Below are 144,179 nucleotides of genomic sequence, written 5' to 3' on the forward strand. Positions count from 1 at the left end.
AGAAGCTTCTATTTGTGTTTCGGAGCCCTAATTTTTATTTTCAGTCTTTTTTTTTTTTAAATTTCCTGGTCCATTCTTCAAACATTGGGACCTGCTAATGATCCATTTTCCTCTACCTGAGTTCTGACTAAATTGAGAAATAAAATTGAGTAAGGCTGATGGAAGCCAAATAAATGATAATAATGACGATAATAATATATTTATACGGAAAGATTTTTGTGTGTCAAACATTGCCTCAAGCCCTTTATGTGCATTAACTAATTTAATCCTCAAAACACGCTGATATTAGGTACTTTTATATTTAGGTCATACGGATAATAAAACTGATTGCATGTATGTTTAAGCAATTTACTCAAAGTCACACAAGAGTGTTAGAGCGATGATTATTAAACACAGGCTATCTGCTACCAGAGCACATGCCCTTCAAAAAAAGGTCTTTATTATGGGACAGATTCATGGCATGCAGAAGATGTTGTGTCCCTTGTTTGGGCATAAGGAGAGAATCAATAATTTGAAGGACTCAGTGAGCTGGGATGATATTTCAGAGCAGGGCCTTTGCTGTTGTCCACATAGAGGGCTATTCTGTATCCCCAACTATGTTACTGTATATTAGGATGAATAAACAAAATAACCCTTAGGTTTTGGTGGATTTGAAATTCTATGCCTGTTTCAAGCACAGGAATGGGTTTATTTGTAGAAACGTAACTGTTCTTTTATGTTTCTACATTTCTGTGCTATGCTCACATGTTTTTGGACGTCTGTACTAATTTCTTTTGAGTAGAACATCTACACCCTCCAGCAGATACTGATGTACAGCTTTAGATAGTAAAAGTGCCAACTCGATACTGTTACCAAATGCTAAGCTCATTTAAGGAACATTTCCTCTGTCTCAGTACAGTTTGTAATATCTCCTTTTGCCTTAAATTGCTTTTTCATCATTTACTCCCCTATTTGGGCTATGTAGAAAACAAACAAACAATCACTTAATAGTATTTTCTTTCAACCTGTGAACATAATATATATTGTAAAGCTTATTCTTTTCTTTTCTTTTTTTTTTCTTTTTCTTTTTTTGATTTCCAGGGCTGCTCAGGAATGTTACAAAAATAAGAAAATGAAAACTTACATTTAATGAACTGATTACATATAATGCTTTTTTGAATACATGAGATAATATGTAATAAATATGTGGAAAAAAAAAACCAAAACAACCAAACACACAAGAAAAGAAAAAGGATTCCGTATTACCCTTACCTCACAAAACCATTTCTTTCTTCCAGCACAGAGTCACCCTTTTGGCCAATTGCCCTTTTTTATTTCTTACATAATTGTTATCACTTACCAAACTTACTTATTTATGTGTTTACTTAGTTGTTCTTTGTTGTCTGTCTCTCCATGCAATGTAAGCAGCATAATGTCAGTGACCTTGTGTGTTTTTCTTTATGGTTATATCCTCAGCACCTAGCGCTGTGCTGAGATGGTCTATAAATATTTATGAGTGGAGTATGCTTACAGGAAGACAGTCTCAGCAAGGAGAAAAGGCATCGAGGGATAAGACCAGGTCATGAGAACAGAGAAAATGTCTTGAAAAGAAGAAGAAAACTGAATAGATTGGAAGATTAGATAATTTTCTGTTTAGAAGATCATCTATCATCTATCAACCAATCAATCTATCATCTATTTATCTATCTATCTATCTATCATCTATTTATCTATCTATCTTTCTATCATCTCTATCTATGTATCTATGTATCTATTTATCTATCTACCTACCTACCTATCATCTATTTATCTATCCACTCCTCCAAAGTTTGATGTAAGTGGTGGCTTTTCTTTTATTTCTTTGTTCAAGAAGGCCCTGTTAAAATGATCAATCTCTCAAAAATGGTCTACACTCAGCAACTCTGAAATAAGTTCAAGTTTATTAGTCAGGTCTCGCTATTATTCAACATTTTATATCTGAAACTGCTTAAACTGCATTGTTATCAGACAAGATCCAAGCATTCAGCTATTGGTTAAGCACTTCAGCTTCAGAAAGACCATCTCCAACACAATCTTCTAGACTGGAATATCAGAAAGTTTTAAATCTGGAAGATATATTCAAATACTCCCTGTTCTGAAACATCTGGCTACTTCTCAACGTTACAACCTCTCTAAAAACGCAGGGAAATTAAAGTTCCTATGACCTGAGTTTGAACTCCTGGGACATGTCATATAGCTCAAAGGATCTATTTTAATATCAGCAAAAGCTGCACTGATTTGGAATTGTCATAATCAACTTTTAAGTTTCCAAGCTAACTGCTATTGCACAACTTACTCCTAAAGTTCAATGTTTCTGCATGCCCTTTCAATGGTTAGATTTTCATTCATCTCAGTCTTAATTTACCTCAGTAAGTGATGCACATTTTGGTTGAATTCAATGTCATGCATACTGGGCTGGGATTTGGACCCCGTACAAGATGCTTCAGCCCAGATATTCCAACAAAGACCTGCTGCCTAGTGATTGCTAATCCCCAGAAAATGGAATTACCCAGTACAAGAGAAGGAGTATAGGAGAAGTCTACTTTTAAGGCCTAAGGGCTCAATTTTGAAAATATCGCTCCAATTTATTTATCTTGAGCTTCTTTAGCTTTCTAGAAAACTGAGCAAAGGTAGACGGTGTGATCTACCACCTTTCATTTCTTCAGTGTGACAACCATCCATATGTATCCATAGAAGCCGAGTTGTATTTCACGCTGTGTGTAAAAAGTCAGTAATTACAGGACTTCCCTTGTTATGTCCCATTCAGATGGTTTCTACAGAGTAGAAATGATTAAATATATATGTAGAAATGATTAAATATATTGAAGAGCAAACGCAGTAAGGGCAGAAATGCTTAGGATTATAAGGAATTGCATGACCCATCAACCGAGAAGTTTGTTTCCAAAGGTAAGGGGGAGAGACTAACTGGCCAAGTGTCCACCAAAACCAGTCACGTCTGGTCCTCTAACACTTTTGCCTCTGGTACTTCTTTCTCGTTACCAACTGAAAAGTATCTTAAAGATGATTGCGCCACACAAGAGAGCCAAAAACAGCTCTTCGATGGAATAAAGAAAGAACTAGAATTGTGACTGTTTAGAACCAAATTTCTACATATAAATTGTGGCTATCGGATTGGAGACCAGTATTTTTTTACTTTTTCCTTCTTTCCTTCCTTCCCTCCTTCCTCCCTTCTCTCCTTCGTTCCTTTCTTCTCTCCTTCCTTCCTTCCTTCCCTCTCTCTCTCTCTTTCTCCTTTCTTCTTTCCTTCCTCCCTCCCTCCCTCCTCCTTTTTTATTTTTAATTTTTCTGTCTACACAACTCATTACTACTGTAACCCAGGAAATACAATTAGAATCCATCCAAAAGTATCATATCCACAATTGTCTTCTATTAATTATGCCAACACAATAGCCATACAACTATAAACGTAACAAATTACTTTTCAGGAAGGTTTAGATTATTACAATTCAAAATTATTTCAAAGATACCACAACTTTATCGTTCGCTTATTGTGTAGCATAGATCATTGCTCATAACATTAAAACTGAACAAGCTTTGTCCAAATATGGCTGCTCTTCTATCAACTTTTGCCTTGAGACTTACAGGAACAGTTGAAATAAATGCTCCATTTCAATCGAGGCACATTTTGACCTGGGAGGTTTAGGTTATTTACGTCAGTATCCCACTGCATCTGACATATAGTACGTGCTCAATAAATGATTGTTGTTAAATAATTGAATAGTTTTTAAAGTATTATTTTTAAATGGGATAGCTTTTTTCCCCCTTGACAGCTTTGTCCAATGACAAACCTATAGCCTTCAATTGATTCTCCTGCCTGTGGCTAGAGTGAGTTGGAAAAAAAAAAATGCACCTATGATCATGCCAGCTCTCTGATTTACTCCCCACAGCAGTTCAGCGTTGCCTTTAGGTTATGCTGCAGCTCCACGGCCAGCGGGCAAAGCCCTCAGCACCGAGATTCTGATTCTGCTCACCTGCCTAGCTTCTCTTCTCTTTTTCAGTATTGGACACCGTGCTCCAGATACAAGGAATATCTTCAGTTTCATAAGTTATTATATTTGGCTACATACTTATTGAAGCTAAATCCTAATTTTGGATATGTGTAAATATGATTCCTGCTATGATAAAATAATTTATGCTCCCATGTTTGTACACATCTTCGTATATTAGTCAATGATTTTATTAGGAAAAATTTTAGAAGTCAAAAAATTAACAAAAAAAATAATTTCTTAGTATTTTTGAGATAACTTTTTAAATTTGTTCTGTAGAAAATTAGTACCAATTTATGCCCTAGCCTGCTGTGTAAAGAGATTCCAGTTCTTATATCATAGTAAAATGTACATTTTTTTTGGCCTTTTAATAAGCTACTCCAAACCACCATTATTTAAATTAGCTTTTTTTTTTTTATTATGGTGACATTGGTTAATGAAATCCAATATGTTTCAAGTGTACAATTCAACAGTAAGTCGTATATACATCGCATTGTGCACTCACCGCCCACACTTAGGTTTCTTTCTGTCACCCCATATTTGACCCCTTTCGCCCCTTTTCCCCACCTCCTCTAGTAATTACCTCTTCATGACTTTATCTCTTTTGCCGATTTTGATTAGGTTATCAGATTATCTTTTTAAAAGAAGTTTAATTTTATACTTCTATGCCTTATTATTAAATCTACTAAATTCATTAAAAAATTCATTCAAGCAAAAATGCCAAAATGACTGTTTTGACACATTATGCCACTCGTATGACTGATGGAATTTTTGATTGGCAAATTGTCATCGCAAATATGTAGAATGTGTGGAGATATAAATCAAGTGCCTGCTCAAAGTTTATTCAGTTTATAAATGAATAAAAGTATTACAAATTAGTATCTGAATGCATGGGTTAGAATTATTTTGGTGGCAGGTAACAGATGACTGACTCAGGAAAAGAAAATTGGTTGGTTTATGAAACTGAAATATAAAGAGAAACAGGCTTCAGGTACGGTTTGATCAGGGCATTGCTGTATGTCTCTAACTTTGTTGCTGTTCATTTCTGTTTCTCTTTAGGCTGGCTTGGCTGTTTCCAAGATTTTACAATGAAACCAATGTATGTTTCCTATTATACTTTGTTTTAAGGCATGAGAAACTTAATGAAATTTATAATTTGTACTTACCACGTGAAGGCTAAGATTTCTAGATAGTCCTCATAGCCAGAAATCTTTCATGGAAAGACTAATTAGCATTACTGATCTTGGGATTGCAATACAAACAGAAATTTAAAAACATAACTTTCAAGAACTTTATTTACAAGTAGCTTCGGTGTGTGCACTATATATATCCAAAGCAATGAGCGCAATTCCTATTACGAAAGCCATTTCAAATTACTACGGGGTACTTTGCATTAATGCAGACAGGTAAACAATCATTTAGAGAAGAAAAAGAAAATGACTAATGAGAAGATCTCAAGATTTTAGACAGAGCAAACGAGCATTTTCTTTCAATGACATATTTTCGACATTAATATAAAGGTGGATCCACACTCTCTCCAGCTCTTAAGAGAATAAATTTAATTTAGTAAGATATGAAAAAAAAATTATCTTAACCAATTATCTTAACCAGAATCAAACATTTGAAACTACTTAATTGAAGAGACATTTTATTAAAGTCTTAATGAGTTATAATAAAATTATTTAACTACATAGTGTTCAACTAGATAAGTTAGATTTTCGAAAGTAGAATTATAGAATGAACTAAAAATGTTTTAATAAGTATTTGTAATGGATTATGGAAGGTTCTATTAAACTGTTAATTCATGATTGTTTTATTTTTGCCCCTCGTTTTTTCTGGAATATGCGATGTATTGAAGTTTTCAAAGACTGGGATCTTGACAGCGCTGTATTATTATTTTGGAAGGCTCAAATTTTGGGCCAATTGCAGTTGAAAGTTTTATAGTTTTTGTTCTTATTTCATGACTTTCTTTGGTTTTATAATTAACTACTTAAACATATATTTATATTGCCATCAAAATGATCGAAATACATTAAACATATCCTGACTTTACCAGAAAAGATTCAAAACCTTGTACGATCATGCCTACCATAAGAAAAAAGAGCATGAGCATTCAGGTTAGAACAAAAATATGGGATAAAGTGCAACGCAAGGTCCTGCTGGCTCACAAGGCACATCCAGCACGAGCCAGCGAGGGGCGACCTGCTCACAGGCTCTCCGAGGCGCCCACGGTCCGAGGCTCCCCCTCAACATCCGCCCCCAGAACGGCTGAGGCAGAAAGCGGGGCACGGCAAGTTGCATGCTGGCTTTAAAATTTTCCACCAGCAATTAACAGATGTTCCTTCCACTCACATTTCACTGGTAAAGCAAGTCACGTGCATGCCATGCTGTCCCGTGACCAGAAAGGGGAGAATCGATTCACTACCCCATGTATTTCAACTCTTTTCTTAAGACAATGTTTACAGACCGTCCGGATGCCTTTTGTGCCCATCGATCTTTGGTCTGTTTGTAACATGTGTCATCCAGACATTTCTAGATGTGTCTGAATCCTTGGTTAAGCACTATTGAGGATCCAACTTAGACTTGGTATGCTGTTTTTAAATTATTATGATTGTTTCTTTATGTCTTTGCTTTTTCCATCCGAAGAGCATGCATTTAAGGTAGTGGTCCCCAAGCTTTTTGGCACCAGGGACTGGTGCTCCCAAGAGAATCTAACGCCTGATGATCCGAAGTGGAGATGAGGAGGTGATGCTAGCGCTGGGGAGCGGCTGCAGATACAGATGAGCTTCACTGGCTCCCCTGCCGCTCACCTCCTGCTGCACGGTCTGGTTCCTAACAGGCCACTGACAGATACCAGTTACCAGCCTGAGGGTTAGGGGCCCTGATTTAAGGGACAACCCTACCCTCTCCCTAGTGAAGAAGCTCTTCTCCCACTGAAGTATCTGAAAGCAATTTTTTGAGCAGATACCTAAAAACATTTTTTCTGACAATATCCTAGTTCTAGAAAAGTAAAAAGACAGTGGTCCCCCCATGTCCACGGGGGATATGTCCCAAGACTCCCCAGAGGATGCCCAACACCACGGACAGAACTGAACCCTATAGAGACCTCGCGTTTTCCCCTATGTATACATACCGATGACAAAGTTGAGTTTATAAAAGATGAAAACAACTGATTATAAACTACAATTCTAACAATACGCTGTGATGAATGTCCTATAAAGGACATTCAATGTCTGGAATTTTTCATTCACTATGTCAGACCCTGGTTGGCTGTGGGTAACTGAAACCACAGAAAGTGAGGGTAAGGGGGACCACAGCAATTTTTATTGCTTTCAGAGTCACCTCGCCATACACACAAGACCGTAAAGTGAATATTATAAAGCTTAGGCATTTATTCACTCACTCATTCGAAATATTAATGAGTTCTACAATAAGCTCTTCTGAGAAATGTCTGTGGATGATGGCTCTTCTATAAATGCTGACGAAGCGAACCGCCAAGCTGATCAATGAGGAGTGCTCTCACGCTTCCTAAGAACTTTCTACTTGCTGTTAAACAGTTATTCATGATTGAATCCATGCAGGAGAAGCTTTCCTTCTTACCCTGTATTCCTGAAGGAGAACTCATGGTTAAATACTTTAAAAAAACCACTTTGGAAACAGTAGAAAAAACACCTGAAGGAAGACAAGGCAACTGGCATCTCCCTAAACAGACCTGGGCTCGAGTTCCTAAACAGGTTGTTATGAACTGCTTTTCCCTTGGCTTTAGGTCCTCCTTTTGTTGGATTTTCCCCGTATCACCAATATTTTTGTCCTCCTTTTCATCCGTAGGGACTTTTTTCCAGTACATTTCAGCCAGAAGGGCAGGAGAGCAGCTGTCTCCACTGGAGAAACCAATTATTTGCCAAATGGATGGGCTTCCGCCTGGATTCACTGGCTGTTTTCCCTAACACCTCAGGGTAGCATGCAGTCTCTGCAATCACCTAAGCCTTGTTCAGATCTCGATCAGACTTATTCTACCTTTTACGAGATTTAAAAACCATGTTTATTTCTTTCAGATAGAGATATTTAGAAACAGTATGCTTTCAAGTAAGCAAAGGAGCGATGCACTAAAATGGATTTACTCTGAAGTTGATGAGGCTTAGAAAAACCAGAAATTATATAAACTTCAGGACACGTAAAATCCGGATCTATCACTGCTAATGCAAGTTCAAATTCTTATAATCTCATTAGAATATAAAATCTTCATAAGCAGTTGTTCGTGAGACATGATTTCTTGGTTTTATTTTTATATTCTATTCGAGAGACTCTAAATCACAAAAGGGAAGTCAGGATAATACTCATATAACATAAGCAAATAATTAAGAATTAAAAAGTAAAATATTGAGTGAGTTACCTACTTGGGAAAAATAATTTGATTTAAAGGATTGATGCATAAATTAAACATAATGATGTAAAAATCATCCTGCACATTCCTTGGCACAAATTATGCGTTTAATAAATTTTTTTCTGAATAAATAAATGGGTGGCTAATTCACTAAATTAGTCTTTTCAGTACTGTATAGTCTCTGGACTATTTCTTTTTTTATATCTTAGTCTCACCAATCAGTCAAAGATTATAAAAATGTCTTTGATAGAAATCAAATTTTTACTTTTTCTAAAGCCAGTCACATTTATAGGCCTACATTTGAGATCTCGATAATTGTTATCAGTAAGTCTATGTCACACTAGACAACGAGTACCTTCTGTTGAAAAACACTGAATAAGATAACTTCTCAACTAAACGAAGTTCTTTCCTTTGGACAAAAACTTTTGTCACTATTCTGTAACTACTGTAAGAAAAAAACTTTTCATATATTTCTAAGGATGGATAGAAATCATATTCAGTGGATTCTTTTTTTAAGTTTGTCATAAGTAAAAATTTTAGCTCATATAAGGTTGAATAAAAGGAAATACATAGTCTATGTTTAACATTGTTATGAAAATTAAGTACTTATTTTTTTTAAACATCTAATTTAAATCTGGAGACACATGATCTGGGCAGACATGTACACAAAGACAGGTGCTTTTTAGGAATTTAGTAAGAAAAAGTTGATTGGTTGAAGGAAAAAATGCCCCATATCCTAAGATTTTACATAATCGCAGAGTGGGGAAATTTTCCAGGCATTGTTTTAAAATAAACAGGGAGTTACACTGAAATTGACACTTGGAAGAATTTGAAAACCATGACAGTAGTTCTCTAAGAGGAGGGTAATTTGGCTATATAATTAAATTGGAATGTGTTCAGTGAGCAGATGTGCGCAAATAACGAAGCATCTACGCTGCGAGTTTTCCCTTCTTGATCTTTCTTTTGTTTGCTTTTTTTATGAGGACACCCCATGGCTTTTCGTTGTTGCTGCTTTGTTATTGTTTTCCTCCTCACTAAATTAGCTTCTAGCACTAATATACCCTGGCTCATTCAGAAGCCTTCCAGGCTGCAGACTTCCATTTTGTCAACAGATGGCGTAAAACACGATTCTCCATGCTCAATGGCTTCAAAACAACATTTGGCTTTCGCTGTCCCAAAGTTGATTTGAAATTATTTCCATGCTACTGGTGAATGGAGAAAAACTTTAGATTTCAAATGTCATTGAGAGATGTGACATTATTTGCAAATGATATAAAAACTATAGTTCCCCGCCCCTCCCCACCCCCCGCAATAAAGAAAAATAGTGATTTAAAGAGGGAAAACACCCATACAGACTTCTACTACTCACCATAATGTACAATGCACCCTGCTCGCACTGTCGTGGCCTGAAATGCAAGACTCAGATTGCATGGAAATACGGGTGGCAGTCTGTAAACACACAATTCTTAGCAAATTCCTAGTGACTCTTATTTTGCTTGTATAAACTGTTACAGTTCTGCTATATTGCATTTTAGTATCACCATTCCACACACGGAAATTTGATTCAATACACATTTGGAAATAAGCATAAAAGAACAAACTTTCTAATATAATAACAGAAGAGAGAGAATAGATTCGAAGAATTTTAGGGTCATAAATGCTTTAGACATCATTGAGTTTAAACTGTCGTTTATTGATGAGCAAATGGAAAACAAATGATATAAGCTGACTTGTCCAAATCACTCAAGAAGACCTCAGTTTCCAGGGCTCTTGTGAGTCATATTTCTGGTAATAGAGATTGATGAAATCTTTAGTTCTGAGACTTGTCCTGTCTCAGCTTGTCTTGGGGAGCCTGTGAAAGGCACACACAACAGTACTAGACCAAGCAGAGTGACTTTTTTTATTAACACCTGGAGATTTAACACCAAAACTGATTTTCTGGATAAACTCTTTACTTGCTGAACTTGGCCGGTGATCCTAGAACTGACTGGGCTCCTTTTGAGAGACTAGGAGGCTTGGAGGCCTCCTCCTTTGACTCACACATGGATGGTACTTTGTCAGTGAAGTTGTTGGGGGTTGGAAGAGATGGAGGAGGTTTCTTCTTTCCAGTAGAAACAACCCAGATGAGAGAGAGAAAAGGAAGACGGGAGGGAGGGAGGGAGAAAGGAAGGGAAGGGAAGGGAATCATTATGGAAGGCTCTGTTAAGCCTTCTGACTACCCCTTTGTTCATCTCCGAGCCATTTCATGTAGAGTTCTAATTAAAATTGGCATTTATTTTACAAATTCACGTGACTTTTAAAATCTTTTAAAAACTATTTGATCTTTGGATCAGTAACATTGTGGTTATCAGTATTTTTTTTCTTTCCAGGACATGAGTGTGAGTTTTAAGATGTTAACCTCTCCTATCTTCAAAACACAAGAGCAGTATCACCTCTAAATTTCGTGAGGAATCAGCCCTGGTCAAATTCTCTCTAGCTCTGAGTCTCATGTGGGAAAATCTGCAAATGAAGATCACCTTTATTCAAGCCTTCTAATACAGGCAGTAAGTTGACTTGACAAAACTTATCCTAGAGAACAATTGATGAGAAAGCAATACGGGAACCTGATTATGGATATTTTGTTATCATTTCTTAAAATTGTAGATTTAGAAATAAAAACATTTACAATAAAATGTGATTAGTTGTTCTCACACAGGGTCAATCACTGCTGAAAATCTACTAGGTACTGCATCGATATTTTCTGAATTAACTATTTTAATGAAGTGCTATGGCAACTGACTACCCAAGATGCAGACACGTCAAAAGGAAGAATAAATACCCTGTTTCCCTATCTATTAGAATGTAATTACATATCACAAAAATCAACGAGTAATTTTACAAAATGGAGATTGAGTTTAGAGACTACATTTCCCCCCTCCAAAAAAAAGCTGGATTCTTCCATACAGAAAACAGTGAAATGGCTCAAATATTGCTATTTGAGTTTATGTTTTTCTTTTGGAGGTTTTTCTGAACTAACAGGACCAGTATGTATCCTATGGTTCATTTTAGGGTCAAAGAATTGGAAATAGGAAAAAAAATATGTTGCTATTGCTGGGAGTGAAAAGGACAAATGTTGCATTTTCTATGACTGTCGATTAATTTTCCATAAACTTATAAAATAAATTTTAATGCAGTTTTATATCATTGTGAATTTTTCATGTAAATTAATTCATAATTATGAAAAGAAAGTCCATATACATATATACATATATATATACTAATTCTTTATTCAAAAATATTACTGGAAAGAAAAAGCCGAAGAGGATTCTTAATAATTTAATGATGATGTAAAATGCTTCCAGGTTATCAAGTTGAAAGTAAAAACGTCTAAATTTTTAAATCGCTCTTAAATTTCTTGATCTCCATTATAAATATGAAAACGTGTTGTGTACAATAGTTACATCAATGTTTTCTTTATTCTGGTAACAGAGCGACTACAGTTTGCGATTTTCTGTAATAAAACCCATTTCAGATGGTCTAAACGTGCCGACCGTTTCACAGTTACTTAATTCAGACTCTGCTATCAGATACCCCCAACCAAGGCAGGCTGATTGGTTCAGGAATAGGCTCATTATTCAGGCTCACTAGATTTGAGATCTCCTTCAAATTTTTCTACAATAATGATAAGGTAAGACTATTAATAAGACTTACTTCCAGACAGCTCGACTCAAATGGTAAATTATGTGACTGGGGCTTATGGGATGACACCATGCTGTGGCAGAAACAGCCCCAGTGTGAAGCTGAATAGAGACCACTAGTATTGATAAATGGAGGAGATAGGGCCTTGCCATTGATTTGAGGACTGGTCTTAGCTTTGCCTAAATTATACCTTAGATTTGTCAGATAAATGAATTCTCTATTATATTTATTATTGTTATTATTTATTTATTATGCTTAAGCTAGTTCGACTTGGGATTCAACTTGAAATATTGTTCTGACTAATGCAAAAGTCAAAGGATGACAAAATATTAAAATAGTTTAAAATGACAAAAAAGTGATAAGATAAATATTATTTTTATCACACAGTGTGAGAAAATATTTTCACATCCAGAGGCACAGAGGTCCAGGTGTCTAAGTTGGAGTCATCATCCTATAAAGCATAATATTATTAGAATCTATAAAGACTTGCAAGTTGTATGCCATGTTGTGATCTAAAGTACAAGATAAGTCTCAGATGGTGACACTTTGGGAACTGAGGTGATCACCTAGCTGTCTCCTTCTAGTGATTTGGGGCAATTGACTACCTATTGCAAACTTCCATTTGTTTATAAAATACCAGTAACAGTATTTGCATTGTTTTCAAGATGCGATGAGATAATAAATGCAAAAACCTATTGGCACATTTCCTGCAAGTAAAAAAAAAAATTATTATTATTTTTCTAACCAAGGAAAAATGTTCTATCGAATGACATGAAGAGCACAGAAAGACCTCCATTCCAGCAGAGCAAGTGGAGAACTCTCAATAAACGAGGCAGGTGCCCAACCCCAAGGACTGGCTTTGCACACTGGGGCTGAGGAGAAGGAGGTGGCCTAGCTGGCAGCTAGTCCAGAGCCCCAGGCCGAGGACAATGAGGCAAATGTTGGATGTGACCAGCTGGTGCATGAAGGTTTACTGTTACGTCATCTGCTTGTCTGAGAAAGATCTATGAGCACTTTTGGATCAAGAAGTCAGGGATCTTGCTGCATAGCGACTCCTGACTTAGCTCTAGGGAATGAAAAAGTCCAGAAATGCTGATAAAAAAAATTACTCTGCCTCTCACCCCTCACACACATACTCAAGAAGTGTGCACTATATTTAAGTAGATAGACCTACTGCTCTGATGTCTTGCGCAAAGGAAAAACTACCAACTTCCACTCTTGGCTCCTTCTCCTCTACTCAACACAGCATTTATCCTCTAGAAACGACGTGGCTCAAGACAACCAAGGGTTGATGTCTCCAACTGGAACCTGACTTCTATGCCTGGAAACAAAGAAAAGAAACAAGATTGTGCTTCGCGGAGCTATCCAAAAAAGAGGCCAAACCAACATCCTTGATCAATCGCTTGGACTCAGATGGTTCAGGATGTCTGCCTCCGCACTCTCCTTTCGATCAGAATGAGGCTTCCTTCAGGCCGGTTCATCTACTTCCGAAGCTGTTACATCAGAAGCTAAAGATTATATTTCACTGGCTTATTTCTTTTTTTGGGTCTACTTAAAGGAGTAATGTGCTTTATCATGATTAACTGATTTATACTGATCGCAAATCCAAAATTTATCTCAAATTAGGAGTTGTGTTGCTTTGTTCATTGACCACTGCAAGACTCTTTAATTCACATAGTACACATAATATATCCTGAACCAAAATGTTCAAAATTATCTAGACTTTCCCCTTTCCAAGTGAGATCACAGAAGTCACATTTATAAGAAATACCTAACTTGAGCTGTTTTTTCTACTATTTAAGGTTGCGGTCCTCAGTCTGGAGATGACATGTCAGGGATGTCTTCAACACTTCAAAATTGCAAGCTCTGACAGGCATGAGTCATTCCTCAGGGAACACAAACTGAGCAGAGTTGGGCTATTCACAGCAAGCCAAGTGTGAGATGCCCCAGCCTTTATTCACTGCATCTTCCATTTAAATGACCACATTCCTTATGTGGAAGCAGTTCCAATTGTTTTACTAGAAAAGATTTTTAGATACGGCCATCTTAACCACTATTCCAAATTTCATGTAAGTGGGAGTTAGTGTCATTTTCTCTTTGATAGATGACCTCTATATTTGGGAAGAAATGCCATTAAAATCTATAACCCTGCTATTAAAACTGATTCAAATGTAAAGAAAAGTAGACATCATGCTGGTATATTAAAATGAAAATGTCAAGGAGCACTAAAAAGCCAACCTGATTTTGCTGATTCTAGAATGGCCTGCGAAATACTTATTCTGCCCTCAGTGGGCAAGGTAAGAATGGACAGATGTCTCAGCTTGATGGCCCAAATCTTTCTCCTTAATGGGCTGGCTCTGGATCCCCGAATTTCATCACATTGCAGTGCATTCTGATGTAATCTCCCATCAGTTCTCTCTCTCAGTGCTTTGCCTGCTTCCCAGGGCTCTGTGTCTTCATCATCGATGCTATACATACATAGAGGTTCATCAAATCCCCATCAACTCCAGGGCAGCCCAATCTGGCACCAGAAGAGTATGTTCAGAGCTACACCCTGTAGGTTGAAAGCCTTTCGTTTAGTGCCAGCGCTCTTGGTAAGCCAACCACCTTGTTCCAAACTATATCTACTCAGGGCACAGAAAGCTGGTTGTGAGGAACCCACGTGATATTGCTGTAGAATGCTGAATTTTCCACAGTTTTGTTTCGCCTCACATAATCAATCCTTTTTCATGTGCCTACAACTGTTAACCTTCTGGTTACAGATTTCACCTTGTTCCCATTTGAAAATATTTATGGAGACAAAGAGAAGCCATGGACATGAATAAGACAGAATAAAAACATAAATGGCAAAGGGCTTTAAAAAAAGAACTGCTTCCTCGAAGGTAAAACAAAAGGAATAACTCGGGTTTCATGGGAAGTATTCAGGTTTGAGATTTTTATTTTGATGATGTATTTTATTTGCAAATGTCCACATGTAGGAAAGAAAATAATAGTCACTATCTTCTGTGCATTTAAAACTTTGGTTGATGCTGTGGGCGACATAAGGTATATGTGAAATATACACTCTGACAGCTTGTAGTCTAGTGTTAAAAAATGTGTCAAAATTTGAGAACAGAAAAGAATATTAATACTATCTAATTCTGCATAATACAAACAATGTATACTGCATTTGCTTAGAAGAAAGGTAACAGAGTAAAACAGAGAAACCCGAAAGATTTCACGATGGCACTAGAAGGGTCCTGAGTTAACAGTAGAATTTGTAAAGCTGTGGGAGGAAGGGAAGAGTATTCCAAAATGACCTTGGCCTTGTAAGACTCTTCAGAAGTGAACTCAATTGAGCCTGTCCAGATTTCTAACCTACAGGACTTTGAAATAATTAGATGTTTTCAGCTGTTACATTTAAGGTCATCTGTTGCACTGCCTTGAAAACCAAACTAATACAGAAACAAGTGTCATTAGAGTGTAGTGTACACAAGCCATACCACCTAGAAGTCGTAATTTCTTCTTTTTTATTAACATATGCATTGTTATTTGAGGAAATACTCCTCTATGATTACCGATGTCACAGTTGAACGTTAGCGAGATGCTAAACGCTGTACTAAGTCAAGTGTTAGGGTGCTGTTTAGTTGTGTAGTTCATCCAGAAGTTTACATCCAGTATCGATTTTATTGTTTAAAATAATTGTTTAAAAGGAGTGTATTTTGCCTATTATAGACATAAAACAATCAAGCCTTAGAGAACCCAGAGACACACACCTCTTAATTGTCACGACAGGAATTATAACACCACCAATAACAGCAATAATAATTAAGTGGAACACTCAGTGTCAGATACTGAATGAGCACGTAAGTGAGCTAGCTCATCTCATCTTTATTACCACCATATGGCGTATGTCCTATTATGCCATTTAGAGATGGTACACTGAGGCAGGCATGGAGAGGTTAAGTTCCTTGCCCGAAGTCAGACCTCACTGGAGCCCAGGCATTCCGGCTGTGTGATCCCCCTACTCATAAAGAAGAGGCGTCTCCTTTTTAAGAATAATGACCACGGAGAGAAGAGAGCTGGGTTTGTTGGGAAAGCTATTGGATTCTTCAATAACATTATCCTTCACACTGCAACAAAAAATAGAAGCACTGGCAACCAAAGTACTGGCCTGTTTTGAAATCCCAAAAGGCAGATGGTTATTTTTAATACACTGACCCAATTGCACGTGGGGGTCCAAGGTCAGCATAAAACTCCAGAGATAGCCCTGAGGACCACGTAAGTTTATGCTCAGCAGAGTGAGAACAGAATAATCTTTAAAGCGTTTCTTGATTTTAGGTTTCATTGCTCACCCAGAGCCATCGCATCCTTTTAGATGAAACTGAGTCTCTGGTCAGGGGTACAAGAGGGTTGGGGTACTGAAGAAAGAAGAAAAAGGCAGGGTTAGTATAAAAATATTCCACTTGACTGTTCAGAAGGATGCTAGCACGTCGGAGGCAGGGATTTCAGAGCTATATTCCTTATTATTTCTGGAACGTTGAAATGGGATCATGACAGGCAATTTGGATGATGTCAGTCAGGCTATGTCATAAATTACTATATCCTATTGCGGTGGGAATTGGGGTTCCAGAACAATTTGCATGAGTTCGATAGGACACTGCCGGCCACCTTTCCAAGCACAGCCCATTACAGCTAAACCGGGGCGCTTCCATGCACCTCTTACACCCCAGGGCAGAGAACGAGCTGCTCTAGTTGCGACAGAGGCAGAATGTCTTACATGCAAAATATGTAATCTACCAGAATGACGGCTGACATGTATTTTGTGATCTGTTGTAAAATATAGCCTATATATTTTGTCTTAGTTAAGTAGTCATAATGACATTATGAGATAATTGTTTGAGGACATTGAATCACAGACTTGTTAACAGACATCTGGTTGTGGACACAGACTCATTACAAAATATGTTTCTGAGGGTTTTGTTAGGGTCTAAAATTAGATTTACCGCAGAAGTACACCAGTTTATAACTAAGCGTGTAATGTAGGAACTTTGCCCGTTATTATATTGTGCAAACAACATCACAGAATTGAAGTGAGTCTTGTAAAATCCATAATGTAGAAAATGCATCGGGCTCTGTCGCTTGGGGTAACAGGAACGCATCTCTCTTGCGGGGACTCCCCGCCTGTGGATGCCAGGGTGGCAGAGTTGGATGCATTCGTGTTTGTGTGCTCTGTCATCTGGTCATTGCTTGTTCTATGACGTGGAGTGGAAGGGAAGAGAGGGACCGAGGAGATCCGTCATGATGGACCGAGGAGATCCGTCACGTTTATCTGCATTTCCTGTTCAACGACAGGTATTTGGAAGCATCAGCGATGGTGACATTCTTGACTGAGAATTAGGAAAGAACTTCTGGAGGCAGCGCCGAGATGTGGTTCAGAGCAGAGGTCAGCAAACACCGCGGCAAACGCCAAATTTAAAACGCTGCACACCGCCGGGCAGACCATCTCTGTTGTAACCGGACACCTCCACCGTACCCAGCACAAACGCAAACGCAGACGCCTGCTTCTCTATGAAGCATGATTTACAGAAAGAGGCCGCAGACTCGATTCGGCCCTCAGGGCACAGGATCCCAACGGTTCACAAGCCTGGCTGCCCAGGGACACAGTTACCGTAAAGTCAACACAGGACGGAGCATCGGGGACAGATCGATCCGGTTCTGCAATCGTTAGACACTGAGTCAGTCATATGCTAGCAACACCATGAACTGACTGAGAGAGGAACCTCCTAAATACGGATAAACCAGCCACATTCAAACGACATGGGCAACGGGCTCAAATGTGAGATTGTTAGGTAACTATATTCGGGTAATAAAGGCCAGTTCCCCAGTGGGAGAACTGGAGGAACCCTGCCCAACGCCTCTGCTCATGACTATTTATGCTCTGTGTATATCACAGCAGCAGATAGCACATTATACAAGATTCCATTTACCATTGACTGATAGCTCTGACTGTTGATAATTAATTGTATCTATTCAGCCAAAACTTGTCTCTATTTGGCTGTCACCTAATCAACATATTCCACTTTACTAGTCCTTCAGATGTTTAAAGGATGTTGCCATACCCTTTCTCTCCTTTAGCAAACTAGTCCCCACTTCCTTTCTTAGAAATGGATAGACTGGAATGGAGATCATGCAAACCCATCACACACACACACACACACACACACACACACACACACACACACACGCACAGGGAGTGGGTGTGGGCAGGGGTCTCCGTCTATTTTGTTGATAGCAGTTAAGATACAACCATATGTGATATGCGTTAATAAATTCTCTATATAAATAATGAATATTCGCTCTTTCTGCAATGCATCGTGGCCTCTTTCTCAACCAAATCTGTTACTTCGTCAGAACAAAGGAATTATATAGGCGAGAGTAATGTATGGCAGAAGGCACAGCCTGGCTTTGGAAGCACGTGTGAAAACACAGATGAAAAAGAAAGGATGAAAAGTCAGAGGCTATCATGTAGGGTTATACTTCTATTTAAATAAACATCCTGTCATGATGCCATGCACATGGAAGATGCTCCAGGCACATTTTTAATGATTAATTAATACTAATACATTTAATACCATTAACATATATTGACACTTCCGCTGACTAATACAGCTGACAAGAACTCAAGCCCACATTTGAAAACATTTCCAATCAAGCTGAGTGTTGGCTAAAAATATGCAGTGGGAGGAAGAAATACATTTGACTATGAATTATCATACACAGGGTTTTCATATTGGTTTTAAAAGACCAGATCATTTTTGAAATGATTCAAAATCCTTGTATTTTCACAGGTCTCTACCTCGTGCTTTTTTGACTTCCCCGGGCCTTGCTTTTACTTATTTGGATTTTCACAGTACCCAGCCTCCATTATCCGCCCAGAGCATGCTGTTTACTTTTCAAAGGCTTGATGCTATTTGATTTCCTCCTCAAGGCCTTTTTTGATAAATTCTTCAGCACTCCCATGGCAAAGCTTGTATTTGGCAAATCAATTTTTGCATGGTTTACTTACTTATTTGGTTATGTTCCCTCATAAGAGTTTACGTTCTCTACGATGGTGATTCTTTCTAATCTTGGAACATTCCTGGGTCTGACTCGGGAACTTGCGCACAGTAGGTGCTCAAACCACGTTCATGGGATCAAACTGCATGCCAGACATGCGGTGTCAGCATTATGACATTTTTGATCGTGGACATTTCGGCCATGAAAAGTGGTATGCAGGATGTATTTTTCAAAATTAGGGCTAATTAAAATGAATTTTCTTCTGAGAGTCATTCTAGAATTCCACAAGAGCCTGTGTGATAATTAGGGACCCTCAGGGCTGTCACCAAACCTGGAGTGGGAGTCGCTGTTCCACCAAACACGACCCACTGAAGTTGCTCCCATGGGGCTATTAATATCATCGACTGAAAAATGTGTCAAGGTTTATTAAGTGAAAATCTCATAAAGGTTTACGAATAAAGTAGTGCTTATGCAATATGGATGGTACGTGATTCAGTTCCCTTAAGAGGAAGAGAATTAATACACAAAGTAAAGCGACAGTGTGTTTATTCTCAGGAGTGTCCTTCAAGGACGTTGATGGGAAGTGCTGAGCACTTCATTCATTTAAGAGCAAAACAGCATGAGTGTATGTGAAGAACAGAGTCGATCTGAATCTTTTGAACTTCTAATGAAATAAAAGCGATGGCTCTGAGTTCACATAAATTACACAGCAATCAATATTTTAATTTTACCTCTACCGAAATATAATTTTTCTTCTTATTCTTCTTCATTTCCCATAGAGTCTGAAGGCGAAGCTCAAGCCAAGACTATAAAAGAGTGAATATTCAAAGGACGAAAGTCCCCTTCCTGAATCAAGGAGTCCTTAGACGTAGTCTCTAGTATGAAGAGGTCTTGAATTACCCAAGGCTGAAGCTATTATGGTATAGAGAGAGGTGAAGGGTAACCCTTCATTAAAGCTAAGAGGTGAAAAGCTGGGGATTTAATTGAATTAGATGACAGCACACACAGACAGAGTGAGAAAGCTTTCCCACAGAATCAGGGCTCTCCGGAGGGAGGGAGTTTAATTCTCACTGTCATCAGGCTGAGGGGAAGCATGGTCCTAGTTAATTTCATTTCTCTCAGGAGGGAACCAGATCTGGGCAGAGACAGACATACAGTTTAGTGAAAGGAAGCTTGTGGCTTTCTGAGATGCCTGCGTACCTAGGAAGCAGGCTGCCTGGCATCAGCTCACAAGTGTGAACTTTCAGGACAAAACATGAAATAGCCTGAAAAATGTACCAACGTTATGAGAACCGTTGCTTTATTATTTAGGTGTTTAAATGTTTGATCTTTCAGTCATGTCATAATAGGATCCATAGTTTGGCAGCATAGATGGTCCAGTAGCAGTCTCCCCAGGAAGGGCAAGAAGGAAGATTTTATTCCCCAGTTAGTCTTAGGGTTGATTTTAGGAGCGGAAATAGGATACACAAAAGAGCCAAGAGAAGATGAAGCTTAGTCTATACTGTTAGGTTGATTGCAAAACTCACTTAATATCTAAAGCTTCATTTTAGTTTGAAATGTAAATAAAGTAGAGAACAGCAAAAGCCATTCTAAAACGAGAATTATTTAAGCTAATCGAGGATTCAACAGTATTCTAATATGTATCACATTATTCATCATCACTCTGTCTTCCAAAAAGAAAACCAAAACACAAAACAATTATATGATATAAGGACTTCTATTATTTGGTCAAACATTTTCCATTTTGAAAGCAGATTTCTGATTTTTAACTATGCATAATACAATATTTTAAACTATTTCAATGGTATTCAAGTTCCAACACGCTGAGAATGACTAATGTATTTTAAACAAATTAATTTGGTATAAATGAAAAAAATTGGAAGCATCAAGAAAATGAAAAAGGTGCTAATTAATTTCCACTGTTTAGAGAAAAGAAAGTGGGACTCTTGAAATAAACATTGACACAAGTGAGAGCTTTATCATGTCCCCTTTGACTGGTCAGAATCCCAAACTGAAGCAAAACAAAAAATTAGTAATTCCTTAAAATTATAGCTCTGTATGCTTTAAGTGTTTTATCCATTATATCATTTACCCCTTTGATAAGTGTGGCTGGAAGAGAGAACATCTGAAACTTGTCAAGATTATAAAGGTAAGCAGGGCTTTTGAGCAATCAATAATAATAATTAATAAGTATCAGTTTTAATTCCTTGATATTTATAAATGCCATTCCTATATGTAACACTGTACACAGATTATGTACATTAAGTACATATAAACATAAAATTTTTAAGATGAGAATATCATTCACAAATTATAATTTTAATTATTTCATTTCATAAAGATTAAAATTATATCAATAACATTCTCTGAAATGACCTGTGATTAAATATGCTTCAATAATTTTGAAAAATAAATTTTAATAATTTCACATACACGAATTGAGGTCTAAATCTGAGTTAATTTTGATGGTCAGTTTTAATATCAACATTGCTTAATTTTTTTGAATAGTGTAATTCTTTCTTCCTTACTATTTATTGTTCTTGTGAGTTTTGTGAATTAGAAGGATATGTAATTTTAAACTAATGGTTCCAAATCTTTTGAAATGATCTATTTAGTACATTTTCAAACACTTTAGATAAGAGCGTCTTCATAGGTTTAAGATGTACAGGTATATAGAAACATGCTTTACCATATGATGATCATAAAATAATAAAGCATGTTTACAGCCATTTTCCTCTCAGTGCAAAGTATTGGGATATTCTAAATAATTTCATAGCTCTTGTTTCCATAATAAAATTGCTTTGATTTTATCTTGCATGGACTTGTTCACAATTGGCTTCAATACCAAGCTGATAAGTTATCCCTTGATTGAATTTCTGGAGTGATACCATCTTTGCCATGTTGAGAGGTAACCCAAGGTACATTAAAAATGTCGAGAGTTTATTTGAGCACACACAGATTCAGGCAGTGCCATACGGACAGTGGTTAGGAGCACCCGGCAGGACCTAGGATAGAGATTTCTATAGAGGAGAGGCAGAGGGAAGCAAAGCAATCACTGTTTGATTGGCTAAAGCTTAAGCAGTCGCCTTCCTTGGGAAAGCCTAGTGAATCCTTTGTGATTGCTTGTTCTTAAATTTCACTTACTTGGATTCGAGTACAGGTACTGGCCTAGGTTTCGATTTGCTTGCTTAGGCCACCAATGGATAGAGCCACATCCGTCTGATGGCCTCCCTGTTTAGTCAACAGTAAGGTTACACAAGATGCTTTTTTTTCAAAGTAGACTTTCCATTAATTGATTATATTTTTATAGAATTTTGATTTTTTTAATGTAAGAGGTAATTTTTTTGTTAATGATATATTTTTTCTGATTTACATTTCTTAGAGTCACAGGAGGCCGTTATTGTTATATTTCATTGAAAAAAAAACAAAAAATAAACAATACAAAACACACACAAAAAGCAACAAACAAAAACGCTAGCAAGATATGAGGAGAGACACATCATAAGAAAATTTTACACAATTTTATTCTACCTTCCTATATCCCAGAATTTTCTCTATTATTCATCACACTTTCAGCAATGTTTTGTATTTATTTGTGAATATTATTTGCTGACAAAAAAAAGTTTTAATTTTTAACCATATTATTCCAACATGTTAATTTTTGTTTTCACCTTAGCAGAAAGAATACTTGTTTTGAATATTTTTCCTCCTTCTGTCATAAGGTGTTTAGCAAGAAACTTGAAAAAGGTTTTTGAATATCTACCATTATTTGGTGAAATTGTGAGGTCTTGGATTGAATATTATATGATCGAATGTTACTGAAAAAGCTTGTTGATTTTGTTTCACATTTGCTTTGCCTCCTCATGGTTCCATGTTATCCATGTATTCATAGTGAGAATCAGCATCATCATAATAGACACAAATATATCATATTTTAATAGTGTTTAATGTAGGCAGCAGTGAGCAGAGAAGTGGTCAGCAATTTCACCCCCAGGTGTGCTGGCCTTTGCATTGTCAGGATTGTCTTAAATCTGCATGTCCTTTTCAGGACTTCATTTTTTGTTTTAAGACATTGCATATCTTAAATTGAGGTAAAACATACAGAATGGAATTCACATATTATAACCGTACATTTAAATGTGTTTTCACAAAGTATACAGCTATGTAATAAAGATAGAAAATTATTTCTCACCCTTCAAAATGGACTTTCACCCTACTAGGTAATCTCTAACCTCCACAGGTAGTCATTCTTCTGATTTCTAGCACCGGAGATTAAATGTATCTGTCCTTGAGTTGTATATAAATGCATGATGCGGTATGTACTCTTTTGCTCCTAGCTATTTTGCTCATAATTGTTTTTGAGATTCAACCATGTCGTTGTATGTTATCAGCAGTTCTTTTCCCATCCTTCTTCCTCCTTCTCTTCCTTCTAATAGTGTTGAGAAATATTGAATTATGTGAATACGGGACAATTCATTTCCCAGTGTCTTAATAGTGGGCAATTTGGATTCTTTCCAGTTCTTCCTTACTGTGGATACAAAGCTTATAAAGAAGCCTTTATGAATCTTGTTTTGGTTTTTATGTTTTCATATTCCTAGGAAAGGAATATCTGTGTCGAATATATGTTTAACTTTACAAGAAACTGGTGAGGGGTTTTCCGAAGCAGTTAGACCATTTTAAATTCTCACCAGTAAGGTAGTAAAGTCCAATTGATACACATCTTTCCCATTAGAAGAAAGTTGTTTTCTTAGAAAATAAGAATTCTGTAAGAGTAGGAGACATTTACAGAGTGTTCCTTTTTCTACAAAATTGCCAAACTCCTAATCCTTATGTTTAAAGTGATGAAATCTGACATTCATTTTTTATAGATGAAAATGTGTCCTGTCCAATGATGATTGGATGATGGATAAGAACCTGATACAAAGTTGGATGCTCTTAATCCATACTCTGTATTTAGTAAAAAAAAAAAACCAAAACTTTTTTTTTTTTTTTAATTTTAGTAGTGCTTTTTCTAGTGCTTTTTCTCTCTAGTGCTTTCTCTCTTTGGATGGCTGTATAAACAGCCACCTTTTCTTGTATACTGATCTAATTTTAGGAAGACACATATAGAGAAAGAGAAGGAAACAAAAAAGTATAGAAATGATTTTTAAAAAGAGCTTTAAAAATAAATATGATGAGTTGGTGCAAGTTCATTCCTGAAACCTATTGAATCTTCTAGCTTGGATTTTGTAAAACTCTCTGACATTCTACAAACAGTAGAAAGCTTACTAATAATTATTTCACTCCTCCCAAAGCTTCTTTTTCAATTTTGTCCCTTTTTCTGATAAACAGAATTCTAATGAAGTATTAATTTCATTCTATGTGCTTAAATTTTTGTACATTAAAACTAGTGAAGTGTTGAGAACTGTCACTATGTTCAATTTCTGTTAGATATAAAAAATACCTCAAATTATCAATGAGATGGTACCTTCTTAAAATGCTACCAAGAGAAGAAAAACTTTATTGATTTAAATTTTCAATCATGTATCATATCAATGGAAAAATAACATTTAATTTTAAGTCAATTAATTCCTTTGACTTCAAGCTCTTTTTAAAAAATCATGTTCTCAATAATTTTCACTTTCTGCTTACATGCACAAAATATGCCTTAAGTATTTCTGAAAAATAGAAAATTAATCACATTAAGTTACTTTATTATTAAGCCAATTTAAAATTAATTGACAGTTTTATTTTTATTAAGTTCTAATTAGAAAAATATATGTAAATACAGTCTTCTTGTCCTTGATTAAAACATGAATAATAATGGTAACTACCTCAAATTCTGACATGTCTCATTCCCAGAGGTTTCACCTGTTATGGCTATGAAGTATAACATTTCTGTTCTTTGGTTCTTCTTTAATATGTATTTCTAAATACAAATATATGAAATACACATTACTGGTTCACATTATTTCGCTAGTATATTTATAATTCTACAACTTTTTTAATGCTCATAAGCATTAACAGTATGGATGCTGGAGTCAGTGTACGTGGGTCTGAATTTCAGTTCCATTATTTAATAGCTATGTTACTTCGCTATAAATGTAACAGACATGTCACATATATTTTCTGTACTTCCATGTCCCTGTTTTTATGGAATGGGGATAAAAATAATGACCGGATCATGGATTTTTTTTGAGAATGAAATTAGTATGTGAACTGTATGCATATCATAATGATTAGGTATCATTTAAAAACTTTTGTAATTATACTTAAATTTAAATCTCTTTACATTTTTTTCATGTTAGACTACAGATGACCCCACTATTCTTAATTAATGCATGCTTATCATAGATGTGAATTTGCCACATTATTTAGCCATTCCTTTATTAATGAACTTTTAGAATACTTCCAGTGTCGTACTATTATAAACATGCATATTGACATTATTCTACTGTATCATTGTATCATTTTTTTCTAGTGTAGATATAAGAAAAGTAAAGATGTTATATATCAAAGTATGAAATTTTCACATTCCGAATTCAGTAAATTACAACCAAATTGCTCTTATAATCAGAATATAAGAAAATATTCCTTCTAACTGAATCAATGCTTGATATGACTTTTAGTTTTTAGTAATCTCATGAGTTTTAACTTGTATTTTTAATTATTAATGAGTTTCATTTTATACTTTTCATTTTTTTGACTGACCTGTATGTTTTGTGTCCCTGTTCTTGCCAAATCAACAATAGGTTGTTTAGTTTTATTATTATATAGGTTTTATTTATATATTTTGGACAATAATCTCATATCTGCTACGTATGTTGCAAATATTTGTTCCACAGTCTATTCCTTACTTTTTAACTAGTGGTAATTTAAATGGAGAATTTACAATATTGATACAGATACACTTATTAATTTTAATATATGTATTTGTGGTTGTGCATGCATTTACTTGCACATAATTGCATAAACGTACACATATATAAATATTTTTCCTAATTTCTGAGTTATTGATGAAGAAGAGTAAAATAATATGTTGCTAAATTTACTATCTTAAAATATAAAACATGACAATTTTTGTATTATTGAGGCTATAGTGACCTAGAAATGTGAAAAAACAAAAATCTCTCTTAGTGAGTAGGAGTTGTAAATAAACAGATTCCAAAAAAATGTAATAATGGATTGGTTTTAAGATTTGCATACGTCTAATTCTTCTTTATATTTTAAGTTTTTTCCCCTTTACATTTTCAAATATAGATGGCAAATACGCTACATGCAGAATGACATATTTGAAAATCATGCCACATACATTTAGGATGTTACTTGCCTTCAATTCCACAAAATTAGATCATCTTCTGTCTAAATCAGAAATTTTCTCTGAAGATATGTTTCAAATTTTATGAAAAACATTTTGTACACTAAACCATTTAAAAGCCCTCTTATTCACTTCTGAGTAACCAACAATCCCAAGACTTAGTGGCTACAAAGAATAATTATTTACTCTTGCTTATGTATTTGAGAGCCAGCTGTAGGTCAAGCATTCCATCCGGCGAAGAGCATCACGTGGCCATGTTTATGGGGAAACACACTCCTTCCAGAGCAGCATGTGGAACAGAGTACATATTTGTTCAATGATATTCCAACCTAAGGAAATTGTTTGTCTGAGCTGCATTCCTTGTTAAAAATAAATTCGTTAACAATTATAAAAAAATGAATGAGTAAATGATGAAAATTTAACCAGAAACAAAAGTACAAGTAATTCTTTCTTCGTACACTTACATATTCTATAAATATGTTTAAATTCCGTGAATTTTAATAATTCTTTTTAATAAATGAAACATTAAAGAGATGTGTCTGTTTCATGGCATGTAAGATACCAATATTTATGTAACATGTTTTATCTGGTCATTCATGACAAATAAAGAATGTTCATTTGTGATGGATTTTATTTTAAAATGCACGTTGAAATAACTCACTTGAAAAATAGGTAAGTCATGCCTCTGTACATTTCCCAAATTACAATCTAATATTTTGTATTGTTATAAAGGATAAATGAGCAATTGTCTATGCTGCTGCTGTGAGGAATTCTCAAATAATCTCCGTTTGAACCAGTGATCGTCTTTTGTCTAAGTTAAGTCCAGAATAAAATATATATTCAAGCTAAAGTTTTTTTGTCCACTTTGAAAAGTAACAGAAAGAAAGGGTTAAGAATTAAAAAATATACCATTTAAATGACAAATATTGTAACCTTCACCTCTACTATGCTGATATTTCTTTTCCTTCTCTTGTTCTGTTAACTAAAGCACTGCTAATTCACGTAGTTCCTTTCGGAATTATTGGAATATGATAAGTTTAACAGTAGACATAAAACCTGTAACTGTTCCCTATTTATTATTGAAATAGTTGGTAACTAGTCTGTAAAAAATATATATTTGTAAAAAATGCATTCAATCATCAAAAATAAAGATTTTGAATTTTGCATTCGATTTTATTTTATATCAATGTGGTCACATAAGTAATGAAATAAAAATCAATTCACTTGATAAATATTACTGAGTGCCCATCACGTGGTGGGCATTGTTCTAGGAGCTGCAGAAACACTGGCAAAAACACAAATTTAACTGCTTTCTGAGCTTTCACTTTAAGGGACAAAAAAATGACTTACTCTATTAAATATTACATTAAGCCTGCGATATTTTCAATCCTACTCCTATACAGTTTTAAAATTAAATTTGCCCCTAAATTTACCTTTTATATGTTTATATAATTTCTGGTTGTGAAAATAGGAAATATATTAAGGAACACATTTTAGATATGATGCTTATGCAACAACAGTGCTCACCCATGACTTGAAGGTGCTACATTCCATTTTTTTTCCCCTCTTAATGTGCTATAAAGAATAGATTTTGAACCACTGATCATCTACAGAAATACATTTTTGTTTTTTTGGGTTTTTTTCCTCACAGCTCTGGAGTCTAAAATATCAGCTTTCAAGACTCTGGTAGATGAAAAAAGTTGCAGCCTATCTCTATGTTTGAAACTTCAAGACCGTCATTTCTGCAGAGCCTCTGGTCACTGTCAGTCTTTGATATTAGAAGTGAAGTCCATTAGCTAAAGCTGGTTCCCTCTTTCTAGCACATTTTATACACTATAGAGGCTGCGAATATTAATAGAGAAAAATTTTCAACCAAATATAACTAAATCACATAAAATTTTTAATTTATGAATATGTTATGATAATGCTTATCTTATTTTTCTATATTTACATGAGATGAGCAGCAGTTACAAAGATTTTAAACTTCTAAAGAAATTTGTAATACAAAAAGTTCATCGTGCATGTAATTGCTGTTACGGTTATCTTTATCCTGAATAGTTTCATTATGTATTAAACTAGCATTTTGAATACAAAATAAGTGTCAATAAAATATATATTTTCTCCTGCAAAAGTAACATACACCAAAAATTCGTAAGTTTTCAGAAAGTATACACAAAACACAGTTAAAGCTATTATATATTTGAATAACAAATATAATAGAAGTGATGAAATTTACAACCTCAGAGTTTAGTTGAGAATCTGAATTTCAAATGAAAACAGCTATGCTGGCTATTCGATAGTATGTAGATCGATTTGATGGAAAAGTTAAGAAAAAGTATTTGCAGGTGTTTCATGAAAGGAACAATTAATGCAGTAAGAAATGCTTATTTCCAAAAGATTAGAAAATGTATTTGCTTTAAATTACTTCTGAAATAAAGACATAAATGAATATGTTGAGGATCTCTCTATAGTGAATATTTATTTCTCCTCCTCTCTTGTACTGTCTATAAGTAATAATAATAATAAAGACACTACATTAGATGGTTAGGTGACACAACTGTGCTTACTCCTGAAGCCTATGGCATCCTGTTTCAGGGATCAGACTTAGAACTATAGCTGTATCCTGATCAGCTAGACATCAGTACATGCAGGTGGATGTTTCAAAGGCTTCTTACCTGATGTCTCTCAGTAGGCTCCAGTATCTTAACTGGCCAACCCTGTTAAGTATAAAAGTATAAAACTACTTAGATGTATTTTCTATTACAGAACTTAAAAGAATAGCAGTTTGATAGCATTTTCCCACAGTCTATTCAGGCATACTTATTTACAAAAAATATAAATAATATAAATGATATTCCAATTCTACTTTTAATCAGATGATATTAATGGAGTTCATTATAATGGCTTCAAACCAGGATAAATGTTTCCGTTCCTTTTTCTCTTCTGTTTTTCTCCTTTCTTCTCCTTCCTTTTTTGTTCTAGGTTTGTCAAATCTCCATCACTGTGTCCCTTGGCAAACTTGTTACTTAATGTCCTGCACAGGGATTGTCAGCTTTCTTCACTTTATTTTGTTTTCTGCTCAATCATTTGTTCATTCATTCATTCTCGGTCAGGTTCCTTTTTAGTGAAATCAGGGAATTCTAAGTCTCTGCATTAATAATACAGGCTTTTATTGGCTGTATTTAAAGAAGAGCTTTCTAACAAAGATCACTGCCAAGTGCCTGATGACAGTTACTGATCACAGTAACTAATGGCTAACAGCTCATAGAACAGAAATGGCCAAGAGAAACACTCTTTAGCTGCGTCCAGCCCCGCCCCCGCTCTGAGTGCCCCTGGACTGTTGTCTTGATTGTGCTTGCCATCAATGAAAAACTGCCTTCTTCTATCAGGAAATCTAACATCCACAGTGTAGAGAGTTTTCAGTCCCACGAGACCAAGCTTCACTACTAATCTTTCACTGTTACTGGCTACAGCAGGAGTGGGTGTCATTTAACCATTTTACTCCTACTTTTATACTGGCTGTACATCATACAACATGATGATGAGATAAATGTGAGTTTTCCTAAACTAATCAAGACAACCTATAGTAAATACATTATTTTTTTCATTATAAAAAATAAAAGATGCTGTTTATATATGTGAATATCACAGCAAGCCACGGGGAATACTGTTGCATATTATCCAGCCTGTATAGTGTGTGCGTGTGCACTTTCTATAATTATATCACAAATTATATACATATACATGTACATATATATTTTACAAATAGGTCATTCAACATCCTGATTTGTAATCTTTAACAGTGTAATAGGATGTCTTTTCACATAAATAATTACAGTCTCTCATGTGTTTTAAGATCTGCATTAGGTTCCAGTTTATATACTGTAGTATATTTAATTATAACCACTTGATTTATATTTAAGGCATTTCTAATTTTATATTACTGTAAACAGTACTTCAATAAACATTCCAGTGCATATGCATTATAGTCATGTTATTGTTTGTTTATGTATCCTAAGAATGAAAATTTTTAAATCAATGGATAAAAGAAATACACATTTAAGTTTTTGATGAGTTAAATTAAATTTAAAAGGCTTTATTTCTTACACATCCAGGAATAGTGTATGAAAAATGTCTGCTCCCTAACCACCTCGTCAGACTTGTGAATTCAATCTTCATTTTTTGGCTTTCAAATTTCTTACTTGTGGCTCGTGATATTAATATCTGGGCAAGGTTATATCACTATTTTCATATTTATTTGTCATTTAGATTATTTTTCTTTGTGCTTTGCCTCTTCACATGCTTTGCGCCTTTTCCTTATAGATTTCCAAGAGGTCTTTACAGAATAGGAACACTTATTCTTTATGCAGTATAAATCTCACAAATGTTTTCCCAGTCTGTTTCCTTGTGGCCTAATTTGTTCTTTTCCACAGAAGTTTCAAATTTTTCTACAGTCAAGCTCACGTGCTTTTATATTTATGACGTTTGCTACTCAAATTTCCTAAAGAAATTTAGCTGCATTTCTTAGTTGTTCTTGTTCCCCATTTTAAATATGAAGAAAAATTGATTTGTTTGGATGTGAGGATGCGGGGGTCGGGTATGGGGGTGGTTAAGGAGGTTGGTTACTGAAGACAGGTCACTTTTCAACTGTAATTGTCAGGAAGGAAGTAGGTTATAGCCACACTTTGGAGGCCGGTGGGAGAACGCCAACAAAAGTGCAGGGATGGGAACACCTGACGTGCTTGGCAGGTCTGTGAGGGACCAAGTTTCACCCAACTAGAGGACCGAAGAAGGACAACAGTGGAAAAGAGACATCCAAGAACACGACAGTGAGTATGCTGGACCTATGGAATTTCGTTGTTTGCTTGCTTTTACCGGGGCAGTAAATAATAAGAATAAATAAATGAGAATAAAGGCAGCAATTCAGCACTGATTTAACCTGAAGAATCTGATTGCGAACTTGTCAGACTCAGGCAATGCACAAATCAGATCACACTTTACTAATAAGTTCAAGGTTGTAAGTTGTCGAGACTTCAGGATAAGCAGGTTGGAATCCAGCACTGAGGACAGCTCCCTGGGTTCTTCCTGCCGGCATCCCATACAGGTTCCCTGGCCCAGGGTAGAGCAGGCCCCCACATGGGGCACCCGAGAATATTCAGTCTATGAAATACTCCATTTCACACCCCATCTTATGCTCCATTTTCCACGGAATTAGGTCTCATAAATTCATAGATCCTGGATTTAGTACAAGCAATCTTTGAATAGGGGCATCCTGTTAAGAACCTTCCATAATAAGGACCTTTTCCTACCAAATATCATTAATCTATTTGCCTGGTGGTCCATTTATTATGTTTGCAGGAAAATTAAGCCAGTGCTCTGCTTTCCTTTACTCCCCCTGAGAGTATCCCCTGGGAAAGGATACAAATAGACCTTAAGATGGTCATTTTCACTCCATCATCCCCAGGGATGACCAATGTGACCGCATTATAGAGTTTGACACCTAAAAAACTGTGTCCTGATGGGAGATCAACTAATTCAGTGAGGTAGCTGTCAAGAGCAAAGGTAAAAAAAAAAAAAATGTCCACTTATTAAAGAAGATTCTATAAACCTTTCTCAAACAAACAAAAACATTCCAAACCTGCTTGACCTATACTAAATAAGCACTGGCAATAAAATTTCATATTCATCCCCTTTAGACTGAGGTTTTAGATACTGTCCTCAGTCTGTTGTCAGGAAAGTTAAGTATATAAATGTCATTATATTAGTTGTATAAAAATGTGAATTAAAATAGAACATAAAAGAATTATCAGATTCATAAGTTAGCACTGCCAAGTTTTCATCAGTTCAGAGGTTTCCATTAACAAATTCATTTGGCCCAGAGATACTTATCTGACTACAAATAAGAAATACCAACTCTAAAATACTGATTTTCCAACATAAATGAAGGTACAGACGAAGAGTTGTGGAATGGAGAATAATTCCAAATATCAGTTTGACCCGGGAGAAAATACAGATCACCAAAGAGAAGAGTCAGTCCTACCTGTTGCTAACAGCAGTGGAGTCGAGCCCATCTTTTTTTTTTTTTCCCCCTCCCAGCAGGAGTTTAATGGCATCATTTTGGACTTTGGCTATTTTTGTTGCAGATGCCTTGGTTTCTCCTCTGAATTATAATTATCCCGAAAGGAAATGGGAGGTGGTAAAGTGCGATTCTGTCTAATTTCCTCTGATTTTCTTCTTCAGAACTTATTTTTTTTTTCCTTTAAACCTTTGCTCCACATATTTTATTTGTGTTACTGCACAAGCTGTGGGACATAATAAGCAGCATTTTAGCACCATTCTGTTCTTTACTCCTGGTGTATAAATCACAGCAGAGTTGCTAACAGCTTGTGACTGACAATCTTCCTTGATAGACAATCTGTGATCCTTTCAGCCTTTTACTAATAAGCTCATTAGGAGAGAATGGCTAGAAATCCTTTCTGGGATACAGCAATGAACCGCAGCAAATTCAGTGCATGTCTGACCACTCACACTTTAGAGAATCAATCTTCCCTCAATCAAAACTTTGTCAAGTCCTGCTGAATGTCTGCTGAAGGTTACTTTTTTTTTTTTGTAATAAAAGTTTGTCAGAAAAATCAAGGAAGCTTTCCAGTCTAATATAAGTTAAGGGAACATTTTTCTAAATCATTTTTTTTCATATCAGTGAATCAACATCTGAAAAATGTTTATCGAATGTTTGATGTTGTCATGACTTTCAAATTTAAAGTGGAAGTTAGTTTACTGCTTAGTAATTCAGTGACCAAAAGAGATAAGAAATCGATGAAGATATTCAGATTTTTATCATTTGTTAGATTCATTTATATCTTATAATGAATGGTGAAAAGTCTGCTGAAAATTACAGTAATTACAATGAGAAGAACTCTTTATGCTTTATGCATGTCTTAATGATAAATTAACATTCTCTTATTACAATTACGTCAATGGAAAGTTTACATACTCATACCTGTATTTAACACAATTATATTCTAGTTCTTTTTAAACAGTCTTGTTCTCAGATTCATATCACAAAATAAAAATCTAGTCTCAGCCTTACTACTGAACCAAAATAGCTGAAATCTAGATGTGACATGAATGATTTGCTATGGTACTTTATTAATGTGACATTCTAAAAATAGGAATGACAGAAGTTGTCAGAAAATACTTAATGGTTTTTATTCCCCCCATTCCAGGAGTCACTCAAATTAGCAGAAATTTGGAAAAATACAGATCAAAGAACCAAAGTAGTTATAATAAAAAAAGGTTAATCTTAGGGGGAAATCAAAGAAAGGCTAAAATTAATCAATAAAACTTGAAATTAGATGAGCCTTGTATGTCTTTTTCATATTTAATTTTAATGAAACAGTCTTTCAATATAATACTGATGATTATGCTATATGATAGTCTATAATGTTCTAAAATAATTGATATTGATAATTACAATTATAATTTTAACATTATATGTGTTATATAAATGTATGTGTGTATGTGTGTATACATACATACATATATAAATATAAATATATATATATATATATCCAGAGAAAATAAATGTAAACAAAAGACACAATACCATTGTATTGTAAGATCAACTTCTGTTAGAGATCAATCAAAAAACAAATAAAACCAAAACAAAACTAAAATGTCCATTGAAAATTAAAAATAGTAAATTTAAATATATTTCAGGGAAGCAAGTAGTAAGCATTGTCTAATCTTTTAAATATTTGAGAAATTAAAAATATTTTAGAAATGAAAACCAACTTATTATTAAGACCAGAGATAGTAAGTCCTATATTTGTACTGCTTCAAAAGTACACATCAGGTAAGCTCTGTGCTTGAAATTCTAATTCTTATCAATCTCAAAAACAGATATATGACCAACAGAAGCAAGTCGACAAATAGAGCTTATCAACTGGAAAGGATAATTCCTTAGCACAGGAATACAGTGTCATGGTGACCTGATTTTATGAGATTGATGTTGTACAGTGTCTGCATGCTGCAATTAATATTCGACTTGCCTGTAACATCAGGCTTGGATGTGATATTCAAACACCCACCACTCCCAGCATCTGCATGGTTTTGGCAAGATTTTTCTGTCAGTGGATAACTGGAAATGCAGTATTAGTTTGTAATCTTACCAAAAGTCAACAAATGATTGAGTTACAAATCACTAAAAAGATCATTCATTTCTTCTCCTTTTCATTTTTCTCTAAGCACTATACAAGAGCAGTGAATTACTAAGCCACTATTAGTCACAATGACGTCAAGACACTTTATAGCACAATATAGTTTTAAATTCCATTTAGAAAAACATATTACTTCTAAACACTAAATTTGATATTCTTTTATGATTTAATTATAATTCTAATTAAGTAAATATTACCTAATATTCAGGTAATTGGTTGTCTGAAGTACAAACATGATAGGTAAAGCCCTTGGAGCTCACATAATACCAATCTTATGAAAATTAATAAAACCCGACAAATTGCTACCAGAAGAAATAAACTTAATTTGTTCAACAAATTAGGAATAAAAACAAAATAAAAATCAGGAACATTATCATTTTTATGACTTTTCACTGCATAGAATCTTTCCAAGCTTATTGCTGGATATGAATTTAACACTTAGTGTCCCATAAAAAATGATATGCTATTACTTTGAGGCTCAAACAAAAACAAAAAATCTTCAATAAGTGAAGAAAATGCATAGATGTGATAACTCGATAGGCACTTTGCTATATACAAACTAGCTTCAGATAATGGAAAAGTGACTATCTCTCTTTTTCTATTTCTCCTTCTCCCTCTCCCTCTCTTTCTCCTTCTCTCTATCTCTCTCTATCAAGAAAAGATTCTTTCCTTAATTTTTTAGGGAAAGTCAAAGAATAAGATATTTAAAGTTACTACCCACTTCCTCAAAATTTCATTAACAAAAGTAAACTCTATTTTCAACGAATAAGTACATACACAGCTACCGCCACCATACTTATGAGTTCACTGAAACTTAGATGAATCTAGACCTGAGTGAGGAAATAGCCTGAGAACAAGCATAAGCTATTCAGTCTTCAAATAGAAAAACAAATGACCCTAAATTTGGGCATCACGATCCTAAACATCTTAGACCAAAGGGATTGACGTGACTAAGTGACTGTGAAAGAACCTGGCATAATACCAAAGAAACTCAAGTGGACACTAAATAACTATAGAATACGTGTAGCGAAGGCCAACACAGGCTAGACGCTTTCTAGGTAGTGGATGATGCGGGGGGTGAAATAATGTGGGGAGAATAACTGAGGCCGTGGATCCTGTGCCAACAGCCATGTTGGTAGACTGTATGATTTATGGGCATAGGGAAAGATAACAAGAAACAATTAACCCTAGACAGAACACTGTCTCTATGTAACTAGATGTTCAAACACAAATAAAAGCCGGTTTCACAACTTATATAAAAGTAAAATACATGATAACAGCATACACGGCTGCAGGGGAGGAAAGCTTCAAGTATACTATTTAAAAGTTCTTTTATCTCTTTATTAAAGTGTCTAATATGACTTGAGGATAGATGGTGCTAAGTTAAACGTGTATGTTATAGACCCTAAAGCAAATCCAAAAAAAAACCAAAAGAAATTATAGCTAATTATCTAAAAAGGAGATAAAATGATTAACAATTACCTGCGTAATCGAAAGAAAGCTGCAAAAAAGGAGGAGGAAAGGAAGTGAGAAGAGCTGGGCGTTGGATTATACATTTTAAATGGCTAAAGTATGTGGTATGCAAATTGCATCTCTGAAGTTTTTTTTTTTGTTTTTGTTTTTTTATTAAGGAGCATGACAAATGGTACTAACAGGTCTAATGACACATCCTCATGGCTGGGAAACAACTTATGTACCAGTATCTCTAACGGGACGTAAACATCCAACATTGCGAAGTGTCACAGATTCTGCATTAGATCACGTTCATACACGTAGTTACTCGGTGTCATCAGATGTACCATAAGGAATATGAAAGACCAGAAATAGAACAGAAACCAAAGATTCTGTTATGGACTGAATTGTGTGCTCCTAAAATTCTTATGTTAAAGATCTACCCCCCAGTACCAGAGAATGTGAATATATTTGGAGATGGGTCTTTAGAAAGGTAATTAACTTAACACAAGGTCATTAAGATATGTCCTAACACAATATGACTAGTTTCTTAATAGAAGAATTAATAGAACAAATAGAAAAAGACGGTCGTAGTGGGAAGACCCTGTAGAGTTACAGAAGGAAGATGTCCATTACAAGCCAAAGAGAGAGACCTCAGAAAAAAACAACCCTGCCCACACCTTATTCTCAGACTTCTAATCTGCAGAATTGTGAATAAAAGTAGCTGGCTCTATGTTAAAATATATCCAACCCAAGTATAATTTCAAGATGCTTTTAAAGGTGTTCATACTGTTAGTCATTAGGAAAATGGAAAATTAAAACCACAATGAGATACCATTTCACACCCACTAGAGTAGCTATAATAAAAAGGGAAGATCGTTACAAATATTGACAAGAATATGGACAAACGGAAACCCTCATATATTGCCAGTAGAAATGAAAAATGGTACAGCCAGTTTGGAAAGCAGTTTGAAATTTTCTTAAAGAGTTGAATATCTATTTGCAATAAAATCCATCAATTCCATTTCTATGTGTCTACCCAAGAGAAATAAAACCATGTGTCCACAAAAAGATTCAGACGCATGAATATTCATAAAACTATTATTCATAACAGTCTCAAAGTGGAGATGACACAAATGTCCATCAACTGATAAATGGATAAACACAATGTGATCTATCCAGGCAATAGAATAATATTCAGCAATAAAAAGGAATGAACTATTAGTATATGCTACAACATGGGTGTACCTAAGTATATTTATGCTAGGTCACAGGTAGGAAAACTTTTTCTATAAAGGACCAGAAAGTAAATATGTTAGGCTTGTAGGCCACATACAATCTCTGTAACACACACATATATATATACATTTTATTTTCTGCAAATTAAAATGTAAAAATTATTCTTAGCTTATATGGCATGGGTTTTATTTGGCCTGTGGGCTATAGTTTGTCATTCTCTATGCTTAGCGAAAGAAGCCAGGTATGAAAAAACCACAAAGTTCAAAGGACTATCTATATATCATGTGCTGCCTTTTGCATAAGAGAAAAGTTGGAATAGGTAATACATCTGTTTATACTCATCTGTGCAAAATAAAAAGCAGAAAGGATGAGCCAGTAACCAGCAAGATCTGTTCTCTGCGGGGAACTGTGGGAACAGCTTGAAAGGGATGTGGGAGTGGCATTTCTTTTTTAACTTTCGACAGAATTTCAACCTTTAGAATCATGCCAATCTTTCATACATAAAAATAAAATAAACAAAATAAATAAAATAAATAAAATAAAATAAAATAAAATAAGAAAAGGGTGGACTACAAGTACAAACAAGTAAACCCTACTGTATTTCAAATGAACACCATAACTACGCTTCGTGAAGGGAAGAACTAAGCAGGTATACTTGGGAAACAGTCTGCCGACTAGGGATGCTCAGGTGAAAGACAAAATGAATGTGAAGCAAATATGCGGTTTTTCTGTGAATCTGAAATAATTTCTAAAAAGAAGTTTAAAAATAAGTTATTTATAAAGCATTTTATTTTCAAAGAAATTGTCATCATTTGCACCTTAAGGAAAAAGGTAAAAAAAATCAGCAAATTGTGCCACATGTACCCCAATTTCTTAGTGTGTGGTACCAGCAGCTCTTAATTTTCAGTGACAGTGTGACACAGACATAGTAACAGATATAATAAGTTACACAAAGTTATTATAATTTATCATTTCTTTTCTTTCTGCTGACCAATTCTGTCAGGTGTTTTGGAGGCAAACACGGTGTCCGGGTTGTAATAAATTGAAGACTTGGGGTAAGTCAAGTCTGAAAGTAAAATTTGCTTGTTCTACTTATCAGAAAATGAACCCTAGATAATTTACATAAATTTAAGATTCTCAGTTTCTTTTTTATAAATTAATATGAACAATCTTCTAGGTTAGAGGCCGTAACTATTAAGTTAAATAATTAATTTCAAGCTCCAAGAGGAAATCAAAGTATATAATGGGCCTTTGGGAAGTCAGAATTGTTTTTATTGTTTATATTTGGAGGCAGGTGAGCAGACTGCCTCATTTCCTTTTGTAGCTCCTAATGTATTTTAGTAAAAAAATGTGGACAGATTAAAAAAAAAAACTAAGGAAGCCGGCAGAATCATCCTAAGGCTCAGAAGGAGAAATGAAGAAACGATCTCTTTCTTCGTGTGAGTACTCTCTTGGATTTGCCTCGAGAAAAGGCATTTGGAATGAAAAAGGACCTGGGCAGCGACAGAGAGGAGAGCGTGAGAAGAGAAAGTGCCATTAAGTGAAAAATCTATTCCTCAACTTGTAAGGAAAGCAATGTCATGGGATGAAGTAATGAAAATTTCTTTAAGCCAACAAATGATAAATTGCCAGAAGAGCTTTTTAGCTACAACACCAGGTTTAATCACGTTGGGAACTAAAAGGATCCTGAATGCATAAAATTCTCCTCAACCGAAATGAAATTACACCGTGAAACGTGAATGCTCTGTATGCAAGCAAGTGCAAACTGGAATATTTATGAGAATCCATTTGTAAATGACACAGTGTGATTGCTAGAAAAATGACTAAATATGCAATTCGAAAAAAAAAAAAAGGGCCAAGTAGACATTTTACTCTTGAGACCTTGCAAAAGTTTTGAGGCTCATGCGGGCTCTTTATAGCCAAGGGGAATGAGAAATGCTATTTTGAAGAATGTTACAGTCAAGGTGCACGTGACTTTTTTTCACCTGTGAAAAGGTGAGTTTAGAATAGAGGTCTCAGTCTCTCCTTTTCTAAAGATCTATTTGTCGTAAAGATAAGTAATGAATTATGTTTTGCGCTTCATAAAAATAAATATCGATTTTAACAATGTTTAAAATAAATTTATTATAAGAAGTAGAGAATGGTATGAATGGACTCCTCAACAGATCATCCTCAATACAAAGTGTGATCACATTAAAATATGGAAAAAGATGTTGGAAAGATATTCTCCTAGATAGCAACAATCATCTCTGTATATTAGCGATCATTTATTCTTTTTTACATTTTGCCTTTCTGTGTCTTCTCAGATTGATTGTGTAATGAAATATGCAGATTCGTCCTTTACAAAAATCGATCATCACTTGGAATACACAGTATTGATGACAATGGTACTTTAATGGTATTTAACAATGACACAAAGTAATGTATATGGAAAACCTGGTACAGTTCAATATTAAGTGTACACATATAATCAGTTGGTTCCTTTTTTCCTACTTGAAGCGGATTGTGTTCCTTTGTGAATCACTTTTAACCCTCTTAAAACTTGCCATTTAGTCTGATACTCCATCAGTTTTCATAACTTTATTCTGACATATAACCTGGCTGAGTTGCAAAATGTTCACTTTTGAGGATTTTTCCATCCAGTGTTGCTTTTCATTAACTAGTATCTGGTTTTTCTTTGCCCTGAGAAAATAAACTATTCTCTGATGCATTATACCACTTTTAAGAGGTACCAGAGTGACAAGAAAATGACTCATCTAATCCTCTTTTATTGTTCCATAGTATAGAGGAATTGAAATTAATACTCTGAGCTCAGAAATAAGTTACACAAACAATAAAAACTAGAAGAAATAAAAGAGTCCATTTGTCAGTATGTGCTTAACCATCGTCACCAAAGTAATAGCTTAGGGGTTGACGTTTGGTCCTGTAGCTCTAGTAATGAAGACACTCCCATCCTGCAGTGGCTCCGTGAGGACTTCTAACATCCCTTCAGAGTTACTAGACAAATCTACCCCTGGGACCAAAGATGGAAAAGAAACAGGAAGCGTTTTCCTCTCATCTCTCATCTCTCTGCCACCACGGCCACTCTCCAGTGACTTTTACAAGATTATAAGATTATTTATGGAATAAAACTATTTTTGTGTATAGTTTTTCCAATTACTTTTTACTTCTGAAGTCAATTTTCTACATTCTCAGTAATTCGTTGTGTTTGGAAAATGTTTTTCGATCAAAGCTAAAAACACTACCCATGTAAAACATTTTTAATAAGGGCTTCTCAGATGTGTCTGCAATTTATTGACCTACAGAAAAGTAATTATTTCTCTCCATTAACCACACACCTTTGGGACCCGACCACACTGTATGTTAGCTATTTTCTCGTTTACTGTGTATTATCTGATAATGACCCTCACAACTTGTCCAACAATTTTCATGTTTGCTCTTGATGGCACACTGTTGACAGAATTCACAGTCTTTGTGTAATAATGAGGGTGACTGAAATCTGTGCCATGAAAAGGCAGATGTGATGGGTGCCACATGCAGGCCACCCTGCCCTTGTTATGGAAGTCTGTGCAGTCCCCTTGTCAGCAGACGAAAATGGATCTATGAAGGTCTGGAAGATCCCAGAGAGGGACAGAGCCTGAGAAGTGGAGGGCCATCCCGCCTCCTCCCACCTCTATGTCACTGAAATGCAACTGTGACCCTTGTTGAATAAACCACGACAGTGAATCTGTTCTAGAAATATCACATCTTTCGCCAGTTGCAGTATAAAAGCAAACAGGGGCTGTTACTGTCTTAACTAATGAGCTTATGACATGCAGTCCCATAAACGAGAAGCTCATGTGTCAACTTGCACTTTTAATGATACGACGGGCAGCAAGCTGCTATAATCAAATTTGAGCTATTACTTTTCTGACTCCATTTACATAATATGAACCACATGGGGTGGAGAGGTTATATCTGGAGCAAGAGAGGATGATTAGATTTTTTTTAAGAAATTGCACAGAGAAAGTATAATCAGGATAGGCTTGGCTCACAGAACAAGGTCTTTTCTGCTAAATCTTGTCCTTAGAGATCTGAAGATACCATGAGGTTCACTCTCCGTGGCCCCATCAGTCTCTCTAGGCCCAGGTACTCCATTTCCTAATATGCTTATAAGGTTTCATACTATATTATTACTTTCATTTAAAATGCATGCCTATTCTAGATAATACATTACTTATGGTAACTTGCACTACACTCTAAAGAGCAATAGAAGAAATAAACTCTTTTAAATAAATATATAATCTAGAATGTATCTTATTTTTAAAGCTAACAGGTGTCTGCTCGTTTTGTGAATAGGTGCTGAGCATATCACATGGGTGTTCTGTCTCTTACACAGTGCTTGTTCCCACACGAGTGCACACACGTCGGCACGGATAATGGTTATATAGTCCTGCCTCTCAGATGCTAATTTAGCACCAGAAAGCCATTTCTCGGGAAGTGTTTGTCTCCCATTCTTAGGAAAACCACAGATGACAACAGAGTAAAAGGTCCAGAGGTAGCACCTTGGGGCATAGTATGACCTGTGACAGAGGTTTCCTGTTCCTTAGAAAAGCCCTCTGCATTGACTACAGAGAAAGGAAGAATTAAATCCTGCAGGACACGTGTCCAGTTTGTCTTTCACGGCACTTAGTTCCAACATTTTCTCATTTACTATCCCCAATATCGATCTGTAAGGACTCGTTTTGTTATTCATTGTTTTGAGCGCTTTAAATCTATCGAAATGAATTTGCCAGGAGCTGTGGGAGCAGTGATCTTGTGGGGAGGACAGGGACCCACCTGGCCTCGTCAGGCTCCAACTCGGTGATGGGGAGCCAGAAACACTCTGGGCAGTTTCAAGGCCCTAAGGTTGTATAGTTCTGCTTATACTTAGGACGTAGGAAACCACAGGACAAGATCACTACCATCCTAAAAATGGGAAAAGTCATTTTTCAGATTCTATCGGAGCTATGTTCATGAGGGGAACTGAATTCTAAAGGTGACAAGCCCTCTGAAGACAGACACTCTGGTCACAAAAAATTGTTTCACCTTTAGCCAAAACTTGGTGGTAGGGCCGGCAACCTTAACTCCCAGTTAGAAAAAAATCAAATGAAAGTTTAATAAATTTTTTTTAATTAAATTTATTTATTTACTTTAATTGAAGAAATGATTTAAATTTTTTTTCCCCCATCTACCTCTCCCCTCCCCACTCCCTTCTAACCCTCTGGTAACCACTAGTCCATTGTCCATGTCCATGAGTCTCTGTTTGTCCTGTTCGTTTGTCGCTTTTAGGTTTATATCTCTCATATAAGTGATATCATGTGATATTCAACTTTTTCTGTCTGGTTTATTTTGCTTAGCATGATTATCTCGAGGTCCATCCATGTTGTTGCAAATGGCAGTGTTTCATCTCTTCTTATGGCTGAGTAATATTCCATTGTATATATGTATCACAGCTTCTTTAGGCAATCATCTACGGTAGGATACTTTGGTTGTTTCCATGTCCTGGCCACTGTTAATAATGCTGAACATCGGTGTGCAAATATCTTTTTGGATATGAGTTTTCAAGTCTTTGGGGTAAATAGTAGAGGGATTGCTGGATCATATGGTAGATCGATTCTTATTTTTCTGAGGTACCTCCATAGTTTTCCATAATGACTGTACCAATTTGCACTCCCACCAGCAGTGTATAAGAGTTCCTATTTCTCCACATCCTCTCCAACATTCGTCATGTTGATTATAGCTATTTTAACAGGTGCGAGATGGTATCTCATTGTTGTTTTGATTTGCATTTCCCTAACAACTAGCGATGTTGAGAATCTTTTCATATACTTGTTGGCCATTTGTATGTCCTTTAGGGAGAAGTACTCTGCCCATTTTTTGATCGGATTGTTTGTTTTTTTGTTGTTGTTATTGAGTTGTATGAGTTCTTTGCATATTTTGAATATTAGGCCCTTATCAGAGGCATTGCTTGCAAATATATTTTCCCATTTGGATGGTTGTCTCTTTACCTTGTTGATGGTTTCTTTTGCTGTGCAGAAGCTTTTTAGTTTGATCTAGTCCCATTCATTTACTTTTGCATTTACTTCCCTTGACTTCAGTAAGACTGAAATAGGTGAGAGAATGGAGTGAAAGGCATTCCTGTAATAGGAGAGAGCATGGTAAACAGGCTTTTGAAATGAGACCTCGGCCTGCACGTGAATGTCAATGGAATTCTGAGTGTCTTGGAGGTGTGGGTGTGGTCAAGGTGGACTATAAGAATGGAAATTCTGATACAGGTTGTGAAAGGCCCAGATTTATAGGCAAACCAAGAATGTTGAACTTTATCCTGAAAACAGTGGAGGACTAGTTAAGGTATATAAATTGGTGGGGATTTTGCCACTTGAGTTTTGCAAAGTAAAATTGTTTTACAATGCTAGATTGAATCGTAGTCTCCTGTGACATAAGCACAGCTGTGCTCAAATCCTCTTGTAACTTCTGGTCTCCTGGGCCAAAAGAGTATGTTTCTAATGTGAAGATGTATGTTCATCTTCATCTCCGCTCATAGTTCAAGTGCATTTGCATTCTAATATGTGCTGAAAAGATATAGAGGATTTAAGTAATGAAATGATTCTTGACAAGGCAAATAAAAGTTCTGTGTAAATCTGTAGGAAGGTGTACAGTTGGGTAGTGTTAAGTATATTCAAGCTGTTGTGAAACAGATCTTCAGAAATGTTTCTTGCAAAACTGTCTATAGCCATTAAACAACTCCCTTTTCCCTAGCCACCACCAAGCCCTGGTAACCACACTCTACTTCAGTTTCTATGAATCTGACTACTTTAGCTAATTTCAATAGGTGGAATCACACAATAAATGTCCTTTAGGACTGGTTTATTTGTCTGAATATTTTTTTAAAAAATCTATTCATTTTTATGAACATAAAAAAGCCCATTTTATTTGATTTTAGGCCTTCCTACAGAAAAGAGTGGTATGACCTCAGATTGTACGAAATACATGCCTTCTATATTTGATAATAGTTTTTTTTACAAAAAATATAATGAGTTATAGCAGATAAAGTTCCATTTTAAAATGAATATAAAATGTTTCAACGATTATTTCTTCTATTACAGATTTCACAGCTTAGTAAATCAACAAATATTTATTGAGTTCCTGCTATAGTTCCTGCTCGTAGTCTCCTGTGACATAAGCACAGCTATGCTCAAATGCGCTCAGTGACCTACACAGAGATATATATATCTTGGCTTCCATTGAGTTTGCATTACAGAGGAGTGAGGCAGTCATTCATTAAGACAGCTGATAGATGTAAGATCGAGTGATAATAAGCGATATGAAGTAGTATGGAGAGGTAGTATATAGCTGAGCTATACCTTCAAAGAGGGAGCCCGCTAAGAACTAAGGTAGGAGCAGGGCATTCCAGGGAATGATGAAAGTTAACATGAAAGCTTATGACCTGTGAGTCCCAAACATGAATTGATCCAGAAAAACCCATCATAATAGATTCATATTGCTAAAAATATCTCCACATTAGATGAAATGCTCTTGCCTTCATTCTAGAGGCACATAAATTTCCCTTGTATTGATATTATAGAAATATCTCTTTATCATTTCATGCCAGTAGAGTTCAAGAGCATTTCATCAGCTCGTTCCCTTTAGCCTTGGACTCGTCACTCTATTTCTTAGCCTCACTGAGTTGCAGTATTGTTGGACAAAGAAAATTAGATGATACTGATGAAAATAATGTGTACATCCCAAATTATTATTATTTTTTAATAGTAAGTATATAGTCAAAGTTAAATTCTATAATATGGTAATGGTGGCACATAATTTATTGACAAGTCTATTTTATTTTTATTTATTTTTTTAATTAATTTAATTTTAATTTGTGACATTGGTTAACAAAATCTAGTAAGTTTCAGGTGTACAATTCAACAGTAAAATGCATATATATATATATATATATATTTAAGACGAGGTTATATCATAATTTTCAGTGGTAGTAGTAACAGTAGTAGTGTTTATAAATTCTTTATACAGCAAAATCTAGTTTAAAGCACTTATCAGCCTAGCATCACAGTCTTTCAAAGCAGAAAGGAACCCTGAGATGACCTAATCATACTTCTTAAAATTAGACTAGATCAGGCCGACCAAGTGAATGGCCATATGATATGAGGGATGTCGTGGTCAGTAGAAGCAGCATGGCCTGAAGTCACGAGTATGTAATGTCTATGAACCAGAAAGCAGCTGCCCACCTCGCTTTCCTACCTAGACAGGAAAACAAGGATAAAGACTGAAGTACAGCCTCCCGCTCACCCATCCTTCACGTACATCACTGGGGAATAGAATCCGACTTCCCATAGCCAAGTGTTTCCTGGGAATAACTGGCAGATTTGCTATGCAATTCCACCTTGGTACCAGCCTCTGGAGAATGCGGCAGGCAGATGAACTTGAATGCTGCTTTAATTAACTCCCTGGAGAATCTCAATTACTAGGAGGAACCACTGCTCACTTCTTTTTGGATATTTACATACATAGTCAAAATCGAAGGTGTTTTTAGATATAAATACCTGTATAGCAAACATGGCTTGTCTTTAGGGTCTCATGACCTCCCCAGAGAATATTCCAAGAATGGAGCTGGGAAAGCACATGCACTTGTTCTGAAACAGAATACTGGAGTCTACAGTACAACCTGTCTCTGTTTATCTTGAATGGAAGCCGTGACAATGAGACTAAATGCCAGTCATCTGGCCCCGGGGTTACCTGGTGACATGAACCAGAAGAAGAAGAAAGAAGGAAAGACGGTGTAGTTAAGAAGCTTCATTAATTAGCTATGGGAACTCCGGCGAGATAGTTAACCTTTTTGAATTTCAGTTTTGCCCCTTCATTTGTACAATGGAGATAATTATATCAAATTTCAAAGTCATAAATGTAAAATTTACTGCTTCGCAGATTCCCTTTCCAAATATAGCTGAAATCCTTTCACTTTCCGTAACTGAGTGAAAATATTCTTAAGTCTCTGGGCAGGTTGTTGGTCTTGTTTGCCCTTGGATTCATCCCCTCATTTTTCTCCACTCTCTTCTCGAAGGCAGGGGACAGACCAGTGCAGGCTCCAGGCCCACACCGCTGGGTCCGCTGGCTTCTAACTGGGTTAGGGCAACGGGTGGCACCGTTAGAAACTGGAGAAAGGAAGAATCCAGACTATTTTCTTTGTCTTTTTCTGCTGTGGACAGCGTCCCTGGCAGCAGCTGATATCCTAGTGTCTCTAATTCCTCCCGGCCAGGATCCCTGTGATTCCAGATGCCATAGGTGACTTTGGCCCCTGGCATCCGTGACACAGTCCCTTCTCTTTGTTTTTGCAACATTTGGGTGGAAGCGACTTTCTGCCGTTGCTAATCTTAGGTTACTTAAAGTCGCTCAATGATAAACTCTGGGAAAGTAAGAGATTTTGTGAAGCCAGAAAAATCTAGTTCTGATCCAGAGGAATAACAAAGCACTCTATTTTTAGAACGAGAATATCAACTATATGAGACCATGTATTTTAATGCATTCATCAGGCGGGGTTCAGAAGAAAAGTCAGTAGTCTGAGCGGGCTGAGAGGTCAAAAAGAAGTTGTGCATTAGGCCAGGATCCCCAAAGAACAGCACCCTCAGTGGGTGAGTTAGGAATGAATGGGAAAATCACATACAATGCAAATATACGTCTATCTTAGCTTTGACTACTGGGTCAGTGGAAGACTCTTACCAGGAAAGTTTCTGTTTAACACTGAACTATTCCCACACATTGCCTATCAGCACAAAAAGCAAAGGTGTTACACAGATGGATAGGATGGTTATTAAAGACAACGCCTCTGAAGATTTTTTTGCACTTTGTCCAAATCAATACATGTATCTATTTTTATATAAACTAAGGCAGTTACTTGATGCGCAGTGAAAAGGGTCGGCGGAAAAAATTCACATACTTCTCCTTGAAAATATGCTACTTGAAAAGGAGTCATCCAAAAGCTGCACATCACTTGCAGCTTAATTTTAAATTATGCGGTGGGCATCACACACTGGCATAGTTTATCGGTAAACTCACATCTGTATTTCTGTGCAGTTTAACGTGCTAAGGTTGTTACTATTACAATACTGTTTCAACATTTGTAAGACTGAAGGTAACCCTTTCCAGGTCTCATTTTAGTAGAGGTAGAAGGTGGAGCATAGGATGTGATTCTTTATAGAGAAGTAAACCATGATTTACATAATATTAAAGTTTTACAATAGTTATGGAAATAATTTAAAGTATATTTAGCTCCTTTCGCAATACTCTGAAAGCCTTTCTCAACAACAGTATCAGGAGAGATTTCAGCTCTAATGCCTTGGATAGCATCAATTATGTGTCATGGATTAACAACTTCTATCCTATGGGAAGTCTGGCTCACTTACCTCCTTTACTCTAGAACTTATAGGCAAATAATTAACTTGCGGAAAACTTAAGGTTTATAGAAATGAAGACCCTTGATCCACTAGTTGAGAAGGAGTGGACTCAGATTTTATTTGAAAGGCTTTAAGTATCTCTTAGTATAACGCATTTTTCCCAAACCATAGTCCCTATTAAGTAAGTAATCATTAAATGGCATATTAGGAAACTTAATAAGTGATGAAAATATATATAAAATTGATCTTAAAAGCCTAACGATTTTAAAAGTTATATATATATGATGTAGAAATACTATATTTAATTGATTCTTTCCATTAAAAATATTTATGCCTACTAAGGACCAGAAATTATGCTCGTTATAGATTTTGAGAATGAATAAGTCTTGTGTTTTGTCTTAAAGCACTGATTATTGTTTCAGAGATAGGAATGTAAAGAAATAATTATGATACTAGATATGCCATAATTGAGAGAGATATAAAGCATTACAGAATTATACAAGATACAGTAGAAAATACTGCCATTAGCAGTATTAAATTGAACTGTATGAAATTGCAAATATTTCATGGTTTTTGACCTACAGGAATTGTAATTGTATATAGCTCATTCTAATATTATTAGTTCTCATAGTGTTAAAATTGAGCTTGATCTCGAAAAATGATGTATGGTTAGAAGTCAGGCTCTGCAGCAAGTGACCTGAATATTACAGTGGCTTAAACAAGATAGAATATTTTTTCTTTCTATTGAATTGATTTTGGAAGTAAGTGACCCAGGGCTGGTCTGTGCTATGCATCACAAATTCCTAGAGTGACTTTGGTCTCTCCAAATTTACACTCTGATGTCTGATCCTGGTGTGACCCTCAGTCACCCCATTCCAGAAAGCAGGAAGGAGGCAATGATGAAATAGAGGGACAGAGAATACATGCCAACAGTCACTTTAGGAGAACTCAGAAGTATACCACATGACAATGTCACATATCCTATTGGCCAAAATCTAACCACAAAGCAACACTTAACCTCAAGGGATGATGGGAAGTGTAGTATTTTTGTTAGGCAGACATACACAGCTAATAATTCCAGTACTATGGAGAAAAGGAGGATGGGAATTGAGGATGAACCAGATTATTTGCCACGAAGGAATAGGTTACTGGTTATATGAGAAATGGGGAAAGCCCGGGAGAAAAAGTGAAAACATGTGCGAGGTATAAAATATTAAAAGTATATGGAGCATTCAGATGACCGTATTTTATCATGGAGATGCACTTGAAACCACAGCACCAGGTCAGAGAGTAAAGAGCTTTACATCTTAGGCTAAGGATATTGGAACATATACCATCTTCAGTAAATAGCTACTGAAGATTCTGAGTTGGTGACCGAATGAGCATTTTGCATTTTAGGAAGATCGCTCTGGCTGCAGCCCAGAGCAAGGACTGGAAAAGAACGAGAATGAAAACAAGGATAAATTTTTTTCCCCTTGGATGACAATGGGCTAATTTCCCAAATCCATTGCCTTTTAGCAATACGGGCCAAAAAAAAAAAAAAAAAAAAAAAAAAAAAAAAAGATAAGGTAATAAAAATAGAAAGACAAAGTAATTCTAATATGCTCAGTTTATTCCTTGATTACATTTAAAAAGGTGTAATTTTAACTTTAAGTACGTTTAACACAGAAATAGTAAATAAAGTGGGGCGCCCGTGGGTATAGAACTGCTGTCTAATTTAGATTCTAATAACGATATATAAAAAAGATTTTTAAATTTCTACAATTGATTTCATGAGAAAAGGTCTAAAAATTGAAGATTTCAAAGGTATTCTTTTATTATATAAAATGTTGATGTTTAAAATTCCATTTGTTTTTAAAACACAGTGACTTTTTGGAAATCTTATGATCAAATTCTTATTTTGCAAAGTAAGTCATCCTTTGGAAATGAACATTTTAAGAAGCATTTTTAAAAACGCACCTTTGCATTTGACCTAACTAGTCGAGGTGGGTCAGGAGAAAATGTTGAAGGGGAAATGATCTAAAACGTGAAGTTATGTTGCTGATAGCTGTGGGACACTTGACTCTGTTGTCGTATCTAAAAGCTAATAGAGTGGTTCATAAAACTGATTGCAGAGCACATTTCAGAACTAATAAAACAAATTGACTATTGATGATGTGCACAGGGCAAATCCAATTACATCCCACAAAGCTTTATATTGCTCTATTTCTTCTTTAATGTTTTCTATTTATTTATTTCAATTTAAAGTTTGGGTAACAAGGCAGAAGAGACGCAGTGTGGGTAGGCGGAGAGTGTCTCAGACTTTAGGATCAGAAGTCTAGTTGTACTATTATACACCTTAAAAAAAAAAACACTGTAATACCTACATATATACATTTTGTGTGTGTGTGTGTGAATCATACCTCAATAAGGCTGGGAAAAAAAGAGGAAGTAGCAAGTGAAAGTTTGGTTCCTTCCTTATAGCTCTTAGTCTCTGGACACATTTAAATTCTCTTAGTTTCAAATTCATGGATTTAAATGTATAGCCCATTTTAAATATTAAGTAAAATGGTATATGTACAAATGTTATGTAAACTACATACTGGAATACAAGTAAAATAATTACTAATAATTTAAACAATGAATAAAGCATGTATATACTATCAAGGACCAATTTAAAAAGCACAGATTAAGACACACACACACACACTCTTAAGAGACTGCCTGCCTTAGACTTTCCTGTCTTACTTACCTTGCTTTATCCTAATGACATGTTGGAAGAAAAGGATGGATTTTCTTATCAGACCTTTCCCAGAATTTTGGCACAGCTACACGTGATCACGAGACAGTATTTTATCTCTCACTGTCCCCTTGGTACCTGCTGCATGGATGACAAATGCTACAGGGGTGATAATGCTGTTGTTTGGAACTGAAAAGTATCATTAGCAGATACATGCAAAATACTTTACCAACAGACCCCTCTGAATGCGTACACCTGCCGGACACCATAATGATGAGGCTCATCTGCCACCTGAACATTGATCAAAAGTCCCACTGAGGCTTCACAGATACGTGCTTCGGGTTATTGTCATTGCAGATCTGGCACGTCCCCATGCCTGGGATTAAGAATACTGTAAAATATTCAATGTCTGCTGCCTCGCCGAGCAACATTTTCCTTTATTTAATTCCATGAGCTTATTTGCATCCTCTTAATTTTCTTATGCTAGAGATTAATCATTCCTGAAAATAATAATGGCAAAACTCATTTAAAAGTTTGAAAAAGAGAAGGCTCCTTTTGATGGACATTGCTTCTGCAAGAGGAAAGAAAGATAAACTCATGCTGAAAGGAACTTCAAAGCTAAATGTTCTAAAATTGAGATGGCCTCAATTTTTCTCTCCAATAAAATTAGGCATGCTGCTTATTGCCAAAGATAGGTGAAGAGAAGCCATTGCAAGGAATTATATTTATAAGAAATTGTATATTTAAAAGAAAATTGAAATGTTCTGTTTGTTAAAGTTTTAAGCTATGGAAAAGAAAAGCTCAATAAAAAGACAAAGATGATATAACAAAATATAAAAATTGAAAGAAATTTTAGAGCTTGTTTCACCAACTAGGATTAGTTTCAGGGAGTATCACTCCGGCATCCCAAAGTGCTGATCATTCAACATGTGCTTTTAAACTCTCACATCCATGTGAAGAAACGGATTTCTTTTGTGGATAAATGGGATTTTTAGAAAATAGTTCTTTATATTGAAGTCAGATGGGCTTTCCTACAATTTCTAATCTGTCATCTGAAACTCATTTGGAGGGTCAGAAACTACAGTCAATATCTCTTCTATTTAATCGTTTCAATATGTGGAGAGAGCTACCATGTTCTCAACCAAAGGACATAAACAGATCCTTACCCATACTTTTAAGTTTTTCATTGATTCCTTTTCCTGTCTTTAGTTCTGACTCTGTCATCCAAGTCACCCCACTGAAGACACTCCACTTCAAAATCCTGCCTACCCTTGTGAGGCTATTAAATTTATGAATAGCATGCTAATACTAACATTTTACTTACAAATTTCATTTCACTTATTTAATTTACAAAATGACATTTGTTTAAATAGTCATTTCAAAATAATTTTCCAATTTTATCTTCACAAGAATTCTCTGAGGTAGGCATCGTTCACTTACTTTACAAACAAAAAAACAGACTCTCAGACCAAGTAAGTAATTTTCTAAAAAATAAATAAATAAATAATATGTAGCATTCATTGAGCTCGTTCCATGTCATTTATTAATGTTTTTTAATCTTGTAAGAACTGAATTAGGTATTATAAATATTTTCATAACAGAGTTGGCAGAGTAAGTCACAAAGTGGTTACAAAACCTCCCCAATGTGCAGTTGGCAATCAACAGAGTCATGGTCATCTAAAAAGCAGTTGTGAAATTTTCATAAACATCTCGCAAGTGCCCATCTTCACCTGTGTCAAATACTACATTAGAAACTGGAGGTATAAAATCAACTAAACGTAGTTTCTGCAATCAAGGTGCTTTAGTATGAATAGTAAAGGGATATATACATAAATAAATGCAATGGAATTTTGCAAGGGCACATCTTAAGGATGTGGGCTTATGACATAATAGAAACTGGTACTCAATTTTAATTTACAGGTGTGGGTCAGATATGGTTTAGAAAAAATGTAACCCTGATGTTGAAAGGTGGGTTGGTATTATTTTTCTAAGCTGTCAATTTAGAAGCAATCGTAGAATTTTCTGCACGAAACTGAAGAACTGTCAAATAGATAATATAAGGGTGAAATTACAAATATTTCTATCTCATCTACGTATTCTATGGCTTGACTATAGGTGGAAGAAGAATGTAGTTATAGTAAAATCAGAAAGAGGGCCGAGATGCAGGAACCAGCTCATAAAGAAAATTTTCTACCAGGGCCAATGTTTAGATTATTCATATGTGAATCATTTGAAAGATTAAAGCAAAAAAAAACAAAAAAACAAAAAAACAAGAAAACAATTTATTCCATATCATTTGTATAATTATTGAGCCCAATTTACTGAGTATATGCATTATGCCAAATGCTTAAATAATCGTAATGACAAAACCAGATAAAACCTGTAACTCATGGAACTTAACTTCTGACCAACATTTTAGTAAGGCAGCTTTCCAAATGGTGTGGAGATCATGAGGCCAGGAACGAGACTGGAGGTGGGGATGTAAATTTGAAGCTATTCACATTGCCTGTTATTCATCATTATTTGGCTGTCCCACTAAAGCCTGAATTCTAACTTGGCAAATCATTTTTTATTATTCCTCGATATCTGCTTTTGCCTCTCTTGAAACTTCCGTTCTGTCGATTCTGCCATCATCTTCAATGGTCTAGGATAATTATTTTTCTTTCCATTGTATACATTTTAAGTTCTGTACATTCTTCTACCATGGTCTGTCTCAAGTCTTCTTCATTCCTTCAATTATTTTCACACCCTCATTTTGTCCGAATTAAACCATATGAAAATATTTGTATCAGATCTTTCTACCTCCTCTCTATTATAAACCTCTTTAAATTCATTTTGCCCAATTGCGGGGATTAATATTCCTAAATGCTGATAAAATTGTATTATATTGTTCAAGAACAGTCAATGGATTCCTTTCGCCTACAGGGAATGGTTCCTATCTTTAGTCTCACAATACAGTCTTTAGTAGCCCTTTTCTATCCTGCCTTTTCAGGTTTATCTCTTGCTACTTCCTTTCACACACCCACAGAGTAAAATGCCGCATAATAGATCACTTTCTATTTTGCAAAGGTAGCAAATGTTCTTCCATTTCATGCCTTTCCTCTTGTAACATTATCTGCAAATATCCTTACCAAGAAGGATATTTATCTCCTCTTTATCACATTTTATTTGCATTGCTTTTATATAGCGTCTTGTAGCTTTTATTATACTTTTATATGTCTTTTTCCTTCCATCTCTTGAAAAAAGGTGTTGATCACATAGTTTGGAATTATCCATGCCTCCTACTATGTATGTAGCACATAATATCCATTAACATAAATTTATTGAATTAATTTATGTTAATTAATGAGTTTCTCATAATGTCAGAAATAAGTCTATTACAAATTTACAAAAAAGACATTATGCTTAAAATGTTTGAAAATCACATCTAAATAATACATTTTATTTATGATGTGCTTTTATTCATATGTTATATATACATATATATGAACATATTCTAAATGTATTAGTAAACCAAAAATTTATAGTCAAGTTTTCAACTGCAACATTGTTTTCACAATTACTTCTTCGGTATTCATTGGAACAGCTTTCAGAATACAATAAAAATGCTGTTTTTCTTAGATCCTCAAGAAGAGTGGACACCAATTGGGTGTACAAAGTACAAACTGAGATGATAAGCTATTTTGAAAGAGAGCATTTATCTCACCTGCCATTTAAAATCTGGCTTCGAGTATCGATTCTTAATCATAAGATGAAATATTAAAATTTATATTTCTCAAAGGGTAGAAGTTGAATTTTTGTCAGAAGAAAAAAAGAACAATGAACACCCCCACCGTCACAGAGCTCTGAGATGGAACACCAGGCCGATACGCTTTTAATAATGTTACAAGCAGCGAAATAACCACATACAGAAATGTTATGTCACTTACTGCCTTATAACTGTAAGTGCCCTCTTCAAATCAGTATATTCTGACACTTTGCTACCCACAGATCTATGCTGAAATCCACAGGCGTCAGGCATTAAAAATTGAAAGCAGAATGCAGTTCCTCTCAAACTGGATAACCGGGAACGAGTGAAACGTCTCAAACATGGGTGTAAGAACAAGCCGGCTGCTGGCAAAACATGAGTAACCTGGGGCTGCATTTCAATTATTAACTGACCCTTGGCAGACCGAATGATGAAAACGTAACCTTCAAAGAAATCAGAGCTGCGTTTTGCCAATTTGGTGCAGTTGAAAGACTATCAATAATCCGTATACTAACGTTGCCTTAAAAAAAAAAAAGTTAAAGGCTTTTAAGAATAATATCCTCACATATTCTTTGCAGTAGTTGGTATTTTTAGAGCATCTATGAAAAGGCACCAAAACTTCCCATAAGTTTCGATGTAACAGTATGACCACACTTTGCGTGCATAGTAATAGCAGCAGAATAAATGACATTTACGTAAAATGTCATTTATTCTTTCCCATTAAGACACTATTTCTAGAACTCACTTTCCAAAACCAGATCATCTATCGACAAACAGCTATGTTTCAAAATCAGAGGAGACAGCTCTACTGTACTGTGCAAGTAACTTGTTTCCTGGCTGATGCCTAAATGTTGTCTGTTAGAACACCTTCGTTCCTTTACTGTTGTTTGTGTTTAAATATTAACAGCCCTGGGAGAACTATGCTTAGCTGGTAGAGAAAGGTGCTCAGAATGAACATGAGAATACTGGACTGGCTCCAGGATAGAGAACAATGAAGACACTCTATCTATTTGGTCCAACAGACAATATTCCTAAGTATATGATGAACAACATAAAATCACCCATCAAGAGTGGCCTCTAACTGTTAGACCCTGCAAGTCTAGCTGATGGTTTGATTTGAAAAGCCCGGTGATGGAAAATCCATCATTTTAGATATGCATGAACTAGTTAACCTTAAATACTACACCGATGTACCATATCATTTTAAAAATAATTATAACACGTGACAATTAAGGACTGAACAATTAAAGAAAATGGTGTACTATTAAACATTTGGTTCTGTGAAACAGATTTTTATGAGTTTGGGGTTTCCTTTTGAAAGTTTTTTTTTTTTAAACATAGAAAAGCTTATCATCCAAAAAGTTTTAGTTTTGATCTATCCAGAATTGTCTTTTTAGCTTCCTTTAAAAGGGAAGATCGATTGTTCATTTAAATGAATGATAGTTTCAGAAATGTAGTTTTGAATTCTTAGCAGTTGAAAAATTACCATTTTGTTTAAAGAAAACTTGAAACACAGGGGATTTAGAGGAAAAAAATGTGGCAACATTTGAAATAGTCATCTATGAATTTGTTAAAATTTGTATATAGCATGTCTTATTTTCAAGTCCCTCCAAAAAGAGTGACGTTAAATATTGACAGTAAATAATTATTATTTCTTACTCATAGGTCTGATTTATGTTGCTAAATTCACTGAGAGGTGAAAATAATGATATTTGTTAAAGAAATGGAAACTGTAAAACTCTGAAGTTTTTTGTTTCGTTGGGAATGAACCAAGGGTTAAGTAAAATATGTCTGGACAATGCATCTTGATTCTGCATCCTGCTCCAGGATCCATCTTACTTCTCCCTTCTCCTTTCCAGGGATACTGTCCTCAAAAAAAGTGATAATTTATTCAACCCACATTCTCCCTGGAATTTACCCCCCTTGGATTTTCATCCTGCGATTCTAGTGAAAGCCTTTTAATGTAAGTTCCCAGTGGCTCCATATGGTAGAATTCAGTGACTTGTGTCTTCACCATAAGTGAACTCTCAGCAGCAGTCACCACAGTCCCCTCTTTCTGCCTTGTTGAAACAACAGTTTCTTTCATTCTGGGATGCTGCATGCTGTGCAGACTTTCTCCTTTTTTTGCTACCTGCTTCTTCTCGGTTCAGTCTCTTTTGTTAACTTCTCATTCTTTGACCCCAGTGTTTTTAAACGCCATCTTCATGACCTTTGTTTCTCAGGTATCTGTCTAAGCACAACTTCCCTAATCTGCAGCTGCCCCATTGACACTGCCCTCCCTTTGCTAACAAGCATTAAGCCTCGCTGGTCCACATCAAAACACTTGGCCTTGACCCTGAACTACTTACACGTCTATTCTTCCACGCTCGCGCATCCTCTTTCAAACCGTTTTCCACCCAACAGCTACAGGACTTCTTTCAAAACGAAATGCAGGGCAATCTTCTTGCTTGCTTGAACCCGTCACTCACTTTTCAGCACATAAAAATTGAGTCCAGACCCCTCAGCTTGCTCTCCACTGCAGTATGTGACTTCGTTTCTGTGTCTTCTCTTCTTCCTCTTGGGGCCCCTCTTATTGCTCAGAATGACCATGTCAACGATCCTTCTTTCTCTCTCTCGGTCATACCAAAATTATTCACACTCAGAGTCCACACGCTATTTCTTCTGCCTGACACACAGTTCCCCTGGATCTTCTGATAGTGGATTTTTATCATTAAGGTCTCACCTGAAATGGCAGTTTTTCAAAAGAGGTTTTTATTATCGCCAAATTTAAGTTAGACCCTTGCCCCAATTATTTTACGTAGATTTTCTTACTTTCTTTATTATTAATCCGAAGTTATCCTTCTATTTATTTTGTTTGTTTATTTTCTGTCTCTTCACACTCTGACATGAGCATCATGGAAGCAGGCATCTCATTCACTTGTGTTTCACTGCTGAAATCTCAGTTCCCTCAACAGTATCTGGTAATAGTAGACGTTCATGAAATATTTCCTGAATGAATGAATGGATGGATGCTGTCAAAAAGGCAGATTCTGCTTTTAGCCTGGATATATTTTAATTAAGGGGAATTATGAGTACACCGAAGCCCAATTGCATTCCTTGAGACATTTACATTCTTTTTGTCTTCATCAAAGCCCCAAATTTGGCACATAAAAAGAGCCACATAGCCTCTTAAGGAGACAGTTTTTGTTCATATTTTTTCTGCCTTATTTCACCTGCATCACATGGCACAAAATAAAAATTATTATGCTCCTGGACTTGTTTTATATACTCTGCCATTATCCAATTATGCACTTCAATAATCTAGTTTACAATGATGTTTTTGTATGTGTCCTACCAGAAATTCGCTCAGTCTGTGCACGTTAGCTATGATATCTATCATCTCCTCGCTGCAACGTTCATGTGTATTTGTTCTTTAGAACTAAGTGCAATGGTCTACGGCGAACGGTCCTGGTTAAAATGTGTCACCTTATGGCTGATGTGAGGAAAGTGCCACTCATCAATAAGAAGCTTTTGTTTAGAATGGGTGGAAACAATCCTTATCCTTTTCAAAGAAACGAAAGACTACAAAATAATGGGGGATTGGCCCTCCCTGTTTGAATTCTTCAAAGCTTCAGCATTAGCACGTTTCATAGCATTGCTGGAAAAGAGAGTGAAATTCACATGCTGCTGAGCATCCTGTTTCTTCTGCTGAGCCAACTTCCCCTTCCTCTTTGCATCCCATCATTCCCAGGTCCTCACAGTGTTTGCAGTGGGTCGGGTCTCATCATCTCATCTCACTAACATGGCAATGCTCCCACAGCGCTTTATTAACTGGTTTTCCTAACTCGAAGCTTGCAACAAACATGTTTTCAGCATCCAATATGTCTCTCAAAACCCACTCTCCAGAACCTCTAGAGTGATCACAGATCTGCCTACTCCAGGTTGGCAGCATGAGCAGCATCCAAGTGTCTCTGGGAGGACTTTTTAGAAAGAAACGCAGGGTCACGGGTCTCACTCTAGAACTTCTGAATCTGAGTCTGAATTTTAATAAGTTCTCCGAGTGATCTGTTTATATATTAAAGTTTAAGAAGCTCTACTCTATGACACCTCCTAAAGGAATCTCCTTTCTAAACATCTCTTTTGAGAGTTCATGAGTCAACTTATTTTCTAGCAACACTGAGCTTGTTTATAATTCCCCGCCCCTCGAAAGCAGTTCTCTCCATGTTTCCATGGTGTTGCTTTCAGGCAAATTAGTGCTACTTAATAATTAAAAGTGTGGGTGTTGACATTAGAGGAAACTGCATTAAATTCTCATCAAAACGTATTAATAGCTGATAGTTCTTGGAAAAATTACTTGACTTCTTTGAACAGCTATTTTTTTTTTTCATCTTAAAGTAAGAATAATTGTAGTACTTATCATGGAAAGTTGCTATTAGGGCTAAACACGGCAGCGTAAATAAGGCAGACAGCGTTCAGTCACAGTGTCTGGCAAAGAGTAAGCACATCATAAATACAGGTGACAGCACAATGACCTCCAGGAAATCCTGTTTCTTAATTCTTTGTGACCAAAAAAATACTCGAGTGAAATTTCCTCTAATTAACTCTCCAATTCCCACCTGAATTACATATATTTCCTTCAAACACCCTTCATCACTTTTATACCTACATTATTCTCGTAGCATTATTTACAAAGGAAACTACCTTATTTATCAAGATTTTAAGTTAGGTAAGGAGAGGACTTCATCTAGGTGGTATTAAGTGTATTCCAAAGAAAGTCCCTAAAAGGTGAGTGCACAAAAAAGCGAGTGAAAACCAGAAGAATGACAACGTTAGTGATTATTACAGGAGCTGCTAGTTAGTTGCGCTGGATATCCAGCCTTAACCTCGCCTCTCCCAGCAGAATCTCGTGTTGTTTGTAACACTGCTGTCATATGTGTTTATACCTAAGAACACGTTTCCTGGATTCTGGATCCTCAAAGTGACACGGTTCTGGCCAGGGAGTGTGCTTCTCACAGAAGCAGACCACCTTCATGTTCTCATTTTTTTTCCTTCCTGTCTCAGTGCAGACCAAGACTACACCCGTGTTGTCACTATGAGAAAACTGAAGATGTGAGTCTCATGTCAAATACAGCTGAGCGGAAAGAAAGAAGCTGAATACTCAAGATATGGTAGAGCCAGTGGCCGACACATGGGCTTGCTGGAGGGTTGAAGACAAAAAAAAAATTTTCATCAAACCACGATTTTTAGGATCCTAAATGCAAGCGAGCACAAGCCAACAAAGTCAGATTAATTAATGACATTTTGAAAGCATAAAGTACTTAGGTTTCTTTATAAAAAACAACAAGATCATGTTAACATTCGCATCATCTTATATATTGTCAAATATATTTACTACACATATACGATAGCTTAAATACTTTAAAGTTTATGAAGAAATGTGTATTTGCTGAATTTTTCTTTAGATATACATAATGAAATAAGAACTTGAATATACTGCAAGTTATGTACTTGAATTAGGTACAAGAAATATTTTCTATTCTTGGAGAATGTTTTATTTGCTAGAAGGGACTAGTAAGATAATTCTTCAATCATATTTACCTTTAGATCTTTTTTAAAAATCTTTCCAAACTACATTTTTTATTTACTTTATATTTTTAGGGAGAGAAGGCTATTTGACACATCAAATATTAAATAGAGGTATTCCGTAACGTCCTAAAATTGTATGCAGAATTTGGTGTGCCTGTTTATTTTTCTGTGGAGTGTGTCTACAGCTACCACTGGCTTCTCAACGTCAGGCGAGAATAACCCCTCTTAAAAGAAGAGGTTATTACTTCAGTATTATTTCCGTTTCTCCGATTGGGAGAATTACTTTCATTACTTTCACTTCTCAGATATAAAATGACTAAATAAACTACATCGGGAGAACAAAACATAATTAATGCAGTTTTAGAACTTATCCTTTAGAATATCTATATTTTCTAAAATATTCATATTAAAGGAAGAAAAACACAGAAAACTGGCAAATGTGGATTCTGATGCAAACTCTTAATTTACACATAAAAAACCTCAAAAACTTGCTTTGCTGATTCTGCTCATTTATCTAAATGTAGACACCAGTGATGAAAGCTGCAATTTTCCTTTGAAAATTACAAATCTACAGCAATAAACGGATCTACACCTACTCTCTGCCTATTTTTGTGTTCGAAAATATTCATATGGTGACAAAGCAGGTGTCCGCCATGGCATGTGGTTCATGGCCGCCTTCCTGTGCGAAACAAGAACTCAGCGGCATATTAAATCTGCACTCAGGTACGCAGGGAGAAGGGTGTCCGTGAAGCCACACCACTCATGTGAATCCTCCGCTCTGCCAGAAGAGGCTCTAACTCTTTGTAATTTTTGATAGATGGGAAAGCCCATCATTTATCTTGTTTCCTGGCCGAGGAAGAAATTTACGATAAACATACTTTGCTTATTTTACTGTAAGATTTTCTTTTTCGTTTCTCTTGCGAAATAATTTCTTTTTCTGTGGCATGCTGACGCAGAGTAAGGGATACGTCGTCCACCGGCACCATAAAACCATGCAGAAGTGACAGCAACACCTTTCTCTAGACTGGAAGCCCCTGGACGGCAAGGCCTGTGGCTCGGTGAGATCGTCTGTGCACCTAGGATGCTGCACTAGGCCCAGCAACTCAACACGCTGAAAACCTGTTCGCAGCTCTAAGTATGACATCAACGGGAGCGTGATAAGGCTAGAGACGGTGATCACTGGGACATCACGCTCCAGAACAAAGTAACGCGGCAGAAAGGGAGCGGGTTCATCGGTATGGCTGTCACTATGACAAAACAAGCTCAGAAAAGCCCAGGGACTGGAAACGAGCCAGGTGGATCTCTAAAGTAAAACTGTGATCACTGGAATAACGTGTATAATGCTGTAGCTATTTAATAATAAAATATGTAAAAAATGCTAAAATATAAGATAAATATAAACCTACGTATCAGATAATATGTTCCTGCAGCAAATAACAGAGAATAAGATTCAAACTGGCTCTGATAGAACATTAATAATTTACATAAGGGAACACAGATCGGGTTTCACTGATCCAGTGGCTAAATGACGTCATCGAAGGTCCAGATTCTTGAGTCATTTCACTCTCACCCACGTGGTCGGCTTCCTCTTAATCTAGTCCTGAGGCTGGCACAGGAATGGCTGACAGAGGCAGCCCCGGAAACCAGGCTCTCATGTTTGTGGACACAAAGAGAGAAAGAGACCCTCGGAATAAAGAAAACCTTTCCCAAAATATTCAGAAAATTTCCAGATGTTTCTTTGACCAGATGGGGTCACAGGTTTTTCCCTAACAAAACCTAAATAAGAGATATGGGTTTGGGGGCTGTTTGTTTGATTTTTGCTTTTCTGGTAGCATCCACCTCTGGAACAGATTATAGAGCTGGGGCACATAAGCTGCTGCTGAGATGGGGTCAGGGCTTGAGGCGTGATACGTGAAGAGAAACACGATCTGGAGAAAAAGCCATTTTCAAAATGCAGACAGAATAAAGGATACGCAGAGTGAAAAGGAAACTTCTCCCAGTGAAGTATTTTAAATGATGTAGGTCTGGAAGGAGGACCACCGAAGAAGCAAATGATCCAGCCACAGCCAAACTGTAGGTTTTATTATTATCCTGGCCCACGGAGATTGTTTAAAAATGGCAAACACATTAAATAAAAAAAACCACCAAAGACATCTGTCTAAATATAAATCCCTAGAAAAAAACTGTTGCTGAACAGACTACGGACTCGATCCTACTCACATGGTGGAGGTACGGCCACGTTAACTCAGAGAACTGCGTCCTCGTCTGCTCTGTGCCATGCGCTTTCAAAACCCGTTCTTCTGTTCCAATAATGCAGAGACAGAATTTCAAGACAATGTTTGTTCCAACCGGAATCAGAATGGCAGGAAAGACCCTAGTGGATCAGGACCCAGCAGAACACCTGGGAGTTGAGACAGATCGCTGGCCATGCAGAGCTAACCTGCCTCACCTGGCAGGGAGTTCATTGACACGCCCCTGTCCGGCCCATTTTTGTTTATGCCAGTGCAGCTGCGAATCTGGTGGATCCACTTCCCTATCTTTTGTTCCCGGGTCTTGATTTTATCACAGCTCTCCACTCCCCTGTGTACCATACAGCATGCTCTGTTTTGTAATTTTGACTCATTATGTTTTGACGATAAAAGTTAATTTTTAGAGATGCATCTTAAGGAAACAAGGTTTTTAAACATCAGGTCTTTAACATTCATTTGTACCTGGGAACATGCCCCAAACTGTCTTCCCCAGGGGCATTCACTTGTTTATAACCTAGCTATATTTAACCAACACTTTCTAGCTCTCTTCCCCACTATCAAATAGATAGTATTATAAATTTTATAGTAGTGCCTCGCAGTATGCGAGGCACCCTCATAGTTCTGTACTTTATATATTATTTTTATGGTGAGAATTAAAGCTTTTATGAGGCTGTAATTTTTGACATTACCATCGCTTCCTGGTTACTCAATGTTATCTTGTTCTACAAAGAGCTAAACAGGACAAAGAACACATTTCCAAGGTCAAGTGAATCTTCCGAATCTGGAAGCGAGAGCCTCGAAGCAAAAAGCTTCTACGCATTTGGTTGAAAATGAATTTACTACAATACTAGAAAAAAAAAGGTATGTCTAATTTTTAATAACGCGAGATACCTTCGTTTACGAAAACTTCAGAAAATTAAAATGTTACTAATTGAAAACGTATACATATTTATTACTATAAGTAAAACCAAAATATTTTAAGAGAATTTCAGTTATGTAAGCCCCCTAAAAGCAAGTTATTTAAGGGGATCGCTACATCCGTAATATAAAATAATACGTATCAATAAAAAGCAGCATTACTTCATGCAAATAATGTGTGGTGCAGTGTGCTTTGAGTGTGCACTTTGGGAAATTCAAAGAAGGGTATACAGGGTGCCTGCCTTGTAGAACTTGAAACACAATAATAGAAAACATGATGGCACCAACTTGAAGGAACTCTTTGGAAATGTCAAATAAATACAGATTATGAAAATATTGATGGAAACAGGGTAAGGACACATTTAAAGGTAACTTTATTTTATATTATTGACTCTGACCCTTCACTACGATTCATCCCATGAAGCATTGTGGTATAAAGAGAGTAAAATAACTCAGAACCAGCTATTTTGTTTCCTAGTAAAATGTTCAAGAATAAATTATTTATCTGATGTTATTTTAAATGTTACCTTTAAATTCTTACCTTACAACATTATATTGGATATTGGATTAGATCATATTTTCCACTATATTTTTAAAGATAAAATTCCCATAACTTAAAATTCATCATAAATCTTTTAAAGTATATAATTCAGCGTTTTTTAGTATATTCGGTGTTGTGTAATCATCACCACGATCTAAGTCGAGAACATTCCCATCACCCCTGAAAAGATTCCCTGCACTTTCCAAGACCCTCCCTCCCCCACCTGCACCATTTCTGGGCAACTACTAACTTGTTTTCTGTTTCTATGGATCTGCATATCCTGCAGATTTCAAAGAACTAGAAGGATACAATACACAGCCTTTGGGGTCCAGCTTCCTTCATTTAGCATGAGGTATTCAAAGGTCAGGCACGGTTCCTTTACACGGTTGAAAAATATTTCACTGTAAGGATATAACACTTTATCCACTCATTGGTACATAAACATTCAGGTTGTTTCAACTTCTTTAGTTATTATCAGTAATGCCACTGGAAATATCCATGAATACTTTTTTTTTTTGTGAGTATATGTGAAGTAGATAATATTTTAAAAGCCCAATAGTATCTGATGGTACCTAAAGTTAATCTCTCTTTTCTATCCTTAGAAAAACTCCACAATGAACTAACACTCAATTCCCGTGTAACAAATGTTAGTCTCGCATGCACTTCTCTCCTAGAGGACAAAGCCGGCCAGCCTGTTTGATTCCATGTGCCAGAACCTCTGAGCTCTGAAAGCACCCAGTTCTAAGAGCAGTTGTAATTGCTTGTCTGTATTTCACTTTCCTGTTTATCTCTGATTATTTACGTCTGATGATGAGTTTTACCTGTGTACAGTGTAGAATTCGGTGAAACCTCTGAGTTTTTGGACAGGATGAGAAAGGCGGGGTCAGAGTATTTGCAAAAGCAGCAGGTGCATTAGAGGAGAACTGTGAGAGCCTCGTGAAGCAGAGGAAGTGGTGTCCTGACTTGGAAAGGCGGCAGCAGAGTCAAAGGACGTGGGCGAATCGCCCCATGGGGCTTTCAGAAATAGTCCCGAGAAACTTTGAAAAGTGCTAAATTCCTATGTGGACAAGGGAGAGCCATTATCATCACAGACTGTACATTAAGGAACACATGATCCCATTTTTAAAAAATAGCCTAATGATCCCTGAACATGGTGGTTATATCACTGTTTTCCTATCTGTCTCATGTCATAAATAGGCTGTAAAATACAAAAGGGCAGAAATATGATGCGTTTTTGTTCATTCCTTTCATTTTTTAAAATTCTTTAACAATTAGCATCGAGGAATATGCACCTGCACTATACGTTTTTTTCAGAGACAAAAAAATAATTCGCAATATCTTTGTATTTTTCTCTATGATACTTTAAAAATCTTTACTCTTCCTTTTTTAAAGTCTTGATAGTCCCGATTACTGTCCTAGATTTGAATACCAAACAGATATTTTCAACTTTATGTCCATCTTTTAGATGACTAAATTTGTCTGTGCATTCATTCACTCCGCATATATCTGTTGCACATTTTGTGATGTGCGTGTGGGGAGGGAGTGGGGAGAGAGAAAGGGAGAGAGAAAGAGAGAGCATTGAACAGGATCAAGGAGTTAGGTTCATTAAGATCCCTCCAAGCTTCCTTTCTGCTTTAGACAGCTCTGTCAATACTGCAGTAAACAAGGGTAAAAGTGTCTCCTACAAAGCAACAAGTTATCAAAAAATTTCTTGGGATGATTTTGACCCTATCCATAAAATTTTAAGCACTGCCCACCCCATACTAAACTTTTTCTTTGGGCCTCCATCTAGGCCACCTCTAGAACTGTTCTCACTCCTACATGCTGAAATGTGCTGGATGATTTATCGTAGCCTTCTTGCCTCTGCTTGCATTCATTTCTATTTATAGGTATCTGTACACAACCAAGGACCTTTTGTGACTGATTTATTACACTTGAATATGTGCTTTAGTCCCAAGTAACATTTTTGAAAAAAATATATATATATATATATATATGAGATTTTAATTCAGTAGTCTAAATTTTTTACACAGAACCCCAAATCAGAATGTTTCCTTTACGATTGATTCTAAAATAAAATATAAATTAACCTCCCTCATCCGCTCACATCTTTGACCCCTTGCATTAATTCAGTGCCACTTGTATAAGATTCAGTGTAGTTATAAAAATCATTCTCATGAGTTATGAGTATTTGGGAACTTCCCTAGAAATCATACCACATTTTGTCGATTTCAGTTATGAGCATTGTTGATTGTCCTTAGGCTTTTTTCATTAACTTTTTTTTTATTCATAAGGTTATCACACCCTCTAGACCACTTGTTACCCAGCTACCACTTTGCATTTGGCTCAGACCCTGGACTCCGGCCCTCTCACAAGTCTGGCTTAAGTGGCGATGGCTTTCTACTGTCAGTGCCAACCATGCTCTCCACTGGCACAAGTCCCAACGCATCCACTGGCATTTGATTTGAATTAAAGAACAGAGACTAAGCAGCAGATAAGTGAAAAGTATTTCCAACTAAACCTCTCACTGGTTTATAGTCATTCACCTTTCTGAGAATCTGGTAACCCAAATTTTAGTTGCTTTTTTTTTTTCCCCCCGAAGGCTTTAAAAAACTGGACTCTTGTTTCAGCGTAGTGCACATATTGAGATCTATTCAAGGCACTTCTTAGTTCTTTCTCAATATGGTTTTATGTCAAAACTGTAAAATATTCACATATAAGTTATTTGTCAACATGAAACATGTATTTACATGTTTGTTTGAATGCAATGAGCTACTACAGTTGAAAACATTTTCTATGCATTTGCATAGAATCACACTCATAGGAAAATATATGTTTAATTGTGTGCTTCAGAGCAGAAAATGTTGATGAAAAATATGCTGCTATGCTGCTTTGTTCTGAAAACTTATGAAAAATGCGAACAGTTCTCAAATTCTCATAAATTCTGAGGAAAGTCACACGCTTCTGTTTTGCGTGAGCCTATTTTTATGGCAAAAATAATTTTCTTCTGCAGATATTCTTACTCTACCACAGACCTCTGGGTACCACTTTTCATATCTCAACTCATATAAGGTAAGTTTACTCACATGACATAATTACCTTGTAAACCAAACTCTTTTACTTTTTACTTTGGCTACTTTCTTAAAATCTACCTTCGTGTCTGTCTTTTGTCAAGGTAAAAGCAAGACAATGACTTTGTTGCCTGGTCCATTTCTTCTCCCAAAGTGTCTCACAAACTTATCTGCAGAAAGAAGATTCTTATGCATCACTTCCCCACCGAGTAAACTATCTCACTTTCTTCTCCAGCTCTACGTTCATAGTTCCCCGTCAATGGAGGCATCTCAAGAAGAGGTCTTCTAAGGTCAAAAGAGTTTATATTTTGTAAAAAAAAACAAAACAAAACTCTGCCACTTGCACGTAATTAACTCCTGCAGTTAGAGAGGTTGTTTGGGAACGCTTGAATATCTGGTTTATTTGTGTTGTACTTTAAATATACATATGGCATTTTAAATAAGAATTTTAAAAATCTTTTTTTTTTTTGCTATGGGCATGGCACATAGATCTAGAAATTATGGAAATCTAGTGGATAAGTAAAAATTATAGGTAACATTTGCTGATCATCATCTCCATTATTGTCTGCTGATATTGGCTTATTTATTACTACTTTATAACCATAAGATTCTTTATCACAGACTGGTCCTTATCATATTTATGCACTGAGTGTCAAGTTCATTACCTGGCATATAAGGGGATTTAATAAACGCGTGAACAAATTCATATATAAGAAAGTATTGTCAAATTTTTGAACAGAAAAATGTTTTAGAAACCTGAAGATTATGATTCTACCACTATTTTGCTTTAATCATGAGTCGAGACATTTTTTTTTTTAAAACATACAAAACACATCCTTACTATGTTCCTCCCACGATATATATAACTGTTTACCATTGAAGGTCAAATTCTTAACCATGCCTGAAGAAGGTGAAACAGTATTTTGCAAAGGTCTGATCTCAATTTTCAGTTTGGTCTGCATATTTCCTTGAGTCTTCAGTACAAAAAGTTTCACTCATCCCCAAACTCAAATTGAAATCGTCTAACTTGTGAATGCTTCATTTAGTTTATGGGTTCAATGTCTGTGCAGTTGCTTGAATGTCGGCTTGTCCTTAGAATTTTTTTTGTCTCCTGCATCAGTGTTGTCTCCCCTGATTGTCACTGAGGGCTGCATCTGCTTAACTTTCTTTCTGTTCAGCAAAGATCACTTCTGTTCTGAGCCGTAGCCTAAAGCCAGAGTCTGATTCTTGGAGCAAGTAGTTAGTTTTGTTACGCTTCAATCAGCTCAAAGGGACGTGGCTTTGCACTTGCCAATGAGGGTGCAGAGTGGAACGAAGAAGCACTTGCCCTTGTGAGCACTCTGGCTCTTTTGAAGATTAGGGCGAAGCCGCAGTTTCTTTGAAATCATGTAGTTCTTTAGTGTCAGGTTGTTCAGGGAAAACCACGTAACAGATAGCACAGGCAAAGGTGTTTTGCAATTTTTCATGGTTTTGAAAGTTACGTTAACCTGCTTAAAAACTGGGACGAATTTCTTAGTTCATTCTAACTGATCAGTTACTGTCATTGTCATAGGACCTTCTCCTTGCCTGTGACTAGGAGGAAGCCAGAACAATGTAGACAAACCCATGTCCTCTTACAGATTAAGAGCCAAACAATATGAAACAAAACAAAAATTGCATCTCATGAAGATTTTTAAAAAATTTCTAGCCAATTTATTAAAATACAGAAACACCTAAAAACACAAAAAGACCACAAACGTAATACAAACATACTTCTTATATTTTCTATGGAGATGGATGCAATACTGAAGACAGATCCAGTTTTAATGTAACGTTATATTTGACAACATGGCGGATAAGTCCCCAAGCCCAACAATCGCACATGGTGAGACACTGGGTGTGCTTGCACGTCTCTCATCAGACCTGGATGATTTCACATAGAGGCGTTAGAGTGGTACCTTCGGCTAGCATTCACATCTGCATCACGTTATCGCTTTCATCATCAGATCCTCCAGCCGTTCACATTTTTACATGGTTTGCATTATCTGTTTTCGCCAAATGCCTCCGCGTACACACAGGTACTTAATCAATGCTTCAGCATGATAATGATTTATGGTGTTGTGGTCATTTTTTTTCAGGCCTTAATGACCACTACAAGGTAAAACTAAATCAATAAGTACTTAGCATCTGCGGAAACAGAAGCTATTTGTCTGCTAATCAGTGTGGTTTTGAGGTACTCTATATGTCAGTAAACTATGAGGTAACAAAGGTTACTGCTACTTCGGGTTGATTTATGTTATGTCAGAAACCATGCTAATTCTAGATCGTCTGCCTGATGTCCTGAAGGCCATTATTTATGAAGTATGAGAAGTGTAAATAGCAGATTTCCTTCTTCCTTCCTCTGTAAGTTATTCATTTTAGATTTGCTGCGTGACTGCTCTAGATCACACCCAGAACCACACTGGTGACAGCTCCTTTTCCTACATCAGCTGTCTCTGGTTAACAACCCCTTATAGCAAAGCAGTCAAGACTCCAAGGAGGAAGGACATCAATTCAACAGGAAACACACTGGTAAAGGTGAGCCCCGCTCTTCAGTCAAATTGGTTTTCATACAAGACATTTCGATACATAAAAATTCTGATAGCAATTGCTCCTTATTCTTTCTATGGTATGATACAGAAAGTATTTTTCCAGGTGATTAAAATTTTTTCAAAAAACATAAAATATTTCTTGCTTCCCAATTAGAATTTCATACATGCCCTTAGAAGACATGAATTATGAAGGATTTTATTTTTAAGAATGACTATTTCTTTAGTGTATACCTATTTGCCATCTATTTGTGAATTACATGTAATTATACCAATAATTGACCAATTATGAGTCAATTAGCCAACTTCGTGTGAAATCGAATATTTAAATTTACAAGAGAAACATATTTTCTAAAATTATTTACTTTATTAAATTTAATTAGATAATTTAATTGATTTTAAATACTATGATTAGTTGATATATTTTAATGAAAATAATTATTCATTTATAAAAATTATATATCAAGATCATTGTAGAAGAAATAATATTATATAGCCCTAGAATATTTTTTTATAAAGAAGAATGGTTGGTGAGTTTGGTATAGAATTTAGAATTTCATTGGAATGAAATTAAATATAATAAACATGGCAAAATTAAAATAAGTGTGCTTGTATTATATATGTTTTTGTGTACGAATATATACCTATATACAAACCAGTCAGAGTTAAATATTTAATAAACATAATTTAGAGGACTAGAAACATGGCTATGTATTGTATTCCTACTTTTTGACCAAATGAGAGCTGTATAGTGACTCTGGATGCCTTTCCGATAAAAAAAAAAAATTCCTTTTAGTCATTCAAGAAAAGACAGGATAGATTTATTTCATAGGACAGGTTGTCTCTTTTGGAAGGGTACGTTAAGTGGTTCTGTGAGCCTCACACTTACATGGCAGCCATTTCTTCTCCACAATTTTAACTTACATGAGTTTCATGTATCACAATACATGTGTCATTGTTATTAATTGTTGATTTTATTAGTGGCATAGTGCAATCTTATATCGCCTAGAAATGTGGGCAGTTGAGGCAAAGTTATATGAATCTGTTTTGTGAAAATAGTCGATATTATCAAAGATTCAATAGATTCGTCATCTGCCTTTTTAAGAATTAATGTTTTAGAGGGCCCACTTCTATAAATGGTCTGGTCTATTAGTATTTAAGTTATTAGCCATTAGTATAGAAGGATTTATTAGTTCGTTTCCTTGAGAGTCCTCTCTGTGTTTGGAGAAACATTTTACGATATCCCTGTTAGCCTAAGATTTTATATTAAAGTTAAGAAATAAAAAAACTTTTGAGAGTACAAATAACTCATTTTTGAAAATGAACTACGTTGGGTATTTCAAAGTTATAAAAAGTTATTCTTAGTATTAATAGTTGAATGTCCATATTTGAGACATAGTTAGCTATTTTAAAATGCTCTTTACCCCTTGTCTTATCATTATTCATATTCCCTCTATAGTTTGAGGGTCAAAGATAATATCTAAAGCTATTATTTTCCCCTAATCTTAGAGAAAAAAATGCCATATTCTCATTAAACATGAAGTCAATGGTTATAAAATAAAAGGTCGCAATGTCAGTTTTCAAGAACAAATTCCCTACTTTCATTTTCCTTTGAAAGTTAGAAATGTCACATTTGTCACAAACAGCCTTTGTTTTATTTTCTTGTGTTATTTTCATTAAAGTCCATTATCTGTCACATGCCTTTCTTTGAATGCAGTGTCACAATATTTATGAACAGATGAATCAAAACATGTAAGATAAATCCATAAATGTTTACATATTATTCAATATGAAATTATTCAAGAAGGCTGTAAATAATAATGAAAAAGCAATGAAGTTTTTTCTTTTTATAGTGTTTTAGCATTAAAAGTGTGTCATGCTATGTGAAATATGTGTCTAATATTAGCCCAGTAATGCTATGCAAGATAAGGTAGTCAAAAAAGAATCTAGATAAAGGCTCACCATAATCAAAAAATTATACCGATATTTTAAAGGGTTTCTTATAATGAAAATGATAATCCACAAAACCATAATATACATTATGCTGAGTGTAATATTACACTCAGAAGTGTAAATTATGCATAGAGAGGGTCCTCAAAAACTATAGCCATAGCTAGTCAAATTCTATATTCCATGAGCAGCAAAATTCATCTTTGCTTTATTTTAACCGGGTGGAAAAATTTATCATGATAACAAGAACAGAAGAAATTTTTTATATTCATCTAATTTTGTTTATGCTGTTTTCAGACATGAATAAATATGTTTGTTTAAATATCTAAAAATATATGGTATTTTTTTTTGAAGAGTTCAAGAAAAGTTCATTCTAAAACTACACTCAATAATAATGTATTATCTTTTTATCATATTCAATTATAGTTACCTTTGAAAATCATTTTAAAATTACTACTTTTCTATGGCATCAAGATTAGAAATTTGTGTAGTTTTTCAAGTCCGTCGTTTTCATGTGGTTTTACTTAAATTTCAGTAATTACTTGGTTTCTTTTCAATTTCAGGGTTCTATATTACATATAGAAGAACAGTAAAAATGCAAATGACACATATGTCTTCAACAACAATTTATCAATACAAAATATTATATTGTTTAGTTCATTGGTAATCATGAAACCGCACACATAAAATGAACCCTACCATTAAGTCAACTTTTAATGCACAGCGCACTTTGCTTCTTTAGAGTTTGTCTTCTCCTACTACTCAGGGTACCATGTTTTTGCTGAGTTATCAGTGAAGAGAAGTCAAGTGACAACACTTGAGTTATTGTGCAATCTAGAGGGGAAAAAAAAAAACTGCTTCCTCGATTTTGATGAAACTTTCTATTAAAAGACAACTGAAGTAACTGTGAATAACATGTGTTGACAACTCTGCTATTATCTGATTGCTCTGGAATAAACATATTCCAAGATGATCAATATGGGGATGTCATATATATCTGTGGGAACTTTGGCCTCCTAATATATTTAGCTTATAACCTCAAATATGTTAATGAGAATATATTTTGACCTAGAAATATATTTAAAGAAGAAAATACTCTTATTCAATCTCAGATGCCAAATGCTAGACACCAGAATACACAGATTAAAAATAAAATGTCTCTCTATTGAAAAAGCATTCAGTCTAATGGGAAACTCAGCCTATAAAACACTCTTATTCTATGTAGTAAGTATATCCAAGTGTAGAGGGAATTACAGAACCCCTCAAGAAAAGGGTCAAGCAGGTAGTCAACAATGTGTGACAACTATATGTTGTAGTAAAGAAGATTTAAATAGGGCTAACCAATGCTTCCACAAAAAAAAACACAAAAAACAAAAAACAAAAAAACAAAAAAAAAACAAAAAAAACAACAAAAAAAAACCTAGAAAATTTGGATAGAATATAAAAATCATGTCGAAGGGATCAGAGAAGTGCTGAAACTGGGATAGTGACAGCAATATTCCAGAGGAGAACCTCAGAAAACTAAGCTGACTTTTGCAGAAGTGTTTTCCCTGAGAGAATTTGCTGATCCTGCCTTTATGGAGGAGGCTGAGAATGTAGGCTATGCCCCAGAAGATGTTTACTGTTGGGAAGAGAAAAATTAACAGAGCTTTTTGTGGTCTCGTGGGACTAGAAAGAGAAAATAGAAACACGATGGCTCCCATATAAATGGCTGTTTTTTACCTCATAAGCTGCCTGGAGGGTGAGGAGACTAAAAAGACTCTGCAAAGCAGAGGGGAGTAAGCGTAGCCCCGCTGCGGAGACAAAGTGCAACTCCATTCAACATCCAGGAGAGAGGGCTGTAGAAATAACACCAACCACACATCTCAAAACAGTGGGGGTGCTGTGGCCAAGGGGAGAGTAAACCAGAAGTACAACTAAACATTGCCACACTGCAAACCGGCAGGCCCATGACATCCCAAACCGAGGGAACAGAAGAGGAAACCGAAACAGACCCAGAGACAGTACAGATATTTAGTGAGCAAAACAGGACACTGGAAGAACTATAATGAAGCTATTAAAAGAAAATAAAGGAACAGATTGAGAAGGTAAAGAGAGGATGAATTATACCAGACAATGAAATACGTAGCACAAGTATAATGAAAATATAGAAATGAAAAAATAAAAGTTTAAAAATTAAGAACACAATAGATAGATTTAACAACAGATTAGACACAGCAGAACACAGAATTAATGGTCTGGAATACATGTCAATAGAAGATAAACACACTGAAGAAAATAAAAAAGAGAGAGAAAATACAAAAAAAGAATACAAGAGGAACGTTGGACACAGAGAAAATGTATAGCATACCTGTAACTGCTGTTCCAGGCGGAAATTAGTAAGAAAAAAAGGAAGAAATGATATTTAGAGATAATGGTAAAGAAATCCCCAGAACTGAAGAAAGACACTGTGGTAGCCTGTCCCTCCAAAGAGCTACGCATCTTTACACTCCTGCCCTGTGTACTGTCCTTTATTGAATATGAGCCAGAACTATACCTTGCTTTATGCAACAGAATGTGACGGCAGGGACACTGTGCCTGAGACTAAAAATGGCCTGGCATCTTCTGCTTTTGAGCTCTTAGGAGACTAGACCCACCATGTGAGAAGTCCAGTCACCCTACTGGAGGGAGGTCCTGGAGGACAAGGCACTGCAGGCAAAGAACAATTTCACAGAGAAGCCACAGGTCTCGTGAGTAGAGGAGCCACTTTGGACATTCCAGCTGGAAGGGAGCATTCTAGCACCCAAACGACTCCAGACTCAGCCACCATCCGTAGGTAATGACATGAGAAACCCTAGGCGAGGCCTTCAAAAGACACCTCCCACATTGTAATCACCAATCCGTAGAAACAGGAGCCAGTAAAATGGTCATTATATTAAGCCACTAAATTCAGAGTGGTTTGTGACACAATGAGAGACACAGTAAATGTCAACCTACAGGTCAAGAAGCTCACTAAGCCCAAAAGTAGCACCAAAAAAAGCCACATTTAGGAGTATCTTCATAAAACTGTTTAAAAGCAAAAGAGTTAAAATCATCCAGAAACGGGGACTCAAATTATGTTCTAAGAAATGACAGTAACATTTTTAAAATAGTAACAAAAAAACCCTAAAAGCCAAAAAATAGTAAAATATCATTTTGAAATGCTGACAACAATAATCTCTAACCTAAAATTACGTATTTCACAAATCTATCCTCCAAAAATACATATAAAATAGAATTTACAGAGAAAATTAAAGAGCATTTCCTGCCAGCAGATCTACATCACAAGGAAATTAACATTGTCTATATAAAACGATACTCTCCTACATAGACTCAGATACACGTAGAGCAAAAGTGCCTAATACAGCATGAATGGAAGAAATGAAGTAAATGGAGTTAAAGTGGTTTACTGTCCTTTTATTAAAGCAACATTATTGTTCAAGGGTAATCAATCTAGTAGTCATAAAATATTTATATTATAATCTAGAATAAACTCTAAGCCCTAATAAAATAATGTGTAAGTAATAATAGAGAGAAAACATAGACTATAAAATATCTAATATTAAAGAAAAGAGAGGGGAGAAGTAAACATGGAACAGATGGTCAAAGAGAAAATGGATAAGAATAAACCTGAGTATATCGAGGATTAGGTTAACTATAAATAGGCTAAAAACAATAATTCTAAGACTAGCACTGTTAAACCGAATTAAACGAGAGCAAAACCAAAATCTGTACATGGCTTACAAGAGGCACAGAAAAGTTTAAAATAAAATGCGTAAAAGAAGTTCTATCATGAATACACTAACCAAAAGAAAACTGTCATGGTTGTATTATTATCAGCCAACTCAGATGCTAAAGGAAGAAATATTCACAATAACGTAAAAGTATATAAAGCAAAATTTGAGAATTAAATGAAAGACAAATCCACAAACAGTGGAAGTTTAACGTTCCTCTCAAAAGAGCTAAGAGAGATAGCAGACATACACACATAGAAAAAAAGTAGACACATGGGCTATAAACAATACAAAGAACATATATATAAACTGATTGTCATATGTAGAAGATTGCAGTCAACAAAGAAAATATTTTATTTTTAAGTATACCTGAAACATTTAATCCAGACAGCAGGTCCCAACAAATCTCAAAGCATTGATAAAATGCACTGTTTTTCCCATACCCATAGAAAAATATAACTAGGAAATCCCCAACTATTGGGAAAGCATGTCATATACTACTGAATAACCGTTGGGTAAAAGATGAACTCACCCCAGGATTAGAATGATAACACGGATATGACATATCAAAGCTTGTGAAATTCTAAATCAGCACTTAGACATGTAAAGCATATAATACACATACAGATATATCTGTGTATATGAAGTACTGAAAATGCCTGATGAATTTTGAGGCTTTATCATGATTCATGATCCAGGTTTTTATCTGAAGGAGCTGGAATTTTTAAAAAGCATATCATATTCTCAGAAACTAGAAGAGAATAATAAATGAAAATAAGAACATAGGCCAAAGTTAGCTGCTTTCTAAAGATTAATAAAACTGATAAACCCCTAGCAAGACTAATCACTAAAAGAAGAAAGTGCAAATTACCAACAAGAAAAACATCATTATTTAGATGCCCTAGTGCGATAAGGCACTAAATAAACAAAATAAATAATCAGATACCAGACAAGAATGAGAATAACAAACTGTAACTGCACAAAGAAAATAAATTTCACAGGCACAGTTTCGAGTGAAGGCAATCAGACACTAAACATGCATAACTCTATGATTCATTTACATCAAGTGTAAAAAACAGGCAAAACTAATTTGTGCTGAGAAGTAGAGAGCCTTTACCCCTGGTGGGTTACTTAGTAGAAAGCACCTTTGGTTAAGGTGGTGGCGGCAGTGAGGGGGTGTCCTGGGGCCTTGCTGCTCCCTGTGTGCTGATCTGGATGCTGTGCACATGAGTGTGCTCAGTGCGTAAAATTATGTGACACAGAATATTTGCGCACTTTTCTGCATACGTGCCTAGCTTTAAGAAAATATTTGCATTAAAAAACAATGAGAAGTCTTAGAAGGTACATATTCTGCAGGTTGATATCAGGTACCTAAAACTTTAGAGTTCTTAAATATTTAACATCTTTTTCTTGAACTAAAGGACACAGAGATATTTATTTGTAAGATTTCATACTGTATTTGAGAGATTTACTGATGTTTTTCTTCTGAGAGATCAACAATTTCTCTTGCCCCATTTCAGAGTGTTTATTGGCTCAGAATCTGCATGTCTGTGAGCAGAGAGCAGGAAACGGGGAGGTGGTGACTAGCTCTTTGTGTCTTTAGTTTCCCAAATAAATCCATAATCGTCATTACTCTAGAAACCTAAAGAAAGAGTGGAGGATTTCTCTCAGTGATCAATGTATAAACAAACCAACAGAGTAATGAATAGCTAAGCCCTCTCCAAGAATAGAAGGGAAATGACAATGACATAGTGAGTCCCTAAAAGGGCCAGGCATGAAGGGTCCACAATGGAAAGAGTCAGGATTCTGCCACTACATAAACAAAACTCTTATCGTTTAGTTGGCTGTCCTAATTCTGAGAACCACCACTGGGTTTCAACGATGGAATTTTCAGCTGGGCTTAATCTCACATTAGTAAAATTGTGCTCATTATCACATGCATCATGACAGGGAGTGCCATGTCTTGGGATCGAGAGGAGACCAATGAGGTCACAGCACAAAGGTCCCAATGGAAAATGCCATGGAAAATGCTGGCATACAGGTAATACAGGTGCCCAGGTTTAGAAGAATCACTCTATCGCCTTGGTCATCACTGGCAGAATCACATCGAAATTGCAACTGCATTGCAGCCAAAAAAAGAACAAATCTGTCAGATCACATTAATGTTGTAAACTTTCATTTGATTGGCTTTGAATTTTTATTTTGCTTATAATTAAGGTACATATTGGTTTGGTGTTAAAGATCTAGAAACAGTACAAGCATAGAGACTTCATAACAATTTTATGTTTACAGGTATACTAATTTAAAATTCTGATTTAAACTTTATTAAAAACAAATTTTCTTTAAACCTTTCAGTGGGGAATCATATTTTGGTAAAGTTAAAACACTGGAGTAAACATCTTTTTGTTGAATGGTGTGTTTACTTTTAATGTGTAATATCAAAACAAAAATTGCACTGATAAAGTTAAACAGGTAAGGAGGATGTTACCTGTTGCTATTGTAATAGGAAAGAGGTCAGAATTCAGGTCGAAATCAATTCTCCTGAAACGAAGGATTAGGGCATTTTTTTAGAGATAAGGTTGGGTAATCTCAGGTTATCTATGTTTGCTAATCCTCTTCACCAAGGAAAAGTAAACTGTCTCACATATTTATGGCACGTAGTATTTTTAAAATTTGGATCAAGGCACCTGCTCAGTTAGGCTCCTACCCTCCCACGTAAACTGGGAGGCAGCCCCTATTTTCTTGGTGATTATATTTCTAAGGCATGGATTCCTGGATTTTGAGAAAGCCACTCCTGGGATGTAAAACTAGCAAGCAGCGTTTTAAAAAGATTTACATTTCAAAGGCGTAGAGAAAGAATATTCAATTACAAGCTTCCTATAGTAGCAAATGCTCTAAGGAAAAGGCGGTCAGGGACCAAGATCAGGAAGAAGCCTATTAAAGTCTGGTCAAGTTCAGGGGAAAGTGAAAGCTGTCAGGCTCAGGAACACTGTATGGACTTTACATTGGGTGGCTGTTCACGATGATCATAATGTCCTCATATGATCTGCTCAGTTCAATCTGGCTAATTATCACGGCGCTAGCTCCTGTTTGGAACTACAAGGCCTCATTTCAGCATATTAAGAAATCTGGTGTAGGATAGTTTTTCTTTGAATTCTGTGAATTGTATCAACACCAGTAAATTTATCGCTAGATTGTGTTTATTTGTATTTATTTATTTATTATTCAATTGACTTAAACTAAAAAGCAAAAACGAAACAAAACAAAATTCAGACATTTCCCTATTATATGTATGCTTTAATTGTTGACCCTTAAGCCACACAGATAAATGTGAATAATGCACGTATAGCAATTAGTAGTTAAAGGACATCGAGTGGCTGAGTTTTTTGTGGGATGAACAAGGAGACCCTATAGGACTACATTTCGTTAAACCAAAGTAGATTTAAATTGTGAGAAGCAAACGTTCAAGGACAGTCTTAAAATTTGCCATTCTAGACGTCACATCTAATTTGTAGAAGCTTAATAAGATAAAGATGCATGCTTTGGCAGGCTGCATCAATAAGTTAAACAAATTCGCGTTAACAATTTATTTCTAGTCCGAAGCATTTCACGATAACTTGCTATGTGCCAGAGACACAGGGCTGATTAGGTCACTGTCCTTTCCCCCGGGGGGTTAACTTCTAGTAGGGAGACACACATATTCATAGAGAATTTTGATTAAATAAGCTAAAATTAAAATGTATCCCTTCTATTCTTAAATAGTCAACATGAGTTGTTGGTCAATTTAAGATCACTTGGAAAATACAAGCCACGCTTTTCTAGTGTCCCTATTTTTGATCTCTGGTCCACCTTCACAAAGCAAGAAAATGAAGGAGAATTCAGAATATATTACACATTAATACTATTTTAAAGCTCATCATGTAGCATGGGAATAATACGGAAAAATCATATTTATTAAAATAACTTTGATTTATCTTCATAATTAACTGAATAGCAAATACCTTTTATCTGGAGACGGAATACTTTCTTAAGATGGCACTGTCACATGTGTTCCTGCACGAGGCTTTAAGCCCAGCACAGACTGTGAGGGCTCTCTACCTGTTGGTAAGGAAGTGTCCTAGGCCCAAGGTTGCATGCACGCAGGAGACTGCCTTTCCCATCCAGGACAGACTATTATTTTAGAAAGTAATTAATAAAATTACATTTTTCTTGGAGCCATGTTAAGCATGCTGCAGCAGAGTTCACTGTTCCAGAACAAACCACGTTACCTGTGGCACCGATTTACAAAGGTCTCTTCTCTTAAGACTTCAGCACGTGCTCTTATGTTGCATTCTGTCTAGAATATCCATCATTTTTATTTACTCCCTAATTTGCTTCTGAAATTTACTTCCTAATATATACAGTTTGCCTGAAATATGCCTAAAATTGATTTCACTCTTATATAAAAATCTTCCTAAATCTATCAAACATTATCCAAAAAAAAAAAAAATGAAGACATTAAGATGACGAGAAACATCTTCCTTTCTTTCAATATTTAAGAGAATGAAAACAAAGTTCCTGCGTGTGGGCATTTCACAATATAGATGTGGAAGTGATTGACACACTAACTTCTCTAACAGAGGAGGACCATCTCCAGGGCACTGCCCAATCTCGATATGAGTGCATCGTGCTAATGCTTGCATTCAAATGGAGATGGGATTGTAAAAGGCTGAGCTAGAGCAATTTGCTCATCAGGGCTATAGGCCCATCAGGACTCATCCTTTTTTAAGTATTCCATTTCTTTAGAACAGAATCGAATTGTTTCTTGAATGATCCTTGTGTTTTGCTCAGCAATTGTGCCTGATAGGCCGTTCCATATGTTTATTATGTTCTAAGTAGGAGGAAAAATTCTTGGAAACATCTGTTATGGGTTGTTTTTTCAAAAAAAAAAAAGTTCCTGTTTACATCCCTTGTAATTGTTAAATTTCTGGAAATGGGTGATCAATGGACATCACGTATTAATAAAATAGTGTGTGTTTTAACCACTGCAATGTATGTAGTATTATTATGTTATTTACCTGATATTAAAATCCTATGCTATTAGAAATTACATTAATCTTGATTTTATTCTCTGTCAGAAAAATAAAAGAATAAAATAAAACCTAAGTAGCAGCTGCCTTCCATCAACATAAGAGAAATTTATTTTCTTTTAAATAAATCTGCCATTTGATCCATAAGCCAACCTTTGCTACAGATTGTACAACTCTAGGTGTATATAAAATAGGGCTGTAGCAAAGTAAGACAAGGAAAATGCTTTTATAAGTGAAGAACTCAAATTGCCCCCTATTTATTTCTTTTATGCTTCTATTAATAGTAATATTGCATTAATCTTGGTCTTATCCTTCTGACTTTTATTATTCTTTGTTTTGAAAGTCTAAATAGTATTTCCATTTCTGTGTTTAATTAGTATATTTTCATAAGCCACTTCAAACTTTTATAGAGAGAGGCAAGGTATAAGTAAATAAAAGACAATATTAACAATAAGAAAAATGTCTTAAAGATGTATGATATTAGTAACACATTTGCTTATATAGTCTCATATAACTCTCACAAGAACCTACAGAAGAGAACGCTATGATTTTGCTTTTCACATCACATTGAAAAGGAGAGTGAAACTCAGAGAAATAAAACGGCTACCCCAAATGGCCAAATTGGATAGGATCTAGGTCTTTGGGTTACAGAATTATTTCAATGCTTCAGTTTTTCATATAACTTTTGTCCAATTAACATATTTTTATTCATTAATAATTGATTTATAACTAGTTCCAAATATGGTGGATAGTAGAGTTATTAAATGTTCAAATAACATCTGAAGTGTGTGTGTGTGTGTGCGCGCGCGCGTACGTGTGCGTTCACCCATACTAAGACATCGAGATTATATAATCTTTAAGAATTTGAGGGAAGCGTGTATGACATAACACCAAAGGAAGAAGAAATTGAGAAAGAAAGGGAAGGAATTTTGACGTTCAGTCCATAAATAATCTTATTTAACTGGCACATTTCATTGGCTAAAGTTATGTAGGGAACTATAGGTGACTAAACACAGGCCGATGGCAGGTGAACAAAAACTTTTAGGAAACATTCTTGTATTTTGGTGAAGGTAGTAAACTCCAGGTTTTACTGACTCTCACACTGTGATCATGCAGAAGCGTGGATCTGATTTAGCAGTTTAGGCCATGGGTCTCCTAGATCCGTGAATGAGTCCTCATGCCTCCGTGATGCAGTAGGTACCTAGAGACCATGTGTTACAGGGACCCCAGTGGGAGCTTGGTGGCTGCACTCCTTGAAAGTCAGTCATGACGGTCCTCCCATCTGAACATACGCAAACACCACGTGATACAAGAAGCCAAAAACAAGAGAGACAAACAGGATGTAGGGATTGCAAATGTCACTCCGTGCTCTTCCCACATTGGGGAACTTACATTAAATCTTGTGTTCTTGTTTTCTACACCATTCTGCTTGTGAAAGATGACTTATAGCTTCTTAAGGTCACAGTCACCGGTAATTAGGTTTGATGCAAACTGGCAGGACTTACGTACATTCTCTCAGAAATGATTTGGTGATGGCAATTAAAGGATTAATTGTTCCTTAAGTCCTTCAAAGTGGGCAATACTATTTGGGGGAAGGGGGAGTTATGTCATTGGATCGATTTGAAGTGCATTACAATGTTCTTTTGTCAAGAGTTTACTACACACAGTGATATATGAAATTGTCTTAATATTTTGAGTTTAGACATAATAATCGTTAATGGTGTTATGTCACATAGATACAGTTATAGACTGTACCCAATGAGATTTTCAAACTCCTCAAGTAATCTCTGTATGAACACTTCAAATTTCAAGTCACGATTTATCACTGACTCATCAAAACATATTCCACATATCCCTGCATCTCTTACTTCACTTGGGGCACTTGGGTGATAGAAAGATCCCAAGTTTTGGAGTCAAAGGTCCACATTTCATTCCTGTGTCTGCCTTGTGTTTGTTGCTTAATTTAAACACATTACTCGATCTTTTTTGAGACTGTTTCCTCAACCTACAAAATGAAAGATAACGAATCTCATAAATATATCATAAACTTCTGGTGAGATTTAGCTAAATGTAGAATTTCTAGCAAAGTCAGGAATAGAAAAGCACTCAAAGAATTTTAATCCTGCTCTATATTTTTCGTTCATTGTACACCTTTCCATTCGTATACACTTTTATTCATCCTCTGTTTATCATTCCCATTGCTACTAATCATGTAAATACCTCTTGCTTCAACCAGGACAATGGCAAATTAATGGATGATCCTGCTACCTCCTCCTGCCCACCCTCCTCAACCATGTTGCAATTGCTTCTGTGACTTTCTTAAAGTCCAGAACCCATCATGCTACATCTCTATAAAATATATTAAATATTCCTCTACACTGCATTTAAAATCAAGTAAAAGCTGCTGAACTTGGCATTTAAGAGCCCCCATTATCTGGCCTAATAGCGTTTTCAACTTTAACTTGATATCTTTAATGTCCTCTCATGAATTCTGTATTCCCTGGTCAGGCCAATCTATTTGTTCTATTCTTTAAATACTTCCTTCTATCATGTCAGGTGTTATTTTCAAGATAACTATAATAATATACAACTTATTATTTTTAAAAATGTGTACCAGTACTTTTTATATATCGATTGACTTACTCTTCATAAAAAATCTGCAACTTAGCCACTACATAATAATAAAAAGAATGGGCATTGGAGCCCTACTGCCTCAGTCGGAAACAGACCTTTGTCACTCCCTAGTCCTGTGACCTTGAGCAAATTACTTCATCTTCCATTTTATAGAAGTTGGAGGACATTTAATCGCAGAGATATGTTTAAAAACCATACAGTTTTCTAGAATCTAAATCCGATGTCCCTTTTATCAAGTGAGGCAGAATTTTCTTTTATTCACTCATTAAGTATTAATGTTAAGTACAAACATTAAGTATTTAGTTGTTAAAAATAGCAATAAAGGATAAAATTAAATAAATATCTTAATAAATATTGATATTTTGTTTTAAGGAACATGCACACACACATCCACACACACAATGGTCTATGTACACACACAGAGGAATCCATTTGTTCTTGTGAATTTCTATAGCATAAGACTATTCATCATCGAAGGCAGTGGCAAAACATCTGACCTTGATTTTCTTTAATAACAGGACACAGAACAGTAAGTTCAGGGAAAAGAATGGAAAGTAATGTTACAAAACATCTGTAGATGTTTCCTTATGTCTAACCTTGTGTCGTTGATGAGTAACTTCTTACATCTTTCTAGGATAAATCTTCCACTCATCATCAAATGGCTAACAGAGTGAAAACAGTCTTAAAATATACTTTTTTTTTGATGTTTCCATAATTATACTTCCATTTTTCTTGTAAGGATCGAGAACTATAGCCAAGGACGTTTCTCCTTGCAACGAAGTGTTTCTTTCTCACTGTTCCTTTCCTCTCTGTTCCTTTTCCTGTCGCCGTTAGAAAAGGGGAGGCGGGGTCTCTTTGTGCTCCACCTCCAGGATGGAGCGCTAGCGAAGAGATTCAGGGCTTACACTTGGCTAACTGAACTACCAAGCATCACAGCTCCGGTGGGGTTGAGAATTTGGGGGATAAATGTGCATCATCCCTTCAGGGTCACTCACCCTAAGTCCTAGCTTCTCTAAGCAAAATGACCCCTATGATCTCTCTATAAAAACAACACAAGGTTGGTGGTAAAAATGGAAAAAAAAAACACACACACACAGAAGTGAAGGAACATGTATTTTCTCACAGTCACACGATCTGGAAGTTAATTCATCATTCGTTAGCTACACAGTTGTCCCTTGAGGAAACATGCATGAACAACCCCTCTTGTCTCAAGGCCTGCATTGGGGATCAGGTGACTTGGTTGGCTAGGCTCCCAGAGTGTAGCCTCCATCACAATATAATATATAAATGTTATAAATATAATAGTAAAATGTATCTTTTTAATACTTAAATGCATCCTTCATATTTTGGAGTGTTCCATGTTTCCATATACACCACAGCAGATGGCATATGCTCTCGGCTTCTTTTCTGAGTTGTTCTTTTTTGAAAGCCTCATGAGCATCAATGTATGTGTCACAGCCATGAACGACTTCACTACTTTGTGTTTTCATCCTTTTCTTGAAAAATTGAACTAGTTCTTAAATTTTATTTTTAAACCTAACCCATATTCCACATTAAACATAACATTTAAAATTCAAGATATTAAAAGACTGATAATAAATTCAGTGAATCCAGAATTCTTAGTGCACTTATGTTATTAAGAAAATGATAGTAAGCTAAGTTATCTGTTTCTAACTAAAATATGCGATCAACCAGAACTGTAGCAGGAAAGCAAAATCTGTGAGGAACGAAGTTTGTATGCATGTGTACAGAATCAAATCAAAGCATTTAATAAAGCCACGCATTTTCATAAGAAGACAAATTCTTTAAAAAGTTAGCTCTACAGGCTTCTGTGGTTTTCTGTTCAGTAGCAATGCAGGCTACTCAACAGAGATATAATTAGCATAATGAGAACTAGTAATAGTGTGAGTCCAATTCTTGGGTTCAAATTCTGGCTGTGTGGCCTTGAGTAAGTTTCTTAACGTCCAGTTCCTTCTGTGAAAAATGCAGTGAATAATATTTCTCAAAGAGTTGTTGTATTACATGGATGTCTATAACCCACTTTGCCCAGCGCCTGACACTCGGCGAGCACGTCGCGTCAGATGATCTTAACCCTTGCCTTGTCCCTCTATTCGTGCTGACACTAATGCCATGAAGTTCTCTGAAAATACCAGATTATCATATTTTTCAATCACTTAGCAATGGTCCCCAACCTTTTGGGTACCAGGGACCGGCACTCCTATGAGATTCTAATGCCTGATGACCTGAGGCAGGGCTGAGGCAGTGATGCCAGCGCTGGGGATCGGCTGCAGATACAGATGCAGCTCTGCTCCTCTGCTCGCTCACCAGTCGCTCACCTCCTGCTGTGTGGGTTGGTTCCTAACAGGCCAAGGACCGGTACCAGTACACAGCCTGGGGATTGGGGACCCTTGACTTACAGGATGTGAAAATGTAAAAATTATGCCCTAGGCTCTCAATAAGAAAACAACCACCACGATAACACAATTTTGCCTATATTGAAAAGTATGTTTTTACTATTCTTTTTTTACATGCACAAAATAGTCTTTTGTAATGGGAAGAAGTATACCATTTTTTAAAAAATCCATGTGAAGTTTGAGTGTGTTGGCATAGAAATAAGAGTAGAATTATTCTTAGAGAAAAGCCGGCTTTGCTTTTTCTTTGTTTATAATAATGCTTTATTCAAGGTCTTTGGTAATAGAAATTAAGGTTATCAGAAAAATGTTGACTAGAAAGCCATTAGACCATGAGAGAAAAGACAAAACAAATAGGATGAAAACCTGAGCACCTTCTGGGGCTTTCGAAACAAACCGGCCCCAGGTGAACAGAATATGTGGGGCCAGCAGTGACACATACACTTAAAGACATGAAATTATAAATATTTACCCCTCAAATCTAGTTAATTAATAGCCTGGAAGACAAGACTCGTATTTGCATATTATTCCTATTTCAGAGCAAGGTGTTAAATTTAGCAATTACACTTTTTAAAGAGATTTTCTTTTACTTGTACTTAAGCTAAATATAATGACTAAACCTAATATTAATAACTGACTCATATTTACTGAGCATTTATAACTACTAGACAATGCCCAAGCGCTCTGCATGTATTATCTTATTCAACACTCACAAACTCTATTGGTTTGTCATGATTTGTATTTCCATTTTCTAGAAGTAGAAATGGAAGCTCATTTTGTTAAGAAACTTGCCTAGTAACTCCCAGCTAATCAATGACAAAGATAAATTTCAAATCTAGTGCTCCTGACAGAAAAAAAATCAGCTCTACTGATAGACTCAGAGAGCAGCAGGGAGTGCAAAGGGTTAGGAAGAGTCACGCTGAACCTTGCCCAGATCCCGGCCGGAGAAGTCAGTGATTTAGGCTTTTGGTGCGCCAGAAAGCCAGACTCCCTCGTTTAAAGCAGCTCGCCTTCTATCTCTTTGGATCATTTTGGGTAGCTATCGAGGCAGAGTGAAGAGGTATGCTCAGTGATGCATGCTTAAATTAGATTTGCTCTCATTGCTTTATTTACCCTGTCAAGATAAATCATAACATTTCCACCTTCTGGTTAACTGCATATTAAAATGACATGAGATGGTAACACTTTAGTGGGCAGGAAATTAAACGAATGCTTTTTTTCTGTGAGAAACATTTAACTTTTAACTGTATTTCCTTCTAAATGTATATGAGTGGCCTTTTAAAAATCCCATCTTTTAGACTTGATATCAATAGTCATTGTCAGGAAAAGATATCTGTAATAGTTATGACAGTCCAGTAAAGCAAAATAGCAATCGGTTCAGAGAAAATGGTATTTTAAACTCTGTTTACTGATGAAATCTACTTCACCTTGACAGGCTGTTAAATAATAAAGAGTTATTTTAAATTTTGTAAACCCAGGTCTCTGCACCTTTCTAAGATGCCATGGTTACAGACATTCTCTGTTAGTTATATCCACGTGTATACATTACCTCTTCCATTTACAATTTCCATCTCAATTGGTCATACGGATATTCTGGAATCTTATATGCTGCCTTTTGCTCAAATTTCCAAATTATTTTATTTTTGAAAAATGTCAGATAATTTATGTATATTGACGTTATTAAAGAGAAAAACCACAGACCCAAAACGGCGTCACTTGTGCTAAAGCCCATGATACCAAACCTAGACTTAACACCCGACCTAATTGCTGTTCCAATCTCTCCGAGAAACATAATCTTAGCTGATCAGTCTGGAATTTTCTCATGGACACCTAGGAGGTGATATGTCATGTGGGTGCCTTCCACCCCCCCACCCCCACAGAAAGCAGAAATTCCCTGCATGATAAAAACAATTGTCATTCCCTTCTCCCCAAAAGAGGTCCTGGCCTAAAAATAATGTTTTCTTTTGCTAATAGCTCCATCACTCCACCTTCCTTCTAGTAAAAACCTTCCATTTCCTACACCCACTGCAGGTGCCTTTCCAATTGTCAGAAGGGATGCTGCTGGTTCACGAATGGCTTAGTAAAAGCCAATTAAATCTTCAAATCTACTCAGCTGAATCTTATTCTGCACGAGTGTCTTATGCAGGAAATAGTTCTCTGAAAAATTTCCTGTTATCCTTTTCTTTCAAAATGCTGTGTTTATTTCCATTGTTTCCAAGGTTAAACTAGATGTTAAATCAAACTCCACCCTAATATATTAACAACAAGAATTTAAAAGGTGTAGTTAAACTTTTGGAAATAAAAAACAAAAAAATAGAGGGGGAGGTAGAAATAACAGAAAAAAATGAAAGGGTAAACAACAATGGAATCAGCCTCTGTCTATGTTTATTTATCTATATCTGGGATTCTAGAAATTGGATCTTACTGGACCAGGAAGAAAGTATTCAATGTGTGAAATAATGATAAATAATGTAAATGTTAAACATAACACAAATCAATGGGACAAACCTAGTTTTTGTGGTTAAAGGAATCAAGGTAGAAAGATCTAAATTCCAGGATTAAAAGGACAAGCTGTACTATTGGGAGGGAAGAGGAGAGAGAAGGGGGCTTGGGGTGAAATAATTCTTAGGTCTATGTATTATCCAGGAAAAAAGGTAAAAATATTATCTATGCCTAAACATTTTAAGTTAAACATAAATACTAAATTCCAAAGGCAACCACAAAATGATAAAAAATGGATATAACTTCCATATTAGTCAGGGGAAAATAATAAAATATTGCAGGGAAACTTAAATCAAATAAATAGCCTAAAATGAGGAAAGAAAAAATACAGAAATAAATAGGAAAATAGTAAGCGCATATTAAAGAGGAAATCAAATAACATATAACTGTTCTTATAATTTAAATAAATCAAAATTTTCAAGATACATACGAACAACAAAAATGATTTGAGGAATTTAAACATAAAAGATAAAACAAATACTGTCAAAGTAAAATAAAAAGGAGATATTTATAACCAGGTTTAAAAAGACCATAAAAGATTGAAAAATAAAAACACAGTCTATAAACAAAGTAAAATATTTGTAATCCATTTTACCTATAAATGATTCATATCTAAAGTATATAGAAACTTTCTACAAATCAGAAAAAGATATATAAACCAACTGAAAAGTGAATAAAGGTATAAATATAATTTCATAGAATTAGAAATATGAATGACCATTAAATGCGAATATACTCTCAAATATATTGGTAAACAAGAAAATGCAAAATAAGGTTTACAGTCACCATATGGCAAAAACTTTAGAATTTGATAATAAGTGTTTTCAAGGATGGGTATCCATGAGATCACTTATCCACATTTAATAGGTGTATAAAATGATACAGCCACATTAAAAGTCAAGTAGGCACTGCCTTGTAAAGTTGAACACACACATACACTACAACACAACAACTAAATACAGGCACATACACACAACACACATACATGCCTGCTGATGCACACATATGCACACAGGTGTGTATATGCACACAGGTGTGTATATGCACATGTATATATACACACATGCCATAGGATATGCACGTGTTCATTAGATGACATGTGAAATAATGTTCCCATGAAAGCATTGTTAATAATCAAAAACCCACATGCACACACACCCACACACAGCAAGAAACACCCAATGTCTCTTTTTAGTAGAATGGATTAATATATTTTGGGTTATTCATAAAATAAACTATTATTTACTAATGAAATTTATGAAATAAGACTGAGATATATTATAAACTCTTTTAGTGATCACAGCTATTTAAAATTGCACACTGTATGATTTTTAAAGGAACAGGAAATATCTTATTGTTTCACAGAATTCATCATAATATGTTACAAATGTTAGAGGCGATTCACATGCATACACACATACAGAAAGCATCATATTTTAGAACCGCTCTTTGAATCAACAACAGTAAATTTGGTTGGCCATGGCACGTACCAGTTAGATTTAAGTTGAATTTAAACCGAATGACTCTTGATATTTCAAGTGGAATTTTAAAGGAGGAAGGAAACATTTTCGGCCTGTCCGTTGAATTACGAGGTAGATATTCTCATATTGCAGGGACCACACGGTACAGTAGGAGAGTGTGGGAAATTCTAATTCAGAGTCGGATACACTTTTCCATTTTATCCCACGAATGACAGTTTCACTGTTAAATAAACTACGATGAAATAAATACTTTATGAAATAAAGCCAATATACCAGATATTAATAGTCATGAAATTCATTACTTCCTTGAAAAGCAATAACAAAACAATTTGATTATTTTTCACAAGCCAATTTTGGTGCTGGGTGAATTTTTTCCCTTATTACGATAAATGAATTCGATGACTTGGAAGTGATAACTTAAACAAGTTTTAAGTAATGCTCGGCGAGAATGTTTGTTTGCTTTCTTATTGGTCAAGCGGAGGCAAAAGGGTGTACAATTGTCATCTGTATTCAAAACTTATGCTCTTTCACTAATTACACTGTATTTTTCTCCTCCAAATGCTCTCTAGAGATTTTACTAGCATTTTATCTTCCTTAGTTTGTCTGTGGCTAGTGCCATTTGAAATATCTTATAATTCAAACTTCTCTTTTTTCATTCAATCAAGAGCAAATGCTACTTATGATTCTGTGTCATACACTATCCAGAAAGCAACAAAGCATAGAGCCATGTACAATCATTTTGGATTATACTGCATTCTAACATTACCTCTCTGATTTTATATTTTAATTACCATCGTACTTCTAGGAGTAGAATAATTCACCCTAAAAGTAATTTTGAACAAACACTGTGATATCATTGACTGACTGAAAGGTACAAGCGCTGGGTTCTTAAATGACTTTCTGTTGCAACAATATTAGCAAAATCTGTTTCCTGTAGAGGAAGTAAGAAATACTCCCAGTGTTCAGATTTATAAAATCCCTTCAAAGGCTGGCAGCGAGGACAGACAGTCACACTAAGTGTCTCCCTGGCTCCTGGCCATGTGCTGGATGGCAGCAGGTTACTCAAGCTTCTTGCCGCTCGGGCCTGGATATACATTACAGAGCGAGCATCAGCGGGGAACTATTGATCAGAGATGATTTTCTGTCATAGAGAGACAGGCTTTTGCTACCTTTTGGCCTTGTTAGAGAAACTAGTCAGTAAGAAAAATGTACATTTAGTTTCAGGGTTACAAGAAAGAAGAAAAATATGCCTCAAATGGCATCATTAGATTCTGGCAGGATAGGCTCAGAACTGCCATTTGAATTTCACTAATGGACCAGTTTGTAGAGCCTTATCACTGGTTTAATTTTTCCCCCACCGAAGACAGAGGTTCTACAATCAGTTTCAGATTGAAGCACTAACTTCAGCTGGCAGAATAATTTTCTGTATTTGAGAACAAACCTTACAGTGGAAACTCGTGTTTAGGCTAAGCTTAGAGTTGTGTTATAAACGTAGGGTGGATGGATCACTGTCCTACTCTCCAAGATCACAATCAAATCATGCCCTTTCTTTATACAACCACCTGTGACAGCAAGAAAAATCTGGTCCAGACAGTGGACTCCACTCTGTGAAGGACCAAGCACCCAGCGTCTGCCCAGCACCTGTCACAAAGCTCACCGTAGCCAACGCTCCTTCTGTGCCCTTCCTACCCAGGGCAGATTCCTAAGGCTGGACCTGCTTCTCTGATGGACTGACTTCAAAATCCAGGAGGAAGAGAGCCTTGGGATGGAAGCACAGGACACTAAGGCCCGAAGGCATCTCTTACCTGTGCCAACTCAGTCTACTCTGTAGCTGCAAACTCAGGCCACATGAAATGCTGCTCCTTTCCTTGGAAAGAGGAAGCAAGGGAAAACACGCTGCTCTTTCAGGGGACAGATGTATTATCATCTCTATGGGAAATACTGATGATATGCAAACAAAAATATGCAAAAAAATAAAAATTCCTCGAATTCTTTTTGTGTTTTCCACTTTACCTTGCATAATGTATATATATACCATCTCCCTCCCTCCTTTTCTCTCTCTCTCTCTCTCTCTCTCCTACTCTCTCTCTCCCTCTCTCTCTCTCTCTCTCTCTCTCGCTCACACACACACATACACACACACACACACACACAGTGTTAATTAGATTAACATTTAAATTCACTTACATATTACTTCTAGGAAAACAACTGGAGGGTACGATGGAGATTACTTTTCCAATATTATTAACAAAAAAGAGCAACTCAGTGGTAGAGGCTCTCCCTGCCCATTGCACAGGCTGCTACCTTGGTCAATGTTTCCTTTATTAATAATAGGCCCCCAATATAAATATAATTGACAAAAGTTAAGATGGTTAGTGACCTTAAGATGGTTAGTCACTACCTTTCTCCACTTCTATTTATTTTCTTGTTTGAGTCCTCAGAATGTGCTCGAATTATTGGTCTTGAACATTTTCAGAAATTTTGTTAAGACGGCTGGATTGGGGACAGAAGGAGCACGTATTTCTATCCGTTCTCTGCTGCTAACCTAATCATTTCAGAAAACACAATTTTCCTTATTAACCTCTTCACATAAGGTCTTATGAAGAAATGACAACGGGGAGATACCAAGGAATTAATTGTGCGCTTTGTGAAATCAAAGAAATTCAGAGTCACATCCACATCCGAGTGAGCCCAGCCACTTCGGCACCTCCACCCACACCCATCAACCTGCTCCGCAAGGGGAAGAAAAGTGAGTCGGTCTTGCATCCCACCTCCAGAATGCTCGTTCCAGAGAAAATGTCCCCAAACGTCCTCTGAGCTTAAGAAACACTGGCCAGGCGAACGCTTTCCCCCTCTCATAAAACGCCACAGATCTACAGATTATTATTAACGACAATTCTGTACTTAAGGATTTGTCCCCTAGAACATACATAATGTTAAGAGCTGAGAGGCAATTATGGTATTTTTAAAAACCTGTACTTTGCTGATTCTAAACAGCAAGTTAAAAGAACACAGCTTTCAATGGTAAATGTAAATATTTTACTTACTACTTAACTCATATCTGAGAACAACCATTGAATCTTTATTAAATCATCATTGTTGAATGTGAGGCCAGTAAAATAAATTACGTAATATGAAGCAATACTGTATGCCTCAAGAATAAAATGAAAGTAATGTGAATTAAGTTTGGTAACAATTATTAAAATGTACATTTTATTGACTTCTTTAAACATTTCTCCACATTTCTTTGCGCATATTTATTTTTCTTTATTTCTGTCTGATTTTGTTGCTTATTCCTCCCTATTCGTTCTACTCTATGCTCTGTTCCTCTCCAGAAATTTGATTGTGGTTATGGATGTTTTAATCGGCATGCAATAAATAATAACTGTCTGAGCATTTTTAAATGAGGCTGATGAAACTGTAGGCACTCTGGAAAATATCAAAGAAATAAACAGTCTTGCTCTTAGAAGTTTTACATTATAGTTTGGGGAATTAGACTACTGGATCTGAGCCTACAATATGTTCCAGAAACGGTTCTAGGTACAGGAAATGAGATGAATAAGACAGTCGAAGCCCTTGCTCCCACAAAACTCTCAATCAAGTGGAATGAGACAGAAAATACACAAGCAAGATAACTTTAAATGTTGATAAATGATTAAAAATAGAATACCACGATAATAAATGTGGTAGTTTTGTAGCAAATATTTTTCCATGAAGATAATAATTTTAATTAAGCATATAAACAATATATAAGCTTATCATGAAATTTATTACACAAATATTGTATAAACATTATATAAGCAATAAAGCAATATAATGACAGTTTGTAGTCTCATAATAGTAAAAACAACAAAAACAAAAACCAAAAAAACCAAAAAATCCCTGAAACATTTAAGAAAATATTTCTTGAATTTTCAAGATTCATTTTAGAAAAAGGTGTAAAAATCACGAGTAGTTATTGTTAAGCTCTTTACATTAATTTTTGCAGTCAAGTTATTTCATAGATGATTTAGAAAATATTTGCTCTGAAATGCAACTGTTAAAAACCTATGATAAAGTAATCTATATGAAAAATTTCTTCCCTCCTCCTGTTCTCAGTTTTAATTTTATTTCCCCTTTTACTTAAGTGCAGGTAATGGTTTATTTTCATTTGAAGAATATTTGCTACAGATCATGAATTACTTGCAGCTTGGCATCTTGAAGAAAAGATGAACTTTTAGACTGTTTTTATGGAGAGCAAATTGGCCTTAGGATTTTAATTGTGAGTCACCGAATGTCTTCTGATTAAGTGTGAGTAAAGAGGCATTAGTGGTGGAGATCGATGAGAAATGCAGGGCATCTCACTTTCCCTAAGTCTAGATGTGTAGCTGGCCCTCAGAAAAGTAAGAAAGCATGGTAAGAAATCACAAATTAAAGGAGCATCTTTCTCTCGTTCCTATGTCTATGGTTCCGCTTCCCTGTGCACCTCCTTTATTATATCCTTCTTTCTAGACATATTTCTTTCTGTGGGTTAGGTTAAACCAAATGTATATGATGAGAATTTGCTATCTATATTGGCCATTCTAGTGCCCAGCCCCTCATGTCCTGCTCCAACCCACTAAGACGGAAATATTCCTTGTAAACTTGGTAACTTGAAGAAGTTTCCTTCTACTTATTCAAGTGTGTGGGGGGTGGGATGGGGTGGATAGAAGAATCCGGTGAAGTCCTGAGAAAATAGAGCATTTCACATAAGAATGAAACTGCAGAGAAAAGAATTAGTAATGGAGTGACAGTCACGTGGCAAAGAATCATTTTGGAAAATGATGGAAGGAGAAGAATTGATTTTAGCTACGAAGGATGTGGTCAGTGTCCCTTTGGCGAGAGAGTATGAAAATGAGGTTATTAAGAAGCCTCTAAATTTTTTATGCAGTAAAAAACCTTCCTTTGCCAGGGCCCCAGAAGGACCTGCATCAAAGTGTTAGCTGCCTTCCTTGGCTTTGGGGGCTGGATTTGTAATTTTTAAATTTTATTTTAGAGTGACACAATGCTGAGGCTAGTCTCAATGTGGTCTTATTTTATCCACATTATATTTGCTTCCCTCTGCAAATGACAAAAAGCTACTATGTATTTTCCAAGTTTAATCAACCAAAACTTAATAACAAAAGACATTTTTTTTGAATCTAGATTCCTAAGGTAGAATACTGTTTGGCTCATTTTTGTCAGTTGACTTTTCTCAGCATCACAATCTGTTATTGGTGTTTGGGGGAGTAGGGCTAGGGGGCACAGTAAAAAGGTAGATGGATTTATTAAGGTAATATTACCAAAGGGGCTTACTCATTTGGGTGAGTAGGAGCCCAGTTCTTAAAGAAAGCGCTCTGCGATGCCCTACAGCTCATGACTTCCGGAACTGCATCATATTTTTGATTCGGTAATAGTCTCTATCAGCTAATTCAAAATTCTTTATTTTTGGTTTAAATAATGTATTATTTTATATAAATCATATTTTATAAAATAATGTATTATTTTATATAAATCATATTTTATAAAATTATATATTTATATAAAATAATATATAAAATAAATTTTATAAATCATTAGATATCAGCCTTATGAATGCTTTTACACATAATGCTGGATAGATTTTTGCTTCTAATTGCTTCTTTTTGCTTCTAATTGCTCCTCATTCAATTACACCATACTGCCCAGATATTAAAATATGTTTCATTTTCCTTTGGTCAGTATTCACTTCAAAACCCTTTATGATTTTTCTGCCCAGTACAGTAAACTCCTCCAGATTTATCATCGAACTCCCTGCCTCACTGAACTCACTCCAGGCTGGATTCATTCTCTGTCCCAGACTCACCGTATCTTGTATTTTATAGTTTACAACTCATATTCAGAGTTGTCAAAGACTTCCATATATGAAAAGAGAAACTAAAGTTTTCTTTGTTTTATTTTGTTTTTGTTTTTAACTAAAAGAGGCATCTAAGCCAGACACTTTCATTTTTCCTATAAAGAGAGGTTAGACTACAATGTTTAATTGACCACTCTAAGATCACTGTTAGAGTTAGGATGAAAATGTGAGTTTTTTGATTCCCATACACATCACAAACACACTGCACCAACAACCCCAATCTCCCTTTTTTATTTTCAGCTAGCTCATAGTAAGCAGTTCATGTACTTAGTACTTATGGGGAAAAAGACAAGGTAAAATTAACTTAGAACAACTACATAGATTTTGGATTTTGTAATTCTGTGCTTAGATGACAGATACCAATAAAAGCAGGGCAAGTTTCAAATCCCATCTGCTCCCTTGTCAGGGAAGAAGACTTCATTGAATGTCAAGGTTTAGATATTATACAAGACCAAAGTTAAAAAAGAATAAGGTAAAAGTATTTCTAGAAGAAGAAACAAAATGTCAAGACTGGCAAAGAAGCAATAGAATGGCATAAACCATAAAAGTATCAAAAGATGACAATAATTAACAAATTAAATCATCTTAACCAAAGTCTTTTAAAGCCTGCTGAAAATGACAATAAGCTTGGGCAAAATAGAAACAATAATTGAAATTTCTATCAATGACAAAAACACCAGCAGTGTAAACAGCTCCAAGGAACAAATGGTGTAGCCTATATTAAGTAAATGGGCAAATTAAGTCCAACATTCTATGTCCAAGAAAAAAGCTTTTGGCTGTGTTATTAAAATTATAGAACATGGAGCAGGAGGAAGAATTCTAGCTACTAGTCATAGGTGTCCATTAGGTACTATGTAAAGGCAGGTACTCATGAGAGAACATCTATTCAGAGAACTGTTTTTATTCATTGCATCAAGAGTAGATAATGTAAAAGAGTGAGAAAAAATTAGAGCAAAGAGGAAGATTATTAATTACTTGGTTATCAGGTTATGGCATCTTAATTATTAACTGGACTCTGGCAAGTTAATTCTTCTGAGCCTCAGTGCCTCCATTTACAAAATAGGGATAATCAGACATAATTTTCAGAGTTTTAAAGATAAGTTTAGGTATAATATGAATAACAACTGGCTTGCTCTATGGCACAAATAGTTAAGAATTATTTTATGAAAGAATATAGAACCGTTAAAACTCTTTCACTGATTCCAGTAGTAAATTATTTTTGAGAACTCCATTTTTGTTGAATATAATAGAGAAAAAGCATTTCTTGACAATTCTCTCTCTTACACTACAAAACAACTGCAAAAAAAATTTCAAATTATGATAAAGGAAAATATTAGATCATTACGATTCCAATCAAATTCTTTGGAGAACAAGAGTCAAATGCAATACAATTTTTACCTAATTGAAAGAAATCCTTGAAAGGCAAAAACGATCCTTTTCAAATCTGTCAGAAGATACAAATTAGGTAAAGGCGGTCTCTTACTTAGAATGGGGCAGTCCAGAGTCCAGGTTTGACAATGAGAGCTCAACTGAAATCTATTGCACACCAAAGAGAGGCAGGCAAGATGAAATTTAAAAAGAAGGTGAGTAGTCATACACTCTGTAAAGTAAGCAGCTAGAGAAATTCCTAGAGAAAAATAACAAGCAAGAAAACCTCAGAAAAATCGAAAGCTGTTCAAGGTTATGCTAGACAATAAAGTAACAGTAATCATCATTATCATTATCATCATCATCATCATCATCATCATCATTTACTCAAGAAAAAATCCACCAGACACAGGATTTCTACATGAGCCTTCTGCACTCTGTGGAGAGAAGGACATATGGGTCACAGGAGGTGACATCTCCCCAGGAAAGAGTTCAGAAAGATTTTTCCTGGATATGGCATCAAAAGTATAGGCAACAAAAGCAAAAACAAACAAACAAACAAAAAAACCTATAAAAAAAAAAACTAAAAAGCTTCTAGATAGCAAAGGAAAGAATCAACAAAAGACAACACACAGAATGGGAGAAAACATTTGCAAACCACATATCTGATAAGGAAATAATATTCAAAACATATAAGAAACGCATAAAACTCATTAGCAAAAATAAAACCCAAATAATCCGATTAAAAAAAATGGGAAAAGACCTAAACAGATGTTTTTCCAAGGAAGATATACACATATCTGGATAATAGGTTTATAAAAAGGTGTTCCACGTCACTAATCATCAGGAAAATGCAAATCAAAACCACAGTGAGTAATCACCTTACGCTTGTAGAATGGCTGTTATCAAAAAGACAAGAGATAAAATCTTGGCTAGGGTGTGAAGAAAAGTGAATCCTTGCCCACCATTAGTTGAAACATAAACTGGTATAGCCATTTTGGAAAACAGGGTGGAGGTCCCTCAAAAAATTAAAAATAGCACTATCATATAATTCAGCAATCCCACTGATATGTATATATTCAGTGGAAATGAAATCAGGGTCTCAAAGAGATATATGCACCACCCTGTTCATTAAAGAATTATTCACAATAGCCAAGAAGAGTTGGAAAAATCCAAACGTTCAGACAAATGAATTAATAAAGAAAATGTGGTATGCACTTGCGGTGGAATATTATTCAGCTATGAAAAGGAAGAAAACCCCACCATTTGTGACAATCCAATGGACGAACCTGGAGGACAACATGCTAAGTGAAATAAGCCAGACAGAGGTAGTGTATTATCTCACTTAGGTGTGGAATCGAAACAAGTCAAAGTCACAGAAACAGAGCAGAATGGTGGCTGTGGGGCCTGGAGGGCAGAGAGAGATGGCTGTGTGTGGACCTTCGGTAAGACGAACAGGCTCTAATGTAAAGCGTGGTGCTCACAGTTAATAATACCATATTGTATATTTAAAATTTGCTAATAGTAGATCGCAAGTGTTCTTACCACACAAACACACACACACAAAACGGTCGCTACGCGAGGTGCCACATGTGCTAATTTGCTTGCTTGCGGTCATCATATCACGATGGATAAGTATTCCAAATCATCTCTTTTACACTTTAAATATGTATAAATTTTACTTGTCGAAGATAGCTCAATAAAGCCGAAGAAAACACTGTACGCAGTGCTTGTGAAAGCAGCCTTCCCTTCCCACACACACAGGCCCGTGAACAGTAACAATTCCAGTATTAGGGGATCATCAATGTGCTTCTAGCATGTCACGTTTTTTTTATTACTCCTACATTTGCCTTTTAATTATTGGTATTAGTACATTTCCTACTAATAAAACGTGTGTGGGTTAGTTGTGGTTTGTTTAGTTGAAGCTACAACAACGTATATTCGCATCAACTATATTTGTGGACCTGGTATTTCCCAATTATTTCAACTCTGACATAAATTTAATGCAATGCAAATATAAACAACCTACATTTCATTAAGAGATAGATGCAACCTTTTTACTGCAAAGATTTTTTTTAACTGAAATATGGAAAAGGTAAGAGAAGGTGGGTTATTTTATATGACATCTATGAAGATCTACGTTTCAAAGGGAAAAAGAAAAAGAGAGAGGCATGTATCCTGTAGACTGTATAGCCTACATCCGATGAGGAGCTAATAAAATGGAGATTGATGTATAATCAATTCTTCCTTTCCATTAGACTGTTTTTTTTCCTGCTTCGGTTTACCCTTAGAAAGTACGCCAACATGTTCGTATAAAACTCATGATACTAAACAGGCACTTTTTAAAGTCAAACCACAAAAAGGCTTGAATTTACAGGCCATTTACTCACACACACAGATTCTCTTAATGGAAACCTGCAGAACATAGGGTGATGGTGATTTGTCCTATAAATTGTAAAGGTGGAGCACGGCGCAGACCCCTGCTGACTTCGTTTTTTCTGTTAAATCGCTCCATCGAAGGATTTACTCTGCATATATGTTATATTTTTTCCTTTCGCTCTCCGCACTTCAACTTTATTTTTTCCCAGAACAGAACGGGCTTGAATAAAACTGCACTTTCTCAGAGCATAGCAAGCCGACAGAAAACACTACGAAGCATAGCTGAGGCAGAATTTCCTATGAATTGCATTATCGCTGAAGCAGAGAAAGGAGTAAATGGAGCCCTGCCCAGCCTCATTCGTGTTTAAAGAATAAGAACCTCCAACCCACGTGCCAGGGAAGTGGAAGGCAGGAAGAATGCATATTAAAATAATATATTTCATAAAGACAGTTATTTGGAAATACCCATATCCTAGCCTATTTGTCGTAATGTGGAAATAATTCCTGTTGTCGGTATAAACACCCACATGTGTCCTGTAATATGCAGTCTATGAATTCAAATCAGGTATTGCCAAAAAGATGGAGTATTTTTAAAATCAGAGTGAAACATAAGATTGTTTTCTTCCTGGTTTTGCATGGTAAAAGTGCTCGAGGTAATACAAAGCAGCATTTTGGTTTTTAATTACATCTCAAGGGGCGCAGTCTCTGACTCCTGGTTTCGATCGCCCCCCTCTCGGGCCAGGGCTATGGTGAAGGTCTAAGCCCGGCGCGGGAGCTGCTTTCACCAAGGTGTCTGTCTACACCATGCACCCATCCAGCGGCCCCCAACGAGCTGCTTTCTGCCAGACCTATTACTTCCATAATGGGAATCATTGCTTTCCTAAGCAGCCCTTGTAATTTTCAGCAAGGTCCTTTAACTCACTTAATGTAAAACATTTGTTCATGGCTAATTTGCCTGAGCCCGGCCATGTTTGTGATTTTCTTGAGTTGCAGAAGGTTGATTGTGGGGGTAGAACAGCCTGCCTCAAGTGACTACATTTCTCGCTGAATTATAGTAATTACTGTGGGTTTCATTTGGTTGGTGCTCTCTGCAGTGGCCCTCCACGACAAGGTTAACAAGCAGAAGGAAACAACCTCAGAAGATAAGTGCTTCATCACGCACGGGCGATTGTTGTCAGTGTGATTTTTTCCATCGTGATTATGGTAAGGTTCCATAAAGGATACGGCTGTAAAATGCCCTTGGAACTAAAATCTAGAATCCTTAATTTAGGAATAATTTTAATACAGCAATGGTATTTTTATCTGAGTTCTGATATTAAGATTATCCTCTGCACGTGTCTTTAAAATGTTAGATAACCCCACTTTTATGGACTCTGATCAATCTCAACTCGAGCCCAGCCCAGACTCATACCTTATTCTTCCTGGTTTGGTAGTTTTTTTCAGAGTGAAAGGAGACCATTCTTTGGCTACAACTCAAAATGCAGCTTAATTTTTTGAAATTGTTTTTTTCTTCTAACTAGGACATCAAAACTGATCCCGTTGCTTGTGTGCCATCAAAGAGACCATTTATTGTACTTTACCTTGTATTTATATACGATTCAAATTAGTTCTTTTCTTTCTCTTTCTCTTGTATCTGCCAAGGCTGGAAGACTTTATTTTTCAATCCTCTAGCATTATGATGACCTTAAACTCCTAGCTGTGCAATTATATTAGAAAACTAACCTTTAAATAATTTTTAGATTGGAGACAAGTGCATAATAAGGATGAAGACATTTGAGTTTTAGCATAATCTTCCTTTGAAATTTCATTTTAAAACTGTACATATATTTTATCATTACACATAATTTAATGAAGTATGATGTGGAATAAGTAAAATATTCTTCCAGGGGAGAAAATTAACATCTATTTAATATGTATGCATCTGGTATATACATGTGGAAGATATATCACATGCTTATTTATATTACTAACTGTATACAATTGTATTGCGGGATACAATTTCTAATTTAGAAACAAAATCTTGAGCTGGGAGTAAATATGCCAGCAGTAACTATTTTCCAAGCTTTAAAAATCAACCTATTCAATACTTTATTAAGAAACTGTGGTTCTGCAAATATAATTTGATTATAGGTGGCCATTTCTCACAGAAATGAAATTTTACAAAAAAAAAAAATGACTCGAGAACTGATAGTATACAACCAAGGGAAATTCACTTACTAGCTTAGAAATCAGGGAATGAAAGTATATTTTGCTCTTTGTCCGTGTGTGGTTGTGTATGTTTATGATATTCCTTAAAGGAGGATCATAATAAAATCGCATAAAACAGTATAAAAGAAGATAGTTCATTTCTCATGGCATTCAGAGGAATTTAAGATGACTTATTTTATCATGTAATGATATAGAAGAGAAAATTTCCTCAAATGTATCAAATGGGTCATGAACTAATAATAGCTGAACTAAATTAGATAGAGTAATAAGGAAAAAAGAAGTAATACAAATAAAATTTAACCAAGGAAATGTATGATAAAATAACAAAATCGATAGATACCTGGACATAGTGGAAAGAGAGTCATTTATTTAAAACTTCCAGAAAACAGTTCCTAACTTTTTAAAATGTCATTTTGCTTCAGTTAGTGACAAGCTCCTTTTGATAAGGACAGATGAGTAAGCCGTTTGTTCTTTCTCAATGCTTCTATGTTGAGTCCTTTGCTCTGAAATACAGCAGAGTCATAAACTACATTAGGTTGAGACATCATCATTTTCATATGCAAGACCAAATATCAGATCTTCTTTTTATAAAATAAAACCCTGTTGTCCTTTGTGCCATAATCAAAGCTACAAAGTAGATTTTTTTCTCTAGCTTGGGTGAAAGCAGTTTAACTGTGTATAAAATTTTGAAGAGCAATCTCTGTGTAAGGCAGAAACAACCTCACGACCCAACATAGTTTTGCTCCATTGAAATTTCTGTCCTTACAAGTACATTGTTTTCCATGAAAAACTTGCATCCTTATTAACATATAAATCTTATAAAATGGGTCAGAATGAAAAAAATTATAATTAGGCAAAATGGGCTACAAATCAGAGATGTTGTGACATTTTTGAGGGTAACTTCCATTAATCTATCCTTTTATTGAAATTTATGAAGCAAAAGTATTAGAATATCTTCATAGATATGGAATCATTAATATCTACATTTATATATGCAAAACGAGGGATATTCAGTGTTTACTTACCTACATGGCAACAAATATTAACAAAAATATATCTGAGCAAATATCCATTAAATCTTTGAATTGTGAAGAGGATGCGACAGTTTTATCTCCGGTCCAGCCCAGTGAAATAAACCTCAGTTGAGGGCCTATTGTGTTCTGGGACTTTTTAAACATTATTATCATTTATTCCTGAAAATCATTTGATTAGAAAGGTATTTCTTTCTTAATTACATGCGAGAACACATGGCCCAGAAAGATTAAATAACATTTAATAAATATTAAATGTATTTAATATTGTAATTGGAAATGCTGAAATTTGGCCCAGGTCTATTGAACAAATAGCTTGTGTCATGCCTACTCTAAAGCATTTTGAGGATGAGCACAATTTAGCAATGAATAAGTGTTTTAGTAAGAGAAACAATAACATTATGCCTCTAAAACATTACGCTAAGTGAAAGAAGCCAGACACAAAACCATCACATAATGTATGATTCCATTTACATGAACTATCCAGAATAGATGAATCCATAGAGACAGAACTTAGATTGGTGGTTGCTAGGGTTAGGGGAACGAGAAAAAAAAAAAACCATTTTATGGGTTCAGGGTTTTACTGTGGTGATAGAAATATTTTGAAACTAGATAGAGATGGTGGTCGCACAACATTGTGAATGTACTAAATGCTACTAATTGTCAATTTAAAAGAGTTCATTTTATGCTGTGTGAATTTTACCTCGATAAATTATTTTTAAAAGAAAATAAAGTTGCGATGATTAGATTCTAGTTCTATCACTATGACTGTTAATTCAGTCAAATAAATCTGGCTCTTACCTTTCTCCACACATTCATTTTCTCAAAGTTAATACTCAACATTAGCCTGTTTGATAAAATGGAGGATAAATACAGGCTCCTAGGCAGTCTCTCTGTGAAGCTTTAGGACTCGTATCTGTGTCCTAAATATTATAAGAAAGTTTGGAGAATTCATTTTTGAAGCCTAGAATCAATATAGATGCATAGCTATGAAGTTTTACAAAGACACATGTTTCACAGCTTTGCTTAATATTTTAGCAATCATTGTTCAACAGCATTATTTCTAAGTTTAACTTAAGATGTATTCTCTATACTTCAAAGACAGGAGAAAAGAGAGAGTAAGTTGGATTAAAATTAAAAATATAGCTCTTTGATGAAAGTCAAATTCTTTGGCACCATCCATCATGTGACAGGCCACTTCATGGATTATCTACACTATAGTTTATCTCATTCAGTGCTGCCTTTTTATTTTAAATAGCTCTATAAACATCATACAATCGACTACACTTTGCTGCTTGATTAAAAACGAGATTTCATCTTTCTCGAGATGACACTTTAATGAAGAAAAAAAGAACATTGTTGTCTATTAGAAAGTGCAGGTAACGGATCATTTCTTGCAGATGCCAAGGCTTTAGTAAATGATGAGCAGTCAGGAAAAATTCCGAATGAAGAAAAACATTACTCCACTGTCTTAATAGAATTGAGCAGAACACACTTAGTTGTGTTTATAGCTTTTACTGGCCACGAGCAATAAGAGAAGTCTCATCCTTCTGACCTTATGTCAGACGGACATTTTGTAACCTCTGGTGTTAGGGCTCTAAGTATAAACCAAGCATGAAACATAAACCAGCTAGCCATTGCATCCCTAAAACCCGAAGATTCCCTCACATTTTGACCTGGAACAAAGACGACTTGATTTATGAAACTGATGAATGAAAATAGGGTGATCCTTCCCAGACAGAATAAACTAAAGAATAAAGAAAATGTCCGTTCTCCAAATATACCAGGATGTGTTCAGAAGTCATTTCCCATCAAATGCAATTTATTTACCCACGATGTGCTTCCTGCCCTCTAAATCAGGAAAGATTTATAAGACAAGTAGTATTGGCTAATATGCTGAAGCTCTCCTTCCACTCACATCTCTGTTCTCAACTCTCCCTGCTTCTTCCTAGTTTCCTTCACGTTCAGTCCTTGGCCAGCCAATCTGTATTGAACTTTTGGGATTGTCTGATGTTTCAGCAGGGTGGTTTTAAAACAGAACTTTCGAATCTTAACTACGTCCCAACTTTAAAGGTCAATGTAAAAATAATTTAAAGTATGGAGTTTTAAAAGGGGGCAAAAAAAGAGAAATTCCCCAATTCTGCTCAGTCATCTCTGCAGTAGTGCAAAAAACACCTAATAAATAGCAAAACCTGGAAAAGGTCAAAATGGAAATTATTAATAAATGCTAAATAACCCAGAGCCAGTGCCAGCAATACGCAAAATGATAAAATGCCAATTTAAAACCACCATGTGAAGCAAAAAATCTTTATATTTAATTGAAAATGTCCATAAGAGGGAGAAATAAAACAAATTTTCCAAGCCACGCTTTGCAAGGCTTGATTACTAGATTGCTTTCTGGGACATCATTTCTGCCTAGGACCCTGCAATGCTGAAAGCGTTTTTATATTTCATAGATTGCTGTATACACCTCGTTAACATAAATGAACTAATACATCAGGTGATCCAAAATTTAGTTAATAAATGAGAAACAAGAGAGTAATTTATACACTTAGAAATCTTTCTTTTTACTGACAAAATGGTGAGCACTGGTTATTCTCCCACTCAAGGTTATTAACTCCATACCCTATACATTCTGGTGGTATTTTATATGTTTTTTTCAAAGTCATGCAAAAACTTACCATTTAATACTTAATGCAATTCTAAACTTTCACGTGGTTTTCTGGGGCTGAAACATAATCTTTAAATCTAATAACCTTAGAAAATGCTTATTCTTCTATTGAAAGTGTCCACATCTTGTGTGTATATTTATCATTAGTATTTTAGTAAACTGGGTACGCTCCATTAATGTTTACTCCTTTATCATTTCTATATTTAAAAATCATTTGATATAAGAAATTAGAACATTACAACAGGTTATTGTCATTTAAAAAGATAAATCAAAGATAGATGGCTCATTATATATTTATATACATATATATTCTTATGAGTTGCTTTCTCCAAACTATATTCCCATATTCTGGTTTTTTTTTCAGGCTCCTTTTACTGTCTCTATTTCATTCTTTGTTTGGTCTGAAATATTTCTAATTTTAAAACATAAAATACCGCCAGAATCATAAAGATCTCACCAAGGTAGTTAAAGCTCAGGAACCTAGAGAATAAATGAATTTCTCTACCTTATAAATAATCAAATAGATAACTATAAAATCATAAAAAATGTCCTTGGCTTGCAGGCACAATGGTAAGTGACAGGCTATGAAAGTGTTTTCATAATTTCTAACTAAATTTTTTTGGATCTGTTTTATTATTGTTCCTTCATGCATGACTTTTCTAAAGTGAGATCTGGAAGGAATCGTATTTCCTGAAAACCCAAAGTTTTAATGATGGATGTTTTAAATAATAAGGATAAGAAGATTTATTGTGATTACATTTAAATATTTTCACAGTGGGTACCCTTGGGGGGAAATCTGCATTCTGTGTGGTAATTAAAATTCTGCACATGCTATAATGAATAGAACAATGTAGAAATAACTCTTGGCTCAATAGTTGTAGCATCTATTTAGTGGTATAAAAATCTGTACAAAAATAAGGTGACATCTTTTAACGGCTGATTCACAATTTAAGAAAGTGGCATGTACGATGTTAAATAAAGAAAAATTGATTGGTGTAATAATGTAATAATGACATCTTCCTTTCCCCATGTCTAGGAAGTATGAGAACATTATAAGCATATTTTAAGTTATAAAAGTAAAATAGCAACTGTACTACAAATTTGGAAAATTATTTTAAAAGAACTAAGTCAGTACCTCAAACAGTGTCTGGTAGGCATTCAATATGTATTTTTGTTGTTGACCCACGTGGATGATTTGGACACAATCATATTTTAGATAAAAATTTTCAGTGTTGAAATCAGGCCATATAAAAGTTACAACATATCACTATTTATAGGATAGAAAAGGCAATGTAGTTGAGATAAAAGCAATTCTTAGAGACCAAATGCAATTTTGGTACCCATAAGCAGATTTTTTAAAACTATTTTTAGACTGCATTACCTTCACAGGAGATCACATGAGGAAATACTGAACCCTCTTTTATATTGGGAATTATTTAAGCATGGATAAACGTTCATACATTTTGTGTGCATCTCTTAAAGGAAGGTTTTAATAAACCAATTGTGAATGTTACCATGTTTAGAAAACATATTAGAAAACAATAAGAAATTTACCCATTATGTTCATAGCAGAATGTAGTAGACAAGCATGTAAACATAAAGTCATAAAGTGATGTGAAATATCTTTAAAATATATGCAGTGTTTAAAGTAAATAAGAACCTAATGAAACAAGGAATGTATTCATTACAAGGAATGAAATGAGACAAGGAATGATAGGGTTCATAAAAACATATCGGGAAGCTCTAAGAGTCCAATGATGGATGAATAGAGCTTGTTTATGGAGAGAAAAGTGTTCTTTTCTCTTGACTTCACGTGTACACACGAAGCAACGAAGGGAGAAGGAGACAGCCACCTTTCCACGTGATCAGTGAGTTAAATCGGTCTGGGAAATCAGTGGCGTGTTACCCATATTGCCGTCGGTCCAAAGCTAAGAAGATGTTAAACAAATGCTGTGTTTTGATGGAAGTCAGGTAGTGTGTGTGTGTTAGTATGTGAGACCTAACAGGATTAATGTGGAAGGTGAGAATTTAGCTTCCTTCAGATCCAGTTATTTGCCGGGAAGGGCATTTTACATAAGAAGGGCATTTTATACGTGGGGAAATAGGAGTACAGTAAATTTGAGAAAGCTGCCTGCAGTAGCAGAGGACACTTGTGGACAGTGTAATGGTGGTATTCGTGACAAAGGACAAGACGTTCATGTTGAGATTCTGGGAAATTTAGAAGCTTCCTATGCTTTGCCTTAAAGGTATTCCAGAGAAAGAGTTAGAGAGACAATATAGATAGAGGAAACTGTGGAAGAGAGAACAGGACAAAATCTAAAGGTGTATAAAGGGAAATAAGCACACAGTTGAGAAAAAATCTTAACATACTGTATTTCGAGGAAGAGCTAATTTATTAATTTTTGACTGTATCAATGGCATAACTACATAAAACAATTTTTGTTCTGCTATAATCTAGACGAAATTGCTAATGGAATCTTCACTTTATACAGTTTGCATTCCGATTTCTGATACTGACTATAATGTGATGTGATTTTATGTGCGTGTGTACACACCTATATCAAAATAACGGTTTTGAGCTTCATTATAAAGACTGTTATTAAAACTAATAGTATAAAAATTGAGGTACACATAGCAAACATTTGAGAAGAAAAGGGAAAGCTTTCTCTTAAAAGCTGAGAGGACCCTGCCGGAACCCCTCCTGTGTCCCTCCCTCCCTCTGACTGGCGCCTGGTGGCAGCCTCCGGCCATCAGCTGTGGAAACCCCTTCCTGGTGATCACCCACAGAACCCCCTGCATCAACTCCTACCCTGCTTAAAACACCTGCTGTAATTCCCGTTTTAGAATAAGTAAGTGACTGAAGGGCAAGAATTCCATGGATCCTGGAGTGAACGAAGTTGGAACAAACTTGACTGAAATGTTTGGGATCTGTAGATTGTAAGGAAACATTTCAGGTTTGATTTTTTTAAAAAATATTTTTACATAAAGTAAGGTATATTTATTGTAAAATATTTAGAAGCATAAAATATGAAAATAGTGAAAAAGTCACACTTACTTCAATAGCAAGCAAGTTAACATTTTGGACGGTTTCTCATCAGATATGTTTTTTTACTATGTTTTTAAGTACTTTGATCATACTGAGTATACAGTTTTATAGTTTAATTGTTTAATTCACCATTATAACATAATTATAGGCTAATATTTTTTAACTGTAAAATAAACATTATTTTAATTACTGGATTTTTCTCCTCCATAAGTGTATCATAACAAACCTTTTTATTAGATATTAGTTTAGACTATTTTCTCTTTAAAAAATCTTCCATACTTAACCCAGCGAAGAAATTATTTATTTTAAAATAAGCATTTATTTGAATTCTAGTGAAGCTAAACCTTCAATAAAAATTGGCCATTTGTACTTTATTTGTTATTTCTTTGAGTCACATAAATGAAATTGTGATTTTGGATATCCATATTTTAATATTCACTAAGCAACAGAGTACAGGATAAATTGAAGCAGAGCTTATAATTACAAGAGCAAGCAAAGTTTCAACCATTACTGTGTACCAGGCACATTTCGATGAGGTTCACACATATTCATCATCTTATGGCATGCTCATAGTAACCCTAAGAAGTAAGTACTATTATCACAATTTTAGAATGAAAAATTTTGAGGCAGAGAGTAACATTAACTTCCCCAAGAAGTTTCTAGATCACTAGATAAGAAGTGTGTAAGCCAGGGCTAGGGCCAAGGTTAACCTGACTCCAGATTTTATATTAATAACCACTAAGTTATATAAACTCTCACATACTATTATGAAAAAGGCTCTGTTTTGAAATCTGACTCTGGAGCTTAGGAAAAAGCCTGCAGCTAGAGATGCGGATTTTAAGGGGCTATCTTGAATCCTGATTTTTCACAAAAGTTTCAGACTCTGAAAAAATTTGTTTGAAAACAAGCGACTTCTCAGCCATAATCCAGAAATGTAATCTTTGCAAACTGCTCAGACAGAAAACGGCCTTATTCCTGCTTCTAGGGCATCTCCGAATCACGTCATTTCTTTCCTTAGGGTTTATTAATCCTGGCTACCTCATTCTACTCTTTATTGTTTCTGCGTGTATTGTCTCTCTCCATTCTCTGGAAAATAAGCTCCACGGAGGCAGGACGTCTGTTGGCCGTATCTTCAGGGTTTATGTAGCAACTGACATATTAATGAATGTTTGTTGAATGAATATTTGTTGCTTCTATTGTTTCTATTGTTTTCTCTGCCCAGCCTCTTTTTGTACTTCTACAAATGGATTCTGTTGTCCCAGGATCTTGCTTGTATGCTAAACATATGGCTCTCACAAGTGCTGTCAACCAGTCATCTTCCCTGATGCCACACTCGATGGGGTCAATGCACTGATAAATCTTTGATAACTTTACTGCCATTGAAACAGTGCTACTTAGAAGACATCATTAGTTGTGCTGCCCATTATGTAGAAGAAGGTGGTCTGAGGTGGTGAAGGTAGAGAGAAGCAATGAACTTCAAATGTGCCCTTGTGGTATTTCCTGTCGATTCCCAATTGTCTCTCAGGTGAGCGGCACCCGCTGCCCGTCACACAGCTGCCTGGGCGTTCCAGTAAATTCCTTCTCCCTAAGCTAACACTATGTGGAATTATGTTACCTGGGCCCAAAAGGGTTAGGTACAAGTGCAACTGTACTACTTACTGCATTACTGCATAAGAAGTTACCACAAAATTAATGACTTGAACTATCTATCTATCCACTCACAGCCCTGTCCATTAGAAGTCTGGGTGCAGGATAACCAGGTTCTCTGCTCAGGGCTGCTTTCCAGGTTCGTTCTGGGTGTAAGCCGGGGCCGTGATCTAGTCTCACTGCTAATCATTTCGACTGTACTTTTTCTTACATATGAGCAATTGACTATTCACACTGAGATGTGATGCATATAATCTCTTCTTAGACGTGTTAGGGTCATCTCAAACTTACTGTGCCTTGGATTAGCTCAAAATTTTATACCCACCCATGGTTCCCTTAATTGCACCCACCTCAACGACTTCCGATTGCATGCCACCACGTTTTCAGACAAAAAAGTTTGGTGTCCTTACTGATTCCATTCTTTTTTTCCCTTACATCCACAATTTCGAAATTCATTTGTAGCCTCTTAAATGAATATCCAGAATATGACTATATCTTATGACCTCCACAGTTACAATAAGTACAACCAATCTCTCTTTAACCTGGATTATAGTAACAGCTTCCTAACTAACCTCATTCAACCCAGTCACTTCAATCCTTTCTCTATTTATCCTCAGTACAACTGCAGAATGAGCCTTTACACGTCAGAGCATGTCACTCTTCTGGTCCAAGCCCTCTAATGGTTCCCTGGATCAATGAACGTCCTGGCAGGAAACAGATGACATCCTCAATTTAGGTCATTTGAAGAGTAGCCGATAAAGGGACTACTTTCAATGCTGTAGATAGGATGTAGTCCACGGAAATTGCGGAGGTAGTAGCAGGGTCTAGGAATAGTGGGTCTGGATTGCCACTGCTAGGCTGATGGGATAGGAACAGTTTATAGGGTCCTGATAAAAATTAAAATGTAAAGAAGTCATGATAGATAAAATGGGAAACGTGGAACACTGAATGTTTTTCTTTAACTCATAATATTTCCAAATAAAGATATAGGCCAATGTAACAAAAAACATTCCTTTCTTCTCCCTATATATATAGTATAAATAGATATATAGATGAATAAATGCGGACATAATGCATGTGGGCATATGTGCGTATGTGTGTGTTTATATTGATCCCACTTACGCACTCAGTGTTTTATACTTCGCAGCCTATCACATTCCACAACACTCAACCTTCTCATCTGTCTCTACACTTGGGACCCATTTACCTTGCCTTTTGGAGGGAGAATAAGATGGTTAACGAGTGTATCTCTATTGAGCAAATGTAGGAAATTGCATATGTGCTGCTTTTCAACCCTGATGAGTTTTTATTAATCAAAGTTGTATCATTTATTTACTTAGTACTTGTTGATTTAAAAAACAAAACAAAACAAAACAAATGAATCTTGAGCGTACAGAAAATGGACATACTTTCTCCATACTATCTTCCCAGGGCTGAAGCAGCATGATTATAGAACTGAAAATGGCAACACTTTCTCATGCTTCAGCTACCACACACCTGAACAGAGTAGATACTGTATTTCTACCTGGCAAATAACCTAACATACTAAAAACTTGGTTAATAAGCAATTGAAAAATATCAGCACACTATAATAGGTTTTAGCAAATAGCTAAAAATATCAGCACACTACTAATAAATAAGATTTAACAATCAGCAAAAACTTAGGATATTATATATTTATACAGCTTTTTCAGAACGACACACCAAGTAGTTATCATCCTGCGATACAGTACAGCTGGAATCGGGCTGGTAATATCTCAGACGAGAAACCATCTGTCACGTTCATGAAAGTGGGTTAATATTCAAGCTTATAGATTTTGACATATTGGCCCTTCAATCCACAGGCCTCAATTCTGTCCATCACTTTAAAAAATATATTATATATACATATAATCCTTCGTGATAATTACACAGAGATGTGAAACTGGCTCCTTTCCACATCCCTAGTATGTCTGCACTGACCATGGGCTTGAAAATTCTAACCCCACTGTCTGTCCTATCAAAATCCGTGAACTACATTTAAATAAAATTAAATAGTAAATGGAACTTAAAATTTCATTCTTTTATTTAGTTCATACTCTGACCTAATGGCATTTTAAATATTTAACACACGGTAGTGTGCAGAGATAAAATGACTATCTTATTTGCCAACTGCAACATTAACCTTGACTTTTTCCTCTTAAATCCTATATCTTTTTGCTCTAAAACAAACCATTGACAGTTTACGGTTGTTTCATGTACATGCAAACTCAACTGGCACTTCCGTCCTATTCACAATAATTCTTTCATTGCTATAGTGCCTCGTATGAGTTATCTTAGTGTGTCTATCTCAAACTTCCTGTTACACAATCTCCCATGTTATACATATATACTAAAGGAGCTATTTCTGTATTGGCTTCTATTCTTCTTTCTCCTTTTTCACTGGATCTCGATCAAGTATAAATTCAATTTTAATGTCAAACTTAATTTTTTCTTTATATCAAACTTTCATAACTTTTGCCATGATCATTAGCTGGATTTATGGCCTTTACAATGTGCAATCCGTTGCTAGTAGGTTGAAAATGTTGATATGGTAAGCTTATCACTTCATCAGTCCTCAAATTTCAAAATGATAGCTCAGTATATTTAGGGATAGTCTACCAGAAAAATGAGACATGGGATGTTTTGTACTTTTTGGAATTCCCCAAATCTGATACTATAGACACATTTTAATAGGGTCTTAATTCATCCAAGAGTTTGTCTATTCATTTAATATTTTTGTGTATTAAATAAACTTGATTTGTTTTTTATTTTTTGAAATAGATAATGATGGATAAAGGTGTATCAAATAAGTTTTCAAGATATCTTTTAAAATGTTAGTGTATTATTCCTGCTCTGATTTATTTTGATCAAAATGTCCTGACTACTCTCAGGGTATGAAGGACTGGGTGAGGCCATCTAGGAGATACACGCTGAGTAACAAATGGCTCCTCCAGGGCTTAACCACTAAAAGGAGAGTTAGAACATGTTACAAGCATGACAAAAATCCTTAAGGGAAACACCAAATACAATGTTACAGAAGTTCAAAAGAAGGTGATGTAGTCACTCTGGATGTGGCCGTGTCTCCATGGATCAAGCAAGAAAGCCCAGGAGAGGCAGATTTTGATCTGCGGCTTAATGAACACACTGCGAAGGTTTTGCAGGGAAAGGGGGAGGAGCCAAGGGGACCACCCGCCTCCAGAGGAGCACAGGTGTGAAGAGCTCGAACTATCTCTATGAATGCAGATTAAGGAACAGAGTCACACTTAATCCTGAAACATTACTTTCTGGGCAAAGGATCATAACTTCTTGTGTATGAACAAAATTTCCCACATGAAATTAAATACATATTTAATTATGGCCAGGAAAGATGTGGGACATTTCTTTCGCATGAAAGTGAACCAGTGCCCAATCATGGATTTTAAATTCCGGTTTCAAATAAATGACAGGAAAAAGTAGAAAAGTCTGAGTTATAAAACTGACCTGTTTTATACCACAAAAAGAGTTGATACCATTTTAGAAAATTTTGTTTATTTTTCTTCATATTCTTTCACTAAAGATCAGAATATTCTGCAATAACTTTTAATATCACTTTTATAAAAATTAAGTTTATTTGGAACTTATAACTACTGAAAAATTAAATGTACAATTTAAATTATGTGATATAGCTAAAATATTATTAAAGACAGATGAAAAGTTTTGAAGGCAGAGCTGTGTTTTTTTGTTGTCGTTAGCAGATAAAATAGTGAGGACTATATGGAGATGCAAAACGGAGGCTAAATTTGTCTTCTAGAACACAAAAACGTTAAATAACCAATTATATTATTTAAAAATTGTATAGAAATTTTTAAGAAAAATTTTTAATTTTTAATATTTTCACGTTTCCTTAATTTTATTTCACACTTTATATTTATGCTGATTATTTTTCATTTCCTGCTGACTCTTATCTCTTTGTCGGACACTTTTTAAATTGTCATTTTCACTTTAATGATTTTTAAATTAAATTTATTGGGGTGACACTGGTTAATAAAATTATATAGGTTTCCAGTGTACACTTCAATAATATATCATCTGTATATTATATTGTGTGTTCACCACCCAAAGTTAAATTTCCTTCCGTCACCATATATTTGATGCTCTTTGACCCTTAACTAGCTCCCCCTTCCCCCATTTCCCTCTGATAACCAATAAACTATTGTCTGTGTCTATGAGTTTTTGTTTGTCTTGTTCATTTGCTGCTTTCAGTTTTATATTCCACATATGACTGAAATTATATGATTCTCAGTTATGGTTTTCTGTGTGACTTATTTCACTTAGCATGATAATCTCAAGATTATCACATATTGTCTCAAATGGCAGTATTTTATCTTTTCTTATGGCTGAGTAATATTCCACTGTATATATGCATCACTTCTTCTTTATCCAATCATCTATCGAAGGGCATTTTGATTGTTTCCATGTCTCTGCCACTGTGAAAAATGCTGCAATGAACATCAGGCTACATGTATCTTTACAGACAAATGTTTTCAAATTTTAGGGGTAGATACACAGAAGAGGGATCGCTGGGTCATATGGTAATTCTATCTTAATTTTTTGTTTTCCATACTGTTTTCCATAATGGCTGTAGTAATTTACATTCCCACCAGCAGTGTATGAGGGTTCCTTTTTCCCCACAACCTCACCAACACTTGTTATTATTTGTCCTGTTGATGACAGCCATTTTAACAGGTGTGAGGTGGTATCTCATTGTGGTTTTGGTTTGCATGTCTGCTGGCTGTTTGTATTTTCTCCTGGGAGCAGTGTCTGTTCAAGTCCTCAACTCATTCTTAATTGGACTGTTTGGACTTTTTGTTATTGAGTTCTGAGTTCTTCATATGTTTTGGATATTAGCCCCTTATTGGAGGCATCATTTGCAAATATCTTCTCTTATTCAGTTGGCTGCCTGTTTGTTTTGTTGATGGTTTCTTTTGCTGTGAAAAAGTTTGTTAGTTTGATATAGTCCCGTTTGTTTATTTTTGTTTTTACACCCCTTGCCTTTGAGGTCGAATTTATAAAATTCTTTAAAGCCAAGATCCATGAGTTTTATACCTATGTTTTCTTCTATGAAATGTATTATTTTTTAAAAAAGATAAAACTAAGCTGCCTGTGAAACTTATCAAACATACCAACCCCCAAATCAATATATACTTCAATTAAAAAAAAAAAGGTACATCTAGAATAAACTACTAAAAATAACAGGGTTAGTTATTTAGACATAATAATACCAGAGTCTTAGAAGTCAGGACAAAAAAGAAGAAAAATATTGTACTATTTTGTAGGTATTTGGTCCTTACAGAAATTAATGATCAATTAGCTCCTGCTACCATAATTCTCAAACCAGAAGCTTATGCTTTTTCTCTTTTGCTTACAAGTCACCTCAAATTTTGAAAGAGAAAGAGATTATATCAGCTGATGATGAATTTAATTAAAAAGTAAAGCAAACAGAATAGAACCAGAAAATGTCTCTAATGATCTAAAGCATAGAATCAAGAAGGCCAAGATAAATTTTGTGCCAACAGTGTACCACCGTATTTACATAATCTTTTTTAATTCTTATAATACTTGCAAGTAGATATTAGACAAATTTCTAAATATGAAGAAACACAGGCACCAAGAAGCAGACCCAGATCTGTTTAATTGAAAAACTGATAAATCTATCCCATTATACTACATTTCTATTAATTAAACAAAAAAAATCCGAAATACCCAAAATATCAAAGAAGTTTTTTTTTTTTTTCTGGTTTTCATTTAGATACATTGCATTGGGGAGCCATAATAAAACATCAGTTTTAAAATAAATTTACCTATTTTCCTTCTCTAAATCGAGGCACCAGTATTTTAGTCTCTGAAATTAGAAATATGTCAGCTCTATTTTATTTTGTTTGTTGTTTTTACTTTTTCCTGAAGTTCTTATTCTCTGATTTAAAATATATATATATACGTTTTTGAGCCAGACTTGTAGATAGCTTAGAAGTGTCCAAATAATATTTTCTGAGTGTGTCAAGTGCTTTTAAATGGAGAATGATGACATCTTTTCTCCAGATCAAGTGCGGAGAGACTAGAGAATTTCAGTCTGAGGTAATTCAGTTATGTACAAGGAGCCTCACGAAGGCTTTTCACGAATGAAGTGGGAGAAATCATCGACTGGAGAACTTTAGAAAGAAAGATATTTTTCAGTCTTTTATGAACAATTTTTTAGGTATTGTCTTTTGAAAAATGTCTTACAAAAATAAACTTCTTGAGAGAGAGAGAGAGAAAGAGAGAGAAAGTATTCATCATCTAGAAGAAGAAAGAGGCTAACATATTTTCCAGGAGTCACATTATCTCCTCATTAGAGCTTCGACAAGTCTACGCACTGGATATTTTTACCCATTTTTCTTTCCAGAAATCAAAAAGTAATTTTCAATTAAGAACTAAGTAATTTTCCAAACAGATACTGAGGTGGTATTTGAACTAAGCTACGGTTCAAATCCATTTTCTTTCAGTTCTGCCATGTTCTTTGTGGCTATGTTGCTAGTAGTATTTCACTAGGTATCCTGATTAGAAATAGAGAGCGAGATTATATATTTGTGCCCACAACTGTGTACACCAGACGGGATAAATTTAGATCACATCTATAATGAAAATTTTTAGGCGTTTTTTAAAATAACTCTCAATAACTGATTCTGTCTCGAAACCAAACGTTTATTCTGCTCTATAAAACAATATTAAAATATGATATTTAATATGCTGAAAATAGAGGAAAACAAAACAGCGTCATAAGGTAAGAACCGATGCATTCATAGGCCTTGTTTTCATATATTATTCCTTCCTCATCACTTTTTGGAACTGAAGGAAAAAAATCAGGGGCTCAGAAAAAGTGATGACTGTGATTGTTGGCCCTCAGGATGCATAAGACCTCTGGAAGCAAAACTATGGCTTTCCCATCCCCATGGGACCCAGGCACAGAGCTAAGGAACAAAAGACAAAAGGAAAATTTTCTTAGCTGTCCAGCTTCATGATATTTTCTACGAACTACTACAATTCAGTTAGCAAAGTACATCACAAACAATGAGAGTATTCAGTTCATCTATATTAATGTAATTTTAAGACAAAGTATCTTATTTCTGCAGTGGACACAAAGTACTGTAAGTAAATATACGTGTGTGTGTGTGTGTGTATACACACATACATATAAATTATATAAAATTATAAAAATGTAACACAAATATTAGTTTTTAAAAATTCTTCAATGCTAAAGTTGGTGTTATAATCAGAATTTTCACTCCAGAAAATCTGCTGTGTTTGTTTCATATGTACTGGCTCATGAGGTTTTGTAACCTGTTTTGCAAAATATTTTACAAAATATCTTAGGACTTTCAACTTCTGCAAAATGTTTATACAATTTTCTGATTAAAACTCTGCTTTAAAGAAGCAGTACCATGCTCTTCAGAGTTAAACTAACTTTTTTTTTAGCTTTCTCTATTATTTAAATATTTAGTACACTCGGAGCATGTGTTTATAAGCTCAATCTATCTCATCATGGCTTAGAATCAGCTGAATATTAGAACCATGAAAACATGCAAATCTAATCTTTGAATTAACATGAGCTGTCATTTGTATATTTTGAAATTGTGTAAATATTTAATAAATATACATTTCTACCAACTGCATACCTAAATGATATTTCAATGTATTTGGAATTTATCCTTAAAGTGACAATTATTTTTAAATGCTGAGTTAAAGTTGGATGCTCATAGAATTGAAAACAAATGCCAACAACGTTTGCCTGGCTATAAGCATAGAACACGTCAATAAAGTCAATGTATATTAGCACAACTCAATGTGGTAATTAAGATAGAAAAAAAAGCGGTACTAAGCTGCGTGTCCTATCAGGATCCTTGGGGAGTAAAATTAACTGACGTGACTTGGAATGTGTCCAAGGGGTTTAGTTAGCCTCCAATCAGCTGCAAACTTCTGCTATTAAAATGCGTAACAAATACCAGGCACCATGTCCCTGAATCCTTCATTATTTAAGTCTTAATTTTGGATGGCTCCTTCTTAAGAGTATATACCCCCAAATCTAGCTTTGACTTTTAATTACACTATACAATCGGTGCTGTCAGGTGCTAAGCTGGAAGGACAATGGACTCTAGGGCATAGCTTGGTGAACCTCAAGGGCCCAGCTCTTAGCTAAAAGCAAACAACAAAACAAAGGCAAACATTCTAGGAACAATCTACCATGAAATGCAGGCCCAACTGTCACCCCTCTTTAACCTGGCTGTTTATACCTGTCATGAAATCCACATAGTGAATTCGAGAGGCCAGGCAGAGCTATGAGCACAGGGGATGTTGTAAGAAAGGGAAATTGGAATCTGTCTCTTTTGGGGTTCAGAAAGTACACGCCACGTTTTTAAATCCCTTTTTGTCTTCTTCGGTGCCTCTTCTCTTCATAAACATGTGGATTTACAACGAATGAGTGTTCACACTTTAAATAACACCCTGATAATTAACATTCCTGGTTGAATGTCTAAAAAGTAGGCTTGCTAAATACATCATGGGTAATTTTGAGATCACAACTAGTTTATTCTCTGGACATATTTATTTCTATGTAAAAAAAAGTCTACTTGTTAATCAGTTTTTAGAAATCATGTCATATTTTCTTTTATAGAGGATGTTTTAAAAATGTCATTCTATTCTCAGAGCAGGTCAGAAGTTGTCTACTTAACTCATGGTCCAAATTGAACTGCCTTTGTAATTCGATTTTATTCATTTATAACAAATTTAATACATACATTTTCTCTTGCCTTGTACCCCATGTCCTAATAATACCCTCTGCCTCAGAGTAAAGCTATTTTCGGAAAGAGCTGATGCTTTGGCCACAATGTCTCTTTCGACAATGTCAACAGATGCACCAGAGTGGGTGATGGGATAGATCCTGTATGGAAGCAACTTTCAGAATCTATAGGATTTCATAAGTAAAAAGGTCTTTAAAAATTGTGTTAAGAGGAAAACAGTTAAGAATCAACCTCTCAGTTGCTCTAAACTAGGAAAGCATTGTGTGTGTGTGTGTGTGTGTGTGCGCCATGCGTGTGTGTGTGTGTGCGTGTGCGTGCGTGTGATTGAGTGTGCATATGTGTGTGAGGGTCTGTGAGTAGATGAGCTGGTGATCAAGCATGTGTATATGACAACATGTGTGTGTGTGTGTGTGAGTTTATGATCATGCGTGAGGGAACGTGTGCATGTAACGGGTGAAGGAGGAATGTAACGTCCGTAGGCTGAGGCTGACGAGTAAATCACTAAGTGCAAGGGGAACAGTTATAACCTAAGAGTAGTTCACAGTAATTCAACAACATTTGAAGAAATTGCTAGAAAAAGCTGGTGAAGGAATATGTTGAACTTTAAGGTATTGTTGATTTTTAAGATAATGTCTATTCAAGGCATATAATTTCGATATCACCTCTTTGTATTAAAGGTAAATCAAATGCTTCTCAATAACCATATGGAAAGAAAGTGATGAATCAAATTGCCTTGAAATGACACCATTAAGAGTAAAACAGAAAGCCGCAGAGTAGAAGATATTTGTTAGAACCAATGAACAAATTCTATCCAGTGTCTAAATATTTAAATCTAGGTCACTGCACAGAGGGAGAATGGCTAAAATACCACTGGCAACAGTAGCACTTTGCCCTGGGCACCATGCTTTACAGCACCCTACTCTGGTCCTTGTCTGGTTCTGAGTCTTTCGCAAAACAAGGAGTCTGTGCGCCAAAGATACACCCACCCAGCATCTGCCAACCCCCCGACTCCCATTCCGGACCATGCATTAGCCACCTGGGACCCAAATTCCCTGTCCAGGTAGCCTAGAGCCTGCTTCCAGCACATGCTTGGGGCTTTTCCACAGGGTTTTCATCCAATTAAGAGATGATGCCATCTATGTGTGTAGCCCTGACACAGGATGCTTGATGCTCTGGAAGTTACGGGCAGAGCCCCACTGTGCAGGCTGGGTCCCACAACTTTGGTTTCCCCTTTGTACAGACACCATTTTTCTCACTCGTTAAGTCTCATCAAATTTATATTTGAATATTTCCTGCATATTTCTATTCCTCTCTAGTTACATTTAAAATATCTTTTCTGTTTCCATTCTTAGGAGTCCTCTTTTCTCCTGCCTAAAACAAGCCAATGATTTAGTATTGCTCATGAGATAACGAAAAGAGAAATCTTTAAAATTATAGAAGCCTATATTTCCTCTGCCTAAAAAATCACCAGTCTCTCCTCATATGAATATAAACTTCACTCTGCTTCCCAGTTCCATTAGCCTTCTTGAAATTCCTCAATTTTGCTATTCTTCTTTCTACCCCAAAACATCAGTCCATTTTGTGCCTCTGCACACTCACATTTCACCTGGTTAATACGTACAAATTATTCACATATATTTCTTGAGAAAAGTTTCATCCTCTCTCATCCCCAATTTATGTCAGATTCTCTCCTTTATAAATTTCTGATAGCATCTTGCATTTGTTTTTTTTTAGTATTTACTACAGTTTTAACAAAATAATTCTTTTTTTTGTTCAATATCTACCTCCCAAGCAAAAATAAACATTATAGAAGAGACTCTCTTTACCCCATTGTATATTCTTGCCTCCTTTGTCATATACTAAATGAGCATATAGCCATGGTTTTATTTCTAGGCTCTCTGTTCTGTTCCATTGATCAATGCATCTGTTTTTGTGCCAGTACCATGCTGCTTTGATTACTGTAGCCTTGTAATGTAATTTGATATAAGGTAGTGTGATACCTCCAACTTTGTTCTTTCCCAAGATTGCCATAGCTATTCAGCATCTTTTATAGTTCCGCAAAAATTTTAAGATATTTGTTTTAGTTCTTTGAAAATTGCCACTAGTATTTTGCGCAGCAAAAAAAAATAAAAAAAAAAAGACTACCTACTAAATGGGAGAAGATATTCGCTTACAATTTATCTGATAAGGGGTTAATATCCGAAATATATAAAGAACTCGTACAACTCAACAACAACAACAAAAGTAATCTAATTAAAAAATGGGCAGAAGACCTGAATAGATATTTCTCCAAAGAGGAAATACAGATGACCAAAAGACATACGAAAAGATGCTTAAGGTCACTAATCATCAGAGAAATGCAAATTAAGACCACAATGAGATATTACCTCATACCTATCAGAATGGCCATCATCAATAAATCAAAAAACAAGTGTTGGCAAGGATGTGGAGAAAAGGGAACCCTCATACATTGTTGGTAGGATTGCAAATTGGTGCGGCCACTATGGAAAACAGTCCGGAGGTTCCTCAAAGAATTAAAAATGGATCTGCCTTTTGACCCAGCAATTGCACTTCTAGGTATTAATCCAAGAAAAACCAAAATAATAATTCATAAAGATCTATGCATCCCTATGTTCATGGCAGCACTATTTACAATAGCCAAGATATGGAAGCAACCTAAATGCCCATCAATAGATGACTGGGTAAAGAAGTTATGGTTCATATATACAATGGAATATTACTCAGCCATAAAAAAAAATCCTACCATTTGCAATGACATAGATAGACCTAGAGGTTATTACGCTGAGTGAAATAAGTCAGACAAAGAAAGATAAATATCATATGATTTCACTTACATGTGGAATCTAAGGAACAAAAAGAACAGACTCATTGAAAACAGGACAATCTGATGACAGCCAGAGGGGAGAGGGGTTACGGGGCTGGGTGGAAGGGGTGAAGAGTTAAAGAGGTACAAACTAGTAGTTGATAGGTCATGGGGATGGGGAGCATGGCATAGGGAATGCAGTCAGCACTAAAAGCATGGCATAAGGTAATGGCTAGGTGGAGAGCCAGCGGGGTGATAGAGCAACCTGGGGATTGTTTCATAAACTATATATATGTCTAACCAATGTAGTGTATACTTGAAACTAATAATAAAACTTTTAGAAATGCTAACAAAGAAACATTGTACAGGAATTTCAAGCACCGAACTTTTCAAATAAAGTGCTCAATAAATAATTGTTTAATAAATAATTGGTTACCTATGCAGCTGAGTAAAAGCTGACATATTTGAACTTTATGAAGTAGGGCTAAATAATGAATGTTTTAAATAATACTTTAAAAACATTCAATCATCTGTTCATGATTTATTTAAAAAAGGGTCATTCTATATATTAATTTTTTAAAAACCCTAAGATGCTAATTCTAGGAAAGATTAGAGTATAAACTAAATATGTAGAGCTATAAACTCATAAACCTAAGTAAGTATTATCATTTAGACAAAATAACTCAAGCATCAGTTCACAAATCATAAGTTTTCATATTCAGATAGCAAGTATAATATTTAAATACACATTGTAGCATAATGTGTTATTTATGATACATGACAATAGCTCTCATTTATTGAGAATCCACTAAGTACCAGGCACTCCATAAAGCAGATGCTATTATCCCTACTTCATTGTTGAGGGAATGGAGATGAAGGTTGTTACAAAATTTGCCAATATTATATATGTTCTGGAGTTTGAACCTCTTTCTGACTCAAAACCATGCATTTTCCCATTTTTGTAAAAAGAAAGAAGAGAAAAAAAAAGAAAAAGGAAAAACACCTTTCTTTTATTTTTGCAAGAATTATATTTTTCAGTCTCCAGAATGAGTATTTTGATTTAGAGCTTACTGTTTCTAGGGAAAACTCTGTTTAAAAATCTGTTAAATAGGCTAGCATTTTACATTTTGAATACTGCAAAAAATAAATAAATAAATAAAAGGAAAAAGGCAACAGCAGACAAGTAACTAGAAAATAAATTCATTTGTTGATTATTTGAGAGAAATTTCAAGTAAATTCTTTCTTCCAAATTCTTTCTAAATAGATCATTCTGCATTTATTATAAGAGTAAATGCAAAATCAAAGTTATAAACCAGGAAGAGAGTTACATTGTGTAAGAAAATTACCAATAACACTACAAAATTATTAGGGTTTGTTTCGTTAATCTGCACACACATAGTTTAATTAGGGCTTGTTACGTTAATTTGCACATACAGTTTTTTCCCAATAACCTAGAAGTTACTGAGGATCAAGTCCAAGATAAAAATCTGTCATGAACGCTGCAGTTCATTTTATGAAAAAATCTCAGCATGAAGACTATTTCTGCCCCGGTCCTCCATCAATGGAGGAAGGATATACATGCGCATCGTAATGTGCCAGATTGTTTCTTACATTTTCATAGGAACATTGCCATATTGAAGAGACAATTAACCACATGATGTTAATTCGTGAAGAAATTATCATTATTACAGCGAGAATGATCATTTATAAGTATGTAGGACTTTGAAATTGCACGTAACATGCTATATGTGTTTTATGTATAGATATTCTATATAAATTAACTATAACTAATGAGATAAATCTCATTAGAGTTAATTAATATGTCAAATATGTCAATTATTTGGCACGAGTTAATCGAAATTGCAAAATCAAAGAAGCTGCCACATTGCAATCAATAAAATAAGACTTTCCCACAACCCTACTTTTACTGTTTGCATAAACTTGCGGCTGATACAGTGCACAAACTGGAAAGTGAGCTCTTAAAACGTGCCATTCGTTCAGACAAAGCAAATGTAAGACAGTAAATTAGGTGTATGTAAAGTGAGGAAACGCAAATAGAATGATTACTTTTATATAAGTGGAAGCAAGAAAAAAAGGTAACTAAAGTAACATTTTTCATACATGACTTACTTCTAGACGGGAATACACTTTCAGTTAATGCGATAAATTTCCCTATGAGTCCCAACAACAGAGTTAGCTGAAGCGGGGGCGGGGAATTCAAAACTCCATCACCGAGTGGTCGGAACCAGGTTAGTGAACGTCTTAGAATGTGTTCCCTCTTCCATTTTCTGATATCCTTCCCAACATTATGGTGACAGATGTGTGTATGATTATCTGATAATAGAACACGCATTCCTTTCACATGTAAACAGACTTCGTTATAAAGCTTTAATATGAATATTTTCTACAAAAATCAAAGATTATGCACTGTTTTGTTAGAAATATCTTCAAAAGATGTCTGCATTTCAGATAATCACATCAGTGATGCAACGTACATTGCTTGTCCCATTCGAGTCATTAATACACACCTACTAGTTTGATTCGTGGCTCTCACCTTCAAAGGAATTCTACATATATTTTATACCTGTGAGCTCAACATTGGCTATACATCAGAATCTTCTGGAAAGTTCTTAATAAATCCTAACTCCCTAGTTACACCATAGATTAATGAAAGCAGAATCTCTGGATGGCTGGAACCAAGTTTGAGTACCTCTGTCACCCACAATTTGCTCTGATCACAATTATTTGCATATTAATACTTATTATTTTATTAGATATTATATTCCTTTCTTCATTATTACATAAAAACGAACGCATGCGTTTTTGAAATTGTGTGTAAAGATACGTTACAGCTGATAGTGCTAAGAACCTTTGACCTATGGTTTCTCTCCACTCCAGCACATGGGCGGTCAAATGCAGCTGAATATCCAAGGTGACCTTTCGCATCTGTGGCAAAGGCTTTTTCAGCATGATCCTGATTTCATCAGCATCTTTCATTTACTTTTTTCCCACTCTGTCACAGTATCAGCTCTTCTCAATCTCTGATGAAAGGTATAGATCAAGAACTCCCATTCCCTTTTATAAATGCCTCAGTCCCCCATTTTGAAGCTAATAAGATATTATTGTTTCGGAAATTTTAAAATGGCATAAAAATCACATAACACTCATTTCCTAGAATATCCTGAATTTTTTTTCCTGTGAGAATATTATATTTTTCATAAAGCATAATTAAGAATATGATTAAAATAAATGTGGAAAATTAAATTTAGGGAACCTAGTCTTAGAGAAAGTCATATTTTTCCCATCAGCAAATTTCGTTTAGCCAATTCTACACCACGTCTCAACTCAAACACTCAGAAAACTACACTTTGGGAACAACTAGCATAGGGACAGTTGATTTTTTTAGTTAACATGAAAAAATGAGGGAGAGAGAGATGGCAGGGGGAGAAGAGATAGAGAAAGGAAGAATGGAGGATTTACAGTGTGATATAATGCTTGTTTACAACAAGCAGGTATCATTCTGAATGCAGAGGACTTTGAATAAATCTCTGCCGTGGAAATTCTTTCCGAATCAGAGTTTAATCATTTTATCTGCCCTGGGACAGGGAAGACTAGTTGCCTGTGCTGTACAGATGGCAATTCAAGAAGAGAGCATGTATTCACCTCTTTGGAGGAGAATTAAACAATACCTAGAATGCTACACGCTATGATACTAAATGTGGAATAAATGCACACAATCCACATTTTTAAGATACTTTAAAATATCCATTTTATTTACACCATTATAAATGTATCCTTTTATAGTTAAAGGATTTGTAGACATTTGCAGTATTTCTCCATGACTTAAAGTTATTATTTTGACAACAGTCACCTGGGAGTATCAATAGGCCTACAGATCTCCTGCTGAATATAGACACATGCTCCATACACTTTTAGCCATCTGGGAATGCGGGGCTCTTCATGGGAGCTCCATTTTCCAAGCTCTGCCAGTTTCTCAGCTGCTTTTTTCACTTAGCATAAGTACGCCAAGCTCCAAAAACTTAACTATTTCATATTCTACAAGGAACAATTGACCTCGATCATATTAAGTTAGTAGATAAAGGCGGACACAAGAATACAGATAATATAAGACTAAAAATATACATTCATGAAGATTGGTGGAAATAGCAGATATTTCAATATTATGTTCTGCATATTTTCCTCAGCTTTTTGGCTGCAAACCGAAACCTATATGCAAAAGTGGCATTTGTTTTCAAAGAATCACCTTTGTTCTCTTATTTCCATTGTATGCAAGAAAATATTTGGCATTTTTATCACGTCTCAAAATTCATAACGCCTACCTAGAGGTATGAAAGTATGAATTTGTTGTTCATGCATTTAAATGACAAACTAAAAAACATTTTGTTGAAAATTACATAATAAATTCTATGACATAAAAAATTTCACTCCCCCCAAATAATACATATATATTCTGAAACTGTAAGAGGACTATTGGGGTTACTGCTTTTCTGAAAAATTAGTAAAACTCAGTACTATTTTTTTGTCTTTAATAGTATGGCAAAAAATACCCACATAGCCTCTTTTCCAGTGCACTTATTATTGATGGAACTGCCCTAGTTTGCTAGTTTGTCCCACACTCTTTTAGGAACAATCCTGATATACACATCTTTAAACATATGCATATTGTACCCATCCATGCACATATTTATATACATGCACATATTCACACTATGTGCACATGTGTGTGCGCGTGCGTGCGCGCGCACACACACACACACACACACACACACACACACATACTTCTTATCCTGGATGGTGTGACATAGTACTACAGGGCAGTTTATATTTTTAGAAACCTCGTAATTACTTATACGAAGAAAGTCAAAAGTATGTATTTCTTTACATTATTTGGCCATTTTTTAATTAATTACAATACTTTGAGTTATAGTCAAAGAAAGACGTGAAAGATAAATTACTTCCTCTTTGAGGTTAAAAGCATCACAATAAAGAAAAAAAATTATTTGAGAGAGAGTCAGAGAGAGAGGTGCGTGTGTGTGTGTGTGTGTGTGTGTGTGTGTGTTGGAGAGAGGGTGAAAATGTGCTTGGCTGTAAGTGAAGAGAAAACAGAAATGGCAGAGGCGAGCACAGCTATGCTGTGGTGTTCTCTCTCTGCATGAACTTGAGGGCCTTCTTTCACTCTGCCTTCAAAACCCATGCTCAAAATTTTCTTCCTCATGAAAATGTCTTTGATAAAATACAGGCAACTAATCAATTTTACCTTTTCTATGTATGCCGAGAATTTGCTCACATAATGCACGTTAATGGAAGGGGTTCAGGACGTACTACCCCCAAATAGATCACCTTGGCATATTGACTATTTTAAACTGAGGAAGTCTGAGAAAATGGCAGAAGCAGGAAGTTCCTTCTGATCTTTCCCTTACCCTTCTCTCTTGAAGTGAGTCATAAAACCTTTGGTGGGGGCTGCTTCCCTAAACCCTAAGGAAAGAAGCTTCCTCATTTCTGAAGACAAAGAGACACTGAGAAAGACCCCAACAGGCCTTGCACTTCCCCGTGTGCTACACTTACCTCATACTCTCGGACCTTCCACATTTCTCCACTACTGTCCACTCATCATCACACGTAGCATAAAACACTAAGGTTCAGCCACTTCTCTGAGTTTTCAGTTCCTTCTGACAGCTCCTTTGCCCTGTAAAACTTATATTAAAATATATATATATGTGTGTGTATATATGTGTGTGTATATACGTGTGTTTATATATGTGTGTATATATATGTATATAGTTTTCTCCTGTTAATCTGTCTTTGTCAGTTAATTTTCAGAGCCAATAATGTACCCTAAGACAACTGAGGAACATTTTCCCTCCACGATACAGTGCACAAAATCTGTATGCAGGCTTTACGGTTTTTATCTCTTAAACCAACTTTCTCAGATGTCCTCAGTGATGTTGACTTTATGACACACAACGGGATAATCACATGGAAAATTTAACCGATGCATCAAAACATGTAAAACGACAGATACTGAAGAAAACGGTGAGACAGACAACCAGAAGCTCACAGTTTCCATAGTGCGGTTACAAACAAGGTGTCAGGATGCAACCGAAAGCAAAGCTGCAAACGAATCGGGAGAAAGGGTTTCTGAGGCGGGATGTCCTTTAAGAAAACCACTGCCATGCAGTGAGTTACAGATACTACCCTCACTCCATTTAAGTCTTAGACCCAGAAGAAGGTTGGGTTGGGTTGGTTGAGTTGGGTTAGGTTGCATTGGTTGGGTTGGATTAGGTTAAATTAGGTCGGGCTGGGTTGGGTTGGGTTGGATTAGGTTAGATTAGGTTGGGCTGGGTTGGGCCAGGTTAGGTTGAGTTAGGTAGGGTAGGGTTGGGTTGGGTTTGGGGCAGGAGGTCACCAAAGTGCATTGGATTTTAACTTCCATCCAGAAAATAAAAAAGAATGGTTATAATTTCATCCTATTTACTGCTACTCGGAATAACAGCTAAATGTGTATGTGTGTCAAGGTACAGATATTTGGAAATAAGTAAAATACATCAAGGAATCGGTATACCTGGTTTGATGCAAAGTTCCTATAGAGACTGAAAAACTAATGATAGCGATGATGATTAAAAAATCTCTAACCCCTTTCAGGAGGTTTTCCTATTTCCTGTCAGTCTTAATGCTAGATAATCATAAGTAATAACATCTGCCATGAAATGAAATATAAATTGAAAGGAAGTAAAAATAATAAAACCTTGAAATCATTGTGTTCTCATTATCCAGATTTTCAATGCCTTGCTTATGTTAGTTATGTTAATAGACTATGAAAATTCTATGACCATATCTGTTAGCCAAGTAACTGTTAACTAGCCTTAGAAAGAAAATAAGTTTCAAGAATTACTTTTTCACAGCATTTTAGATTCAAATGAATACTTTCCTCTGATATATTAATTTAACTTTAGAATTTTTTATTGTCCTTTGACATGGTGACATAATCTTGGCATACATATATTGATTTTTATGGAATTCAGTTTGCTTTCTTTAGAGTAGCTGTAGTTTGTGAATTAAAGAAAGAAAAGAAGCATAGATATTTTAATAACTTCTCAGTTAAAAAGAAATAAATGTGTATCATAAAATATTTTACATTCTAAATATTTTATTTATGAAACAATAATGCCACTAATAAATTAATCTGTAATCCTGCTCAACATATATTTATATTTCTTTAATGGGGGCCACTCTGAAGATTGAAGTCTTCTGGGAAGGAGAAGGTAGGGAAAACTGAGTATAATCACAGAGAAATGAGAAAATTTCAGACGCATCGTTGCTACGGAATAAGTTGACATTAACTAAATGTGTGTTCATCGCAAAGGAATACTAAATAACAAAGCAGTTAATAGATTATTAATCACATGCTTAAGGACTAATTGTTAAGGACATATTAACAATTAATGGCACTATAAGAAACTAGATGTACTATAATACACAATGGCATTCATCGAAAGCTCTTCCAGGAGTGTGCGTTCCTATTTCCTGATGGGACAGTAGCACGATATGCACACAGTTACTGCGTTTTTCTTTCCTTAGCAACGTGGCGTGTATTTGGGTATGACTGCTGGATCCAAATATACCTCGATTACCATTAAAGAGCCACTGTTACAAATTGTACTCTTTCCATTCTCATTTCCCTCTAGCAAAAGAAAGCTTCATGACTAAAATTACTTTCTATTTAAAATCACGTGGTTATTTAATTTATACGAAACCTTAAAGTAGTAACGCTGAACTACAAGGCACCCATTCGGAAGAAGGCTCTGTCCTGCCACGTGTGTCTCAAATTTCTCTTCGGACAGAATTGGAGCATGTGTTCAATATACGGCAGGACAGAACCCCATACAGTGAGAAACAGGACACTTGTCTTTCTGGAACCTGGCCACACACTTGCCTTCCCCAGTTCTGAAATGCCAGTACACCTGCTACCTTAGTATTACGACAAGGTGTCTTGAAGTTGTGTTTAAAGCGAAGGGAGAGCAAAGGAAGCAGACTAGCAGATACTAGGAGGTCTTCTGGTAGGCTGAAGTGCTGAGCACAGATATGTATCTTCCCTGTCAGAAATACAATGACAGTACTCATCTTAGACAATTTTAAGTTACATATGTGTCTTAGGATTTTTTTAACTGCTTCATTTATGCCAAATTATACCTGCTCATAGCTAAGATAATTGGTAGAGATTTTTTTTTTTCCTTTTTCAACCTGACTCAAAGTCTGAGATACAAAATATTTCTTGGCATCTTTCTTTACCAGAGAATGGCCACTTCTTGCACCTACGTGACACTGAGGTCTGGCACTGCGGTGATCCTAGTTCCATAAGGAAGAGGTCTCTGTTCAGATTCTCCACGGTACCAACAATTCAAACTCAGTGTGTGATACTGACTTGTGTCTCTGGGGTCCCCTGTGGCTTTCTGTGGTGACTTACTGATTTAAACTTTCTTTACTTTTTCTCCTGTAGATCTCCCTTAGTTTTCGTGATCTCATCTGGACCTTTAAAACAATGATTCCAGCTGTTTGTGTTTGTTAGAATTATCTGATCACCCAAATTGTTAACAACAAAATGATGAATTTGAGTTTTTTTTTTTAAACACAAAAAAATCATGTCTGTTTCCTAATTATTCTTTAGTTAACCTCTAAGCAACTACCTGTTTGCCATAGGGGCAGTCTGTAGTGGCTTATGAGATCCCATAATTCCCTATTTTAATTTTATAGATTTTTTTTTCTTGCAACTTTTCATACACACACACACACACACACACACACACACATACTAGAAATCTAAAATTCTTTACTTTTCCTCAACACTACATATACACTTTCTCATGGGAACTTTGCATATGATTTTCATTCTAGTAGTATTATTTTTAAATATTATGTAATGGCCACATCTTATCCTTTGCTTTAGGCCTCAGTGTAAGTGCCCCTTCTTCCTGGGCATCAACCGATTCATCGACTAGGTTGAGTCACATTTGTGAAGAAGAACTGGGAATGAGGGACAAAGATCTTGCTTTTCTTTTTTATACATTTTTGTGCTGATAAAAATTTTAAATGTAGAGCTATCGCTTTATATTAAACACATATAAGTCATATCCGCTTATTGGGACATAAAAAGCCAAACACATTTTAGTATATTTTTTCTCATAGAAACATTATTGAAATATGCCTAGAAGGAACATTTCTTAAAACAGTCTTCACTTTTTAAGCCTTTTGAAATACATTTAAAATATCCTAGCATCAAAATTACATGAAATTAATCTTTACTAGTAGCATGCAACAGTTGAAGTTTGGCTGGCAGATGTGACTGAGACGTTCATCCCTCATTAATATCTATTCTTCCTTTCTTCTAACGTAAAAGACACGTAGATTTTTAGCTACACGTATGTATACTCTGAAAATGACTACGAGTCCCTGCTCCCCTGAAGATGCACAGCTGTGGCCAGATGGCTAAGTACTAGGTGGACAGAATATGAAAGAAAGTTGTCTGTGCAAATTCCAAGGTGTGTCCTTTTTAAGGAAGGGCTGGCCTTTCGGAATCCATGTTCTCCTTCCTAATGTTCTGTATGTGATCATCGAAGCTGGCGGGTGAACCCTCCACCTTGAACCTTGAGCCAGTGTGGGCAATGGAAATACACAAAAGGAGTCTGACTTGAGACGACATGGAGCACCGGACGGTTCTGGACCGCCTGTCTCAGAGACAGGTCCCAGAACACACAAAAGAGCAAACAAAACACCACATCCCCAAACTCTCTCTTCTTTAAACCACTGTTAAAAAACTAATCCTCAACCTGATTCTAACTAAGACCTGGAATATCTCAACTGAAATATCTAAGCAAATACTTTTTTTTCCTTTGCTAACCAAGATTTTAGTTGAAAATTTTATTTTCAATTTACTATGTAACAGTACAGGACCAGACATTTCACAGGTGTTATCTTATTTAATCCTCACATTAATCTCTAAGAAACATAATATTATTACCTGTCTTTTACATTTGATATACTTGAGACTCAAAGAATCTAAGAAGCTTGCCCTAAATCCTACAGTGAAACCTCTGTCATCTCATAGAAAGCCCGCATTTCCACCTTCTGTGTCACGGAGATCACCTGATTCTCACCATATGCCAACCTTTGTACTAAACGCTGGTGATCCTCGGATTCATTAAAAGGAAAACAAAAACCAAAAAGCAAACGGGCATATGACCCGCCTTCCAGAATTACATATCCCTCCATATATTTAAGTAATATTTTAGAGAGAAAGTCATTTACTGATTTCTTCCTTAGAGATAATAGTTATAAATTTCTACCTTGGTGCTTAATTCCAAGTTAAACCGATCAATCCCTTTGCCTACCGACCACTCATCAAAATGGAGGCCCTACTTCCCTAATCTACGAATCCATGTGACATTACATACCAATGCTACAGTAAATGCAGGGCCACTTTTTAAGAGTTATAAAAGCTGGGATTCTATAGCACCAATTTTAACTTGTAGCACAATTAATTTCTTTTTAAACCTGATCAGTGATGTTAATAACAGACAGCTAGGTACTCACTTTCCTGTGATAGCAGTAGCATAATCAGAAGCCTTTGAAATGCGCTGCTGATCTCGCTCAACATTCTTCTCGTGTTTGACATCTTCTTTGATCACCTTGATGGATTTTCTCACTTGAATGAAAGAAACCAAAGAGATGAAAAGGATAATGACTGTGAGAGCTGCAGAAACAACTGTCAGAGAAGCAAAAGAAAAAAAGAATGAAAATAATTTTTTTTAAAAACAACTACCATGGAACAAGAATTTAACTACATAATTGAGATCGTGGAACATGAGAACGCATCATAGACTTATCTTTTTTCTTATTTGTCATTTTTATACATACAAAAGAGCAGTAAAATGAAAATAATTAAGTCACATTTCATGGGGGGCTCACAATTTTAAAAATAGCATCATGGACATCGACGATAATGATGAGGGATACTGTCATGTTGAAGTTAGGTGAATTGAAGTCCCAAAAGAGGTGTAGTGACTTTCAATGTGAAATAAAAAGTAAAAACAGAACATAGATACAAGCCCAGGTCTTTGATTTCAAAGTCAATATCATAGACTGGCATTTGTGCCACTGTCACAAAGTGTTGTCCAAGTACAAGTTAAGATCTAGAATTTTCCACCTGATCCACTAACCCCTCTCCCAAATAATTAATTCACAAGTACCCATTCATTAGGGTTAAGCTGCTCATTTCAGGACCCATGTTTTTCTCAAATATTATATTTCACTCTGAAGCATCACCTGGTTTTTATAACGTAATCTTATATTTATGTTTTTTTTCTTTAAAAGTTGGTATCAGCTTATTTATAAAATGACATCACGACTGAATATACAGAAAACAGCGCAGAACATGGTCACTGTCACTGGCAGATTCAACGCTGTCTTTGCAACTCAGATGTTTATTTACAACAGATATTTTTGAAAGGCATTACATGAGTTACTCACTACCTGTTCTGGACCTATTAAAACAGGCAAAAAACAAAAATGTGTTACCACGATAGTTTTATTCTTGAAGCCTAATGAATGTTAACAGGTATGGACCAGTGAGTTCTTATGTGGACGCATTAGTTTCCCATCCTGATTTCAACATTTAATCAGTTTTGTGACCTTGTAAGTCATTTAGTTTTGTCTGGATTTTGTTTCTCTGATCTACAAATTAAAGGATATAAATAAATGATCTCCAACACCTTTGTAATGTTGAAATATTGACTTTTGACTTTAGCAGCCATGTGTTACAGCCACAATTGCCTTTTCTTGTAACTTCGTCATGTACAACAAAACTATAAACTGCTTAGTGACGCTGGGTGACCGCTTAAAGATGTGGCAAATCACCGAAAAGTATAAAACCATCCAAAAATCAAACCATAACTTCTTCCCTTACTTTTTTTGCTTAGAATCAATTAAAAGTAAACATAGGAAATAAAATTAAGCTTGCTTGGATTTGTTATGTGCTAAGAGAAGTCAAGAGATTCTTATTTTTCCCAAGCTAAATCCTATATTTGCTGGAAGAAGAAACATCAGAGCAACTGGATTCGATTCTGCTTTCATTTCACTGTGGGCCCCAAATTTCAGGTCAGCCACAGTATTTAAATTCAGGCTTCACCGATGATACCACAGAAATATTTTCAAAATGCCAACCAAGCATCCAAACACAGTGCCTATCTGTAATCAAGCAGTTAGATGCTAAGCTTACTTTGTCTTCCCTTTCTGTAGAGGTGGTCTCTGGCCATAGTGTCACCGTCTGCCGTCATGGACACTCAGATGCACGCTGTCTCAGGAATCTAGGTGTGCAGCTTTAGATCTCAAGCTCTCACCACCGCAAGGATCCCTGACAAGGGAGAACGCAGTGGGATTAATTGCCGTGAAAAGCAGAGGCCGACTTCTGACCTCTGTCTTCAGAGGCCGGACTGACAGCCCCCCTTCCGCCTTTCCCTTAAGTAAGCGGTAGTCAAACTCTCAAGAAGGCAGGCTCAAACATTATTATATCAAGACTTCCATTCGGGGCTGCAGTGTCTTTTTTTTTTTTTTTTTTGCTTTTCTCGTTCTTTTCTTCTCTCCAGAGAACGTGATCAAGCGGCCGCTTTTCCTTGAACTACTCTCTGTAGTTCCCTGATCTTTAGTCCTGTTTCAGATCCGTACTTGTGGTTCCTTGTGCTCTGATTTGACTTTGCGGACTCCAGGGATAAGCTGCTTCAGTCACCACCGAACACAAAGGTAAAACTCGCCTTAGAATCTCTTTTAAAAGACAAAAGACACAGTTTCATTAAAGAAGTTCCACTGGACACGGTAGAGCACTTTACGACGATTATAACTAAAATGATGATTTAAAGATAACTGTAAATTTCATAAAGCTGTTTCACAGATGTTATCAAGCCTGATCTTCCCAAAGCCTCTAGGAGGTAGACAAGGTAATTTTTATCTTTATTTTACACATGCGAAAACCAAACCCAAGATATTAAGTAAATTCCCCAGGGCCTCACTGCCAGGAAGCAGGAGAATTGAGAAAGAAATCAGACAATATTGTTCTCAATCCAATTATTTATCCGTTTCACTCATCTGCTGCCTCCACAATCATGTGTTTCCAGACCATCTGCTAATTTTATCTATGGAGAAAGAAAGTATTTTTCAGCAATGTCATCTCCTCTATTCCACTTCAAAGGAACACTTATCAAAGGATCTACAAGATCTGACCTAAGAGTTAGTTGATCATTTGGTCACTAAATATGCCACCATTTATCAACAGATGGAGCAGGTAATGATGCACGGGGGCTCATGAGATCTACAAACATGGTTCCATTAGGTAAAGACACAGGAGGACATTACTTAGTTGGAAGACATATGGGTCTTTCTCTACTGCTAATCGGTTCACGTGATTCAGCTACATTCCATGTTTTCTTGTTGTTATCATTTGTTTCCCACTAACCTGAGCTCCTGCTTTTTCAGAGTGCATGCTTCCCATCACTTTAGTTAGACCATCACTAGAAATTAGCAACCTCTCTTGATCCTTCTACATAATGAATTTTCATTTTAAATGCCTACTGCCGATCCATGAGTTATTTCTGCAATTTTTGGCAAAGATTCTGCAAAGAGAATCTGGCAACACAGATTCTAGGTTCATTCGTCGGAGACTTTTAACACAGTTACCGTGTTCCAGACATTGTCTTGTTGTCTTGGGTGTTAGGGAGTGAGCAGTAAACACAGCAGACACATTCTCTGTGTTCACAGTCTTGTATTTTTGCATTTTAGTAATAGCATGAGAAGGTGCAAACCGGAAAAGAAAAAGAAAAAGAAAAAAGGAAAGAAAATAATAAAAAAGAAAACACATGAGAGTGTTGTGATATAGAATCTAAAGGAAGAGTCTTTTTTTTTTTTTTATAGCTCTCAACACTTTTCATGCTGCTGTGTTTAGAACTGGCGAGAACATATGGACAAAAATATGCGGGAATCATGGGTGGTATTCTAGTGGAATAAATTTTGTATTAGGACAAGTTCTGAAAGTGAATGACCCACTATTGGTCATGCATACTCGGACAGAATATAGTATTTTTTCTTTGATAATTTTAAATTTGGTGGGACTTCATTTCTTTAATGTATATATGCACAGTGCACTTTGAAAAGCTGGTGCCTAACTATCCTAATAAAATTCATCCAGTAAATGGAAAATAAGTAAATTGAAAAAAAAAAATTTAACTCGAAGGAACATGCTAGGTTTCTTTGGGGAACAACAAAATCGGAATTCATAATTATATTTTAAAAACTATTTATCTGGCTTTATTGTGGGTTAGATTGATAGGGGGCGATGCTTAAGTCGAGGATGCACTAAGGATGCTGGCACAGAAACGCAAGCCATTAATAATTGTTGCCTGGGCGGTTTGCTGGCAAGAAAACGGAAGGGATGTAGGCAAACTGCAAGCTTATTTAGGAGGTAGATTCCCCGGGGCCTGGTAATTTATAGGATAGGGAAACGTGGAGTGAGAGAATTCAGCATAACTCCCAAATTTATGGCATGGGCAACTGGGTATAGTGAAGTTATTCACAGAAAGAGGGAAGGCCGGGAGGGGAAGATGTCCTGGTAAGACAAGGTTTAGGTTAGTGGCATGCTGAATTTGTGATGCCTGAGGGGCGTTCCAGAAGTTATTAATTAAGGAGTTTGATATGGGGGCCTGGAGCTTCAGAAAGTGGCCTGAACTTGGAATGTAGACAGCCTTGGAAGATAACTGAGAGCCTGTTGAAACAAGTGACTGACAAGGAGAAATGTGAAGACAAGACATGAGAACTCTAATTAGTAACAAAATTTGTGGAGTGGTAAACCAAACGATGCTGAGAAGATGCAGTTATAAAAATGCAAGAGAGGTATGTCACAAAAGTTGGGGAAAGGGTGGTTTTATTTAGCTTTCTTGAATGAATGCTCTTGATTTTTTTTTTTAAATTGTGAGATATAACACACATAGAGAAATGCTCAGTAAACTCAAATAATCCACTTAATGAAGTATTTTGAAGTGAACTCATATAATGGAAATATAAGTCAAAATATATATATATACATATATATATATATTTCTAGCACCCTAGAAAATACTTTATTTTCCCCTTACTAATTTCAATCTCTTTCACACTCGTAAAATAATGATTCTCCTGTGTTTCTAATCATAGTACAGTTTAGTCTGCATTTTGAACTTAAATAACTGGAAATATTTGTGTATGACTTTTTTTATTTAACATTAATGTTTATGATACGTCATGTTGGTGCATATGGCTAAAATTCATTACTGTATAATAATCCATTAATTACACTACCACTATTTATTCATCCATTATAATTTTGAGGAATATCTGCAGTGCTTCCAGTTTGAGGCTACTATGAAAATATGGCTACAAACGTTCTTATCTCTTGGTGCAGATGTTCAGGAATTACGAATCTATTCTTTTGAGAAGGTAACGAGCCACATAATCAAAGATCATTGAAAATGTAAAAAGTAATGTAGACTATCCATTGCATTTATTCAAAGAGGATCATTGATTACTTTGATTAGAGCCTATTTGGTGGGATGCGTAGAGTTAATAGCAAATTTTAATGGGGTGAGAGTGAGATGTATTAGTGGAAAATAATTCAGGGAGTGAAGATAACTCTTTCATGAAGTAGGCTGTAAGGAGAGGAGAAAATTAAGGACAAGTTTTGCTCTAACTACAAGGGAACACCAGGTAAGTGCCAATGTGACTTCCGAAAAAGATCGTGCCTGTCGATTATCTCTTCTTCTCTTTATTCTTCAGCTTCTTTTGTCACTATCTTCCTATCAATACTTAAACATACTTAATCTCTGTCATGTCGAAACCTGACTCCTCGCCCAGGTTTATGAATGGCTGATATGATATAAACTGACCTGATTCGTGGCATCCACAGTTACTTGCTCATCATCCCAGGTCAAGAGACTGATCACGTTTCAGTTCTTCAAATATGCTAAAGTTTCTATCTCACCTCCAAGCTTGTACACGTGCTGATTCTTCTTGGAGGACTCTTTTCTCTATACACTTCCTTTTCTTCTCCTGGATAATTTCTATTCATTCTTCAGGTTTCTGCCTAGACGTTATTTCCTTTTAAAAGTCTTCCCAAGTCAAACGTAGTTTCCATAAATGTGTGCGCGCGCGCGTGTGTGTGTGTGTGTGTGTGTGCGCGCGTGTGTGTGTGTTAAATTTTGTTCTCCATCTCCTTTTCGGCCTAGTCCGTGTTCTCAGAGATGGACTGCAGTCTGAGGGGCATCCTACTCATGCCTCTTTCCTTCATTCTCTCCCTACACAGGTGTCATAGCTATGTCATTAGCATATGATGGCTATGATCCTCAAATGAGGGGTTCATGGGTCACATTTGGAAAACATGAATCGTACTAAAATGAAGAGCTATGCATGGCATGAAAGTCTCCGATAGCTCTTTGTTTTCTTCTGCCTCTACCATTCTGCCATTTAGGACATACGTAACAGAGTTACCTAAGCGAATTCCTTCTGCTATCATGTGCATCATCTATAAGATAACAGGATGCAAAAGGGAACATTTCCTCACTTTCATCCTAACCCCGACTAGTAAGCAATTCTGGACTATCTCAGGTTTATTTTCCAGATATAGACTTGTAAATTTAGGGTGAATTCTAATACCATAAATACGTTTAACCTCAAATGTGAGTTTTAAAAATATTAGAGAAATATTGGAGGAATGTTACACTTGACAACTAAGACATGTTTCTTGTATTATACTTGCTGTAAAGATATATATCAATATATAAATAAATATGAATATATACATATAGGTATAGAGCTTCATACACACTCACATTCTACGTGCTACGTTGTGAAGGAATAAACTATTTTACATTGAGAACTTTATAATTAACTAAAGTTTATCCTGACAAGTAAAATGTTATCAAATTTAAATGGTTATGACCTTGGATAAATGATGAAACTCATATTGCTTTAGTTTTTCATCTGCAAAATGAGGTCTTATAGTCTCAGATAATCTCTTGCATCCTTCTCTGGTTTAAGTTTCTGTGGTTTTTATGACATCTTTTAAAAATGGATTATAAACTTTACGTCATTATACAATATCAAAGATGGTTTCATTTTGTTTTGTTTTGTTTTCTTGTCGATTCAAGGTCAACAGTAGGAAAACGCCATGCTGCTCCGATCTTTTTTGCAGCTTTCCTGTCTTATTATTTGATCCCTGACTATCAAATTGACATATCTACAAGTCCTGAGCTGAGCTTTTTCAGCTGTCATCATTCTCAAACCCATTGTGCTCAGCTGTTTCTTACTTGCTGTGGATTATGAAAAAAACCACAGCAAACAATAATATGTTAAATAATCTATGTCAATAAGATTCTGAGTGAAGATATAAAACAACACCATAATTCTACAGGTGGGCTTGACAACTGCTATTTTAGGTGTTTGGCATCTTTTCTCATGTTTGACTCTGTTACAGAGAAATATGGCTGCTAGAACTCCACTGAATAAGCAGCACAGCATTGGACACTGTACATAATATAAATCAGAGAATGTACATCATAATATAAGTCAGTACCTTGATACTTTATTCATGTTGTAACATCCAATAGAAAAAGATAGACAGAAATTAAATCAGCTTAGTTTCACAATTCGTACAGTGATGTACTAGACTCTTATCTTTCAGTCGTGTGCTTAACATATTTACATTTATTAATGGTATAATTTCTTTCTTTTAAGCAGCATTTCTGCCTGCAAAGTGCCTCCACTAAAATCTAGAACTATGTAATAGAGAAATATTTTACCTTTTTACAAAGTAGAAAGTAGAGGCAAAATGAAGGAAGTGACTCGCCCAAGGTCACAGAAGAGATGGCGGATCCCAAGATTAAAACCCAAGAATTTATGATTCTCAGCTACTGCTTCCTGCATTGATCAACATTAACTTCCTATTGTCAGTCCAAGTTTATGAACTTTAGAGTACACGAATTTCCACTGCTTAACCTCATTTATATAGATTCCAAATAGCACGTAAATGATGTACTGTCAGAAAGCCTAGTTTGCATGATTTGGGAATATTAAACAGATTTATTTTCATAGTGGTTGGTAAAAGATGTTAATCATACTGGACACAGCTAGTTAACACGACAAGCAGTGAAAACTAACTTTTATGTAGTATTTCAGCCCTCATTCCTATCAATCACTAATTGATACTTAAACTTATTAATTCTACTGTGCACTCATTATGCACAGTAATTAAATGAATTTTCAAATCTAAATGGGAATCCATTTTCTTGGAGACAAGTCATGTATTCTTCTAAATCCATTTGTAAGCCAAAAGCTGGCATTAACACATTCAGAATGCTGGTTATTGCTTCAACTGCCAATATAATAAAATAAAAGGTATACAGCTACTCTCAACATCCACTTATGTTATAGAAAATTAAACCATCGGAAAATCATTGCCACCTTCTGGCACTAGTGGTTATCCACCTTGATTTGAGAATGGCAGAGAACATACAAGTGAGATAGATGTGGAGGCTTCTTATTAAGGAAAGGCACACACATAGTAGCATGCTCAAAATTCTTTGTCCCTTTAAGCCACAGACAATACATCTCGAGCACATTAAATGAGTGTTTTCCCATTAACATACTGTTATAGAGTTTGTTTTAAACTCATTTTTAAACTCTTATGGGAGATTCATAATCAGTGAACAGTTATAACCTTTCTTTTTCCTTGGGTTTTTACATATATCACTAGGTACACAGAGTGCTGACTATGAGAGAATCAATAAATGCAACACTTAGATGATGAATGTTTACAATTTACTCTTTCATTGCTACTGTGTGCTAACAAAAACAACACCTAAAAGAGAAAAGTGGCGTTACAAGCATAGAACAGATACCTGCCCCAACTCAGTAGTTTCCTTGTAGTTAAATCAAAACGCTTCTATGACTCGTACATACCTCATTGCACATGAATTGCAGATTGTCTGTAACTCATCCATCCCATTTAAAAAGGCAATGCATAGAGTTAAAGGAAAACTTGGAATAAACTTCACTACACAGTTGGGCAAATCATTTATGCATTCAAAAAAAAATCAAACAGTAAATAATCCAACGAATGAATGAAGTTGGGTTATCTGTAACTCTGTCTTACAAAAAAAAAAAAAAGAAACACTTTTCTATGGATGAAATATCTCAGAAGTTAAATTACCCAGTGTCACAGTACCTTATGTGAAACAGTTGCAGAGAGTTTCACATTTTTTTGAAAGGTAGGACAATATCACATGCATCTGCAGTGTGGCAAAGAGTTTTCATTACCTACGAGTGCTTTTTTCAAACCTCCAAAGTCAATTTTTCTTTTGCATTGGGAAAACCATCATACAATTAAAGTAATGACAGCAATCCCGTTTCTCTCCTGCTGAAAATATAGTTTCCCATATTAACAAGACAGTCTGAAATCACTTCCCTTGTTAATACTTAAAAAAAGAGAGAGAACATTTTCTTTTTGAACAAGCCTAAAGAATGTCCCAGTAGATACAATTTTTCTATTTGGAAAACAATACTCTGCATAATGATTCCTTTCTCTATGCATTATTTGGGCAAAAAAAAAAAAAAGTCCGATGTGTACTTGACAAAGTAAAGCCTGATTTATTTCTTTGGAGGTTGGGCTGACTATTTGCTAAGTGGGACATGACTGGTAGTGCCTTACAGAGTGGCCAAGCAGAGACTAAGTGCTCATAAATCTTTACTTCTCGAGATCACAAAATGGTGTGAGAATTTTACGTAAAGACCATAGCCCCCAGGGCCAAATCACTTATTTTGATATAATGTCATTATACCCTTCCCCACATTTAAGTTACAATTTATTTTTAAATGTTATTTAAAATAGATTTCTACCTACTATCAAGGGAACACTAAGTAAAATGTTTAGAGAACCAGACCTTTAGAAAAGAGCATAGAATGAATATATGCAATAGTGTACCATGCAATCCAGAGTTAAGTCAGATCAATTCGCATAAGGAAATAATCCATAATTTATTTTTATGACTTACCCTTGGCCATGATTTTGTGAAGATTCACTATAACATTTAAATCATGTCTGCAATAAAGAAATAAATGATACCAAATCATTCATTGAATAGTAGGACATATATTAGAGAAGATATAAGTATGCTACTAGTCTCAATACATGTGTTATATTTTCAGAAAAATACATTAAGCTCTTAAATATTTTTGAAAATTCTGTAAGCCACCTTTAATGTTAGTTGTTTATACATGACTTATTAAACTATAGGTACTATATATGTGTGTATTTATACACAGAATTATTGTTATCAAAATAATCTTCATAAATCTCTTGTACTTTTATTACCATTTCTCTTTCACTCTTAGGTTTTCAACAAAGAGTACAAATGTTCTTTCTCTCCATCTATCTAGGTTTAAATCTGTGAACCTGAAAGTCTCGTCTTCACTTACATCTGGCTTGATTATTTTTTCTAATTCTTTTACTGAATAAACATAATCAGTTCAATTAAAATTTTTGCTTGTGCATTGAACAATATCTGAAAATTATCCTGACTGCTCACTGTGTAGGTTGACTACTGAGTATTTTGGAAGCAGGTGTACATCTGTGTCTAGATGCCAGTGGAGCACCGATGCTCAGCTCTTCACGTGGGTAGGAGGTGGCAACATTCCACAGTTGCCAAAGTCTCTTCAGATAACCCCGTGACTGTCTGGCACCCCCAATCATGCCTTTGCTAGTCACTGGATGTCAGCAATTCCAGAAAGGGTATGACATCGGGTGAGAGGGTTCTCTACATGAGACACAATCTCTGTAGCAGCTGAAGGCTGAAAGTTGATAGCACTCCCAACAACTAGAAAAACATCTCCTTCCTTGAAGGCAGGTCTCCATGGTGGCTCACCCTGTCCATCCCTTGAGAACTGAAGCTGCTCGTCTCTTCTCACTGATCCTGGCCTTGTAAGATTCCCTTAAATCTAGGAAAGACTACCATTTCATACATTTCATGTGATTTTGTGGAATCTGACTGGGATCACGGTATATGATCAGGATCCAACACAAAGCATCCCACCTGACTTGATATCATGATTGAATACTTTTTTTAAATTGGCAAGTCTACTTTTCAAAATGGCTGTTAGGATACAAGTCTGTTTGAATTCATAAGGAACCATAGGAACCTGTGAGAACTGCCTTAATGTTGACATGGAAAGATTTTAAAAACAACACCCTTTGTAACATGAAAATCAGAGCTTGTAAGCACATAGTTTTTCCTTGATTACAAAACTTGAAACAAATATACTAAAAATGCCTAGGTTATGCTATGCTATGCTATGTACGTAGCAATTATCATGACAGTGTTTGATTATATTCATTCATATTAATGCTACAGTCTTCATTTATAGGTTTGTAAACACTTCAGACTCTATTACCTTGTAGCATTATTTCATTCTGTTGACAGATACATTATCTTTTGTTTTGTGGCTTAAGCAGCACACAGCAAGTAAAGCAGTAGCAAAATGTACATAGTCAAAATACTTGGAATGCTGACTGTGAAATTATAGCTCGGTTTTCTTGCTTCTTTGTGTGTTATTTGTATTATTTTGTGAAGATAGGTCAATGTGAGGCACTAAATAAACCAATAATCACTTTACTCAGAATGTCAGTAACTATCCAGGATAATAACAATGTAAAGGATTGTCTACCCAGCTAAAGTTAATTGTTTTAGCTAATTTAAGTGTCAATGATAGTTTAAAGACATTTTAAATATTTATTAACACATAAAACATTGAAAGTTATTTGTATATTTATAACTGTCTTGCCAGTTTTAGTAAATCAATTCTTACTCTATTTCACTTAAAATATTTTTTAAAAGAAAAAATGTCCTCTATCATTAAAATGCAGAGCCTTACAGAATAGGGAGAAATGTTAATAAAGTAAAAGCTGTTGAAAATTTGAATGATTACAAACATTCAAAGACATTCTCGTGATTATCTTGTTTGCCAAAATGTTAAGCTGTTACCTGTTAAAGTTACTTGACAGAAAAATATACTAAGCTTGTGATTATGTCCCACGCAACAGTGACGGTCAGGCCGAAGTAAATGTGGAGTCAAAAATGCACATTAATTGTTAATCATCGTAGAGGCCATTAAAGCCAAAGCAAAGAATGGGAATATTTAGGCTAAGGTTGATAGTAACCTGCTTCCTTCTAAAATTCCCTTGAAAATAATCTGCCTGTTCTTAGCCCTGATGGTCCTGTTTATTATACTATGTGAATCTTTCCTACTTGTACATGTAACTGAACAAGGCTCAGACAACTGAACTAAGGTGGATTAATTCATTTCTCAAACTAAGTGAATCTCGTTTGTTTTTTTGTTTCCCTTGAAAATCTGAGTAAATAAACAAGCAGGACTACATCAAACTAAAGAGCTTCCTCTGAGCAAAGGAAACAATAAGTTGGAAAGGCAACCCCCAGAATGAAAGAAAACATTCACAAACTATATCTGATAAGGTGTTATTATCCCACACATATGAAGAACTCATATAACTGAATAACAAAACAGCAAATAATTAAAAATGGGCAAAGGACCTGAACAGACATATTTCCAAAGAAGAAATGCAAATGGTTGCTAGATATATGAAATGTTGCTCAGCATCATTGATCATCTGGTAAAGCAAATCAGAACCATAATGAGGTATCTCACATCTTTTGGGATGGTTATTACCAAAGAAATCACAAGTGTTGGAGAGGGGGTATAGAAACTGGGACCCTAATGCACTGTTGGTGGGCATACAGAATAGTAGAGCCACTGTGGGAAGCAGTATGAAGATTCTTCAAAATATTACAAATAAAACTACCATATGACCTAGCAATCCCATGTATGAGTATATATTCAAAAGAACTAGAATTGAGATCTCAAAAGATCTGCAGCCGCATCTTCATTACAGCATAATTCATAATAGCCAAGATATGGCAACAACCCAGATGTCCCCAGACAGAAGAAAAGATAAAGAAAATGCAGTATATATATACAATAGAATATTATTCAGCCTTAAAAATAAGGAAGTCCCCCCATTTTTAACAACATGGATGAACACAGAGGGCATTGTGCTAAGTAAATAAATCAGTCACAGAAAGGTAAGTACTGCATGATTCCGCCTGAATGAGGAGTCTAAATTAGTCACGCTCTAAGAAGTGGACAGTGTAATGGCGATTTCCAGGGGTCAGGGCACA

The sequence above is a fragment of the Pteropus medius genome, unplaced genomic scaffold, assembly GCF_902729225.1.
Source record: "Pteropus medius unplaced genomic scaffold, Ma_sr-lr_union100, whole genome shotgun sequence".
In the NCBI taxonomy this organism is placed as follows: Eukaryota; Metazoa; Chordata; class Mammalia; order Chiroptera; family Pteropodidae; genus Pteropus; species Pteropus medius.